The sequence below is a fragment of the Callorhinchus milii genome, unplaced genomic scaffold (assembly GCF_018977255.1).
Source record: "Callorhinchus milii isolate IMCB2004 unplaced genomic scaffold, IMCB_Cmil_1.0 Scaffold7, whole genome shotgun sequence".
NCBI lineage: Eukaryota > Metazoa > Chordata > Chondrichthyes > Chimaeriformes > Callorhinchidae > Callorhinchus > Callorhinchus milii.
The window spans coordinates 5,219,682-5,338,197 of record NW_024704748.1 but is presented as its reverse complement, the minus strand read 5'-3'; the positions used below and the strand labels follow the sequence as shown (position 1 = coordinate 5,338,197).

The following is a 118,516-nucleotide window of genomic DNA, read 5'->3' as shown; positions in this document are numbered from 1 at the left end:
GACCGGCCCTTGCAGGGACCGGCCCTTGCAGGGACCGGCCCTTGCAGGACCGGCCCTTGCAGGGACCGGCCCTTGCAGGGACCGGCCCTTGCAGGGACCGGCCCTTGCAGGGACCGGCCCTTGCAGGGACCGGCCCTTGCAGGGACCGGCCCTTGCAGGGACCGGCCCTTGCAGGGACCGGCCCTTGCAGGGACCGGCCCTTGCAGGGACCGGCCCTTGCAGGGACATTAAGGCGCTGCGAAGGCAGGAGGTTCAGGAGGAGATAGTCAGATTGCAGGGCTGTTGCTGCTGCATTCCTCACTGCAATGGAGCTGAAGTGCATACAGCTCCCTCCCTTCCCTCCCCTCACCCTGATCATTTCCCCCCTCCTTGCTCCCTCCCTTCCCTCATCCTCACCATTTCCCCCCTGCTCGGGTCATGACCCAACTGTGCAACGCCTTGGGAAGTCCTCCTGACGTGAAAGGCGCTTTATAAATGGAATCTTGTTATTGATGTTGTTGTTGTCACTCAGTGTGGCTGAAGTAATTGACGGTGAAGCCAAGGTGCTGCCTGCGATGGGGGGGGGGTTGGAGGGGAGGCTGACAAACAAACAACAATAAAAACAACAACAAAATTACATTTGTAAAGCGACTTTCACGTCCGGGATCATGTCCCAAAGGGCTGGACGGCCCAGAGATTCAGACCCGAGATTCCCTGCTGGGCCTGTACTGATATGCCTTCTCCACTCTGGGGGCTCTGTTTGGGCCCTTGCCGGGACCGGCCCTTGAATTCCGGTTTGTGAATGTCCAGAAATTGATAACTAATCATTTTCCCCAAATTAACAGCTGATTTGCCCCCACCTCCAGCAACGCCCCCCCCCCCCCACCCTCCCCACCGCCCCTCGCTGGCACACGGCTCCATGATCCTGACTGACCGGGGCTTAATCTGATTAAACTAAAGCCCTAGGGATCCGCACCCCAGCTGGTGGCTGGGGTCAGCAGGGCGGGGAGGGCCAAGGGTAGGAGGGTGACCAAAGAAACGGGTCGAAGAGGAGGGTCTTGAGATGGGTCTTGAAAGAGGTGAGGCAAACTTCACTCCTGCTCCAAGCGTATATCCGAGGGATGACCAGCCTCTCACCATCAGAGGGTTAAATTCAATTTGTGCTAATTAGTCAATCAATGTCACGGAATGACACAGGCTTGACAGCGGGGAGAGTGACTGACACTGAAATCGCCCTGACTGTAAGACTTTCAGACTTGTTTCTGCCCTGCAGCAATTTTTTTTTGGTCAGCCGTGTGTCCTGACGTGTGGTAACCCATCACCACGCTTAAACCAAACTGAGAATTCCGTGCATCCCACCTACGCGTGGAAATCCCAGAGATAGATTGCTGAAATGGAATGCGCTCTTTCTCCCTGGAAGGACACATCCTGCTTACCCAACAGTATTAGGCGCAAATTGGCTAGAGCCGAGGCTTGGGGGCCCCAGAGTGTGCGTTGGGGAAACTGCTGGAGTCTGACCAGCTAAAGCCACGTAGCTTGCCATTGATATCACTGTCTGGCAAGCTTTCCTGCCGCTTGTCCAGCTTGGACCACCCTACCCCGTTAGGGCTTTGGCTTGCAGGATTAACGGGAGCTGAATGGGACAATTTCCTGCACCCAGTGACTGGTCTGCCCTTTCAGAGCCTGCCGATGAACCAGATCCCTGGAGCCAACAGGGCCGATAACAACAACAACAGCAGCAACAACTTATATTTACAAAGTACCCTTCAGTACCCTGTAGCGTCTTGGAGTGCTTAACAGCGATGTGGTGTGAAGCCGAGCTGGAAAGAGAGGGGAGGTAACCGAAGGCACATCGAAGAGAAAAGTCGTCAGGTGTGAATGAAAGATGGGCAAAGAGGAGACAAGACGGAGGGATTGAGGCAGAGAGTTTAAGAGATTAAACAGTCACTACACTTCAAAAGTTCTCCTGTTAGACATCCTGTTAGATGTGCTCCTGATGTATAAGGATATGGTTATTGTTATATTTATTACTTTATTTATTATTTTATTTATTACTGATGATTGGAGGTGTGAAAGGACAGACTGGAAAGTGTTCAGACTGTAAACATTCAGCAAGCTGGAGTCCTGTAGCTCAGTGGTTAGAGCACTCGTTTTGCAAGCGAGAGACCTGAGTTCAATTCCAGGCACAGGGCGAAACCTTGGGCAAGTTTCCTTACTCCAAACAGAGCCTAATAATAATCCCTCCAAAAAAACAAGAACAATAATAAATTGGTCATTTTCAATCTACGACTGATTGGGGGACATTGCTGTGCGCAATTGGCTGCCGCGTTCGCCCACAAATATACAGTCAATTCACTTTACAGTGTGTTCTGTGAAGCGCTTTGGGACATCCTCCCGACGTGAAAAGCGCTATATCAAATGCAAGGATTATTATTATTATTATTATTATGTGGAGTGTCAATAGTCCAAGGTAAATAGAGGAAGAGAACTATAGGCAATTAACAGAGGCTTGCTGAGTAACAGATTCATAATTGTGGGGACAGCAATTGCCTGAATGTAACTGGCAGAAATCCAATGTTGGTCAATAAAACTGATCATTGCTGTTTCCTTCTCTTGTGGTATGGGTGCTTCCTCTCTCTCAGAGGAGAGACACTGAGCTCCTGGCCCATTTCCCCCACATAAACGTGATCACTCATTTCCACAGTCACTACGCTTACAGTGAATAATACTCCTTGCATTTAATATAGCGCCTTTCACGTCAGGAGATGTGCTGGACCTATAAATGCAAGCTGTTGTTGTGTAGGTGAGGTCCCTGCAGATGAATCATAGAATCAATATTACAGCACAGAAGGAGGCCATTCAGCCCATCATGCCTGTGCCAGCTCTTTGGAAGAGCTACCCAATCAGTCCCACTCCCCCGCTCTATCCCCATACGCTTGCAAGTTTTTCCTCTTCAAGTACCTCTCCAATTCCCTTTTGAAAGTTGCGACTGAATCTGTTCGCACCGTCCTTTCAGGCAGTAGATTCCAGACCCTAACAACTCTCTGGGTAAAAAAAAATGTCTCCTCCCTCATCTCCTTCTTTTGCCAATTACCTTGAATTAATTGATTAAATTAATTGGGTGAACATTAAGGCGCTGCGAAGGCAGGAGGTTCAGGAGGAGATAGTCAGATTGCAGGGCTGTTGCTGCTGCATTCCTCACTGCAATGGAGCTGAAGTGCATACAGCTTCCCTCCACTCACCCTGATCATTTCCCCCTTCCTTGCTCCCTCCCTTCCCTCACCCTGACCATTTCCCCCCTGCTCGGGTCATGACCCAACTGTGCAGCGCCTTGGGACGTCCTCCTGACGTGAAAGGCGCTTTATAAATGGAATCTTCTTGTTGTTGTTGTTGTTGTCACTCAGTGTGGCTGAAGTAATTGACGGTGACCCACCGCCGTGCCTTCCTCCCTCCCTGCTCAGCTCCGGCCGAAGCCAAGGTGCAGCCTGCGATGGGGGGGGGGGTTGGAGGGGAGCTGACAAACAAACAACAATAAAAACAACAACAAAATTACATTTGTAAAGCGACTTTCACGTCCGGGATCATGTCCCAAAGGGCTGGACGGTCCAGAGATTCAGACCCGAGATTCCCTGCTGGGCCTGTACTGATATGCCTTCTCCACTCTGGGGGCTCTGTGTGGGCCCTTGCAGGGACCGGCCCTTGCAGGGACCGGCCCTTGCAGGGACCGGCCCTTGCAGGGACCGGCCCTTGCAGGGACCGGCCCTTGCAGGGACCGGCCCTTGCAGGGACCGGCCCTTGCAGGGACCGGCCCTTGCAGGGACCGGCCCTTGCAGGGACCGGCCCTTGCAGGGACCGGCCCTTGCAGGGACCGGCCCTTGCAGGGACCGGCCCTTGCAGGGACCGGCCCTTGCAGGGACCGGCCCTTGCAGGGACCGGCCCTTGCAGGGACCGGCCCTTGCAGGGACCGGCCCTTGCAGGGACCGGCCCTTGCAGGGACCGGCCCTTGCAGGGACCGGCCCTTGCAGGGACCGGCCCTTGCAGGGACCGGCCCTTGCAGGGACCGGCCCTTGCAGGGACCGGCCCTTGCAGGGACCGGCCCTTGCAGGGACCGGCCCTTGCAGGGACCGGCCCTTGCAGGGACCGGCCCTTGCAGGGACCGGCCCTTGCAGGGACCGGCCCTTGCAGGGACCGGCCCTTGCAGGGACCGGCCCTTGCAGGGACCGGCCCTTGCAGGGACCGGCCCTTGCAGGGACCGGCCCTTGCAGGGACCGGCCCTTGCAGGGACCGGCCCTTGCAGGGACCGGCCCTTGCAGGGACCGGCCCTTGCAGGGACCGGCCCTTGCAGGGACCGGCCCTTGCAGGGACCGGCCCTTGCAGGGACCGGCCCTTGCAGGGACCGGCCCTTGCAGGGACCGGCCCTTGCAGGGACCGGCCCTTGCAGGGACCGGCCCTTGCAGGGACCGGCCCTTGCAGGGACCGGCCCTTGCAGGGACCGGCCCTTGCAGGGACCGGCCCTTGCAGGGACCGGCCCTTGCAGGGACCGGCCCTTGCAGGGACCGGCCCTTGCAGGGACCGGCCCTTGCAGGGACCGGCCCTTGCAGGGACCGGCCCTTGCAGGGACCGGCCCTTGCAGGGACCGGCCCTTGCAGGGACCGGCCCTTGCAGGGACCGGCCCTTGCAGGGACCGGCCCTTGCAGGGACCGGCCCTTGCAGGGACCGGCCCTTGCAGGGACCGGCCCTTGCAGGGACCGGCCCTTGCAGGGACCGGCCCTTGCAGGGACCGGCCCTTGCAGGGACCGGCCCTTGCAGGGACCGGCCCTTGCAGGGACCGGCCCTTGCAGGGACCGGCCCTTGCAGGGACCGGCCCTTGCAGGGACCGGCCCTTGCAGGGACCGGCCCTTGCAGGGACCGGCCCTTGCAGGGACCGGCCCTTGCAGGGACCGGCCCTTGCAGGGACCGGCCCTTGCAGGGACCGGCCCTTGCAGGGACCGGCCCTTGCAGGGACCGGCCCTTGCAGGGACCGGCCCTTGCAGGGACCGGCCCTTGCAGGGACCGGCCCTTGCAGGGACCGGCCCTTGCAGGGACCGGCCCTTGCAGGGACCGGCCCTTGCAGGGACCGGCCCTTGCAGGGACCGGCCCTTGCAGGGACCGGCCCTTGCAGGGACCGGCCCTTGCAGGGACCGGCCCTTGCAGGGACCGGCCCTTGCAGGGACCGGCCCTTGCAGGGACCGGCCCTTGCAGGGACCGGCCCTTGCAGGGACCGGCCCTTGCAGGGACCGGCCCTTGCAGGGACCGGCCCTTGCAGGGACCGGCCCTTGCAGGGACCGGCCCTTGCAGGGACCGGCCCTTGCAGGGACCGGCCCTTGCAGGGACCGGCCCTTGCAGGGACCGGCCCTTGCAGGGACCGGCCCTTGCAGGGACCGGCCCTTGCAGGGACCGGCCCTTGCAGGGACCGGCCCTTGCAGGGACCGGCCCTTGCAGGGACCGGCCCTTGCAGGGACCGGCCCTTGCAGGGACCGGCCCTTGCAGGGACCGGCCCTTGCAGGGACCGGCCCTTGCAGGGACCGGCCCTTGCAGGGACCGGCCCTTGCAGGGACCGGCCCTTGCAGGGACCGGCCCTTGCAGGGACCGGCCCTTGCAGGGACCGGCCCTTGCAGGGACCGGCCCTTGCAGGGACCGGCCCTTGCAGGGACCGGCCCTTGCAGGGACCGGCCCTTGCAGGGACCGGCCCTTGCAGGGACCGGCCCTTGCAGGGACCGGCCCTTGCAGGGACCGGCCCTTGCAGGGACCGGCCCTTGCAGGGACCGGCCCTTGCAGGGACCGGCCCTTGCAGGGACCGGCCCTTGCAGGGACCGGCCCTTGCAGGGACCGGCCCTTGCAGGGACCGGCCCTTGCAGGGACCGGCCCTTGCAGGGACCGGCCCTTGCAGGGACCGGCCCTTGCAGGGACCGGCCCTTGCAGGGACCGGCCCTTGCAGGGACCGGCCCTTGCAGGGACCGGCCCTTGCAGGGACCGGCCCTTGCAGGGACCGGCCCTTGCAGGGACCGGCCCTTGCAGGGACCGGCCCTTGCAGGGACCGGCCCTTGCAGGGACCGGCCCTTGCAGGGACCGGCCCTTGCAGGGACCGGCCCTTGCAGGGACCGGCCCTTGCAGGGACCGGCCCTTGCAGGGACCGGCCCTTGCAGGGACCGGCCCTTGCAGGGACCGGCCCTTGCAGGGACCGGCCCTTGCAGGGACCGGCCCTTGCAGGGACCGGCCCTTGCAGGGACCGGCCCTTGCAGGGACCGGCCCTTGCAGGGACCGGCCCTTGCAGGGACCGGCCCTTGCAGGGACCGGCCCTTGCAGGGACCGGCCCTTGCAGGGACCGGCCCTTGCAGGGACCGGCCCTTGCAGGGACCGGCCCTTGCAGGGACCGGCCCTTGCAGGGACCGGCCCTTGCAGGGACCGGCCCTTGCAGGGACCGGCCCTTGCAGGGACCGGCCCTTGCAGGGACCGGCCCTTGCAGGGACCGGCCCTTGCAGGGACCGGCCCTTGCAGGGACCGGCCCTTGCAGGGACCGGCCCTTGCAGGGACCGGCCCTTGCAGGGACCGGCCCTTGCAGGGACCGGCCCTTGCAGGGACCGGCCCTTGCAGGGACCGGCCCTTGCAGGGACCGGCCCTTGCAGGGACCGGCCCTTGCAGGGACCGGCCCTTGCAGGGACCGGCCCTTGCAGGGACCGGCCCTTGCAGGGACCGGCCCTTGCAGGGACCGGCCCTTGCAGGGACCGGCCCTTGCAGGGACCGGCCCTTGCAGGGACCGGCCCTTGCAGGGACCGGCCCTTGCAGGGACCGGCCCTTGCAGGGACCGGCCCTTGCAGGGACCGGCCCTTGCAGGGACCGGCCCTTGCAGGGACCGGCCCTTGCAGGGACCGGCCCTTGCAGGGACCGGCCCTTGCAGGGACCGGCCCTTGCAGGGACCGGCCCTTGCAGGGACCGGCCCTTGCAGGGACCGGCCCTTGCAGGGACCGGCCCTTGCAGGGACCGGCCCTTGCAGGGACCGGCCCTTGCAGGGACCGGCCCTTGCAGGGACCGGCCCTTGCAGGGACCGGCCCTTGCAGGGACCGGCCCTTGCAGGGACCGGCCCTTGCAGGGACCGGCCCTTGCAGCGACCGGCCCTTGCAGGGACCGGCCCTTGCAGGGACCGGCCCTTGCAGGGACCGGCCCTTGCAGGGACCGGCCCTTGCAGGGACCGGCCCTTGCAGGGACCGGCCCTTGCAGGGACCGGCCCTTGCAGGGACCGGCCCTTGCAGGGACCGGCCCTTGCAGGGACCGGCCCTTGCAGGGACCGGCCCTTGCAGGGACCGGCCCTTGCAGGGACCGGCCCTTGCAGGGACCGGCCCTTGCAGGGACCGGCCCTTGCAGGGACCGGCCCTTGCAGGGACCGGCCCTTGCAGGGACCGGCCCTTGCAGGGACCGGCCCTTGCAGGGACCGGCCCTTGCAGGGACCGGCCCTTGCAGGGACCGGCCCTTGCAGGGACCGGCCCTTGCAGGGAACGGCCCTTGCAGGGACCGGCCCTTGCAGGGACCGGCCCTTGCAGGGACCGGCCCTTGCAGGGACCGGCCCTTGCAGGGACCGGCCCTTGCAGGGACCGGCCCTTGCAGGGACCGGCCCTTGCAGGGACCGGCCCTTGCAGGGACCGGCCCTTGCAGGGACCGGCCCAGGGGTGGGGTGAGTGGCAGGGAGGGCGTGGTGGGGCGGGTCGGGGCGGGTGATTGGCTGGGAGCGCGTGGCGGGGCGGGGCGGATTGCCTGGTGCCGCCCCCCCCCCCCCCCCCCCCCGCCTCCTGCACTCGGTGCAGCCCCATGAGTGAGAGAGACGTGTGTGTGTGTGTGTATCTGTCCCTCTGTCTGTGTTTGTGTGTGTGTGGGTGTGTGTGGGCGTGTGTGTGTGTGTGGGTGTGTGTGTGAGGGGGTGTGTGTGGGGCGGTGTGGGGGGGGTGTGTGTGTGGGGGTGTGTGTGTGTGGGTGTGTGTGTGTGTGTGGGCTGTGTGTGTGGATGTGTGTGTGTGGGGGTGTGTGTGTGTGGGCTGTGTGTGTGTGTGTGTGTGTGTGGGGGGGGGATGTGGGAGGAGTGTGTGTGGGGGGGGTGTGTGGGTGTGTGGGGGGGGGGTGTGGGTTGTGGGGGTGTGTGTGTGTTTGGGGGGGGGCGGTGTGGGTGTGGGGTGTGTGTGTACGTGGGGGGGTGGATGTGGGGGGGGTGTGTGTGGGTTGGGAGGGGTGACAGCACATCCCTTCCTGTAGCAGCTCAGGGAGCAGTGGGACCTGAGCTGTGGCCACGCAGTTGTTCTGTGACGACGTCTCGCAGCGGCTGCCGGACCCAGAACACCCCCGAACCCCCCCCACCTGGGATAAGGGGGGAGGGCTCACCCCCCCCACACCCCCCCCCCCCCACACACACACATACACAATGCCCCGCCCTGCCAGCCCTGCCAGCCCTGCCCTGCCTGCCAGCCCTGCCCTGACAGCCCTGCCTGGCCAACCCCTTCCCTGCCAGCCCTGCCTGGCCAACCCCTGCCCTGCCAGACCTGCCCTGCCTGGCCTGCCAGCCCTGCCCTGCCCTGCCAGTCCTGCCCTGCCCTGCCCTGCCAGCCCTGCCTGGCCAATCCCTGCCCTGCCAGTCCTGCCTGGCCAACCCCTGCCTGGCCAACCCCTGCCCTGCCAACCCCTGCCCTGCCAGCCCTGCCTGGCCAGCCCTGCCTGGCCAACCCCAGCCCTGCCAGCTCTACCTGGCCAACCCCAGCCCTGCCAGCCCTGCCTGGCCAACGCCTGCCCTGCCAGCCCTGCCTGGCCAACCCCAGCCCTGCCTGGCCAACCCCTGCCCTGCCAGCCCTGCCTGGCCAACCCCAGCCCTGCCAGCCCTGCCTGGCCAACCCCAGCCCTGCCCAGCCCTGCCTGGCCAACCCCAGCCCTGCCCAGCCCTGCCTGGCCAACCCCTGCCCTGCCAGCCCTTCCTGGACAACCCCAGCCCTGCCAGCCCTGCCTGGCCAACCCCAGCCCTGCCCAGCCCTGCCTGGCCAACCCCTGCCCTGCCCAGCCCTACCCAGCCCCTGCCCCTTTGTCTCCTGCCCTCTCAGAGCAGCGCAGCCCAGAGAGAGAGAGAGAGCCCCACCCCCCCACCCCAGCTTGAGCCAAGCTCAGCTTTAACCAGTGCTGCTCCAGGCGACACTATACCCCGAGTTACAGTCACTACACCCCATAGTCAGTCACTACACCCGAAGACAAATCCGTTCTGAAGTTATTCTTATTGATCTCTGAATTCCGGTTTGTGAATGTCCAGAAATTGATAACTAATCATTTTCCCCAAATTAACAGCTGATTTGCCCCCACCCTCCAGCAACGCCCCCCCCCCCCCCCCCCACCCCTCCCCACCGCCCCTCGCTGGCACACGGCTCCATGATCCTGACTGACCGGGGCTTAATCTGATTAAACTAAAGCCCTAGGGATCCGCACCCCAGCTGGTGGCTGGGGTCAGCAGGGCGGGGAGGGCCAAGGGTAGGAGGGTGACCAAAGAAACGGGTCGAAGAGGAGGGTCTTGAGATGGGTCTTGAAAGAGGTGAGGCAAACTTCACTCCTGCTCCAAGCGTATATCCGAGGGATGACCAGCCTCTCACCATCAGAGGGTTAAATTCAATTTGTGCTAATTAGTCAATCAATGTCACGGAATGACACAGGCTTGACAGCGGGGAGAGTGACTGACACTGAAATCGCCCTGACTGTAAGACTTTCAGACTTGTTTCTGCCCTGCAACTATTTTTTTTTGGTCAGCCGTGTGTCCTGACGTGTGGTAACCCATCACCACGCTTAAACCAAACTGAGAATTCCGTGCATCCCACCTACGCGTGGAAATCCCAGAGATAGATTGCTGAAATGGAATGCGCTCTTTCTCCCTGGAAGGACACATCCTGCTTACCCAACAGTATTAGGCGCAAATTGGCGAGAGCCGAGGCTTGGGGGCCCCAGAGTGTGCGTTGGGGAAACTGCTGGAGTCTGACCAGCTAAAGCCACGTAGCTTGCCATTGATATCACTGTCTGGCAAGCTTTCCTGCCGCTTGTCCAGCTTGGACCACCCTACCCCGTTAGGGCTTTGGCTTGCAGGATTAACGGGAGCTGAATGGGACAATTCCCTGCACCCAGTGACTGGTCTGCCCTTTCAGAGCCTGCCGATGAACCAGATCCCTGGAGCCAACAGGGCCGATAACAACAACAACAGCAGCAACAACTTATATTTACATAGTACCCTTCAGTACCCTGTAGCGTCTTGGAGTGCTTAACAGCGATGTGGTGTGAAGCCGAGCTGGAAAGAGAGGGGAGGTAACCGAAGGCACATCGAAGAGAAAAGTCGTCAGGTGTGAATGAAAGATGGGCAAAGAGGAGACAAGACGGAGGGATTGAGGCAGAGAGTTTAAGAGATTAAACAGTGGGGGTGTGTGTGTGTGGGGGGGGTGTGTGGGGGTGTGTGTGTGTGTGTGTGGGCTGTGTGGGTGTGTGTGTGTGTGTGTGGGTGTGTGTGTGTGGGTGTGTGTGTGGGCTGTGTGTGTGGGGTGTGTGTGGGTTGTGTGTGGTGTGTGTGTGTGTGTGTGTGTGTGTGTGTGTGTGGGGGGGGGTGTGTGGGTCTGTGTGGGTGTGTGTGTGCGAGTGTGTGTGTGTGTGTGGGCTGTGTGGGTGTGTGTGTGTGTGTGTGTGGGTGTGTGTGTGTGTGTGTGTGTGTGGGCTGTGCGTGTGGGAGTGTGTGTGTGTGTGGGGGTGGGGGTGTGGGGGGGAGGTGTGCGGGTGTGTGTGTGTGTGGGGATGTGGGGTTGTGTGGGGGGGTGTGTGTGTGGGTCTGTGTGGGTGTGTGTGTGCGAGTGTATGTGGGTGTGGGTGTGTGTGTGTGTGGGTGGGTGTGTGTGTGTGTGGGCTGTGTGTGTGGGTGTGTGTGTGTGTGGGGGGGGTCTGTGTGTGTGGGGGGGGTGTGTGGGGTATGTGTGTGTGGGGGTGTGTGTGGGGGTGTGTGTGTGTGGGGGGGTGTGTGGGGGTGTGTGGGGGTGTGGGGGTGTGGGGGTGGACGTGTGTGTGTGTGTGTGGGGGGGGGGGGGATGTGGGGAGGGGTGTGTGGGTGGGGGGGGGTGTGTGGGTGTGTGTGTGTGGGAGGGGGGTGTGTGTGGGGGTGTGTGTGTGTGGGGAGGGGGATGTGGGGGGGGTGTGTGTGTGGGTTGGGAGGGGTGACAGCACATCCCTTCCTGTAGCAGCTCAGGGAGCAGTGGGACCTGAGCTGTGGCCACGCAGTTGTTCTGTGACAACGTCTCGCAGCGGCTGCCGGACCCAGAACACCCCCCAACCCCCCCCACCCCACTTGGGATAAGGGGGGAGGGCTCACCCCCCCCACACCCCCCCCCACACACAGACACACACACTGCCCCGCCCTGCCAGCCCTGCCCTGCCTGCCCTGCCAGCCCTGCCCTGCCAGCCCTGCCTGGCCAACCCCTGCCTGGCCAACCCCTGCCCTGCCAGACCTGCCCTGCCTGGCCTGCCAGCCCTGCCATGCCCTGCCAGTCCTGCCCTGCCAGCCCTGCCAGCTCTGCCCTGCCCAGCCAGCTCTGCCCTGCCCAGCCCTGCCAGCCCTGCCCTGCCCTGCCCTGCCAGCCCTGCCTGGCCAATCCCTGCCCTGCCAGCCCTGCCTGGCCAACCCCTGCCTGGCCAACCCCTGCCCTGCCAACCCCTGCCCTGCCAGCCCTGCCTGGCCAGCCATGCCTGGCCAAACCCAGCCCTGCCAGCTCTACCTGGCCAACGCCAGCCCTGCCTGGCCAACGCCTGCCCTGCCAGCCCTGCCTGGCCAACCCCAGCCCTGCCAGCCCTGCCTGGCCAACCCCTGCCCTGCCAGCCCTGCCTGGACAACCCCAGCCCTGCCAGCCCTGCCTGGCCAACCCCATGCCTGCCCAGCCCTGCCTGGCCAACCCCAGCCCTGCCCAGCCCTGCCTGGCCAACCCCAGCCCTGCCCAGCCCTGCCTGGCCAACCCCAGCCCTGCCCAGCCCTGCCTGTCCAACCCCTGCCCTGCCAGCCCTTCCTGGACAACCCCAGCCCTGCCAGCCCTGCCTGGCCAACCCCAGCCCTGCCAGACCTGCCCTGCCTGGCCTGCCAGCCCTGCCATGCCCTGCCAGTCCTGCCCTGCCAGCCCTGCCCTGCCAGCGCTGCACTGCCTGCTCTGCCAGCTCTGCCCTGCCCAGCCAGCTCTGCCCTGCCCAGCCCTGCCAGCCCTGCCCTGCCCTGCCCTGCCAGCCCTGCCTGGCCAATCCCTGCCCTGCCAGCCCTGCCCGGCCAACCCCTGCCTGGCCAACCCCTGCCCTGCCAAACCCTGCCCTGCCAGCCCTGCCTGGCCAGCCCTGCCTGGCCAACCCCAGCCCTGCCAGCTCTACCTGGCCAACCCCAGCCCTGCCAGCCCTGCCTGGCCAACGCGTGCCCTGCCAGCCCTGCCTGGCCAACCCCAGCCCTGCCAGCCCTGCCTGGCCAACCCCTGCCCTGCCAGCCCTGCCTGGCCAACCCCAGCCCTGCCAGCCCTGCCTGGCCAACCCCAGCCCTGCCCAGCCCTGCCTGGCCAACCCCAGCCCTGCCCAGCCCTGCCTGGCCAACCCCAGCCCTGCCCAGCCCTGCCTGGCCAACCCCAGCCCTGCCCAGCCCTGCCTGGCCAACCCCTGCCCTGCCAGCCCTTCCTGGACAACCCCAGCCCTGCCAGCCCTGCCTGGCCAACCCCAGCCCTGCCCAGCCCTGCCTGGCCAACCCCTGCCCTGCCCAGCCCTACCCAGCCCCTGCCCCTTTGTCTCCTGCCCTCTCAGAGCAGCGCAGCCCAGAGAGAGAGAGAGAGCCCCACCCCCCCACCCCAGCTTGAGCCAAGCTCAGCTTTAACCAGTGCTGCTCCAGGCGACACTATACCCCGAGTTACAGTCACTACACCCCATAGTCAGTCACTACACCCGAAGACAAATCCGTTCTGAAGTTATTCTTATTGATCTCTGAATTCCGGTTTGTGAATGTCCAGAAATTGATAACTAATCATTTTCCCCAAATTAACAGCTGATTTGCCCCCACCCTCCAGCAACGCCCCCCCCCCCCCCCCCCCCTCCCCACCGCCCCTCGCTGGCACACGGCTCCATGATCCTGACTGACCGGGGCTTAATCTGATTAAACTAAAGCCCTAGGGATCCGCACCCCAGCTGGTGGCTGGGGTCAGCAGGGCGGGGAGGGCCAAGGGTAGGAGGGTGACCAAAGAAACGGGTCGAAGAGGAGGGTCTTGAGATGGGTCTTGAAAGAGGTGAGGCAAACTTCACTCCTGCTCCAAGCGTATATCCGAGGGATGACCAGCCTCTCACCATCAGAGGGTTAAATTCAATTTGTGCTAATTAGTCAATCAATGTCACGGAATGACACAGGCTTGACAGCGGGGAGAGTGACTGACACTGAAATCGCCCTGACTGTAAGACTTTCAGACTTGTTTCTGCCCCGCAACTATTTTTTTTTGGTCAGCCGTGTGTCCTGACGTGTGGTAACCCATCACCACGCTTAAACCAAACTGAGAATTCCGTGCATCCCACCTACGCGTGGAAATCCCAGAGATAGATTGCTGAAATGGAATGCGCTCTTTCTCCCTGGAAGGACACATCCTGCTTACCCAACAGTATTAGGCGCAAATTGGCTAGAGCCGAGGCTTGGGGGCCCCAGAGTGTGCGTTGGGGAAACTGCTGGAGTCTGACCAGCTAAAGCCACGTAGCTTGCCATTGATATCACTGTCTGGCAAGCTTTCCTGCCGCTTGTCCAGCTTGGACCACCCTACCCCGTTAGGGCTTTGGCTTGCAGGATTAACGGGAGCTGAATGGGACAATTCCCTGCACCCAGTGACTGGTCTGCCCTTTCAGAGCCTGCCGATGAACCAGATCCCTGGAGCCAACAGGGCCGATAACAACAACAACAGCAGCAACAACTTATATTTACAAAGTACCCTTCAGTACCCTGTAGCGTCTTGGAGTGCTTAACAGCGATGTGGTGTGAAGCCGAGCTGGAAAGAGAGGGGAGGTAACCGAAGGCACATCGAAGAGAAAAGTCGTCAGGTGTGAATGAAAGATGGGCAAAGAGGAGACAAGACGGAGGGATTGAGGCAGAGAGTTTAAGAGATTAAACAGTGGGGGTGTGTGTGTGTGGGGGGGGGGTGTGTGGGGGTGTGTGTGTGTGTGTGGGCTGTGTGGGTGTGTGTGTGTGGGTGTGTGTGTGTGTGGGTGTGTGTGTGTGTGTGTGTGTGTGGGCTGTGTGTGTGGGTGTGTGTGTGGGGGTGTGTGTGTGTGTGGGTGTGTGTGTGTGTGGGGGGGTGTGGGGGGGTGTGGGTCTGTGTGGGTGTGTGTGTGCGAGTGTGTGTGTGTGTGTGGGCTGTGTGGGTGTGTGGGTGTGTGTGTGTGTGGGTGTGTGTGTGTGTGTGTGTGTGTGGGCTGTGCGTGTGGGAGTGTGTGTGTGTGTGGGGGTGGGGGTGTGGGGGGGAGGTGTGTGGGTGTGTGTGTGTGTGTGGGGATGTGGGGGTGTGTGGGGGGGGGGTGTGTGTGGGTCTGTGTGGGTGTGTGTGTGCGAGTGTGTGTGGGTGTGGGTGTGTGTGTGTGTGTGGGTGTGTGTGTGTGTGTGGGCTGTGTGTGTGGGTGTGTGTGTGTGGGGGGGGGTCTGTGTGTGTGGGGGTGGTGTGTGGGGTATGTGTGTGTGGGGGTGTGTATGGGGGTGTGTGTGTGTGGGGGGGGGGTGTGGGGGTGTGTGGGGGGTGTGTGGGGGTGTGGGGTGTGGGGTGGACGTGTGTGTGTGTGTGTGTGGGGGGGGGGGGGGATGTGGGGAGGGGTGTGTGTGGGGGGGGGTGTGTGGGTGTGTGTGTGTGGGAGAGGGGTGTGTGTGGGGGTGTGTGTGTGTGGGGAGGGGGATGTGGGGGGGTGTGTGTGTGGGTTGGGAGGGGTGACAGCACATCCCTTCCTGTAGCAGCTCAGGGAGCAGTGGGACCTGAGCTGTGGCCCCGCAGTTGTTCTGTGACAACGTCTCGCAGCGGCTGCCGGACCCAGAACACCCCCCAACCCCCCCCACCCCACTTGGGATAAGGGGGGAGGGCTCACCCCCCCCACACACACCCCCCCCCCCACACACACACACTGCCCCGCCCTGCCAGCCCTGCCTGGCCAACCCCAGCCCTGCCCAGCCCTGCCTGGCCAACCCCTGCCCTGCCAGCCCTGCCTGGCCAACCCCTGCCCTGCCCAGCCCTGCCTGGCCAACCCCAGCCGTGCCCAGCCCTGCCTGGCCAACCCCAGCCCTGCCCAGCCCTGCACAGCACCTGCCCCTTTGTCTGCTGCCCTCTCAGAGCAGCGCAGCCCAGAGAGAGAGAGAGAGCCCCACCCCCCCACCCCAGCTTGAGCCAAGCTCAGCTTTAACCAGTGCTGCTCCAGGCGACACTATACCCCGAGTTACAGTCACTACACCCCATAGTCAGTCACTACACCCGAAGACAAATCCGTTCTGAAGTTATTCTTATTGATCTCTGAATTCCGGTTTGTGAATGTCCAGAAATTGATAACTAATCATTTTCCCCAAATTAACAGCTGATTTGCCCCCACCCTCCAGCAACGCCCCCCCCCCCCCCCCCCCCTCCCCACCGCCCCTCGCTGGCACACGGCTCCATGATCCTGACTGACCGGGGCTTAATCTGATTAAACTAAAGCCCTAGGGATCCGCACCCCAGCTGGTGGCTGGGGTCAGCAGGGCGGGGAGGGCCAAGGGTAGGAGGGTGACCAAAGAAACGGGTCGAAGAGGAGGGTCTTGAGATGGGTCTTGAAAGAGGTGAGGCAAACTTCACTCCTGCTCCAAGCGTATATCCGAGGGATGACCAGCCTCTCACCATCAGAGGGTTAAATTCAATTTGTGCTAATTAGTCAATCAATGTCACGGAATGACACAGGCTTGACAGCGGGGAGAGTGACTGACACTGAAATCGCCCTGACTGTAAGACTTTCAGACTTGTTTCTGCCCTGCAACTATTTTTTTTTGGTCAGCCGTGTGTCCTGACGTGTGGTAACCCATCACCACGCTTAAACCAAACTGAGAATTCCGTGCATCCCACCTACGCGTGGAAATCCCAGAGATAGATTGCTGAAATGGAATGCGCTCTTTCTCCCTGGAAGGACACATCCTGCTTACCCAACAGTATTAGGCGCAAATTGGCTAGAGCCGAGGCTTGGGGGCCCCAGAGTGTGCGTTGGGGAAACTGCTGGAGTCTGACCAGCTAAAGCCACGTAGCTTGCCATTGATATCACTGTCTGGCAAGCTTTCCTGCCGCTTGTCCAGCTTGGACCACCCTACCCCGTTAGGGCTTTGGCTTGCAGGATTAACGGGAGCTGAATGGGACAATTCCCTGCACCCAGTGACTGGTCTGCCCTTTCAGAGCCTGCCGATGAACCAGATCCCTGGAGCCAACAGGGCCGATAACAACAACAACAGCAGCAACAACTTATATTTACATAGTACCCTTCAGTACCCTGTAGCGTCTTGGAGTGCTTAACAGCGATGTGGTGTGAAGCCGAGCTGGAAAGAGAGGGGAGGTAACCGAAGGCACATCGAAGAGAAAAGTCGTCAGGTGTGAATGAAAGATGGGCAAAGAGGAGACAAGACGGAGGGATTGAGGCAGAGAGTTTAAGAGATTAAACAGTCACTACACTTCAAAAGTTCTCCTGTTAGACATCCTGTTAGATGTGCTCCTGATGTATAAGGATATGGTTATTGTTATATTTATTACTTTATTTATTATTTTATTTATTACTGATGATTGGAGGTGTGAAAGGACAGACTGGAAAGTGTTCAGACTGTAAACATTCAGCAAGCTGGAGTCCTGTAGCTCAGTGGTTAGAGCACTCGTTTTGCAAGCGAGAGACCTGAGTTCAATTCCAGGCACAGGGCGAAACCTTGGGCAAGTTTCCTTACTCCACACAGAGCCTAATAATAATCCCTTCAAAAAACCCAAAACAATAATTAAATTGGTCATTTTCAATCTACGACTGATTGTGGGACATTGCTGTGCGCAATTGGCTGCCGCGTTCGCCCACAAATATACAGTCAATTCACTTTACAGTGTGTTCTGTGAAGCGCTTTGGGACATCCTCCCGACGTGAAAAGCGCTATATCAAATGCAAGGATTATTATTATTATTATTAAGCTGCGTAGTGTCATGTGGAGTGTCAATAGTCCAAGGTAAATAGAGGAAGAGAACTATAGGCAATTAACAGAGGCTTGCTGAGTAACAGATTCATAATTGTGGGGACAGCAATTGCCTGAATGTAACTGGCAGAAATCCAATGTTGGTCAATAAAACTGATCATTGCTGTTTCCTTCTCTTGTGGTATGGGTGCTTCCTCTCTCTCAGAGGAGAGACAATGAGCTCCTGGCCCATTTCCCCCACATAAACGTGATCACTCATTTCCACAGTCACTACGCTTAAAGTGAATAATACTCCTTGCATTTAATATAGCGCCTTTCACGTCAGGAGATGTGCTGGACCTATAAATGCAAGCTGTTGTTGTGTAGGTGAGGTCCCTGCAGATGAATCATAGAATCAATATTACAGCACAGAAGGAGGCCATTCAGCCCATCATGCCTGTGCCAGCTCTTTGGAAGAGCTACCCAATCAGTCCCACTCCCCCGCTCTATCCCCATACGCTTGCAAGTTTTTCCTCTTCAAGTACCTCTCCAATTCCCTTTTGAAAGTTGCGACTGAATCTGTTCGCACCGTCCTTTCAGGCAGTAGATTCCAGACCCTAACAACTCTCTGGGTAAAAAAAAATGTCTCCTCCCTCATCTCCTTCTTTTGCCAATTACCTTGAATTAATTGATTAAATTAATTGGGTGAACATTAAGGCGCTGCGAAGGCAGGAGGTTCAGGAGGAGATAGTCAGATTGCAGGGCTGTTGCTGCTGCATTCCTCACTGCAATGGAGCTGAAGTGCATACAGCTCCGTCCCTTCCCTCCCCTCATCCTGATCATTTCTCCCCTCCTTGCTCCCTCCCTTCCCTCACCCTGACCATTTCCCCCCTGCTCGGGTCATGACCCAACTGTGCAGCGCCTTGGGACGTCCTCCTGACGTGAAAGGCGCTTTATAAATGGAATCTTGTTGTTGTTGTTGTCACTCAGTGTGGCTGAAGTAATTGACGGTGAAGCCAAGGTGCAGCCTGCGATGGGGGGGGGGGGGGGTTTGAGGGGAGGCTGACAAACAAACAACAATAAAAACAACAACAAAATTACATTTGTAAAGTGACTTTCACGTCCGGGATCATGTCCCAAAGGGCTGGACGGTCCAGAGATTCAGACCCGAGATTCCCTGCTGGGCCTGTACTGATATGCCTTCTCCACTCTGGGGGCTCTGTGTGGGCCCTTGCAGGGACCGGCCCTTGCAGGGACCGGTGTGTGTGTGAGGGGGTGTGTGTGTGGGGGCGGTGTGGGGGGGGTGTGTGTGTGGGTGTGTGGGTGTGTGGGGGTGTGTGTGTGTGGGTGTGTGTGTGTGGGCTGTGTGTGTGGATGTGTGTGTGTGTGTGGGGGGGGTGTGTGTGTGGGGGGGTGTGTGTGGGGTGTGTGTGTGTGGGTGTGTGTGTGTGTGGGGGTGTGTGTGTATGTGTGTGGGCTGTGTGGGTGTGTGTGTGTGTGGGGGGGGGGGATGTGGGGAGGGGTGTGTGTGTGTGGGGGCGTGTGTGGGTGTGTGTGTGTGGGGGGGGGGGGTGGGTTGTGGGGGTGTGTGTGTGTGGGGGGGTATGTGGGTGTGTGTGTGTGTGGGGGGGGGGGGTGTGTGGGTGTGTGTGTGTGGGGGGGGGTGTGGGTTGTGGGGGTGGGGGTGTGTGTGTGTTTGGGGGGGGGTGTGTGTGGGGTGTGGGGGTGTGTGTGTACGTGGGGGGGGGGATGTGGGTGTGTGTGTGTGTGTGGGTTGGGAGGGGTGACAGCACATCCCTTCCTGTAGCAGCTCAGGGAGCAGTGGGACCTGAGCTGTGGCCACGCAGTTGTTCTGTGACGACGTCTCGCAGCGGCTGCCGGACCCAGAACACCCCCGAACCCCCCCCACCTGGGATAAGGGGGGAGGGCTCACCCCCCCCACCCCCCCCCCCCACACACACACACACAATGCCCCGCCCTGCCAGCCCTGCCAGCCCTGCCCTGCCTGCCCTGCCAGCCCTGCCTGGCCAACCCCTTCCCTGCCAGCCCTGCCTGGCCAACCCCTGCCCTGCCAGACCTGCCCTGCCTGGCCTGCCAGCCCTGCCATGCCCTGCCAGTCCGGCCCTGCCAGCCCTGCCCTGCCAGCGCTGCACTGCCTGCCCTGCCAGCTCTGCCCTGCCCAGCCAGCTCTGCCCTGCCCAGCCCTGCCAGCCCTGCCCTGCCCTGCCCTGCCAGCCCTGCCTGGCCAATCCCTGCCCTGCCAGCCCTGCCTGGCCAACCCCTGCCTGGCCAACCCCTGCCCTGCCAACCCCTGCCCTGCCAGCCCTGCCTGGCCAGCCCTGCCTGGCCAACCCCAGCCCTGCCAGCTCTACCTGGCCAACCCCAGCCCTGCCAGCCCTGCCTGGCCAACGCCTGCCCTGCCAGCCCTGGCTGGCCAACCCCAGCCCTGCCAGCCCTGCCTGGCCAACCCCTGCCCTGCCAACCCTGCCTGGCCAACCCCAGCCCTGCCAGCCCTGCCTGGCCAACCCCAGCCCTGCCCAGCCCTGCCTGGCCAACCCCAGCCCTGCCCAGCCCTGCCTGGCCAATCCCAGCCCTGCCCAGCCCTGCCTGGCCAACCCCAGCCCTGCCCAGCCCTGCCTGGCCAACCCCTGCCCTGCCAGCTCTTCCTGGACAACCCCAGCACTGCCAGCCCTGCCTGGCCAACCCCAGCCCTGCCAGACCTGCCCTGCCTGGCCTGCCATCCCTGCCATGCCCTGCCAGTCCTGCCCTGCCAGCCCTGCCCTGCCAGCGCTGCACTGCCCTGCCAGCCCTGCACTGCCTGCCCTGCCAGCTCTGCCCTGCCCAGCCAGCTCTGCCCTGCCCAGCCCTGCCAGCCCTGCCCTGCCCTGCCCTGCCAGCCCTGCCTGGCCAATCCCTGCCCTGCCAGCCCTGCCCGGCCAACCCCTGCCTGGCCAACCCCTGCCCTGCCAACCCCTGCCCTGCCAGCCCTGCCTGGCCAGCCCTGCCTGGCCAACCCCAGCCCTGCCAGCTCTACCTGGCCAACCCCAGCCCTGCCAGCCCTGCCTGGCCAACGCCTGCCCTGCCAGCCCTGCCTGGCCAACCCCAGCCCTGCCAGCCCTGCCTGGCCAACCCCTGCCCTGCCAGCCCTGCCTGGCCAACCCCAGCCCTGCCAGCCCTGCCTGGCCAACCCCAGCCCTGCCCAGCCCTGCCTGGCCAACCCCAGCCCTGCCCAGCCCTGCCTGGCCAACCCCAGCCCTGCCCAGCCCTGCCTGGCCAACCCCAGCCCTGCCCAGCCCTGCCTGGCCAACCCCTGCCCTGCCAGCCCTTCCTGGACAACCCCAGCCCTGCCAGCCCTGCCTGGCCAACCCCAGCCCTGCCCAGCCCTGCCTGGCCAACCCCTGCCCTGCCCAGCCCTACCCAGCCCCTGCCCCTTTGTCTCCTGCCCTCTCAGAGCAGCGCAGCCCAGAGAGAGAGAGAGAGCCCCACCCCCCACCCCAGCTTGAGCCAAGCTCAGCTTTAACCAGTGCTGCTCCAGGCGACACTATACCCCGAGTTACAGTCACTACACCCCATAGTCAGTCACTACACCCGAAGACAAATCCGTTCTGAAGTTATTCTTATTGATCTCTGAATTCCGGTTTGTGAATGTCCAGAAATTGATAACTAATCATTTTCCCCAAATTAACAGCTGATTTGCCCCCACCCTCCAGCAACGCCCCCCCCCCCCCCCACCCCTCCCCACCGCCCCTCGCTGGCACACGGCTCCATGATCCTGACTGACCGGGGCTTAATCTGATTAAACTAAAGCCCTAGGGATCCGCACCCCAGCTGGTGGCTGGGGTCAGCAGGGCGGGAAGGGCCAAGGGTAGGAGGGTGACCAAAGAAACGGGTCGAAGAGGAGGGTCTTGAGATGGGTCTTGAAAGAGGTGAGGCAAACTTCACTCCTGCTCCAAGCGTATATCCGAGGGATGACCAGCCTCTCACCATCAGAGGGTTAAATTCAATTTGTGCTAATTAGTCAATCAATGTCACGGAATGACACAGGCTTGACAGCGGGGAGAGTGACTGACACTGAAATCGCCCTGACTGTAAGACTTTCAGACTTGTTTCTGCCCTGCAACTATTTTTTTTTGGTCAGCCGTGTGTCCTGACGTGTGGTAACCCATCACCACGCTTAAACCAAACTGAGAATTCCGTGCATCCCACCTACGCGTGGAAATCCCAGAGATAGATTGCTGAAATGGAATGCGCTCTTTCTCCCTGGAAGGACACATCCTGCTTACCCAACAGTATTAGGCGCAAATTGGCTAGAGCCGAGGCTTGGGGGCCCCAGAGTGTGCGTTGGGGAAACTGCTGGAGTCTGACCAGCTAAAGCCACGTAGCTTGCCATTGATATCACTGTCTGGCAAGCTTTCCTGCCGCTTGTCCAGCTTGGACCACCCTACCCCGTTAGGGCTTTGGCTTGCAGGATTAACGGGAGCTGAATGGGACAATTTCCTGCACCCAGTGACTGGTCTGCCCTTTCAGAGCCTGCCGATGAACCAGATCCCTGGAGCCAACAGGGCCGATAACAACAACAACAGCAGCAACAACTTATATTTACAAAGTACCCTTCAGTACCCTGTAGCGTCTTGGAGTGCTTAACAGCGATGTGGTGTGAAGCCGAGCTGGAAAGAGAGGGGAGGTAACCGAAGGCACATCGAAGAGAAAAGTCGTCAGGTGTGAATGAAAGATGGGCAAAGAGGAGACAAGACGGAGGGATTGAGGCAGAGAGTTTAAGAGATTAAACAGTCACTACACTTCAAAAGTTCTCCTGTTAGACATCCTGTTAGATGTGCTCCTGATGTATAAGGATATGGTTATTGTTATATTTATTACTTTATTTATTATTTTATTTATTACTGATGATTGGAGGTGTGAAAGGACAGACTGGAAAGTGTTCAGACTGTAAACATTCAGCAAGCTGGAGTCCTGTAGCTCAGTGGTTAGAGCACTCGTTTTGCAAGCGAGAGACCTGAGTTCAATTCCAGGCACAGGGCGAAACCTTGGGCAAGTTTCCTTACTCCAAACAGAGCCTAATAATAATCCCTCCAAAAAAACAAGAACAATAATAAATTGGTCATTTTCAATCTACGACTGATTGGGGGACATTGCTGTGCGCAATTGGCTGCCGCGTTCGCCCACAAATATACAGTCAATTCACTTTACATTGTGTTCTGTGAAGCGCTTTGGGACATCCTCCCGACGTGAAAAGCGCTATATCAAATGCAAGGATTATTATTATTATTATTAAGCTGCGTAGTGTCATGTGGAGTGTCAATAGTCCAAGGTAAATAGAGGAAGAGAACTATAGGCAATTAACAGAGGCTTGCTGAGTAACAGATTCATAATTGTGGGGACAGCAATTGCCTGAATGTAACTGGCAGAAATCCAATGTTGGTCAATAAAACTGATCATTGCTGTTTCCTTCTCTTGTGGTATGGGTGCTTCCTCTCTCTCAGAGGAGAGACAATGAGCTCCTGGCCCATTTCCCCCACATAAACGTGATCACTCATTTCCACAGTCACTACGTTATAGTGAATAATACTCCTTGCATTTAATATAGCGCCTTTCACGTCAGGAGATGTGCTGGACCTATAAATGCAAGCTGTTGTTGTGTAGGTGAGGTCCCTGCAGATGAATCATAGAATCAATATTACAGCACAGAAGGAGGCCATTCAGCCCATCATGCCTGTGCCAGCTCTTTGGAAGAGCTACCCAATCAGTCCCACTCCCCCGCTCTATCCCCATACGCTTGCAAGTTTTTCCTCTTCAAGTACCTCTCCAATTCCCTTTTGAAAGTTGCGACTGAATCTGTTCGCACCGTCCTTTCAGGCAGTAGATTCCAGACCCTAACAACTCTCTGGGTAAAAAAAAATGTCTCCTCCCTCATCTCCTTCTTTTGCCAATTACCTTGAATTAATTGATTAAATTAATTGGGTGAACATTAAGGCGCTGCGAAGGCAGGAGGTTCAGGAGGAGATAGTCAGATTGCAGGGCTGTTGCTGCTGCATTCCTCACTGCAATGGAGCTGAAGTGCATACAGCTCCGTCCCTTCCCTCCACTCACCCTGATCATTTCCCCCCTCCTTGCTCCCTCCCTTCCCTCACCCTGACCATTTCCCCCCTGCTCTGGTCATGACCCAACTGTGCAGCGCCTTGGGACGTCCTCCTGACGTGAAAGGCGCTTTATAAATGGAATCTTGTTGTTGTTGTTGTTGTTGTCACTCAGTGTGGCTGAAGTAATTGACGGTGACCCACCGCCGTGCCTCCTCCCTCCCTGCTCAGCTCCGGCCGAAGCCAAGGTGCAGCCTGCGAATGGGGGGGGGGGGGGGGGGGGTTTGGAGGGGAGGCTGACAAACAAACAACAATAAAAACAACAACAAAATTACATTTGTAAAGTGACTTTCACGTCCGGGATCATGTCCCAAAGGGCTGGACGGTCCAGAGATTCAGACCCGAGATTCCCTGCTGGGCCTGTACTGATATGCCTTCTCCACTCTGGGGGCTCTGTGTGGGCCCTTGCAGGGACCGGCCCTTGCAGGGACCGGTGTGTGTGTGAGGGTGTGTGTGTGTGTGTGTGGGTGTGTGTGTGTGTGTGTGGGCTGTGTGTGTGGATGTGTGTGTGTGTGTGTGTGGGGGTGTGTGTGTGTGTGGGGGGTGTGTGTGTGGGGTGTGTGTGTGTGTGTGGGTGTGTGTGTGTGTGGGGGGGGGGGTGTGTGTGTGTGTGTGTGTGGGCTGTGTGGGTTTGTGTGTGTGTGTGGGGGGGGGGATGTGGGGAGTGGTGTTTGTGTGTGGGGGGGGGTGTGTGGGTGTGTGTGTTTGGGGGGGGGGGTGTGGGTTGTGGGGGTGTGTGTGTACGTGGGGGGGGGATGTGGGGGGGGTGTGTGTGTGGGTTGGGAGGGGTGACAGCACATCCCTTCCTGTAGCAGCTCAGGGAGCAGTGGGACCTGAGCTGTGGCCACGCAGTTGTTCTGTGACGACGTCTCGCAGCGGCTGCCGGACCCAGAACACCCCCCAACCCCCCCCACCTGGGATAAGGGGGGAGGGCTCACCCCCCCCCCCCCCCCCCCCACACACACACACACACAATGCCCCGCCCTGCCAGCCCTGCCCTGCCTGCCCTGCCAACCCCTTCCCTGCCAGCCCTGCCTGGCCAACCCCTTCCCTGCCAGCCCTGCCCTGCCAGCCCAGCCCTGCCTGGCCAACCCCTTCCCTGCCAGCCCTGCCTGGCCAACCCCTGCCCTGCCAGACCTGCCCTGCCTGGCCTGCCAGCCCTGCCATGCCCTGCCAGTCCTGCCCTGCCAGCCCTGCCCTGCCAGCGCTGCACTGCCTGACCTGCCAGCTCTGCCCTGCCCAGCCAGCTCTGCCCTGCCTAGCCCTGCCAGCCCTGCCCTTCCCTGCCCTGCTAGCCCTGCCTGGCCAATCCCTGCCCTGCCAGCCCTGCCTGGCCAACCCCTGCCTGGCCAACCCCTGCCCTGCCAACCCCTGCCCTGCCAGCCCTGCCTGGCCAGCCCTGCCTGGCCAACCCCAGCCCTGCCAGCTCTACCTGGCCAACCCCAGCCCTGCCAGCCCTGCCTGGCCAACGCCTGCCCTGCCAGCCCTGCCTGGCCAACCCCAGCCCTGCCAGCCCTGCCTGGCCAACCCCTGCCCTGCCAGCCCTGCCTGGCCAACCCCAGCCCTGCCAGCCCTGCCTGGCCAACCCCAGCCCTGCCCAGCCCTGCCTGGCCAACCCCAGCCCTGCCCAGCCCTGCCTGGCAAACCCCAGCCCTGCCCAGCCCTGCCTGGCCAACCCCAGCCCTGCCCAGCCCTGCCTGGCCAACCCCTGCCCTGCCAGCCCTTCCTGGACAACCCCAGCCCTGCCAGCCCTGCCTGGCCAACCCCAGCCCTGCCCAGCCCTGCCTGGCCAACCCCTGCCCTGCCCAGCCCTACCCAGCCCCTGCCCCTTTGTCTCCTGCCCTCTCAGAGCAGCGCAGCCCAGAGAGAGAGAGAGAGCCCCCCCACCCCAGCTTGAGCCAAGCTCAGCTTTAACCAGTGCTGCTCCAGGCGACACTATACCCCGAGTTACAGTCACTACACCCCATAGTCAGTCACTACACCCGAAGACAAATCCGTTCTGAAGTTATTCTTATTGATCTCTGAATTCCGGTTTGTGAATGTCCAGAAATTGATAACTAATCATTTTCCCCAAATTAACAGCTGATTTGCCCCCACCCTCCAGCAACGCCCCCCCCCCCCCCCCACCCCTCCCCACCGCCCCTCGCTGGCACACGGCTCCATGATCCTGACTGACCGGGGCTTAATCTGATTAAACTAAAGCCCTAGGGATCCGCACCCCAGCTGGTGGCTGGGGTCAGCAGGGCGGGGAGGGCCAAGGGTAGGAGGGTGACCAAAGAAACGGGTCGAAGAGGAGGGTCTTGAGATGGGTCTTGAAAGAGGTGAGGCAAACTTCACTCCTGCTCCAAGCGTATATCCGAGGGATGACCAGCCTCTCACCATCAGAGGGTTAAATTCAATTTGTGCTAATTAGTCAATCAATGTCACGGAATGACACAGGCTTGACAGCGGGGAGAGTGACTGACACTGAAATCGCCCTGACTGTAAGACTTTCAGACTTGTTTCTGCCCTGCAACTATTTTTTTTTGGTCAGCCGTGTGTCCTGACGTGTGGTAACCCATCACCACGCTTAAACCAAACTGAGAATTCCGTGCATCCCACCTACGCGTGGAAATCCCAGAGATAGATTGCTGAAATGGAATGCGCTCTTTCTCCCTGGAAGGACACATCCTGCTTACCCAACAGTATTAGGCGCAAATTGGCTAGAGCCGAGGCTTGGGGGCCCCAGAGTGTGCGTTGGGGAAACTGCTGGAGTCTGACCAGCTAAAGCCACGTAGCTTGCCATTGATATCACTGTCTGGCAAGCTTTCCTGCCGCTTGTCCAGCTTGGACCACCCTACCCCGTTAGGGCTTTGGCTTGCAGGATTAACGGGAGCTGAATGGGACAATTTCCTGCACCCAGTGACTGGTCTGCCCTTTCAGAGCCTGCCGATGAACCAGATCCCTGGAGCCAACAGGGCCGATAACAACAACAACAGCAGCAACAACTTATATTTACAAAGTACCCTTCAGTACCCTGTAGCGTCTTGGAGTGCTTAACAGCGATGTGGTGTGAAGCCGAGCTGGAAAGAGAGGGGAGGTAACCGAAGGCACATCGAAGAGAAAAGTCGTCAGGTGTGAATGAAAGATGGGCAAAGAGGAGACAAGACGGAGGGATTGAGGCAGAGAGTTTAAGAGATTAAACAGTCACTACACTTCAAAAGTTCTCCTGTTAGACATCCTGTTAGATGTGCTCCTGATGTATAAGGATATGGTTATTGTTATATTTATTACTTTATTTATTATTTTATTTATTACTGATGATTGGAGGTGTGAAAGGACAGACTGGAAAGTGTTCAGACTGTAAACATTCAGCAAGCTGGAGTCCTGTAGCTCAGTGGTTAGAGCACTCGTTTTGCAAGCGAGAGACCTGAGTTCAATTCCAGGCACAGGGCGAAACCTTGGGCAAGTTTCCTTACTCCAAACAGAGCCTAATAATAATCCCTCCAAAAAAACAAGAACAATAATAAATTGGTCATTTTCAATCTACGACTGATTGGGGGACATTGCTGTGCGCAATTGGCTGCCGCGTTCGCCCACAAATATACAGTCAATTCACTTTACAGTGTGTTCTGTGAAGCGCTTTGGGACATCCTCCCGACGTGAAAAGCGCTATATCAAATGCAAGGATTATTATTATTATTATTAAGCTGCGTAGTGTCATGTGGAGTGTCAATAGTCCAAGGTAAATAGAGGAAGAGAACTATAGGCAATTAACAGAGGCTTGCTGAGTAACAGATTCATAATTGTGGGGACAGCAATTGCCTGAATGTAACTGGCAGAAATCCAATGTTGGTCAATAAAACTGATCATTGCTGTTTCCTTCTCTTGTGGTATGGGTGCTTCCTCTCTCTCAGAGGAGAGACAATGAGCTCCTGGCCCATTTCCCCCACATAAACGTGATCACTCATTTCCACAGTCACTACGCTTAAAGTGAATAATACTCCTTGCATTTAATATAGCGCCTTTCACGTCAGGAGATGTGCTGGACCTATAAATGCAAGCTGTTGTTGTGTAGGTGAGGTCCCTGCAGATGAATCATAGAATCAATATTACAGCACAGAAGGAGGCCATTCAGCCCATCATGCCTGTGCCAGCTCTTTGGAAGAGCTACCCAATCAGTCCCACTCCCCCCGCTCTATCCCCATACGCTTGCAAGTTTTTCCTCTTCAAGTACCTCTCCAATTCCCTTTTGAAAGTTGCGACTGAATCTGTTCGCACCGTCCTTTCAGGCAGTAGATTCCAGACCCTAACAACTCTCTGGGTAAAAAAAAATGTCTCCTCCCTCATCTCCTTCTTTTGCCAATTACCTTGAATTAATTGATTAAATTAATTGGGTGAACATTAAGGCGCTGCGAAGGCAGGAGGTTCAGGAGGAGATAGTCAGATTGCAGGGCTGTTGCTGCTGCATTCCTCACTGCAATGGAGCTGAAGTGCATACAGCTCCGTCCCTTCCCTCCACTCACCCTGATCATTTCCCCCCTCCTTGCTCCCTCCCTTCCCTCACCCTGACCATTTCCCCCCTGCTCGGGTCATGACCCAACTGTGCAGCGCCTTGGGACGTCCTCCTGACGTGAAAGGCGCTTTATAAATGGAATCTTGTTGTTGTTGTTGTTGTTGTCACTCAGTGTGGCTGAAGTAATTGACGGTGACCCACCGCCGTGCCCTCCTCCCTCCCTGCTCAGCTCCGGCCGAAGCCAAGGTGCAGCCTGCGAATGGGGGGGGGGGGGGGGGTTGGAGGGGACGCTGACAAACAAACAACAATAAAAACAACAACAAAATTACATTTGTAAAGTGACTTTCACGTCCGGGATCATGTCCCAAAGGGCTGGACGGTCCAGAGATTCAGACCCGAGATTCCCTGCTGGGCCTGTACTGATATGCCTTCTCCACTCTGGGGGCTATGTGTGGGCCCTTGCAGGGACCGGCCCTTGCAGGGACCGGCCCTTGCAGGGACCGGCCCTTGCAGGGACCGGCCCTTGCAGGGACCGGCCCTTGCAGGGACCGGCCCTTGCAGGGACCGGCCCTTGCAGGGACCGGCCCTTGCAGGGACCGGCCCTTGCAGGGACCGGCCCTTGCAGGGACCGGCCCTTGCAGGGACCGGCCCTTGCAGGGACCGGCCCTTGCAGGGACCGGCCCTTGCAGGGACCGGCCCTTGCAGGGACCGGCCCTTGCAGGGACCGGCCCTTGCAGGGACCGGCCCTTGCAGGGACCGGCCTTGCAGGGACCGGCCCTTGCAGGGACCGGCCCTTGCAGGGACCGGCCCTTGCAGGGACCGGCCCTTGCAGGGACCGGCCCTTGCAGGGACCGGCCCTTGCAGGGACCGGCCCTTGCAGGGACCGGCCCTTGCAGGGACCGGCCCTTGCAGGGACCCCTTGGGACCGGCCCTTGCAGGGACCGGCCCTTGCAGGGACCGGCGCAGGGACCGGCCCTTGCAGGGACCGGCCCTTGCAGGGACCGGCCCTTGCAGGAACCGGCCCTTGCAGGGACCGGCCCTTGCAGGGACCGGCCCTTGCAGGGACCGGCCCTTGCAGGGACCGGCCCTTGCAGGGACCGGCCCTTGCAGGGACCGGCCCTTGCAGGGACCGGCCCTTGCAGGGACCGGCCCTTGCAGGGACCGGCCCTTGCAGGGACCGGCCCTTGCAGGGACCGGCCCTTGCAGGGACCGGCCCTTGCAGGGACCGGCCCTTGCAGGGACCGGCCCTTGCAGGGACCGGCCCTTGCAGGGACCGGCCCTTGCAGGGACCGGCCCTTGCAGGGACCGGCCCTTGCAGGGACCGGCCCTTGCAGGGACCGGCCCTTGCAGGGACCGGCCCTTGCAGGGACCGGCCCTTGCAGGGACCGGCCCTTGCAGGGACCGGCCCTTGCAGGGACCGGCCCTTGCAGGGACCGGCCCTTGCAGGGACCGGCCCTTGCAGGGACCGGCCCTTGCAGGGACCGGCCCTTGCAGGGACCGGCCCTTGCAGGGACCGGCCCTTGCAGGGACCGGCCCTTGCAGGGACCGGCCCTTGCAGGGACCGGCCCTTGCAGGGACCGGCCCTTGCAGGGACCGGCCCTTGCAGGGACCGGCGCTTGCAGGGACCGGCCCTTGCAGGGACCGGCCCTTGCAGGGACCGGCCCTTGCAGGGACCGGCCCTTGCAGGGACCGGCCCTTGCAGGGACCGGCCCTTGCAGGGACCGGCCCTTGCAGGGACCGGCCCTTGCAGGGACCGGCCCTTGCAGGGACCGGCCCTTGCAGGGACCGGCCCTTGCAGGGACCGGCCCTTGCAGGGACCGGCCCTTGCAGGGACCGGCCCTTGCAGGGACCGGCCCTTGCAGGGACCGGCCCTTGCAGGGACCGGCGCTTGCAGGGACCGGCCCTTGCAGGGACCGGCCCTTGCAGGGACCGGCCCTTGCAGGGACCGGCCCTTGCAGGGACCGGCCCTTGCAGGGACCGGCCCTTGCAGGGACCGGCCCTTGCAGGGACCGGCCCTTGCAGGGACCGGCCCTTGCAGGGACCGGCCCTTGCAGGGACCGGCCCTTGCAGGGACCGGCCCTTGCAGGGACCGGCCCTTGCAGGGACCGGCCCTTGCAGGGACCGGCCCTTGCAGGGACCGGCCCTTGCAGGGACCGGCCCTTGCAGGGACCGGCCCTTGCAGGGACCGGCCCTTGCAGGGACCGGCCCTTGCAGGGACCGGCCCTTGCAGGGACCGGCCCTTGCAGGGACCGGCCCTTGCAGGGACCGGCCCTTGCAGGGACCGGCCCTTGCAGGGACCGGCCCTTGCAGGGACCGGCCCTTGCAGGGACCGGCCCTTGCAGGGACCGGCCCTTGCAGGGACCGGCCCTTGCAGGGACCGGCCCTTGCAGGGACCGGCCCTTGCAGGGACCGGCCCTTGCAGGACCGGCCCTTGCAGGACCGGCCCTTGCAGGGACCGGCCCTTGCAGGGACCGGCCCTTGCAGGGACCGGCCCTTGCAGGGACCGGCCCTTGCAGGGACCGGCCCTTGCAGGGACCGGCCCTTGCAGGGGGACCGGCCCTTCCGCAGGGACCGGCCCTTGCAGGGACCGGCCCTTGCAGGGACCGGCCCTTGCAGGGACCGGCCCTTGCAGGGACCGGCCCTTGCAGGGACCGGCCCTTGCAGGGACCGGCCCTTGCAGGGACCGGCCCTTGCAGGGACCGGCCCTTGCAGGGACCGGCCCTTGCAGGGACCGGCCCTTGCAGGGACCGGCCCTTGCAGGGACCGGCCCTTGCAGGGACCGGCCCTTGCAGGGACCGGCCCTTGCAGGGACCGGCCCTTGCAGGGACCGGCCCTTGCAGGGACCGGCCCTTGCAGGGACCGGCCCTTGCAGGGACCGGCCCTTGCAGGGACCGGCCCAGGGGTGGGGTGACTGGCAGGGAGGGCGGGGTGGGGCGGGGCGGGTGATTGGCTGGGAGCGCGTGGCGGGGCGGGGCGGGGCGGATTGCCTGGTGCCGCCCCCCCCCCCCCCGCCTCCTGCACACGGTGCAGCCCCATGAGTGAGAGAGACGTTTGTGTGTGTGTGTATCTGTCCCTCTGTCTGTGTTTGTGTATGTGTGGGTGTGTGTGGGGGGGTGTGGGTGTGTGTGTGTGTGTGTGTGTGGGGGGGGAGTGTGTGTGTGTGTGTGGGCTGTGTGGGTGTGTGTGTGTGGGGGGGGGGGGGATGTGGGTGTGGGGGGGGGGGTGTGGGTTGTGGGGGTGGGTGTGTGTGTGTGTTTGGGGGGGTGTGTGTGTGTGGGGTGTGGGGGGGGGGTGTGTGGTGTGTGTGTGTGTGGGTGTGGGTGTGTGTGTGTGTGGGGGGGGGGGTGTGGGTCTGTGTGTGTGTGTGTGTGTGCGAGTGTGTGTGTGTGGGCTGTGTGGGTGTGTGGGTGTGTGTGTGTGTGTGGGCTGTGCGTGTGGGAGTGTGTGTGTGTGTGGGGGTTGTGGGGGAGGTGTGTGGGTGTGTGTGTGTGTGTGGGGATGTGGGGGTGTGTGTGGGGGGGGGTGTGTGTGTGGGTCTGTGTGGGTGTGTGTGTGCGAGTGTGTGTGGGTGTGAGTGTGTGTGGGTGTGTGTGTGTGTGTGTGGGCTGTGTGGGTGTGTGTGTGTGTGTGGGGGGGGGGGGATGTGGGGAGGGTTGTGTGTGTGTGGGGGGGGGTGTGTGGGTGTGTGTGGGGGGGGGGGGGTGTGGGTTGTGGGGGTGTGTGTGTGTTTGGGGGGGGGCGGTGTGGGGTGTGGGGGTGTGTGTGTACGTGGGGGGGGGATGTGGGGGGCGGTGTGTGTGGGTTGGGAGGGGTGACAGCACATCCCTTCCTGTAGCAGCTCAGGGAGCAGTGGGACCTGAGCTGTGGCCACGCAGTTGTTCTGTGACGACGTCTCGCAGCGGCTGCCGGACCCAGAACACCCCCGAACCCCCCCACCTGGGATAAGGGGGGAGGGCTCACCCCCCCCACCCCCCCCCCCCCCACACACACACACACAATGCCCCGCCCTGCCAGCCCTGCCCTGCCAGCCCTGCCCTGCCAGCCCTGCCTGGCCAACCCCTTCCCTGCCAGCCCTGCCTGGCCAACCCCTGCCCTGCCAGACCTGCCCTGCCTGGCCTGCCAGCCCTGCCATGCCCTGCCATTCCTGCCCTGCCAGCCCTGCCCTGCCAGCGCTGCACTGCCTGCCCTGCCAGCTCTGCCCTGCCCAGCCAGCTCTGCCCTGCCCAGCCCTGCCAGCCCTGCCCTGCCCTGCCAGCCCTGCCTGGCCAATCCCTGCCCTGCCAGCCCTGCCTGGCCAACCCCTGCCTGGCCAACCCCTGCCCTGCCAACCCCTGCCCTGCCAGCCCTGCCTGGCCAGCCCTGCCTGGCCAACCCCAGCCCTGCCAGCTCTACCTGGCCAAACCCAGCCCTGCCAGCCCTGCCTGGCCAACGCCTGCCCTGCCAGCCCTGCCTGGCCAACCCCAGCCCTGCCAGCCCTGCCTGGCCAACCCCTGCCCTGCAAGCCCTGCCTGGCCAACCCCAGCCCTGCCAGCCCTGCCTGGCCAACCCCAGCCCTGCCCAGCCCTGCCTGGCCAACCCCAGCCCTGCCCAGCCCTGACTGGCCAACCCCAGCCCTGCCCAGCCCTGCCTGGCCAACCCCAGCCCTGCCCAGCCCTGCCTGGCCAACACCAGCCCTGCCAGACCTGCCCTGCCTGGCCTGCCAGCCCTGCCATGCCCTGCCAGTCCTGCCCTGCCAGCCCTGCCCTGCCAGCGCTGCACTGCCTGCCCTGCCAGCTCTGCCCTGCCCAGCCAGCTCTGCCCTGCCCAGCACTGCCAGCCCTGCCCTGCCCTGCCCTGCCAGCCCTGCCTAGCCAATCCCTGCCCTGCCAGCCCTGCCCGGCCAACCCCTGCCTGGCCAACCCCTGCCCTGCCAACCCCTGCCCTGCCAGCCCTGCCTGGCCAGCCCTGCCTGGCCAACCCCAGCCCTGCCAGCCCTGCCTGGCCAACGCCTGCACTGCCAGCCCTGCCTGGCCAACCCCAGCCCTGCCTGGCCAACGCCAGCCCTGCCCAGCCCTGCCTGGCCAACCCCAGCCCTGCCCAGCCCTGCCTGGCAAACCCCAGCCCTGCCCAGCCCTGCCTGGCCAACCCCAGCCCTGCCCAGCCCTGCCTGGCCAACCCCTGCCCTGCCAGCCCTTCCTGGACAACCCCAGCCCTGCCAGCCCTGCCTGGCCAACCCCAGCCCTGCCCAGCCCTGCCTGGCCAACACCTGCCCTGCCCAGCCCTACCCAGCCCCTGCCCCTTTGTCTCCTGCCCTCTCAGAGCAGCGTAGCCCAGAGAGAGAGAGAGAGCCCCACACCCCAGCTTGAGCCAAGCTCAGCTTTAACCAGTGCTGCTCCAGGCGACACTATACCCCGAGTTACAGTCACTACACCCCATAGTCAGTCACTACACCCGAAGACAAATCCGTTCTGAAGTTATTCTTATTGATCTCTGAATTCCGGTTTGTGAATGTCCAGAAATTGATAACTAATCATTTTCCCCAAATTAACAGCTGATTTGCCCCCACCCTCCAGCAACGCCCCCCCCCCCCCACCCCTCCCCACCGCCCCTCGCTGGCACACGGCTCCATGATCCTGACTGACCGGGGCTTAATCTGATTAAACTAAAGCCCTAGGGATCCGCACCCCAGCTGGTGGCTGGGGTCAGCAGGGCGGGGAGGGCCAAGGGTAGGAGGGTGACCAAAGAAACGGGTCGAAGAGGAGGGTCTTGAGATGGGTCTTGAAAGAGGTGAGGCAAACTTCACTCCTGCTCCAAGCGTATATCCGAGGGATGACCAGCCTCTCACCATCAGAGGGTTAAATTCAATTTGTGCTAATTAGTCAATCAATGTCACGGAATGACACAGGCTTGACAGCGGGGAGAGTGACTGACACTGAAATCGCCCTGACTGTAAGACTTTCAGACTTGTTTCTGCCCTGCAACTATTTTTTTTTGGTCAGCCGTGTGTCCTGACGTGTGGTAACCCATCACCACGCTTAAACCAAACTGAGAATTCCGTGCATCCCACCTACGCGTGGAAATCCCAGAGATAGATTGCTGAAATGGAATGCGCTCTTTCTCCCTGGAAGGACACATCCTGCTTACCCAACAGTATTAGGCGCAAATTGGCTAGAGCCGAGGCTTGGGGGCCCCAGAATGTGCGTTGGGGAAACTGCTGGAGTCTGACCAGCTAAAGCCACGTAGCTTGCCATTGATATCACTGTCTGGCAAGCTTTCCTGCCGCTTGTCCAGCTTGGACCACCCTACCCCGTTAGGGCTTTGGCTTGCAGGATTAATGGGAGCTGAATGGGACAATTCCCTGCACCCAGTGACTGGTCTGCCCTTTCAGAGCCTGCCGATGAACCAGATCCCTGGAGCCAACAGGGCCGATAACAACAACAACAGCAGCAACAACTTATATTTACAAAGTACCCTTCAGTACCCTGTAGCGTCTTGGAGTGCTTAACAGCGATGTGGTGTGAAGCCGAGCTGGAAAGAGAGGGGAGGTAACCGAAGGCAATTCGAAGAGAAAAGTCGTCAGGTGTGAATGAAAGATGGGCAAAGAGGAGACAAGACGGAGGGATTGAGGCAGAGAGTTTAAGAGATTAAACAGTCACTACACTTCAAAAGTTCTCCTGTTAGACATCCTGTTAGATGTGCTCCTGATGTATAAGGATATGGTTATTGTTATATTTATTACTTTATTTATTATTTTATTTATTACTGATGATTGGAGGTGTGAAAGGACAGACTGGAAAGTGTTCAGACTGTAAACATTCAGCAAGCTGGAGTCCTGTAGCTCAGTGGTTAGCGCACTCGTTTTGCAAGCGAGAGACCTGAGTTCAATTCCAGGCACAGGGCGAAACCTTGGGCAAGTTTCCTTACTCCAAACAGAGCCTAATAATAATCCCTCCAAAAAAACAAGAACAATAATAAATTGGTCATTTTCAATCTACGACTGATTGGGGGACATTGCTGTGCGCAATTGGCTGCCGCGTTCGCCCACAAATATACAGTCAATTCACTTTACATTGTGTTCTGTGAAGCGCTTTGGGACATCCTCCCGACGTGAAAAGCGCTATATCAAATGCAAGGATTATTATTATTATTATTAAGCTGCGTAGTGTCATGTGGAGTGTCAATAGTCCAAGGTAAATAGAGGAAGAGAACTATAGGCAATTAACAGAGGCTTGCTGAGTAACAGATTCATAATTGTGGGGACAGCAATTGCCTGAATGTAACTGGCAGAAATCCAATGTTGGTCAATAAAACTGATCATTGCTGTTTCCTTCTCTTGTGGTATGGGTGCTTCCTCTCTCTTAGAGGAGAGACAATGAGCTCCTGGCCCATTTCCCCCACATAAACGTGATCACTCATTTCCACAGTCACTACGTTATAGTGAATAATACTCCTTGCATTTAATATAGCGCCTTTCACGTCAGGAGATGTGCTGGACCTATAAATGCAAGCTGTTGTTGTGCAGGTGAGGTCCCTGCAGATGAATCATAGAATCAATATTACAGCACAGAAGGAGGCCATTCAGCCCATCATGCCTGTGCCAGCTCTTTGGAAGAGCTACCCAATCAGTCCCACTCCCCCGCTCTATCCCCATACGCTTGCAAGTTTTTCCTCTTCAAGTACCTCTCCAATTCCCTTTTGAAAGTTGCGACTGAATCTGTTCGCACCGTCCTTTCAGGCAGTAGATTCCAGACCCTAACAACTCTCTGGGTAAAAAAAAATGTCTCCTCCCTCATCTCCTTCTTTTGCCAATTACCTTGAATTAATTGATTAAATTAATTGGGTGAACATTAAGGCGCTGCGAAGGCAGGAGGTTCAGGAGGAGATAGTCAGATTGCAGGGCTGTTGCTGCTGCATTCCTCACTGCAATGGAGCTGAAGTGCATACAGCTCCGTCCCTTTCCTCCACTCACCCTGATCATTTCCCCCCTCCTTGCTCCCTCCCTTCCCTCACCCTGACCATTTCCCCCCTGCTCGGGCCCTTGCAGCAGGGACCGGCCCTTGCAGCAGGGACCGGCCCTTGCAGCAGGGACCGGCCCTTGCAGCAGGGACCGGCCCTTGCAGCAGGGACCGGCCCTTGCAGCAGGGACCGGCCCTTGCAGCAGGGACCGGCCCTTGCAGCTGGGACCGGCCCTTGCAGCTGGGACCGGCCCTTGCAGCTGGGACCGGCCCTTGCAGCTGGGACCGGCCCTTGCAGCTGGGACCGGCCCTTGCAGCTGGGACCGGCCCTTGCAGCTGGGACCGGCCCTTGCAGCTGGGACCGGCCCTTGCAGCTGGACCGGCCCTTGCAGCTGGGACCGGCCCTTGCAGCTGGGACCGGCCCTTGCAGCTGGGACCGGCCCTTGCAGCTGGGACCGGCCCTTGCAGCTGGGACCGGCCCTTGCAAGCTGGGACCGGCCCTTGCAGCTGGTCCCTTTTGTTAAAGATCCCAATAGCGCCATGGGAACGTTAATAATCCACCTGAATAGGTGGACGGGACCTCTGTCTAATGTCTCTCTGAAGGCTGGCACCTCCTGCCCATGTTGCGCTGTCCTGTTGCTGTGGGGTGTTGAGCGTGTAACTGACAGCTGATAACAGCTCTGTTACAGGCTCCTGCCTGCAGTGTGGACAGGTAGGTGTGTGGCCCTGCGTTAGCAGGGTATCTGGTTCCTCAGGGCTTTATCCTCCTTTTCCTCATTCACTCGCTCCCTCTTGACCACCCCATTGCGGGGTTAACTCCCACATGTATACGGACGCCCACATCTATTTTTCTACCTTTTCTTTGGACTCCAGGACAACCTCCCCTCTCTCCCGTTCTCTCTCTCCCCTCGTCCCCCACCCCTCTCCCCACCTACCCTCTCCTCTCTCTCTCTCCCACCTCCCACCCTTCCTCTTCTCTCTCCCACCACCCAACGTCTTCCCCCTTCCCCCCCTCTGCCCTCTTTCCCCCACTCCCCTCTCTCCCGCTTTCCTCCCTCCCACCCACTTTCCCCCTTTCCCTTCCCCCTCTCCCCCTTCTCTCTCTCCCCCCTCCCTCCTCTCTCCCCCACCTCCCTCCCTCTCTCCCCCTCAGTGGCCTGGCCTGGCATTGAGAAGCACACTCACACTGAGCTGTTGTGTGGCTGTGAGCTCAGTGCTGCTCTCAGTGTTTACCAGTTGCAGTGGTTGCTGACGCTGACATTTATTGGACGATCAGCAGACGTGTGGGTGGTGGAGCGAACACGAGGGGCTATTACACTCCCCGCAGTCTCACATTGTTTCTCTCAAACATACTGCAGCCTCAACAACAACAACAACAAATTGCATTTACACAGCGCTTTTCACGTGGGGAGGAATCCCGAGGCGCTGGGAAGCCTCAGACCTGTTTTCTCACTCTATACATACATACATAATAAATATTTGAAAATAGATACATAATAATAACAAGGTGGTCACTCAATCCACGACCGTTTGTGGGACACTGCTGTGCGCAATTGGCACGACACTTTACAGTGTATCCTGCGAAGCGCTTTGAGACATCTCGACGACGTGATAAAACGCTGTATCAAATGCAAGGATTATTATTGTTATTATTATACACTTGTTTCACAGTCCTGTCAGGGTAACCTGCCACCCCCCCCCCCCCCCCTCCCCACAGCCTGGCCCTCCGTCCGCAGCCCCCCCCCCGCCCCCGTGTCCACAGGTGAAAGGCAGGGTTCAGTGCTGTTAGAAGCAGGTTACTGAGCCCAGAAGAGATGAGGAGCAGGTGTACACGTGGGTATCGCAGTGACCACTGGACACCCTCCAGAAGTGTGTCGAGATCGCTGACCATGGAACGATCAGCACGAAGGGTTTCTGGGGAAACGGACAGTGGGAACCAGCCCGGGATCCCCCGCACAGCGGGGAGGGACGTGGAGCAGTGAGGGAGGCCTGTAGTAGCCTCTCACTGAATACACTGGACACACTGTTGGTTGGGGAGGGGGTGGTGGGGGGAGGCACGGGTAGACTGGGTGGCTCACGAGGAACCTGGTGGTTCTGTGCCAGAACATTCTGTGGCATAAACCTGGAGATTACAGTCAGTCCGTCAGTGCGGTGGGCAGGGACAGCGCTCAGCAAATGAGGAGGCCAAACCTCCCCTGCTCAGATCGGAACGGCAGAAAGCTTTGGATAAGGTTCCACACGTGACACTTTTTACTGCCGGAAAGCGTGGAAATTAGCGGCCGGATTAAAAAAAACGGTTCAACCACAGCAGCAACTCACATTTATGATAAAAATAACAATCCTTGCATTTGATACGGCGCCTTATCCCGTCTTCGAGACGTCTCAAAGCGCTTTGCAAGACATACACAGTAAAGTGAACCGACTGAGTGTGTTGCGGGCGATACGACACCCCCTTCGCATAGGAGAACGCCTCGCGGAGCGCTTCCCAGTGGCGGGGCGGGACCCCGAGCCGGGGGCCGGGGAGGAGGTGGCTGGGAATTTGGGCGTCACTCAGGGAGCGGTGCGAATGAGGTGCGGAGGGGCTCAGGCTGGTCACTGAGCAGTCACTGACAGCTGTCACTCAGTGTGGCTGAAGTAATTGACGGTGACCCACCGCCGTGCCTCCCTCCCTCCCTGCTCAGCTCCGGCCGAAGCCAAGGTGCAGCCTGCGATGGGGGGGGGGGGGGGGGGGGGAGGGGAGGCTGGCAAACAAACAACAACAACAACAACAACAAAATTACATTTGTAAAGCGACTTTCACGTCCGGGATCATGTCCCAAAGCGCTGGACGGTCCAGAGATTCAGACCCGAGATTCCCTGCTGGGTCTGTACTGCTTTGCCTTCTCCACTCTGGGGGCTCTGTGTGTGAGTGTGTGTGTGTGTGTATCTGTCCCTCTGTCTGTGTGTGTGTGTGGGTGTGTGTGTGTGTGGGGGGGGGGGGTGTGTGGGGGTGTGGGGTGTGTGTGGGGCTGTGTGTGTGGGGGTGTGTGTGTGTGGGGGGGTGTGTGTGTGTGGGGGCGGTGTGGGGGTGTGTGTGGGGGTGTGTGTGTGTGTGTGTGGGGGTGTGTGTGTGTGTGTGTGTGGGGGTGTGTGTGTGTGTGTGGGGGGGTGGTGGGGGGTGTGGGTGTTTGTGTGTGTGTGGGGTGTGTGTGTGTGTGGGGGGTGTGGGGTGTGTGGGGGGTGGGGTGTGTGTGGGTGTGTGTGGGGGTGGGGGTGGGGGGGTGTGTGTGTGTGTGTGGGGTGTGTGTGTGTGTGTGTGTGGGGGGGTGGGGTGGGGTGTGTGGGGGGGTGTGTGTGTGTGGGGGTGTGTGTGTGTGTGTGTGTGTGGGGTGGGGGGGGTGGGTGGGGGGGTGTGTGTGTGTGGGGGTGTGTGTGTGTGTGTGTGTGTGGGGGTGGGGGGGGGGTGGGTGGGGGGGGTGTGTGTGTGTGGGGGTGTGTGTGTGTGTGTGGGGGGGTGTGTGGGTGTGTGTGGGGTGGGGGTGGGTGTGTGGTGTGTGTGTGTGGGGTGTGTGTGTGTGTGTGTGTGGGGGATGTGGGGGTGTGGAGGGGTGACAGCACATCCCCTCCTGTAGCAGCTCAGGGAGCAGTGGGACCTGAGCTGTGGTCCCGCAGTTGTTCTGTGACAACGTCTCGCAGCGGCTGCCGGACCCAGAACCCCCCCCAACCCCCCCCACCCCACCTGGGATAAGGGGGGAGGGCTCACCCCCCACACCCCCCCCCACACACACCCCCCCACACACACTGCCCCGCGGGGGTCAGACACACACACACACACACACACAGCCCCGGGGGGGAGGGATGCGGCGGCATCTCACCTGACGGATGCGGAGTGGACACTGAGCTGCGTGGCCGGATCCGGACTCTGTTTACTGCCAACCCTGCCCTGCCCTGCCTGCCCTGCCCTGCCCTGCCTGCCCTGCCCTGCCAGCCCTGCCAGCCCTGCCCTGCCCTGCCCTGCCCTGCCAGCCCTGCCAGCCCTGCCAGCCCTGCCCTGCCCTGCCAGCCCTGCCCTGCCCTGCCAGCCCTGCCCTGCCCTGCCCTGCCCTGCCCTGCCAGCCCTGCCAGCCCTGCCCTGCCAGCCCTGCCAGCCCTGCCCTGCCAGCCCTGCCAGCCCTGCCCTGCCCTGCCAGCCCTGCCCTGCCCTGCCCTGCCAGCCCTGCCCTGCCCTGCCAGCCCTGCCCTGCCCTGCCCTGCCAGCCCTGCCCTGCCAGCCCTGCCCTGCCCTGCCCTGCCAGCCCTGCCCTGCCCTGCCCTGCCAGCCCTGCCCTGCCCTGCCCTGCCCTGCCCTGCCAGCCCTGCCCTGCCCTGCCCTGCCCTGCCCTGCCCTGCCAGCCCTGCCCTGCCCTGCCCTGCCCTGCCCTGCCAGCCCTGCCCTGCCCTGCCCTGCCCTGCCTGCCCTGCCCTGCCAGCCCTGCCCTGCCCTGCCAGCCCTGCCCCCTGCCAACCCTGCCCTGCCCTGCCCTGCCAGCCCTGCCCTGCCCTGCCCTGCCCTGCCCTGCCAGCCCTGCCCTGCCAGCCCTGCCAGCCCTGCCCTGCCCTGCCAACCCTGCCCTGCCCTGCCCTGCCAGCCCTGCCCTGCCAGCCCTGCCCTGCCCTGCCAGCCCTGCCAGCCCTGCCCTGCCCTGCCCTGCCCTGCCAGCCCTGCCCTGCCCTGCCAGCCCTGCCCTGCCCTGCCCTGCCAGCCCTGCCCTGCCCTGCCAGCCCTGCCCTGCCCTGCCAGCCCTGCCCTGCCCTGCCAGCCCTGCCCTGCCCTGCCAGCCCTGCCCTGCCCTGCCAGCCCTGCCTGCCCTGCCAGCCCTGCCCTGCCTGCCCTGCCAGCCCTGCCCTGCCCTGCCAGCCCTGCCCTGCCCTGCCAGCCCTGCCCTGCCCTGCCCTGCCCTGCCTGCCAGCCCTGCCCTGCCCTGCCCTGCCCTGCCAGCCCTGCCAACCCTGCCAACCCTGCCCTGCCAGCCCTGCCAGCCCTGCCCTACTGCCAGCCCTGCCAACCCTGCCCTGCCCTGCCCTGCCCTGCCAGCCCTGCCCTGCCCTGCCAGCCCTGCCCTGCCAGCCCTGCCAGCCCTGCCCTGCCCTGCCCTGCCAGCCCTGCCCTGCCCTGCCCTGCCCTGCCCTGCCAGCCCTGCCCTGCCCTGCCCTGCCAGCCCTGCCCTGCCCTGCCCTGCCCTGCCAGCCCTGCCCTGCCCTGCCCTGCCCTGCCCTGCCAGCCCTGCCCTGCCCTGCCCTGCCAGCCCTGCCCTGCCCTGCCAGCCCTGCCCTGCCCTGCCAGCCCTGCCTGGCCAACCCCTGCCCTGCCAAGCCTGCCTGGCCAACCCCTGCCCTGCCAAGCCTGCCTGGCCAACCCCTGCCCTGCCAACCCTGCCTGGCCAACCCCTGCCCTGCCAGCCCTGCCTGGCCAACCCCAGCCCTGCCTGGCCAACCCCAGCCCTGCCAGCCCTGCCTGGCCAACCCCAGCCCTGCCAGCCCTGCCTGGCCAACCCCAGCCCTGCCAGGCCAACCCCAGCCCTGCCCAGCCCTGCCTGGCCAACCCCAGCCCTGCCCAGCCCTGCCTGGCCAACCCCAGCCCTGCCCAGCCCTGCCTGGCCAACCCCAGCCCTGCCTGGCCAACCCCAGCCCTGCCAGCCCTGCCTGGCCAACCCCAGCCCTGCCTGGCCAACCCCAGCCCTGCCAGCCCTGCCTGGCCAACCCCAGCCCTGCCAGCCCTGCCTGGCCAACCCCAGCCCTGCCCAGCCCCTGCCCCTTTGTCTCCTGCCCTCTCAGAGCAGCGCTGCCCAGAGAGAGAGAGAGAGCCCCACCCCCCCACCCCAGCTTGAGCCAAGCTCAGCTTTACCCAGTGCTGCTCCAGGCAACACTATACCCCGAGTCACAGTCACTACACCCCATAGTCAGTCACTACACCCGAAGACAAATCCGTTCTGAAGTTATTCTTATCGATCTCTGAATTCCGGTTTGTGAATGTCCAGAAATTGATAACTAATCATTTTCCCCAAATTAACAGCTGATTTGCCCCCACCCTCCAGCAACGCCCCCCCCCCCCCCACCCCTCCCCACCGCCCCTCGCTGGCACACGGCTCCATGATCCTGACTGACCGGGGCTTAATCTGGTTAAACTAAAGCCCTAGGGATCCGCACCCCAGCTGGTGGCTGGGGTCAGCAGGGCGGGGAGGGCCAAGGGTAGGAGGGTGACCAAAGAAACGGGTCGAAGAGGAGGGTCTTGAGATGGGTCTTGAAAGAGGTGAGGCAAACTTCACTCCTGCTCCAAGCGTATATCCGAGGGATGACCAGCCTCTCACCATCAGAGGGTTAAATTCAATTTGTGCTAATTAATAATAATAATAATAATAATAATCCTTGCATTTGATATAGCGCTTTTCACGTCGGGAGGACGTCCCAAAGCGCTTCACAGAACACACTGTAAAGTGAATTGACTGTACATTTGTGGGCGAACGCGGCAGCCAATTGCGCACAGCAATGTCCCACAAACAGTCGTAGATTGAAAATGACCAATTTATTATTGTTTTTGGTTTTGGAGGGATTATTATTAGGCTCTGTGCGGAGTAAGGAAACTTGCCCACTCAAAGTCCCATGGTGGGGTTTGAACATGATGAGAATGCTAGCAACTGAGCCAGACTGATACCCTGAATTTTAGAAACTAATTAATTAGTCAATCAATGTCACGGAATGACACAGGCTTGACAGCGGGGAGAGTGACTGACACTGAAATCGCCCTGACTGTAAGACTTTCAGACTTGTTTCTGCCCTGCAACTANTTTTTTTTGGTCAGCCGTGTGTCCTGACGTGTGGTAACCCATCACCACGCTTAAACCAAACTGAGAATTCCGTGCATCCCACCTACGCGTGGAAATCCCAGAGATAGATTGCTGAAATGGAATGCGCTCTTTCTCCCTGGAAGGACACATCCTGCTTACCCAACAGTATTAGGCGCAAATTGGCTAGAGCCGAGGCTTGGGGGCCCCAGAGTGTGCGTTGGGGAAACTGCTGGAGTCTGACCAGCTAAAGCCACGTAGCTTGCCATTGATATCACTGTCTGGCAAGCTTTCCTGCCGCTTGTCCAGCTTGGACCACCCTACCCCGTTAGGGCTTTGGCTTGCAGGATTAACGGGAGCTGAATGGGACAATTCCCTGCACCCAGTGACTGGTCTGCCCTTTCAGAGCCTGCCGATGAACCAGATCCCTGGAGCCAACAGGGCCGATAACAACAACAACAGCAGCAACAACTTATATTTACAAAGTACCCTTCAGTACCCTGTAGCGTCTTGGAGTGCTTAACAGCGATGTGGTGTGAAGCCGAGCTGGAAAGAGAGGGGAGGTAACCGAAGGCACATCGAAGAGAAAAGTCGTCAGGTGTGAATGAAAGATGGGCAAAGAGGAGACAAGACGGAGGGATTGAGGCAGAGAGTTTAAGAGATTAAACAGTCACTACACTTCAAAAGTTCTCCTGTTAGACATCCTGTTAGATGTGCTCCTGATGTATAAGGATATGGTTATTGTTATATTTATTACTTTATTTATTATTTTATTTATTACTGATGATTGGAGGTGTGAAAGGACAGACTGGAAAGTGTTCAGACTGTAAACATTCAGCAAGCTGGAGTCCTGTAGCTCAGTGGTTAGAGCACTCGTTTTGCAAGCGAGAGACCTGAGTTCAATTCCAGGCACAGGGCGAAACCTTGGGCAAGTTTCCTTACTCCAAACAGAGCCTAATAATAATCCCTCCAAAAAAACAAGAACAATAATAAATTGGTCATTTTCAATCTACGACTGATTGGGGACATTGCTGTGCGCAATTGGCTGCCGCGTTCGCCCACAAATATACAGTCAATTCACTTTACAGTGTGTTCTGTGAAGCGCTTTGGGACATCCTCCCGACGTGAAAAGCGCTATATCAAATGCAAGGATTATTATTATTATTATTATTAAGCTGCGTAGTGTCATGTGGAGTGTCAATAGTCCAAGGTAAATAGAGGAAGAGAACTATAGGCAATTAACAGAGGCTTGCTGAGTAACAGATTCATAATTGTGGGGACAGCAATTGCCTGAATGTAACTGGCAGAAATCCAATGTTGGTCAATAAAACTGATCATTGCTGTTTCCTTCTCTTGTGGTATGGGTGCTTCCTCTCTCTCAGAGGAGAGACAATGAGCTCCTGGCCCATTTCCCCCACATAAACGTGATCACTCATTTCCACAGTCACTACGTTATAGTGAATAATACTCCTTGCATTTAATATAGCGCCTTTCACGTCAGGAGATGTGCTGGACCTATAAATGCAAGCTGTTGTTGTGTAGGTGAGGTCCCTGCAGATGAATCATAGAATCAATATTACAGCACAGAAGGAGGCCATTCAGCCCATCATGCCTGTGCCAGCTCTTTGGAAGAGCTACCCAATCAGTCCCACTCCCCCGCTCTATCCCCATACGCTTGCAAGTTTTTCCTCTTCAAGTACCTCTCCAATTCCCTTTTGAAAGTTGCGACTGAATCTGTTCGCACCGTCCTTTCAGGCAGTAGATTCCAGACCCTAACAACTCTCTGGGTAAAAAAAAATGTCTCCTCCGTCATCTCCTTCTTTTGCCGATTACCTTGAATTAATTGATTAAATTAATTGGGTGAACATTAAGGCGCTGCGAAGGCAGGAGGTTCAGGAGGAGATAGTCAGATCGCGGGGCTGTTGCTGCTGCATTCCTCACTGCAATGGAGCTGAAGTGCATACAGCAGCTGCGCCGTCCGGAGGCCACTCTGTGCTACTGCAGTGTTTGCTGTACCTGCAGCTAACCATAAATTCTGCATCAATAATAGAACAACAACAACAATTTGGATTTACTCAGCGCCCTCCATGCAGGACAGCGTGTGAGAGTGCCGAACAATGGAGTAGCTTGACACTGAGATGGGGCCCAAAAGGGGAGATAACCGCACGCTACGCCGCGTGAAGGGTACTATGTAAATGCAAGTTGTTGTTGCTGAAGAGGGAAGTCTTCTGGTGCGATCTGAAGACGGGTAAAGAGGGGGCAAGACGGAAACAGCCCCGAGTTGTCGGAGGTGTCATCTTTCGGATGAGATATTGAACAGAGATCCTGTCTGTGCCTGTGCAGGTGGACATTAAAGATCCCATGGCACAATTTGAAAAGAGCAGAGAGTTTCTCTCTCCCGCTGTCCAGATCGACAACCAACCAGAAAAATGGTCACTCACTCCATGACTGTTTGTGGAATGTTACTGTGGGAAAATTGGCTGCCGCGTTCAACCACAAAATACACAGTCTCTGCACTTTACACTTTACAGGCTGACAAGATAAGAGTCTCTCTGGTGAATGATTTTCCACTGGGGTGATTGTGACTGGCTGTTGAACACGTCTCTCAGCAGTTACGAGCCACAAGCAATGCACAACAACGACAGCAACTTGGATTTATATAGACCCTCCATGCTGGACGGCGTCTCAGAGCGCTTTACAGATTCGGATCCCGGGACCAAGCCAGCGGGGGGTAAGGTGACCAAAGGCCTGGTCGAAAAGAAAGGTCTTCAGCAGAGACCTGAAAATGGGAAGGGAGGGAGCGAGACGAAGGGAGTGAGGAAGGCAGTTCCAGAGCCTCGGGGCAAAGTGGCTGAAGGCACGGCCGCCGAGGGTGGAGCAGAGGACTCGGGGGACGAGGAGGAGGCCAGACCCGGAGGAACGAAGGCAACGGGTGCTGTTTTGAGGAGAGAGGAGGTCAGAGAGGTGGGGGGGTGCAGAGGAGTGCAGGGACTTGAATACGAGGGTGAGGATTTTGAAGTTGATCCTCTCTGGGATAGGCAGCCAGTACAGTCTGGCACGGACTGGGGTGATTGGGGAGTGGAGCTTCGTGCGGGTGAGAATGCGGGCGGCAGAGTTCTGAATGAGTTGGATTTTATGGATGGTGGTGGATGGGAGACCGGCGAGGAGGGCATTAGAATAGTCCAGCTGAGAGGTGACAAAGGCATGGACCAGAGTTTCAGCGGCTTTTGGGGAGAGGTATTGGCGGAGACGGGCGATGAGACCGAGGTGGAAAAAGACGGCGCTGGTAAGGGACCGGATGTGGGGGAGGAAGGATAATTGGGGGTCGAACCTGATGCCTAGGTTGTGTACGGGTTCAGAGAGTTTTAGGGGGAGGTTGGGTAGGTGGAGGAGGTGAGAACCATGAGATTTTAGACGTTGACGAGAGCCGAAGAGTATGGCTTCCATCTTGTCAACGTTCAGCTGGAGGAAGTTTGCGCTCATCCAGCCCCTGAGGTCTGACAGGCAGCTGACAGAACATCAGGGGACTGGGGGTCGCAAAGAGAGGTGGAAAAGTAGAGTTGGGTGTCATCTGCATACATGTGAAATGTACCCCATGTCTGCGGATGACATCCCCAAGAGGGAGCATGTAGATCAGAAAGAGGGGGCCAAAGATAGATCCTTGGGGTACCCTGCAGGTGACTGCGTGAGAATGGGAGACGAAGCCGTTTATGCAGATGTACTGCTGGCGGTTTGTGAGCTAGGACTTGAACCAGGCAAGTGCGATCCCACTGAGGTGGATGACAGAGGAAAGGCGGTGGAGGAGGATGGTGTGATCGACTGTGTCAAACGCGGCGGAGAGGTCCAGGAGGACAAAAAGGCAGAGGGAGACCTGGTAACAGATAGAGAGGATGTCATTTGTGACTTTCACAAGCGCAGTCTCTGTACTGTGGGCAGGGCGGAAACCGGACTGGAGGGGTTCGAAGAGGAGAGGCTTGGTGGAGGAGAGAGGAATGTGAGAGGAAAAGGAGATGAAAAAGTGGTCCAAGATGGCCTTGTCCACAATGCTAAGGTCGGAAATGTCAAGGCAATGGGTGATGATGAGGTCAAGTGCATGACCACGGCATTGTCAGAGGTGCCCACTTTCAGATGATACTTTAAACCTCCGACAATGTAAATTTATGGGGAATTAACCCTTTATTTTCCCTTCAGATACAGTGGGAACATCCCTGTGTGCACTATATACATGTTAGTGCCCGCACACGCCAGCTAGGGCGCTCTTGCTGATCACGATGGCACCCGGTGTGCAATGTAAGTACACACACATAACCTCCTGACAATGACAACAACAACAACAACAACAAGATTCCATTTATAAAGCGCCTTTCATGTCAGGAGGACGTCCCAAGGCGCTGCACAGTTGGGTCATGACCCGAGCAGGGGGGAAATGGTCAGGGTGAGGGGAGGGGAGGGAGCGAGGAGGGGGGAAATGGTCAGGGTGAGGGGAGGGAAGGGAGGGAGGAGGGGGGAAATGGTCAGGGTGAGGGGAGGGATGGGAGGGAGCGAGAAGGGGGAAGAGAGTCGAGAGGGGAGCTGAAGGCTCGGTCAAAGAGAAAGGTTTTGAGACCGGCCTTGAAGGAGGAGAGGGAGGAAGCAAGGCGAAGACACTGGGGGATAGAGTTCCAGAGCCTCGGGGCTGAGAGGCTGAAGGCCCGACCACCAATGGTAGGGCGATTGGGACGGGGGACGTGGAGCAGACCGGAGGAACGGAGGGTACGGGCAGGTAGGTAGGGGGATAGTAGGTTGGAGAGGTAGGAGGGAGCAAGGCCGTGAATGGCCTTGTAGGTGAGGATGAGGATCTTGAATTCGATCCTCTGGGGGATGGGGAGCCAGTGGAGGTGAGCGAGGGTGGGAGTGATGTGGTCCCGAAGCCTGGTGCGGGACAGTACACGAGCTGCAGAGTTCTGAATGACCTGCAGCTTGTGGAGGGAGGTGGCGGGAAGGCCGGCGAGGAGAGAGTTCCCATAGTCCAGCCTTGAGGTGACAAAGGAGTGAACCAGGGTTTCAGCAGCGTGAGGGGTGAGGTAGTGCCGTAATCTGGCGATATTCCGGAGGTGATGGAAGGCGGTGCCAGTTGTGGTGCGGATGTGAGGGAGAAAGGACAGCTCAGGGTCGAACAAAACGCCGAGGTTCCTGACTGGCTTTGAGAGGTGGAGAGTGCAGCCTTGGATGCTGATGGTGTCGGCGCCTGAGGTGCGGAGGCGCTGATGCGAACCAATCAGGAGGGCCTCGGTTTTTCGCACGTTGAGCTGAAGAAAGTTGTCTCTCGTCCAGGACTCGATGTCGGACAGGCAGCTGTCAGGACATTGGTGGTCGTGGAGTTGAGAGTAGAGGAGGAAAGGTAGAGTTGGGTGTCATCCGCATACATGTGGAAGTTAACTCCATGTCTGCGGATGATATCACCGAGGGGGAGCATGTAGAGGGTGAAGAGGAGGGGACCGAAGACAGACCCTGAGGGACTCCACATGAGACAGTACGGGGGGTGGAGGAGAAGCCATTCGTCGAGACAAAGTGAAGACGGTGAGAAAGGTACAGTCCCCAGACCAGCCCCCACCCAACAGCTAGCCCCCACCCAACACCCAGCTCCCACCCTGCTTTTGAGCTCAGCCTCCGGTGGGGAAATCTAACTATCTACAATTATTCCCTAAGCATTTCAGAGAGTATAGAATTTGGCAAATTCTTAAAAACGACTGATATTTTGAGCTTTTTTTTGCAAGTTGTTTTCATTTAAGAAACAGCTTCAAAGTTGAGTGGATAATAATAATCCTTACATTTGATCCAGTGCCTTTCGCATCATCAAAACGTCTCAAAGTGCTTCACAGAATTTCCAACAATAACAGCTTACATTTATACAGCACTATAACATGATGAAGTGTCATGGAGCACTTAACAGGGGGTGCTTGGCGAGCTGGGGAGAGAAGGGAGGTCACTGTAGGCACGGTTAATGAGGAAAGTCTTCAAGTGGGCAATGAGGGGATAAGGTGGAGGGATTGAGGGAGAGAGTTCCAGAACCTTGGGGGGATGTGGCTGAAAGCACAATCGCTGATGGTGGAGCGGAAGGGATGAGGGACAAGCAGGAGGCCGGAGCCAACTGAGGAAAGGGGGTGGGTAGAGGAGTGCAGGTGAGCAGGTTGGAGAGGTAAGGAGGTACCAGGGCATGAAGTAATTTGTAAGTGAGTGTGAGCATCTTGAAATTGATCTAATTTACTGTAAGGTATAGTGACTGTGCATTTTGTAGGCGAACACAGCAACCAATAGGTGCACAGCAGTGCCCCACAAACAGCCATGTGGTAAGTATCTGGGGGATTGTTGGCCAGGACCTTCCTTTTCCATTAGCACCGCAAGGTTTAATGTCCACCTGAACAGGGAGGTGGGACCTCGATTTAACGTCTCATCCAATGGATGAGACCCTGGCAGTTTGCTGATGCTGTGCAGTGACTGGCAAACCGAGGGATGAGGAAGGCCGGAGCACTGACAACTGTAAGAGCTATGTCTGTTTAAGAGGGTTGCAGCTTCATTGGTGTGGTTTCAGAGCTTTATCTTTAATCGCCTCTTATCTTTGCTGTTATTTGAAGGGACTCAACTATCAGGAAGTTGTGTTATCTGAAAGATTTATCTCCTGATCTATAGACAGAAAACAACAGCAGAAAGCCAGCCAGTGCAATGTGAGGTATCTTTCGCCCAACACAGTGTAAGCTACAAGGGACAGATGTGGCAAATACACCTGTTTCAGCCTCACGCAGCGAGGGACACCCATAACCAAAGCCATAGCCACAGTTACAGCACTGGACCATCAGATAAGACATTAAACGGAGACCCTGGGTGAAATGGGAGTTCTCTTGTTTCTGAGTCAGAAGGATGTGGGTTCAAGCCTCATGTCGGGACTTTGAGCTCACAGTCTAGGCTGATGCTCCAGTACAGTACTGGGGATGGGGGGGGGCATTGCATTGTCAGAGGTGCCCACTTTCAGATGATACTTTAAACCCCCGTCTGTCTGTCCAGGTGGATGTTAAAGATCCCGCGGCGCTATTCAAATAGAGAAGGGAGTTTTTCTCTCCCGGTGTCCTGGCCAATAATCCACCAAATAAAATTGGTGACTGACTGTTTGTGAGTTGAATAGTATGCTCAAACTGTGTGAGATGTTGGCCTCCAGGTACTACACAGAAAAAAAAGAAAAAATCACGTCATGTGAGGAAGTTCTCTAAAAATGTACCCTTCTTAATCACACAGGATCATCACCCTGCATTAATATTCTGCAGGAAAGTATCTCAGGAATCAGATGGGCACGTGGGCACAAACATGATGGGGAAAGAGCAGGGATTTGGATAAGAGTAGAGAGCTCTAGTGTGGGAGTGAGCAACAGCACTGACACGATGGGTAGAGAGTAGGGAATGGGGTTAGAGTATGACAATAGGATAAATCGCGATATTAAATGTAGGTATTATGATTATTATTCTACACCCTGATAGTTGCTCTCGCCCATTTTCTGTGGAGGAAAAGATAAAGAATGCAAGTTCCGTCCTGCAGATGACCATCTGTAGACCTCTGTGTTATAACTTCCCCACAATAACACAACCGTTGCTGAGTCTGATTTCCACATCTCTTGGCTCCTGTGGCGAGGCTTATACTGTTATAAATAATAATAGTAATAATCCTTGCATTTGATATAGGGCCTTTGGGGTAATTGCTGGAATCTAACCAGCTAAAACCACATGGCTTGCCATTGCCATTGCTGTCTGGCAAGCTTTCCCGCTGCTTGTCCAGCTAGGACCACCCAACCCGTTAGGGCTTCGGCTGTCAGGGTTAACAGGAGCTGAGTGGGATGACTATCTGGCCCCAGTGACAGGTCCTGTTGAATCAAACCTATGTTTGTCCAACAGATGGCAGCATTGACCTTGAACACCAACAAGTGAGAGTGTCCTCATCATCCCTGAAGGTTATGGGAGGGCACAGGGTGCACAACCTGGCACTGGGCTATGGGAGAGCAAAGGGCATGGACATAGCCTGGCTCTAGGCTATGGGACGGCACAGGGCAGGATGGGCTGAGGCACAGCACCTGGATATTAGCATATTAGCTGAAAGCCTGGCTGCTGGTGGTGGGGTGGGCTGGGCGGGGAACATGAAATGAGTTGGTATTACCGTGCTTTCAATCACCCTGCCCTCAACCCTCCCCAATCCCGACGCTGCCTGTCCAGCACCTTGGGACGTCCTTCCGACGTGAAAGCCGCTATGCAAATGTAATTTTGTTATTGTTGTATCAGCTAGCGAGCAGTAATAATACTAATCATACTAATAATCATAATATCCATAACAATAATCTTCCCAGTTTCTGCCTGCCATTCTGCTCAGCTCCGTGAGCCCCGAGGGTCAAACGTGTCATCTTCTGGACTCACACCTGTAAGCATTCCTCGCTATGGGCATGATCAAAGGCAGGGAAGACTTAGGTATTGCTGACATTGCTGACTGTGTTTAAAGTGAGGGTGAGAGCAGTAACCCTTTGGTAGAGATAGAGGTAGAGAGAGCAGTTTGTGTTTGGCTTCCTGCCCTGACTGACCTGGAGGGAAATCAACATGTGAGAATTGTGTTAAGTGCAGATATATAAAAAGAAACGTTTGCAGAATGATATGTGATGAATATCTGTCTCTCCAACTCTAGAAACATATCACCACAGGGGCTGCTGGTGGGCAGAACAGACCGCTGAGATCCCTCCCACCTCCGGTCCCACCTCCCCTCCCCCCCACCACCCCACACACACGCACACTCACAAAAAGCAGAACTAAAACCAAATCGGAAGATAGTGAATAATGAGATAAGAGAGTGTGCATGGATGTGAGCAGTCAGTGAGTGTGGGTGACTGGCAGCGCAGATGGCATCCTACACTGTGACGGTGTCCACAGGCTCACAGTGGTTTGCGGGCACGGACGACTACATTTACCTGACGCTGGTGGGCACAGACGGCTGCAGCGAGAGGACCCTGCTGGACAAGCCGCTCTACGACGACTTCGAGAGAGGAGCGGTGAGCTGGTCTTCATCATTACCTCAACTCGGGCAGACGTCTCAAAGCGCTACACAGGGTTCACCGCAAAGTGTGGTGACTATGTATTTTCTGTGTGAACTTTTCTTGCGGTCATCTTTCTCCCCCACCCACCCCACCCATCCGTCGGCCCTCAACTCCAGCTCAGGGTCACAGTTAAGTGCCCTGGGAGGTTTGCTCTGACAAGAAAGGCGCTATGTAAATGCAAACAATGTAAACGCTATGTAAATGTATATATGTGTTAACTGAACAAACGCTATGTAAAGGTGTTACATTGTCTCAAAGCTCTTCCGAGTCTTTACTATAATGTGTAGTGACTGTGTTTGTAGATGAACGCAGCAGCCAGTTTGCGCTCAGCAGTGTCCCACAAACAGCCATGGAGTGAGTGACTAATTTAATCCAGGGATTGTCGGCCAGGTCAAAGGGAGACAGAAAGTCCCTTCTCCTTTTCAATAGTGCCCTGGGATCTTTAACGTTCACCTAACTGGGGCCTAGGTTTTAACATCTCATCCGAAGCACGGCACTTCCGACACTGTAGCGCATCAAGTCCTGACGTGGGGCTTGAACCCACAATCTTCTGATTCAGAGACGAGATGCGAATGATGAGCTGTGCTCACACTCATTTCTGCTTCTCTCATGTCAGCACTGTGGCTTTTTCTCCATTTTCGCTGGGGTGGGGTCGGGGGTGCGGGTGGGGTGAGACCTGCAACCCAGCACAGAGCAGGACAGAGATCAGCCCCTTGGCACAGACCGGGTGATTCAAACCTATGACTTTTCTGCGTGGCAAACTCGGCCAAGTTAGTTAGTCAAAAACTCCAACTCAAACCTTTCTAACACTCGGGTGACCAAAAAAAATACACAAATATCATACAGATCCTTATCACATCACTGAAATGTCATTGAATTGCAACCAATGTCTATTTATTGGGTGAACACGGCGGCTAATTTGTTCAAAGAAACGTTCCACAAACAGCCATAAAGTATACAATCCCAATTTTTTTTGTGTGGGAGGAGGGTCGGGGAAACACACATTAACGATCAGGGCGTATTTTTTCGAGTAGCACTGAGGGATCTTTATTGTGAATCTGAACAGGCACAGATCAGCTTGTGGTTTAACACCCCCTTCTGAAGGAGGTGCCTCTGATGACACTGTACACTGGAGTGTCAGCCTGGACAACCAGCTCACAGATGTGTGGCCTGACCCCGTAAGCTTCTGACCCAGTAGCCCTGTCTGACAAGCTTTCCCGCTGTTTGTCCAGCTAGGATCATCCTACGCATTAGGGGTTTGGCTTGCAGCATTAACAGGAGCTGAGTGGAAGGATTCCCTGCCCCCAGTGACTAGTCTGCCCTTCCAGTCCTACCGATGAGCCAGGCTGGACTCAGTTGTCATCAGCAGTGCCCTGGAATACTGAGGACTTGCCTGGCTCAGGAACCGGACTAGAAGCTGTCATAAAGGTTGGGCTTGATTCCAGTTCAGCTCCAGGGAGACACCACTTATCTCCCCACTCCTAACCCCCGCCTGAGCCAGGCTGACCCCAACGGACAAATTGTGGTTAGAGTGCAAAACACATCAGTCAGTAGCCGTCAGAGAAGGAATTTGTGTTTCAGGCCTGATCCTTTATTATAGTTTATCAAACACAAATGCACCCTTTTAACAACTACCTGACATGTTAAACTGAGCCCCCGTCTACCTGTTCAGCTGGACATTAAAGATCTCGTGGCACTATTGGAAAAGAGAAGGTAGTTTCTCTCTCCCGGTGTCATGACCAACAATCGCTCAAATACAATTGGTCACTCACTTCATGGTTGTTTGTAGAACACCGCTGTGCAAAAATTATGTTACTGGGCAGCCAGTCAATGAAGGAGAGGAACAAATTTCAGACAATCACACTGAGAATTAAAGGGGAGGTTAGACATAGGCCAGTGGCTGTGTGGGACTCTCTGTCACTATTCAGCTACCCTTACTTCCATAAGTAACAAACAATCCTTTATGGTTAACAAAGGCAATGGAGTTGGGCAGAATTGGGATGAGATGAGATTGGGGTGAGATTGGGTTGGGGTGAGACGGGATGAGATGGGGTGTGATGGGCTGGGTTGGGTGAGATGGGTTTGGGGTGAGATCTGCTGGGATGGGGTGAGATGTGCTGCTTAAGATGTGCTGAGGTGGTTTGAGGTGAAACCAGGTGACAGCAATGTCTCTTTCAGGTGGACACATATGATTTGACCGTGTCGGAGCTGATTGGGGAGCTGCAGGTGGTGAAGCTGGAGAAACGCAAGTACTGGGTTCACGATGACTGGTATTGCCGTTACATCACCATCAAGACCCCCAGCGGCGAGTACGTGGAGTTCCCCTGCTATCGCTGGGTCACCGACCAAAAGGAGATCGAGCTCCGGGACGGCAAAGGTCAGTGTCCCCCCCTCTCATGTTTATGCTGTCCCCTCGTGAAGAGATCGTCTCTAACCTCCCCACTGATTCCTCTGCTAACAATTCTGAGTCTGGGCAGTCCCCCTCACCCAAGCATTTGTCCTCTCTCCCTGTTGCCCCTTCAGCACCTTAAACCCCTTCGTCACATCCTCCTTGCTCCAGTGGCCCAGGTTTAGCTCAGTTTGTGTATGTGACTGTGGTGTGGGATGGCGGGGGGGAGGTGGGACTGGGGTCAGACAGTCCCAAACTGAGCATCTTGTGTCTGCAGCGAGGTTACCCCAGGATGACACCAGCCAGATCACCAAACTGCACCGCAGGCGTGAACTGGAGGAGCGTCAGAAAGCGTACAGGTAAGAGAGAGTGTGTGAGAGAGAGAGTGTGAGAGAGTGAATGTGAGTGAGGAGAGTGAGAGTGTGAGACAAAGAGTATGAGTGAGGAGAGAGTGTGAATGAGGAGAGAGTGTGAGTGAGGAGAGAATGAGAGTGAGAGAGATGTGTGTGAGAGAGAGTGAGAGATGAAAAAGAGAGTGATGAGAGAGTGAGGGAGAGTATAGAGTGAGAGAAAGAGACGGGTGTCGTTGTTGTGCAGGTGGAAGGAGTGGCACCCTGGCTTCCCCCTGAGCATTGATGCTCTTGCTCACCACGACCTGCCCCGGGACATTCAGTTTGACAGCGAGAAGGGCATCGACTTTGTGCTCAACTACACCAAGGCGTGAGTACCACTCAGGGGGGCAGGGGGCTGAGGGTTTGCGGGGTTGAGGGTTCCTCACACACACACACACATACACACACACACACACACAGATTTGGCTATTGGATGCTGTGGTGGGTGCTCTCCGGGGTGTATAATGGGACTGGAATAAAGTTAGGGTAGCGGACAGTGAGATAACCACATGAATGTGCCTCCCTGGCCAAACTGGCTCCAAAGTGACATGTTCGCCAATGGAATGTCGGAATTGAGCCCTCTGTGATGGTCTCTAGTCCGGCTCCTGAGCCAGGCGGGTCCACAGTATTCCAGGGCACTGCTGATGACAACACAGCCCAGCCTGGCTCATCAGCGGGATTTGGAAGGGCAGACAAGTCACTGGGGACACTCGGCTGATCACAGTGATTGGTTTCCATGTATGTCAGACACATGGCTGGTCACTGTGTAGGGTTTCGGTGTGTCTGCTGTTTACGATGATCAGTTAAAATGCACAGTCGAGCAATAGATGAGAAAGATTAGCAGTAGATACTAAGAGATATTCTGTTGCTGTGCGGGAGGAGGGAGTGAGGAAGGTATGGGTGGAGGGATTGATGGACGGAGGGAGGGAGGGCAGGGAGGGAATGGGTGAAGGAGTGAACGAGAGAGAGGAGGGGAGTGAAGGAGGGAGGGAGTAATGAGGGAGGGTTTCTGTTGCTGCTCTGTTGATAGTGTCTCTCTGTTCTGTGGGCAGCATTGAGAATCTCTACATCAATCGCTTCATGCACATGTTCCAGAGCTCGTGGAATGACTTTGGAGACTTTGAGAAGATCTTTGTTAGGATCAGCAACACCATCTCAGGTCAGTGCTAAGGCTGCCTCTGCTCTGGCTTCCTGTCAGCTTGTGGGTGTGGGAGGGGTGCTCCTGTCAGCCCGGGGGAGGGTGGGGTCTAGTCAGTCAGGTACAGCCCCGTCCCCCAGCCCTGCTCTGTGCCAGTTGGCGCTCATTGATCCGTTGGAATCCAAGATGGCGCCTCGTGGCCTTGGATCCGAGCGGTGTTGGGGAATTTATCATTCTTCAGGTTGGGAGACGGGAAACCTAACAACAACATGTGCGGCCAGCATTCTGGCTGACTTTCTCCTCCCCTCCTGACTCCATCCATCCCTCCCCTCCTCCCTTGCTCTCTTGCTCCCCCCCTTTCGTGCACAACATGTTCCTTGGTGACTGATCACCATGTATGTGTTTCTCTCACAGAGTATGTCATGCAGCACTGGAAGGAAGACTTCATGTTTGGTTACCAGTTCCTGAACGGCTGCAATCCCGTCATCTTCACAAAGTGCAAACAGCTGCCAGACAACTTCCCCGTCACCAGTGAAATGGTGGCTACCAGCCTGGAGCGTCAACTCAGCCTGGAGGAGGAGATCGAGGTCAGCCTGCCCCAGCACTTAGCACACCCCACCAAGCACCCCCCCACCACACCAGCGCCCAACCCCTCACGCCCAACACCAAGCAGCTCCCATCCAGCCCCAGCAACCTCCACCAGGCGCACAGCCTCCAGCACCCCCCACCCAGCACCCCCCACCCAGGTACCCCCACCTAGTATTCAGCACCCACCATCCCATAACCTCCACCCAGTGCCCAGCCGCCAGTATCTTCCACCCAGCGCACACCACCACTCCCCACCCAACACCCCCCACCCAGTCCCAGCCCCCTGCACACTAACACAGTCAACCACACACTCATGTCCTCACACACACTAAAGTGAATTGTATCAGGGTTATTGTTGGCCAGGACACCAGGAGAGATAAACCGCCTTTTTTTCCAAAGATCTTTAACATCCACCTGAACAGGCTTAATGGAGTTTAACATCTCACCCGAGGGACGGCACCTCTGACATTCAGAGAGTCAGTATGGTATGAGTTCCAAGTCCTGATATGGAGTGGGCACTCACAACCTCAGAGCTGCTGACTGAGCCAGGCTGAACCCTGAATAAAAGGATTTGCTGTGGACAAAACGTGTCCGTATCAACTGATCTTCACCTTGCAGCATGGATAACCACATTCCTGTACAAACAGTCACTACACCTGCCAGAATTGACTGCCTGTCTGGCACACTGTGGAGGGGAGAGCCCTGCCGGCTGCTGTGGGCCTGAAGTCACAGACAGGCTGGAGGTTTCTCTGGTCCTGGGGTAGGGACTCCAAGGAGTGAGCGGCAGGGATCACTTCAGAAATCGCTTCCTGGTAACCTGTCAGTGCTTACTTCCCCTCAATATAAAGAAAACCTTCCTGGTGGCTGTCCTGAAATTTCCCTTTGCAACTCTTAAACCTGGGTCCCCTTCTTCTACTGTCTCGGTGCGACTGAACGTACTGATCTGGGGTCACAGTGTAAAACAGTGCTGTGCTCACACACAGAGAATGATTAGCATGTAACATGGTGTTGTGCTCACAGAAAGGGAACATTTACCTGGCCGACTACCAGATCCTGGACGAGGTGCCTGCGAACTCCACCGACCCCTGCACCATTCAGTACTTGGCAGCACCGCTGTGTCTCTTGTACAATAACTCCAGCAATAAGTTGCTTCCCATTGCCATCCAGGTAAGTCTCAAACTCCACGGACTCCCAGGCCGCTCCTCCTCACTCATTCTCAGGCCCCTCCTCTCCACTCAGTGCCAGGTCCCAGATTTTACCTTCACATCTCCCAATGCTTTCTCCTTTCTGCCTCCGCTCAGCTGGCTCCAGCCTCCTGCTTGTTCCTCATCCCATCTGCTCTACCATCATCAGCCGTGTTTTCAGCCATAATGCCCCGAAACTTTAAGAACTCTCTCCCTCAATCCCTGCACCTTACCCCCTCCTTCCCCGTTTTCAGATCACACCTGAAGACCCTCCTCTTCGAACACAGTAGCCTCCTCCCGACTCAGTATCAGGCCCCGCCACTGTTAAGCGCTCTGAGACGCTGCCCCACGTGAAGGGCACTGTGTAAATGCAAGTTGTTGTTGTAATGCTTTTCCCCTACTTGCCTCTGTGATCTCCAGCCAATGCTCCCCTCATTTCCCCTGCTCTTCGCTCCTTCCATGCCATATAATAACTCTCGCCAGATGGTGCTGGGAGTGGACTGAGGGCTGCGAGATGATGAGATAGGTTCTTCAAAGAAATTTTCTGGGAAGTTGGTGGTGAGACAGACTTGCCAATAAGTGCAATCACATGCTTGCTATTCAGTGTGGGAGTGTTGAGAGTTATTCTGAGTAGTTACACTTGCTTTCGCCTGCAGCTACCACTGAAAGATAAAGGAGTTTCAGATCTCTATCACTGTCAACCGATATGGTTTGTGATAACAATACTCACTGTTCAGAGAGTCTTCAAAGCTCTTCACAGAACTGTAATAATCCTTGCTTTAGATATAATGCTTTATCACCAGGGCCAATAGAAAATTGCGAAAATAATTGGCAGATAGTGCAGGGAAATTTGACAAATTTTGCAAAAGATTGCAATGAGTTGATTGGTGCTATTGAGATACATTTTACTGTTAACGTACATTTTTTCACTTTATTGATAAAAACTAAACATGGAGAAATAACACAGATAGATGCAAAAAAAATTAATGGTTTCTTTAACAAAAAACTGGGTGGTGCACTCCAGGCAATTGGGGGGGAGGGGAGAGAAACACTCACGCAGACCCCAAGGGTCAAATGGTCCGTTTCCACCCCACACTGCATTTGAAGGGTTAGAGATCCACCAAACACCAGCATTGCTCGCCAAGCTCGCCAGTGTCCTGACTGCGGGGCAACAGGAAATCATCACCTCCTGCCTCTCAGGGTCCGCCATGGCACACAGACAGACAGAGAGAGACACACATTCACAGAGACACTCACAAAACTTTAACGTCCACCTCCTACAATGCAACACGCCCCCAGTACTGCATAGGAGCGTGAGCCTATGTGACTCAAGTCCCTTCTGACTCAGAGGCGAGATTGCTACCACTGCATCAGAGTGACGCACACTGTAAAGTGCGGTGACTGTGTGTTAGGTGAATGTGGCAACGAATTTGGACTCATCTATATCCCGTAAACAGCTGTGGAATGAGTGAGTGACGAATTTTATTTCGCGATTGTTGGCCAGGACACCAGGAGAGAGAAATCTAATAGTGCCATGGGACCTTTAACATCCACCTGATGGGACCTCGGTTTAACGTCTCATCTGAAGGATGGCACCTCTGACAGTGCAGCTCTCCAGGCCCGGATCTGACAGCAGGAACAATCACTTTTCTTGTTTTTCAGCTGAAACAGAACCCCGACCCGGAGACCCCCATCTTCCTGCCCTCCGACGACACGTATGACTGGCTGTTGGCTAAGATCTGGGTACGCTCCGCCGACTTCCATATCCATCAGACCGTCACCCACCTGTTACGGACACACCTCACTTCAGAGGTGTTCGGTGTGGCTCTGTACCGGCAGCTGGCTGCTGTCCACCCGCTTTTCAAGGTAATCGCTCTCCCCCCTCAACCCAAAATCCTCACTCCCTCACCCCAGCTTCCGCAGTCACGGTGCAGTGATGGTGACAGTGCTAAGCAACCCCGGCCTTCGCTGCCCTGTTTGTCAGGCTGTGTGGTGCTGTCCTCCTGGCTGTCAGTCATTGTGATTTAATGTCTAATTGCTTGTTGTGCGTGGTGGAGCGTGTTGAAGGTTCCGGGTGTCTAAACGCTTGTGTTTCCTTGCCCTCACACAGCTCTTAGTGCCTCACGTCAGGTTCACCATTGCCATCAACACCAAGGCTCGGGAGCAGTTGATCTGCAAGTGCGGGCTCTTTGACAAGGTAAACGGCGGCTGTGTGAGGGGACGGGCAGCGCTGGGCACCCATGGCTGAGCTCCCGAGCACTCTCATTCGGCACAGCCACCGCAGCCAGCGCCCGGCACAACCACCTCACCCAGCGCCCGGCACAGCCACCTCATCCAGCGCCCGGCACAGCCACCTCACCCAGTGCCCGGCACAGCCACCACACCCAGTGCCCGGCACAACCAACTCACCCAGCGCCCGTCATAGCCATCTCACCCAGTGCCCGGCATAGCCACCTCACCCAGTGCCCAGCACAGCCACCTCACCCAGTGCCCGGCACTGCCACCTCACCCAGCGCCCGGCACAGCCACCTCACCCAGTGCCCGGCACAGCCACCTCACCCAGCGCCCTTGCCCGGCACAGCCACCTCACCCAGTGCCCTCACCTGGCATAGCCACCTCACCCAGCGCCCTTGCCCGGCACAGTCAGCACTGACCCAGAGTCTGTGGGTGTTTGTGCACAGGCCAACGCCACGGGCGGGGGAGGGCACGTGCGGCTGATACAGAAAGCCATGGATGATCTGACCTACGCATCGCTCTGCTTCCCTGAGGCCATCAGGCTGCGGGGTGTGGAGAGCAGCGAGGACCTGCCCTACTACTACTTCCGGGACGATGGCCTCAAGGTCTGGGATGCTGTGCAGGGGTGAGTGGTGCTGGGGGGGGGGCGTGGGCTATCTGTAATGTGGGCCGGGGTTGGGACTGTGTGTGCGTGGATGTGGTGGCGGGGCTGTATGTGGGGGGTGTGGTGTGGGGGGGGTGTGATGTGGAGCGGAGCGGTGCATGGGGGTGGCGTTGTGTGAATGGGGGCTGGGGTGCGGTGGTGGGGCTGCATGTGGAGGGCTGTGTGCGGGGGGAGGCTGTGTGTATGGGGTGGCAATGTGCGATGGGGCAGTATGTGGGAGGGGGCTGTGTGCGGTGGTGGGGCTGTGTGCAGTGGCGAGGCAGTGTGCGTGGGGGGATGTAGTGGTGGGGCTGTGTGTGTGTGGGTGGGTTTACAATCGGTGTGAGTGCTGACGATTAAGATGAGGTCTGGGCTTATCTGTATCTGTATATGATCAGCTTTGTTACAGAGATAGTTAGCATCTACTACGATAATGATCAGGTTGTTCGCACTGACTCCGAACTGCAGAACATGGTGAAGGACGTGTATGTCTACGGCATGAAGAATAACAAGCGTTCAGGTACCGTCTTCTGTCAGTTATTAACAGGGTGAGGGACTCTATGTCCACAAGGCAGTCTGTCGCCTCTTGCCTCCCACGTGGATTTAACGTCATGATTTTGAACTCACAGTTTAGGCAGACCCTCCACTACAAAGTTGGGGGGGGGGGGTGGGGTGGGGGGAAGGTTTGCATTGTCAGAGGTGCCGTCCCTTGAATGAGACGTTAAACTAACGTCACCGTCCGCCTGGTCAGGTGGATGTTAAAGGTCCCACGCACTATTGGAAAAGAGAAGTTTCTCTCTCCTGGTGTCCTGGCTGACAATCCCCTAAATAAACTTGGCCACTCACCCCGTGGCTGTTTGTGGGACGTTGTTGCGTGCAAATTGGCTGTGTGAAGCCGTGTCGGGAGTGGGCACGTGGTTTGGCATGAATTGGTTTGGTAAGTCAATGTTGGGGTTCACGCCCTGATAACACAAAACGCTTTAGTCGGAGGTTTCCAGCCCTGCTCTTTCCCCTTGTGTCCCAGGATTCCCCAAAGCCATCAAAACCATTGAGAAGCTGATCAAGTACCTGACCATGATCATCTTCACAACCTCCGCCCAGCATGCTGGAGTCAACTTCGGCCAGGTGAGTGCGAGCACGAGGGTGAGCACAAGTCAGAGCATAAGTGAGTGTGAGAATGAGTGTGAGAATGAGTGTGAGTGTGTGCTGGCCACGACTTGGTTGCCAAACAGCCAAACTCTGATCATCAGGTGGTGCAGAGGAAGTGACATCAGTATGACTGGTGTTCCTGTCTCTCCGTCTCCCCCCCTCCTCCCGCAGTATGACTGGTGTTCCTGGATCCCCAACTCCCCACCCACCATGAGGCAGCCCCCACCAACCAGCAAGGGGAAGGTGACGGTGGAGTACATCATCGAGAGCCTTCCTGACCGCGGGCGCTCCTGCTGGCACCTGGGCGCTGTGTGGGCACTCAGTCAGTTCCAGGACAACGAGGTATGGATTGTGTTAGCGGAGGGTTGTGAGCACAGCATGGCTGCCGGTGGGGGAGGGGTAGTATGGTGGGGGGTGGGTGGAGGTGGCAGTGAGCCCTGAGAAGCATATTGTCCCTCTGCTCAGCGAGCACCGGCCTGCTCTATGTCCCCTGCCTGACCCACCCCATCATCAGCGGGCAAACTTTCAGTCATTCTACCCCTGCTCTCTGGGACTCCATCCCTACTTCACCCTCTCTCCTTTCTTCTTTTCCCCCTTCCTCCTATCACCGTCCTCCCTCCAACAATTTCAGGTCATCACAAGAGAGTGAGAAGTTAGGTCACAGTTTAGCCTGAGGGCTGTGAGAGTGAAACATCTAACCTGAGAGTTAGGTTTACAATGATTGGCTTCTGTCTTGTCCATGTTCAGCTGCAGAAAGTTGGCGCTCATCCAAGCCACGATGTCAGCCAAGCAGGCAGTCAGACTAGAGTGAGAATTGCACCCACATCTAGAGGAAGAGAAGTAGATTTAGGTCTCTTCCACATCCACTAAATGTGGAAGTTGAGCCGATTGTATGTGTGCATCACCCAAGAAGGAACATATAAATGAGGAAAAGGAGGGCCTGCAATAGAGGCTTGCAGTAACCACTGGGGCCAGTGCAAGGGCGGGAGGTCAAACCATTAGTGGAGATGAAATGGTGGAGAGTCAAGTAGGACGTGAACCAGGCGAGTGCAGTCCTGCTGAAGGGGGAGACGGGGGAGGAGGATAGAGAGGATGAGGAGGCAGAGGGAACCCTGGTCGCACAGGCAGAGGATATCATTGGAAACCTTGATGAGGGAAAAAGTACAATGTAAAGCATGTCAACCTGGATCACTCAGTATCACTCTCAGTGTTGATGGGGTGGGGGGGCGGTGCTGGGTGGATGGGTGGGGCATTGCTGCAGGGGAGCATTGCTGCAGGGGTGCACTGCTGGGGGGTGCACTGCTGGGGGGTATTGCTGGGGGGGTATTGCTGGGGGAGGCAGCGCTGGGGTGGGGGGGGCAGTGCTGGGGAGTGGGGGGCAGTGCTGGGGAGTGGGGGGCAGTGCTGGGGGGTGGGGGGGCAGTGCTGGTAAGGGGGAAGTGCTGGGGAGGGGTAAATGCTGGGAGGGTGGTGGGGGCGCAGTGCTGGTGGGTGAGGAGGCAGAAGAGACAGCTCCTGTGCTGCCGGCCAGACTGAATCTCTTCTTGTGTCGGCAGCTGTTCCTTGGCTCATACCCGGACGAACATTTCACTGAGAAAGAAGCAAAAGAGGCCATGGTGACATTCCGGCAGAATCTGCAGAAAATCACCAATGCCATCACTGAGCGCAACATCAACAAGAAACTGCCGTATTATTACATGTCACCAGACAGGATTCCCAACAGTGTGGCTGTGTGAGAGCGAGTCACACACTCACACAGCACCACCCACTGATAAACACACACACAGCCACACACACACACAGCCACACACACACACACAGCCACACAGACACACAGCCACACACACACACAGAGCGACATATACATCACACACACTCAAACACAGCCACACACACACACACTACACACATCAACATTTATTGGAGTCCTGCAGCTCAGTGGTTAAAGCACTCACCTCACAAGCTAGAGACTTGGGTTCGATTCCTGGCAGGTAGAAGTCTCGGGCAAGTTTCCTTACTCCACACTCCTGATAATAATCCCTCAAGAAAAGATATAATTTGGTCACTCAACCATGACTGTTTGTGGGACACTGCTGTGTGCAATTGGCTGCCGCATTTCGCCCATAAATACACAGTCAATTCACTTTACAAAATATTCTGTGAAACGCTTTGAGACATCTGGAAGACATAAAAAACGTTATATCAAATGCAAGGATTATTATATATTTTTATTATAACACTCAACAATACATACAACACACCACATACATCACATTCAGCAATATTGGCAGTTCATAGAATTATAGAATATTGCAACACAGAAGGAGGCCATTCGGCCCATCGTGCCTGTACCCGCTCTTTGGAAGTTCTGCCCAATCAGCCCCATTCCCCGTTCTTTCCCCATATTCTTGCAAATTTTCCTTTTCAATTACCTGTCTAATTCTCTTTTGAAAGTTGTTATTGAATCTGTTTCCACCATCCTGTCAGGCAGTGCATTCCAGACCGTAACAATTCTCTGTATAAAAACATCCTCATCTCCCCACTGGTTCTTTTGCCAATCATCTTAAACCAACCCACCTGCCAGTGGAAACTTGGCCAATTTCTCCCTATCTACTCTTATCAAAACCCTCATAATTTTGAACACCTGTTTTAAATCTCAATCACAGCTTCTCTCGTCTCTCCACATAACTAAAGTCCCTCATCCCTGGTATCATTTTGGTAAATTTCCTCAGCGCCCGCTCCAAGGCCTTGATGTCCTTCCTAAAGCGTGGTGCCAAGAATTGGACACAATACTCCAGCTGAGGCCTAACCAGTGACTTAAGGTTTAGCAGAACTTCCTTGCTTTTGTACTCTATACCTCAATTTATAAAACCGAGGATCCCATATGCTTTTTTAACAGCTCTATCAACCTGTCCTGCCATCTTCAAAGACCTGTGTATGTGAATCCCCAGGTCTCTCTGCTCCTGAACCCCCTTTAAAAATGTACCTTTTAGTGTATATTGCCTCTCCTCATTCTTCCTCCCAAAGTGCAACACTTCATACTTCTCTGCATTAAACGTCATCTGCCATGTGTCTGCCCATTGCACCAGCCTGTCTATGTCCTCCTGCAGTCTGCTACCATCCACCACACTGTTTACTACGTTCCCAAGTTTTGTGTCATCGGCAAACCTTAAAATGTTGCTCTCTATACCCAAGTCCAAGTAGTTTATGTATATCAAAAAGAGCAGTGGACCTAATACGGACCCCTGGGGTACACCACTGTATACTTCCTTCCAGTCTGATAAACAACCATTTGCCACTACCCTCTGCTTTCTGTCTCTCAGCCAATTTTGCATCCGTGCTGCCACTGTCCCTTTCATTCCACGGGCTTCAATTTTGCTAACTAGTCTATTATGCAGCAGTGAATTGCACACAGAGTGATTGGAACAATAATGTGATGGGGACCCGGGGTCGGGTGAAACACGGTCGGAGTCTCGGGGTGTGTGAAACCCCCCCTCGTGGACTCAGGAAATTGCTCCCTTTGATTATGTGAACGAATCCTCTCCAATGCATTCTAAACCTGACTGTGACTGCATTGCGTGTGAGCTGTGTACCCTTGCCGCTTTGTTTTATATAAACTTACTGGCTCCAAAACAGTCTGACGTTTTAATGGAAAGACACCTCTTTGCACCTGGCTACAATAAAACCACCAATACCCAGACAGAGCTGTCACACACTGAGCTGTTAGAGACACAATAAAGCTTCCTCTACACTGTCCGTCCACACTCCCAGGTCAGGGTTAGAGGCAGAGCAAAGCTTCCTCTACACTGTCTGTCCACACTCCCAGGTCAGCGACGGTACGGGTTAGAGACAGAGTAAAGCTCCCTGTACTCTGTCCTCCACACTGGTCAGGCCGAACCTTGAATACTGCAGACAGCTCTCGTCACTGACATAAGGGGTTGCTCTGACCCTAGAGACAGTGCAGAGGAGAGCAAAGAGGCTGAACCCCAGTGTTAAAGGAATGAGCTGTGAGTTGGGCCAACAGAAAATTGTGGAAATATTTGCCAAAAATTGTGGGGAATGTGAGTTACACAGAGACACAGTGAGACATACTCAGAGAGAGACACAGAGGCTGGGCTGTGTTACTGTGCTGGTTGATAGGCTGGGCTGTGTTACTGCTAGGCATTTGCTAGCAAGTGATAGGCATTTGCTAATTCAGGGCATCCAGTTCGGTGTCCTGAGATGGGGGGGGAAATCGAACTTCACATCCCCCAAGAAGAGCTGAGCTCCAGGGGAGGCAGATGTTGGGAAGCCAGCCTGGGAGAGCACACTGCAGCTTATGCAGGAAGAAATGAGCCGAGCTTTTGCAATGCAGTGACACTGCTCATATTGGAAGGTTGTTTACTATGAGATGGCCCTACTGATAAGGGGAGAGGACACACTTACACACACGTACTCACTCATACACACACACACACCGAAAAACACACACTTGTAAGACTCTGTTCTCTCTCTCTCAGGCACACACTGAGCCGAACTGTCCCAGTCACTACACTTTACAATGATTCCTGTGAAAACTTTGAGACATCTTCCTGATGTGAAAGGCAAAAAATGCAAACATATCAAATGTAAGGAATATATTTCCTGGTGAAACTGTCCTAACCCTCACCCTATCCTCAATCCCTGATCCCTTGACTCCAGGCAATGGCGAAATATTTAATCTAATCTGTTGATCAGTAAGCTCTTGGCAATTTGGGTTCTGCCGAGAGACAAGCAGCTTCTATGAATTCCTCGCTCGGCTCCAGAACTTTCCATTTCATTTGCATTAAACCTGGGAGTGGAGAATGTTCAGCAACCACACTCCCCCTCACGATCGTCACCCTAGCGAATAGAGAACAAACGTGTGAATGGAGAGGCCGAGAGCTACACTGTGATAATGTGGTAATGTGTTGCTCTGGCTTGGCGCTGGGTGGCCAGAGTGAGTGCTGGTCCGTGAGATACTGCTGGGATGTTAACCTTCATGGGTTGATCGCTGGCAAATTAAGTTTAATACAGACAAATGTATAGTACTACATATAGGATATAAATAATAACAATAACAATCAAGACACTGGAACTCATTTAAAACACAGCTGGGTGCAATGAGGGATCTCAGTGATGTGGGTGTCCTGTGTAATCACAAGATCAGTTTGGGTGAAGAAGACCCTTCAGCCCACTGGGACGGTTGGGTGAGTGGGATGAGATCAGATGGGCCGAAGAGTCGTCTTCACCCAGACTGATCTTGTGATTACACAGGAAACCCGCATGAGTGAGATCCCTCATGTCACCAAGTGCACACCTCAAGGGGATCTTGCCCCCATCCTAACTGCTCCCTTAGGGTTTCCCTTGTTTCCTTAATCATTTTATATTACTCTCTCTCCAGCCATCAATCTCTTTCTCTCTCCAGCTCGCTCTGTTTTTAATCTCTCTTTCTTGCACTCCTCTTTTTAGCTCTCTCTCATTTTCTCTAACTTTCGCTCTCTCTCTCTCTTCAGCTCTCTTCCCACTTTCCTCCCCCCTCCCTCTCTCTCGCTCTCACTATTCCTGATTCCTTTGCTAACAATGCTGAGCCTGGGCCCTGTTCACCCATTCCCCAGCTAAAGGCAAGCATTTGTCCTCTCTCGCTGTTGGTCACCCTCAGTACCTCTCAGTTTGCCCAGGGCTTGCTTCCTGTTTGTTTTTGCAGGAAGTGTCTTTATCTCCTAAAATACACATTATCGAGGGCCCCCAAAAATGCTGGATTGAAGTTTCCTCTTTTTGCTCTGCTGCTTCTCGCTCTGTGTCCCACTGACAGGACCTTCCACACCATGTCCTCACTCCCTCCACCTTCCCCAAATCCCTGAGGAACATAGGAAAAGGAAGGGGTGGGTCAGCCCAGGCAGCCTGCTCCTCCATAGAGCATTGCACAGAGGCTCTCACACCTCCCCAACCTCCCCTGATGTGGTCTGTTCCCAGTCCCTGTACTCTGTTGCTGTGTTCTCACTGCCTGTGTCCTAGCCTTTCTTGCTCAGTTAAGCTTGTGTCCTCACATCACTGGCGGAGAAAGCTTGGCTCATCACTTCCTGTGTTCAGCTCTTTCATTATTCTGTGTCACCAGCCAGGCAGCAGGGGGTTAGCGACGCATTGTCAGAGACACCGTTCTTCAGATAAGACGTTAAATCGAGGCTCTGTCTGTGTCTGTACTGATGGACATTAGAGATCCAATGGCACTTTTGGAAAAAGAGAAGGGAGTTTTTCTCTCTCGACATCCTGACCAACAATCCCCCAAATAAAATTGATCCTTCATTTCATGGCTGATTGTGGGACATTGCTGTGCGCAAATTAGTCGCTGCATTCACCTATAAAACACAGTCACTACATTTTACAGTAAATCTGTGTGCTGTGTCTGGAATGGAATGTGCACTCTCTCCCTGGAGGGATACATCCTGCTTACCTAATTTCAGAAAGTATTAGGTGCAGGTTGGCAAGAGCCAAGGCTTAGGGACCTCAGAGTGTACATTGGAAGTAACTCTTAAAGCCTAACCAACTAAAACCACATAACTTGCAATTGATATCACTGTGGCAAATACATTAAGAGAAAGAGAATGGTCAATGGGAATGTGGGTCCATTAAAGGCAGATGTAGGTGAGACTATAACGGAAAAGAGGAAATGGCTGACTTGTTAAATAAATACACTGCTAGCGTTTTTACAGTAGCGGATGAGGACAAAATACCAGCCGTACAGGGGAGCCTAAAAATAAGTCAAAGAGAAATGCTTAATAAAATTAATATAAATAAAAAAAGCTAATGGAGAAAATAATGGAGACTCAAGATAGAGAAATCTCCAGGACCCAATAGTTTCCATTCCAGGGTGTTAAAGCAAACAGGAGAGAAAATTGCAGAGGCATTTGTCATAATTTTCCAAAGCTCACTAGAATCGGAAATTGTGCCCTTGGATTGTAAAGTTGCGAATGTCACCCCTTTATCTAAGAGAAACCAAGAAACTACAGTCCTGTCAGCTTAACGTCAGTTGTAGGGAAAATACTCGAATCCATCATCAGGGACACAGTGACTGAACACTTGGACAGGTATGAGCTAGTCAAAGTGAGTCAGCATGGGTTTGTGAAGGATAGGTCGTGTCTGATTAATCTAGTTGAATTTTTGAGGCGGTCACTAAAATGATGGATAAGAGAGGATTTATGCATGTCGGTCATATGGACTTTCAGAAGACTTTTTATAAGATTCCGCACAAAAGATTATTAGCGAAAATGGAAGCACATGGAGTCGGAGGTGACCTTGTGTCATACCTTGGTAATTGGTTGGGAGGCAGGAAACAGAGAATAGGGATAAAGGGAATGTTCTCTGATTGGCGGGAGGTGACAAGTGGTGTCCCCCAGTGGTCTGTACTGGGACCTCAGCTATTCGCCATATAAATGTATACAACACTCAGCTAAGAGTCTCAGTAAGTTGTGTAGATGGGAGTAGGAAGTTACAAAGGGACAGATTAAGTGAGTAAGCAAAGCTGTGACAGATGGAGGGAAGTAGAGAAGGGAAGTGCGAGGTCACCCATTATAGACTGTAAAAAGATAGAGCAGAATATTTGGTTAATGGGGAGAAATTAAGAACTGTGGAGGAGCAAAGAGATTTGGGTATCCATGTCCATAAATCACTAAAAACTAGTACCCAGGTGTAAAAAGTAATCAAAAAGGCGAATGGATTGTTGGCCTTTATCTCAAGGGGCCTGGAATACAAAGGGGGAAAAAATAATGCTTCAGCTGTATAGAGCGTTAGTCAGACCTCACCTGGAGTACTGCGTTCAGTTTTGGACACTGCACCTCAGGAAAGATAAATTGCCCCTGGAGGGGTGCATTGCAGGTTCACCCTAATGTTACCAGGCCTAAAAGGGTTAAGTTGCGAGGAAAGGCTGTGTACACTTGGATTGTATTCCCTTGAGTTTAGAAGGTTGAGGGGAGATTAATTGAGGTATTTAACATGATAAAGGGATTTGATAAGATAGATACAGAGAAGCTATTTCCTTTAGTGGGGGAATCCAAAACAAGGGGCATAATCTTAAAATTAGAACCAGGGCATTTAAGAGTGAAATCAGGAAGCATTCTTTCACTCTGAGGGTGGTAGAAATCTGGTAATCTCCCCCCCCAAAGGCCGTGGATGCTGGATTCATCCACACCTTCAAGAGTGAGGTTGATCGATTTTTGGTAGGTCAGGATACTAAGGAAAATGAAGAGAAAGCAGGAAATTGAAATTAATAATAATAATATTAATCCTCGCATTTGATATAGCGCTTTTCACGTCTTCTCGACGTCTCAAAGCGCTTCACAGAATAGACTGTAAAGTGAATTGACCGTATAATTGTGGGCGAATCGCGGCAGCCAATTGCGCACAGCAGTGTCCCACAAACAGTCATGGATTGAAAATAACTAATTTATTAGTTTTTTTTTGGAGGGATTATTATTAGGTGTGTGGAGTAAGGAAACTAAGTGAAAACATCAAAATGACTCAATCCAACCAGGATCAAACGGTTGATTTTTGATTTTTATAGATATTTCTTAGTTGTCAATATTCAACATACCATCATAACTTTTCAAAGGATAAACAGTGGATCCAAAAAAATCGGTACCTACTAGGATTTGTTTCAACCTATCTGGATATCTTTTCTTTTTAAAAAAAACTAATCAATTTCCTAGAATCTAGGTGCAACAGTTGCAAATGACTTGGAATAAAACAAGTCATCGCGCTCAGTGATTAAAATTGAGAGGATTAGTTAAGGTACAGATCAGCTATGACCTAATTAAATTTCGGAACAGGCTTGAAGAGCTGAATGGCCTACTCCTGTTCCTATGGTAAGCATTCTCTCTGCTTGTCCAGCCACGACTGTTAGGGCTTTAATAATAATAATCCTTGCATTTGATATAGCGCTTTTCACGTCAGGAGGACGTCCCAAAGCGCTTCACAGAACGCGGCAGCCAATTGCGCACAGCAATGTCCCACAAACAGTCGTAGATTGAAAATGACCAATTTATTATTGTTTTGGGTTTTTGGAGGGATTATTATTAGGCTCTGTGTGGAGTGAGGAAACTTGCCCAAGGTTTCGCCCTCTGCCTGGAATTGAACTCGGGTCTCTCGCTTGCAAAGCGAGTGCTCTAACCACTGAGCTACAGGACTCTTGCAAGGTTAACAGGAGCTGAATGGTGCAAAGTCTCACCCAAGACACTGTGTAGATATTGATAACAAATTACATAAGGAGGTGAATACAGAAAATAGGTCAACTGATTGTAGTGATAGAGCAAATCTGGGCCTTGTGTAGAGCAAACTGTATCCCTTTCGCCCACAAATATAGAGTCAATTCACTTTACAGTGTGTTCTGTGAAGCGCTTTGGGACGTCCTCCCGACGTGAAAAGCGCTATATCAAATGCAAGGATTATTATTATTATTATTATTATTTCCCCCGCTGACAGCTTTATATCATTAACTGGAACAAGCAGCGAGGTAGCTCTGCCTGGGTGGTGCAGGGCAAGTCACCAGCAGATAGCCCTGAGATAATAATAATAATCCTTGCATTTGATATAGCACCTTATCACATCATTGCGACTTCTCAAAGCGCTTCACAGAATATACTGTAAAGTGAATTGACTGTGTGCTAAATGCGGCAGCCAATTGTGCACAGCAGTGTCCCATAAACACTCATGAAGTAAGTGATTAATTTTATTTATTTATTTAGCCTACTTTTATTTCTTTGTTTATCCTGTGGCGTGAGGCTCAGCTACCCAATTAGTAACAGGAGACATGGAGAAAGGTGTATTTGTTTTCACTTTTGATACATTTTTTTTGGTCAGCCGGGTGTCTGATATGTGCTGTTAGGGTGATCCTAGCAGGACAACCAGCAGGAAAGCTTGCCAGACAACAATATAATTGGCAAGCTATGCAATTTTAGCTGGTTAAACCCATCACCGTGCTTAGGAGTATCCAAACCAAACTGAGAATTCACTGCATCCTACCCACACGTGGAAATCCCAGAGACAGATTGTTGGAATGGAATGCGCGCACTCTCTCCTTGAGGGGTGCATTCTGCTTACCCATTTCTGGAAATTATTAGGCACAAATTGTTAAGAGCCAAGGCTTGGGGACTCCAGAGTATGCATTGGGATAATTGCTGAAGTTTAACCAGCTATAATCGCTTAGCTTGCCAATGATAATGGTGTCCAGCAAGCTTTTTTGTTGATTGTCCAGCTAGCACCACCCTATCCATGAAGGCTTTGCCTGGCAGGGTTAATGGGAGCTGAGTGGGATGACTTATGCCCCTAGTGCACTTCTGCTCTTCTATGTCCTGCCGATGAGCCAGGTCGGCTCATCATTGCCCTGGAATACTACAGACCTACCCAACTCAGGAAACATCACAGACTAGAGATGGTCACAGAAGTCATTCCGTTGCCAGTTCAGCTCCAAGGAGACCCCGCTTAAAACACCAGTATCAAAATGTCTCAAAGCATCTCCCAGGGTCTGGCTGGAGACAGAGTGCCTGTGTGTGTGTGTGTGTGTGTGTGTGAGGGGAGCACGGCAGTCCTGGGGCAGGGCGGTGTCACACACAGGTAGGAGGGGAATGTGCAGTGTGACTGGTGGTTTGGCTGTATGTGAGGCCAGTCAGTGTCATTCTCTCATACTGAGAAACCAAACAACAATGCTCATTTGCAAATTAAATTCGCAGACTGACTCACATTTTTACAGAATATTATTCCGCTCTCCTCCACCCGTTCCCCTCTCCTCCACCCCTCTGTTCCCCCTCCCACACACCTCGGTTCCCTTCTCCCACAACCCTCTATTCTCCTCTCCCTCATACTTGCATCACGTCCCCTCTTTAGCATGTTGGTTTCTGCTTAAACCACAGCTCTGGGTTTAAGTGAGATCCATATTCTCATACCCTGTTTGTGAACTCTCTAATAGATTTGTTACTGACAGGCGGATATTTATAACCTCTGGTTATGGATTCTAAAGGCAATTGGCTAAATGACCAGAGGGGAAATGAGGAGACATGTTTTTACACAGAGAGTTGTTACAGTCTGGAATGCACTGCCTGAAAGGATGGTGGAAACAGATTCAATAACTAGTTTGAAAAGGGAATTGGAGAGGTACTTGAAAAGGAAACTTTTGCAAGGATATGGGGAAAGGGAGGGTGAGTGGGACTGATTGGGTAGCTCTTCCAAAGAGCCGGCAACAGACATGATGGGCTGAATGGCCTCCTTCTCGGCTGTAATATTCTATGATGTAATATTCTATGTTTCAACAAGTGGAAAGTGAATCCTTTCATAATCTTAAATACCTCTCTCAGGTCCCTCTCAATCCTCTCAATTCCAGAGAGAAAAGCTCTGACTTGTCCAGGCTTTCCTGACAGCTGGATCCAGGCTTTCCTGGGAACATTGCTGTACATCTGCACTGTCCTCATTCCAGTGTTAACAACATGAGCCAGGCTGGCTGCCCTGTCATCATCATTGCCCTGAAATACTGCGGACCTGCCTGACTCAGGAATATCACAGACTAGAGGCCGTAAAATGTAAAGCCATTTGAAATAGAACACCTGTTGGAAAGCTTGCTGTGTTCTGGCCACCGATCTTCCATCACACTTCGCCGGGGTGAAAAAACGGCTGTTGTGTTTGCCTCAGAAACAGTCACTACACTTGACAGCAGTTCCTTGAGCTGAGATCATGTTGTTGACACCATAAGGCCAGGCTGTAAAAATATGTTGGTCTGTGAATTTAATTTGCATTGTTGTGTGGTTTCTCAGTGTGAAGAATGACATCGGCTAGCCTCACACACGGGCAATCTGCCAGCCACTGCACGTCCCCCTTCCCCCTCACACACACACAAGCCCTCTGTCTCAGCGAGACACTGGGAGACACTTTGAGACATTTTAACACTGGAGATGTTGTATCAAACAGCCCAGAGTTGAATAATCTTACACCTGTTATAGCATCACATCTCAAAGCACTTCACAAGAGACACTGCAAAGCGTAGGGAAACATTGCAGCCAATTTGTGCAGACCAATCTCCTACAAATAGCTGTGAAGTGAATGACTAATTTATTAGTCGGGCTGACACACCCTGAGCCGGCCTGACCCACACCGAGCCGGGCTGACCCACACCGAGCCGGCCTGACCCACACCGAGCCGGGCCGACCCACACCGAGCCGGGCCGACACACACCGAGCCGGGCCGACACACACCGAGCCGGGCCGACACACACATATAAAATGCAAGGATTGTTATTATTATCCTCTGAAGCAGGAAATGCTGACTCATTTTTAGTCTTTCTTGTAGTCAGTGTTTGGGGGTTACCAAGGGCTGTGTACATGGAGCATGAGGAGAGGGACAGGGGAGAGGGCTGCTGGGATCTCAGTACAGATCTAAGAATCGCTGGCAGCTGTGTTAGAAAGGGTTGATTTTAATATGGTTTGTAATAAAGAATAGTGAATATAAATATATATATGTGTATATCAACACCCAAATATGCATGATGGGGGAGAAAGAAACTGTTAGTCATAATTAGAAACTGTTTTCCTAACATTTTAAGAATTTGCAGAATAAACTATCCTGGTTCTAAAAGGTCAATGATCAGTCAGTTGTGATGGTGAGAGAAGACATAGGACAGGCTTCAAGAAGGGCCCAAGAAATTTGCATTCCATGAGGGCACCTAAGTAAAACTGCTCAGTATTCCGTGAACATATGCCGATCACGTTAAATGTTTCTACCAGACAGAGACAGGCTCCAGCCTTGGAAGGGAGAAGCAAGATGTCCTGTGTTGAACAATAATGAGCAAGCTGCTTTATCTCAAAAGAGTCTGCTTTATCTAGAAGATATGGGTACAAGGATGTGCAAGTGTCGAGTACGTTGGGTACGTGCTAAGATGCTTGATTGGAGAAGAACGGGGGGAAGATCTCTAGGTGGAAAGAGTATAACTATCCTGACTTGAGGCAAGTTAGGCAGCAGATCCAGCAGACAAAGAGGACACCTGAACCATTGGAGAGAAGGTGTGCTGAAACCATCGCAACTGACTGACTGCTCCAAAACTGGTAGTATAAGTTGTTATTTGTAGTGGCAGTATTATTTTACTAGTTTTGTGTGTGTTACTTTGATTAATAAATCTCTAATACACCTTAATTGGATTGTCGGGTCATTATTTGAACCTCAGGATCGGAAATCCCAACAGCTGGTTCAGCCACACTGAAGTGCTGGACACAAAACACTCCCCATCACACACAGTCCCACACTCTGTGTATGTCACTCTGCGTCAGTATTGAAGAGAAAGTGGAGGGCAGACAGGGAGAGCTAGATTTGTCACAGAAACAGGCCTGACCAGTTTGTGCCGGTGTTTATACCTCACACGAGTGAGCCTCTACCTCCCTTATTTCTCTCTGTTCCCTTCCCCCTCAGGAATTCAACAAATTTTCTCAAATATGTTGCTGTGTTCTGTTTGAACCACAGCTTCCTGCAGCTCGGGCAGTGTGTTCCACATTCTGACCTCCGTGTTTGTTCCAAACTCCCTAAACTCAAACCTGCACGCACTCACTCACTCACTCACGCACTCACTCACTCACTTCTATTCCTCTACCCTTGGTTACCAACAAGTTCCTTGAGTTGGGGACTGGGTGTTGGGGGCCGCAGCCCAGGATTGGTCCACATGTTGGAATGAGGAGAGTTTGCTGAGTATCTACCCAGCCTTGATGGATGGCAGAACAGCTGGTCACCTCTAGTGCTATAATCCTTTGCACTAGGGATTCCTGACCACTGATCATGAGCAGTGTAGTTGCTCCGTTGGCAGTTAAGTAACTGGTGCTAACTAACCTGGTACCCGACATTTGAACTTGGACTTGCAAATTATTAAGGTGGCTGACACGTCACAAGCTGTCCTGTAAAGGTCTTCCTAAAACGCTGAAGGCAGATGCCCACCAGATAGCCAATGAGGAAACTCTGAGGCTTGTGACAAAAGCTGCTGGAAGGCGTTACCTGGAGTCCGAGTTCATAAGTCCAATGCCTGAAATCCACCTTGATTGGCCTGCAGAGAGACAAGCAGCTGCTGCTTAAACTCCGCACCTCCAATGGGTGGGCCCATTGCTCAGTGGAAAAGGGCGAGTGCACGAGCTGTGGGCAGGAAGACGGTGGCAATGCTCTCACGCATTTCATGCTGAGCTTTGTTCCTCTCAGGAAGTTACCTGTACCTACCATCCACCTGGTGATGGCTCAAATCCTCACTTGTCGGATGGAAAATTATGAACTTGTCACTATCCTCCTGGGTGGTGGGGGGGGGGGGTAAGTGGGGTCTCCTTAGAGCTAAACTGTCTCCAAGGTGATCCGTTTGGAAACATAATATTGGAATCCAGCCAGCCCTCTAATGACAGAGCACCAGCACAGACACGGTGGGGAGAGAACAGGGAATGGGATTAGAGCAGAGAGCTCCAGTGTGGGAGCGAGCACCAGCACAGACATGATGGGGAGAGAGCAGGGAATGGGATTAGAGCAGAGAGCTCCAGTGTGGGAGTGAGCACCAGCACAGACATGACGGGGAGAGAGCAGGGAATGGATTAGAGAGCTCCACGATGGTTTGAACATCCTGAACTGGAAGCTGTATAGATCCAGCATTGGATCAGAAGCAAGGGCACAATGCCCTCAGCAGGTCTTGAACAGGTACTACATGTTTTGGAAATGGTTATTAAAATGATCAGCAAAACTACGGGATATGCTGTTGTCCGTTCCCAACAGTAATTTAGCTCTCAGCTACTAAACCTGTTCCAAACAATCAGAAGAGCCTCTCCTGAAGGCCAGGCTGTACATGGTGAGTGAGCGAGCGAGGGATTGTCAGAGCTGCTGTATTCACAAAGACGACACACAGTTACACCGAGTGGAACAGCACAGAAATAATTATCATTATTGAGCCTATCACCCCCACCCTGGCCTGGCTCAGTTGGCTCTCTATCCCCCAGAGGACAAGAGTTCAAAATTCTCGTCTTCGTCTTCAAATCCCTCATCTTGCTCCTCCCTACCTCGGTGACTTTCTAGCCTTACCAACCTGTCCACTCCCATCGTTCAGTGGGCACTCAGCGTGCCCATGTCCCCGCCCTACCCACCCCACCACCGATAGTCGGACCTTCAGCCTTTCTGCCCCACCCTCTGGAACTCCATCCCAAAGTCTCTTTGCCCCGTCCCACACCTTCAAGGCCCGTTTCAAGACATTCCTCTAAAAGCATGCCCACCAATGGTGGAGTGGATAGGATCAGGCCTGAAGCAGCCGAGCGAAGGGACCTTGATGATTCTCACTATGACTTACAGATAGAGATGATGAGTCAATAGGCTCAATCTGATCTGCTTGGTCCCTTCCTTCCGTGGGCAGAGTGTGGGTGCACATTGCCATTCCATACTGTTTGCTGAAGCAGGGCCGCTATGAGTACTTCATGGACTAAATATTCATTACCATTAGCGGAACATTGGAATTCTCACCGATTTTCAAAACTCGCACCCCCATTACCCTGCGTTTGCCACGCTCCTCTGGATCCGTCACAGAACCATTTCATCCCCTCACACTCATCCACAAATCGCTTCCTGTCCTGGCACCTCCCTATCTCTCCAACCTGCTCCCCCCACTCCTCCCTCCAACCCCTTCGCTCAGCTGCTGCTGGAGGAGAGAAGGGAAGAGGGAGGTGAAATTCCTCTTTCCAAGCAGATGTCAGCCTGGCTCAGCCACTGACCCTCTCATCTCGGAGTCAGGAGGTTGTGGGTTCAAGTTCCAGGTCAGGACTAGGCTGATGCTCAGTGCAGTGCTGGGGGAGCGCCTGCATTGTTGGGAGACGGTATCCTTTGGGTTAAAATAGGCTCTGACTGTGGTTGCTCAGGGCTTTTTGGGAGAATCTGGTGAAATTAGTTTCTTCCGTAAATACATAAATTAGCAAATGGTGCAGCAATGGGGAGAGAGAGAGAGAGAGTGGGGTGTGGAGGGCAGGTGGGATTCTCCAGCACACCCACAGAGGTAACAGAGCCGTAAAATCTTCACAAGGGAATTGGACAAATGCTAGAGAGGAAATATTAAAGGCTGTGTATGCGTGTGTCCGCGAAGTTACGAGGAGCCAGATAGAGCTCTGAGGACTGTGGCTGAGGGCAGAAGGTGACAAGAGGATCGAACTGTGTTACAGACAGTGTTACAGGTCTGGGTTTCCTTCGTACACTCCTGTAAATCAGCCAGTAAACTAAAGCCAACTATCACTGACACACACAGTGTACACTCACTGATACACACACACGGTGTACAGCGGCTTGGAACGTCCTCCCGACGTGACAGACGCTATACAAATGTAATTTTGTCGTCGTTGTTGTTCCACTCACGCACATGGCAATACCTCTGCTCACCAGCATGTGGAACAGCTCGCGTCAGTAAAGAGCACACCCTACGCTGCAAATCCTCTTTCACACACCCCACTCCGCTCACTCCCACTGTGTGTGTAACACTCACACATTCCACTCTTCTCACACTATGTGCGTAAACATTCCACTACGCTCAAACCCGCTGCGTGTAACACTCACACACTCCACTCCCAGCCGCCGTGTCTCAGTGTCACACACTCCACTCTGGGTGGATGTAAAGCTTGCCAGTTGCTGTTTGGCAGAGAGACAGCCAGTGTGTGAGCACCCAGCCTCAGCCTCGCACCCTGACAGCGAACTGTCATTCAGCTTCTCTGCAAAATCGCCGCACAGGCAGCTGAGGCCACAAATCACTGAGGTTTAAACAGGCATTTATTTAATGGGGAAATCTCAGGCATCAAAACCTGAGCTGAATCATTCAGGCCTGGGATATCTGTATAAAAAGATTGGGAAACTCTGTCTCCCTTCAAAGGTCGAGCTGAACTACCGTCATCCTGAGAGAGCAGCGTGCCTGTGCAGGCAGACAGAGTACAACCAACACACACGCACACACACAGCCAGCACACACAACACAGTGTATGCACAGTGTCCACACACATACACACAGCACAGTGTATGACAGGCTGTACACACACATACACAGCACAGTGTACAGACAGGCTGAACACACACACACACAGAGCATATGGACAGGATGCGCACGAGCACACACACACACTCACACACAGCTCAGTGTTGTGTATGACACGCTGTTCACACACACACACAGCGCAGTGTATGGTCAGGCTGCAGACGCACACACACACACACACAAACACGCAGAGTGCTACACAGCCCACAGGTGGCCATGATCTCGGCCAACTGCTTCCCACTCTGGTCCTGTAACCCTGGTCGCCAGTTGCTGTGACAGTCACACCTGGCAGGCAGCAGCTGTCAGTCAGTCAGTCAGTCAGTCCTCACTTTCAGTGCTCAGGGCTTGGGGCCGGGACACTGGTGCCGGGAGCCAGCTGGCCGGTGGCTTCTCACTCGCACAGTTTGGGTGAGCTGAAGGGTGCTGGGGATGACCGGCGATGATGCTGTGGTGAGGCCTGCTCCTGTGGTAACCCGGGGTGCTGGGTGGGTGGGAGCTTGCTCGGCTCCATCGCAGCTGCAAGGAGAACAATGACAGGCCGGTGTGAGCGCAACACACTGAGATCTGCCACACGACTGGCCTCGACAGGCACAGCAAACTTCTAGCCAGCACTCACCACCCCCGCATCCGCCATTCCCTGCTCCCCCCACAGCCATTACCCCCCCACAGCCACTGCCCCCCCACAGCCACTGCCCCACCACAGCCACCGCCCTACACAACCATGCCCCGCCCACACGTCCATCCGAACAGAGCACAAACGGTGCCGTAGATTAAAGTCTAATCTGAAAGACGGTACCTCTGACAATGCGACTCTCCCGCAGCGCTGCACTGGGGTGTCAGCCTACACTGTGAGCTCAGGGTCCCAATGTGGGGTTTAAACCTCCTGACTCAAGAGGCAAGAGTGTTATCAGCTAAGCCAGGCTGATTCTGTCTGCAGTGTACACTATCCCACTCAGTGAAAGACAATGAAAACACAAGCCCTTGTATACGGTACCTCGGACCAGAAGTGCCGATGCAGAACTGGAAGAGAGCAGGGAGTGGAGAGTGCTGGAGGTGTCTGAGGCTGGGCATTGCAGCCTGGGTCCCAACTGAAGGCCCATGGTACCTAACAGGGCAGACAGGGAGTCAGTTACCTCACCAGCATACACATACACACCGTCAACAACACACCGTGACTGGAAAGACATTCACGCACACACACACTGTTAATGGTAAACACAGGCATCCCCCGTCTCTGTAATCACACAGACACACACCATGACTGTAAACACACCACACAGACACACTGTCAACAACACACCGTGACTGGAAACACACACACACATACACACACACTTCACTGTAATCACACACACCATCACTAATCACACACATAGACACCATCACTGTAATCACACACACACATACACCATCACTAATCACACACATAGACACCATCACTAATCAAACACACACTCACGCACACATCATCACTGTAATCACACACACACAAACCATGACTTTAACTATTCTCTCAGTGTACAGTGAGCTGCTATCTCCTGTACAGTATGAGATGTGATGAAGTTAGCTGTGAGATGGTTACCTGGTTCAGACTGATTAATCAGTCTCTCCTCATATACTCGATGCCTCAAAGCTTCAAAGTTAACAGAAGCATCATCCTCTGGCAAGTCGTGAGGCACCTGCCCATCTCCAGGCCGGCACACCTCAAACCTCACCCACCGATAACTGTGGGCACAGAGCATGGCAACACGTCAACAAGATCAGTACCAGCATTAGCATCCGGCATTCATCACTCCCACATCAGGCGACAGAGCGGGTTAGAGACAAAGTAAAGCTCTATACACTATCCATCCACACTCGAAGGTCAGGTTTAGAGACAGAGTAAAAAGCTCCTTCTGCACTGATCACCACCCTTGAACTAAACTTCCTCTTGCTTGTTGTTAATAATAATCCTCGCATTTGATATAGTTCCTTATCACGTCTTCTCGACGTCTCACAGAATAAACTGTTAAGTGAATTGACTGTATATTTTGTGGGCGAAACGCAGCAGTGAATTGCGCACAGCAGTGTCCCACAAACAGTTGTGGATTGAGTGACAAAATTATTTTTTTTTGAAGGGATTATTACCACCAGAAAAGTGATCTGCCAATCAACTAACAACTGGGTTCCAACTTACAGTAAACAAAGGCGTGTGGGGTAAGGAAACTTGCCCAACGTTTCTGCCTACCTGGGAATCAAACCCAGGTCTTCTCACTTGCGAGGCGAGTGCTCTAACCACTGAGCTACTGGACTGCTCACAGGGACCTGATGGCCTACAGCTGGTGACTGATCCCCACTCAGCCCTGGGGGCAGTCGGGCTGTCACTGGAGAGACAAAACTAGACTCACTCACTTTCTGCTCGGAGCTACATTTATCCCTGTCACAGGAGTGGCCAGAGCCTCTGTATTCACATCTCTGCAGCTTGTATCTGTGCTGATTGACCGTGCGCCGCTTTGTGAGCAGACCATTCCTGAAGCACTCAGTCTGACCTCAGGTTAGCGAGACAGTCTTACCAGGCACACTTCCTGGCTCCCGGGCAGCTCTGGATCAGGTTCTGAATGGTGGGGTGTGAGAAGCCAAAGAAAGCAGCTCCGGACGGCAACACGCTGGTGAATGTCTGTCCTCTGAGCATGAGGAGGGAAAGTACATTAACCTCACACACAGAAAAACAGCTCACCAGGCTACACAATGAGCAACTCAGTGCTGATTCAGGGCTTTAATAATAATCATCTTTGTGTTTGACACCGCCCCGTTGAGACGTCTCAAATCGCTTCACAGAACACACACTGTAAAGTCCTGACTGTGTGTGGACGAATGGGGCAAGCAGTCTGCACGCAGCAATTACCACCCAAAGCCCTGGGGGAGGTGGTGGGGGTGGAGACCGTATACTGCCCAAGCACCATTACACCACATCACAAACAGGCTTTCACTCCATGCTTGCAATTTACTCCCCTTCCCACCCCCACTCTAGCCCCATTCTTTCCTCCCTCCCCCCCAATGACGCTGCCTCATCTCAGGGTTGCGACAGGGAATCCCACAGCCTGTGTGTACAGACAGGGTGTCTAAACTTCCCTTTGGTTCTCGGTGTGATTGTCTGAAATCTGCCTGTTTCCCAACTGGCTGTCCAGTGGCATAATCTGTTACTATTTACCCCATCGCCACCTTCATCATCATGAAGCCCTCAGTCAGGTCGCCCATTAACCCTTTTAGCTCCAGCCTCTCCAGTCTCTCTTCAGGACTGGAACCTTGTCCCTGAGAACATCCCAGTGACTCTCTCTGCACCTTTCCCGTTATGGTATATCCAACCTATAATGGGGCCCAAACTGTCCCCAATACATCACCTGGGGACCAGCGAGGGCTGTGGACTCACCGAGCGGAGACGATGGCCTTGAGCAGGTTAGCGTGACAGGCAGCGGCCGATGAGGCAACGATCGAATTCTGAGGGTCGTCTTCAGGGACAATCTCAAACTGTGTAAATGACAAAAACAGTCACCGCCCCGTCCAGGAAATCCCCCACCCGGCACCCAGCCCCCACCCACGATAAACCCCATGCACCAACCCTCCTCAGCAGCAAGCACCCCCATCCCACACCGAGAGCTCCTCCCCACAAAAACTCCTCCCGCACTGAGCCCACCCAACCCCCTCCACCGTACTAGGCCCCCCACTTTTCCGGCAGCACACGGCGCCCTAGGGCACTGTGTGAAGCGGTGGCAGTTGCGATGGAGAGGAACGCATCCAGCATTGTTCGGAGTTATTTCTTCCAACACAGGATGTACGTATTGTGTTCAATTACACAAACAGGGAGCTCTCTTTGTATGCCGGTGACAGGCACAATCAACTTAGCCCCATCATCGCCTTGTAGTGTATGATTGTACACACACCCACGCTACATTTACCATCAGCAAAACAACATCAATCAGGAGCGTGTGATAGATTTAGGTTAACAGCATGGCATCCAGGGAAAGCAACAAGCTGCAGATCAACATCAATACTTTAGCATTGTCCCACTGCCTTCACACCAAGCTTTACACTGTGGAATGTTTGGCTGTAATTTGCTACTGAGGTTAAGATTCTAACACCAATTTAAAGGGAACTAGATATACATTGAGAGAAATAATGTGGAACGGAAACAATCAGGGGAATAGGATTAGAGCGAACATCAGCACAGATATGATGGGGAGAGAGCTGGAAATGGGATTAGAGAGCTCCAGTGGGGGAGTGAGCACCAGCACAGACATGATGGGGAGAGAGCAGGGAACGGGATTAGAGTGGAGAGCTCCAGTGGGTTTGTGGAGTGGAATGACCTCATTCGATGCTGTATTTGTTTCTAAGTGGCTCAGGGAGTTATTGGGCTATTTGCTGGGATCCCTTTGACTGAAGTCAGCTGGAGGCCTCTTGCCTCTGAAGGTTGCGACCTCAAGGCCCACTGTGAGGAGAGCTGACAGCCTGAACACTGTTGTGCATAATAGAGGAGGAGGAGATACAGAACTGATGCGGAACATCAGAAAAGAAAATCTGTTTCAATCCTGTTAGCTTCTCCAAGGGGGAGATATCCCCGATATCTCTGCTATATCCCTGTACCTCATTATATCTCCTTTTAAATGACAGAAATTGACTGGACTTCACTTGTTGTAAGACTTCCCACACCCTCTGTGCAACTCCTCGCATTTATTGACAACATTCCCAGTGTGAACTGTCTACCCACTCCACCCCACCCCCCCCTCCCCCCACACACACTCTATACCTCACAGCACCTGGCTTGCTTCAAACCTTCGCAGTTTGCCATTGCAAACAATAATAATAATAAGTGTCTGGCAAGCTTCTTGCTGCTTGTCTGGCTAGGACCCATTTGGGCTTTGGCTTGCACGGTTAATGGGAGCTGAATTGGAGGATTCCCTGACCCGTGACAGGTCCTTGGAGAGCCCTCCAAACCCCCACCCGCTCCCGAGGTTAGCAGTTGACGAGGCAAAAGCATTTCAGAGTAGCCATAGCAAAGGTATCTGTGTGAGGTGTGTTGTAGCTTAGTGTTGCTAAGCACTGGATATGAAGTACCTGTGGTCCAATTCCCCCATCTTTGATCTGGCAGGTGTACAGTGACTGTTGCTCTGGGTCCTTCACACTGGCATAGACGCGGGTGCTACAAAATCCCACTGGGTAGATTGCGGCTTCATCACAGAAACCGGGTCGATCTGTGATGATCTGAAAATACAGCAATCTGCAGTTATCCAGCAGTCAGTTATGTAAAAATAAATCTCTTAAATAATAAGGGACTAAATCAGGACTTGCTTGTCTAAGCTGACACTTCAATTCAGTGCTGGGGGAGCGCTGCATTGTTGGAGGCGCTGCCTTCGGATGAGATGTTAACCAAGACCCTGCCTGCCTGGTCAGGGGGACATTGAGGATCCCACTCGCTATTTGAAAAGAGAAGGGAGTTTCTCTCCCCCAGTGTCCTGGCCAACAATCCCCCCAAATGAAATTGCTCATTCACTTCATGGCTGTTTGTGGGATGTCACTGGGCACCAATTGGCTACCCGGTCTGCCTACAAAATACACTGTTAAACAATACACTCTTAACACTCTACGCAAAGTGCTTTGAGACATCCTCCCGATGCGAAAGGTGCTGTACCAAATTCAAAGAGTATGATTAGTCATAATAACCTTTAGTAATAATAATCTTTGCATTTGAAACAGTACCTTATCACACTGTTGAGATATCTCAATGATATTCTTGAGTGTAGTGACTTTGTTTTTAAATAAAGTGAATATTATGAAGGCAACGTGGCAGCCAATCTATGCCAGAGCCTCGAACACAGTGACCGGAGCAAGCTGATGGTTCATTTGGATTTGGCTTAAATTTGGGGCGAGGAGTGAACCCCGGAGCAGCTTGATGTTAACTGAGCAGACGGACAGGGTGTGAGCGAGGTGGGGAGGGAGGGGTTGGGTAGGGGAGAGTCGATCTGGGACCTGAACGTGGGTTTGAAGATTGAATTCAATCTGCTCAGCCCTTGGCCTGCGCCAGTGTGCTGGTGCTTCATTACACTGGTAACCTGCCCACCCTCACCCATACACACTCGTTCAGTGTGGAGTCCTGTAGCTCAGTGGTTAGAGCACTCCCTTGCAACGAGACACCTGGGTTCAATTCCAGGCAGGGCGAAACCTTGGGCAAGTTTCCTTACTCCACACACCTAATAATAATCCCTCCAAAACAAAACAATAATAAATTAGTCATTTTCAATCCACGACTGTTTGTGGGACACTGCTGTGCGCAATTAGCTGCCGCGTTTCGCCCACAAATATACAGTCAATTCACTTTACAGCATATTTTGTGAAGCACTTTGAGACATCTAGAAGACGTGAAAAGCGCAATATCAAATGCAAGGATTATTATTATTATTATTATTATAACAATCCCCATTTTGTATAGCGTCTTATCACATGGTCCAAATATCTCAGGGTGTGCAGTGTAGTCACCGGGTAAATAAGGTCAATTCGCCCACAAAATAAACAGTCAATCCACTTTACGGTATATACTGTGAAGTGCTTTGAGATGTCTAGAAGGCATGATAAAGCGCTATATCAAACGCAAGGATTATTATTATTATAATTATTATGGACCTTCCGAGATACTCCAGAGTTCCTGCATCAGGGACGTCCTCCCGACGTGAAAGGCGCTATACAAATGTAATCTTGTTGTTGTTATTGCCTTGACACTAACCTCTCCCAGGCTGTATATGGTCAGACCTCCCAGCACGATGGGGAATATGGGCCTCCCGCATGGATCCAGTGGGATGGGCTGAACAAACCTCCGTGTCGCTCGCTCGCCTGTTCTTTTCTTCTTTGTGACTTTCTTCAGCCCTACAATTGTGTGGATGATGTCAGTCAATGCAATTCCCGCTGTCACCCTCACCATCACACCTCCCCATCACCCTCTGCCAGTCACCCCCCCATCAGCCATTTCACACTTCCTGTCTTATACATGGCTGATAGGTGCTCACCCAGATATGTATACAAAAGCTTATGTATGTACAAACCTCTTTATGTGAAAGCAGATTTATAAATACACTTACACACAGCAGACACGTTTACTCTCACTTACATATAGCAGACCTTGCACTTTCAGTAGCTTTTCCCTCCTGCCCCCCCTACCCCCCTCGGCTTGGCACCCAGCCATCACGGATGCTGTCCAGAAGTGTGTAACGTGCTTCGAGATGTCCTTCCAACTCAGAGTGCCGGCTGACACTCCCAAAGCTGGGGAGTGCTTCGCTGTGCCATCCTTCTGATGAGACTGAGGTCCTGTCTGCTTGATCAGGTGGATGTTAAAGATCCCAGGTACCACTCCTGATGTTCTGGCCCATCATCCCCTGGAGTTTATAATTTACACGTGTATCCCTTCTCTTTAAGTTTGATGTAAAAGCTGGCAATGTGTCCGAGGCCAGTGTGACACTGGATGTAAGCAGCTGCTGGCTCCATTAGCAGGCTTTCACAACTCAGTGAAAGGAAAGAAATTACTCACAGCCCAATATACTCTTTATAAGCCAGCAAGTGCTTGTTAATGTACCTGGGTAAAGAGCTGTGCTTTGTGTTAGGGAGGTATCTTAACACTGAGCCCCCATTAATAACATTTAGTTTCAGGCCTGGGACAGGTGATCAAAGGGGCTGAAATAGAAAATGTTTATATGACAAATCAATCCATGTCTAAAACTCTGTCAGCAAACAAGTCACTAACCCAGGACACACCTCCTATCGCTCTTCCCGGTCAGTCTGACACACAGCACAATTAATATTCCTCTCCCTAATCAGTCTGACACAGCAGTTACTGTGTTGGACAATAGAGAGAAGTACTGAACTGCAAACACGTAAAAAGTACAAACTGAATCTGGAGTTTAGTGTTTGCTCATCAATACCCCAACATTCACTCTTGTTTGAACGACTGGCGGACATGCCGGCCATTGCTGCAGACTGGGGAGGACACAATCACCAGCAACTCCTATATGTGATTCAGCTCTCTAACATCCATACATCTCACAGCCCTTCACACACAGTGAGCTCAGATGTACTGGTTGCTGTCTGTAGGTATGAGGTGAATGATGAATGTATCTACAGGATTAGTGGACAGGACAGCTGACTGGGTACAGATGAGGCCTCAGTTTAATATCTCATCTGAAGGATGGCACCTCTTACAATGCGGCACTGGGGCGTCAGCCTGGACTGTGAGCTCAGAGTACCCTACCCGGGGCTTCAACCCACAAACTCCTGTTCACAGGTTTGAGAGTGAATGACAGCCTGGCTGCCACTGAACAAGGGCTAACTGAGTTCTTACTGTTTTTCGGAGTGCGCAGTGTCCTCACTGTCCTCACCGCGAGGGAAAATGCTCATTGTCCTCACCGTGACAGAGAAGTACTTACCATCCTCCTTGCTATCTTTCACTTTGTCTCTCTTGTCCTTCTTTGATTTTTTGCTGGCGGGCTCCTCTGCCCCCGAGACGCTGGGCATTGGGGTGGCGGGCAGGCTGCTCCCCTCAGGGGTGCCCACGGGCAGCATGAGGGTATCGCTGCCATCCAACACCGCCTGCTGTGGTAACAGCCTCTTCAGCAGGAACCTGGGGTGGAACAGGACGTGAGGAGCCCGCTTTATTACACATGTCCATGTGAGGCCATGAGAGACACAGAGAATGGGACTAGAGTAGAGAGCTCCAATGGGGAGAGAGTAAGAGAGAGCCCTGTTCACAGCGAGATTGAGAGAGAGAGGCAGGCAGACAGACAGAGAGACACGCTCACAGAGAGAGTGAGTGAAACGGGGAAAGAGAGAGATCACTACTCAGAGAGAGAGGAGAGAGCCGGGAGGGAGAATCCTTTGCCAGATGTAATCTCAATCACAGCAGGAGGCCGTTTAGCCTGTGTTGTGTGCTGGCTGTGTAAAAGATGTGTTCAGGTTCAGCCCTACATTTCCCTCCCCACAACCTTTTACATTTCATTCATTTTCAAATCCTTGTTAAACTGCCTTTTAAAATTATTCTGGGTTCAGCCATGCGCTCCATGTCCCAATAACACTGTGTGTAAAAATATCCCCTTATCGATGGGTTGTTTATTTGGTAATTGGTAATAAGATGCCAAAGGCACCGAACATATTAATCTAAGATTACAATTGCTTTTATACACACACCCTCTTGCCCTCGAGTCTTTTCTTGACTGAACTGAAATGCACCGCTGGACAACAGCAAGTAGAGCTGTACACAGTGACAGATGTCCTGCTGAACTGCAGACAGACTCATAGCTCACAGGGAGTCAGGCAAGACAGGGACAGGCAGCTCTGAGAATCTGTGATATAAGGACTCCGCTCAGCACTCAAAAGTTCTGACTTGAGGAAGTGTTTGTGTGTCGGAGACATCTCAGCATGTAACCCCTCAACATCAGACTGCACTGTGAACCTTTATTTTTAAACTCAGCTGGGTGTCTGACACATGTGGAAACCCTTCACCATGCTGAAGAATATCTAAACTAAGAAGCCCATGTACGTCACCATGGAAAGTCCTGGGTCTGGAATGGAATGTGCATTTTCTCCCTGGAGGGACACCCCCTACTTACCTAATTCCAGAGAGTATTAGGTGCAGGTTGGCAAAAGCCAAACCTTGGGGCCCCCAGAGTGTGCGTTGAGGTGACTGCTGGAGTCTAACCAGCTAAAACCACAGAGCTTGCCATTGGGAGCACTGTCTGGTAAGCTTTCCTGCTGCTTGTCCAGCTAGGACCACGCTACCCGTTATGGCTTTGGCTTGCAGGGCTAAGAGGAGCTCAGTGGGAGGATTTCCTGCCTCCCAGTGACTGATCTGTTCCTCCAAGTCCTGCTGATGAGCCACGCTGGGCTGTGCTGTCATCAGCAGTGCCCTGGAATACTACGGACCCGCTTGGCTTAAGAACTGGACAGGAATCTGCCAGAGGGCTGGCTTGATTATGACTTTCCATTGCCAAACATGTCACTTTGGAGCCAATTCAGCTCCAGGGAGACCCCGCTTACCTCCCACCACCTCCACCCGCCCAGGAAAGGGTGACTAGCTGGCCATTTGGGAACCAGAGAACTGAACTACACAGAAATCTGTAAGAAAAGCATCAAGTGGAAACCATTCCTTACCTTCTTTCCTCTTTGGCTCTGAGAAACTTCTGCTCAATGTGAGCAATTTCATCACAGAGAGCTGCATTCTCCTGAAAAACACAGACAGGCTGAGCAGAGAGCACACCACTCTGTCACTAAATACACACACACTTCCCATGCTCTCTCTGTCACTAAATACACACACAAACACACTCTCTTATATACACATATGCTCCCCACGCTCTCTCTATCACAGAGCAAGGGCACAGAGTGAGTGAGGGAACAGCGTGAGGGCAGAGTGAAGGCACAGAGTGAGTGAAGGAATAACGTGAGGGCACAGAGCGAGGGAGGGCACAGCGCGAGGGAGGGCACAGCGCGAGGGAGGGCACATAGTAAGGGCACACAGCTGAGCGCAACACAGAGAATGGAGCAGGCTCTCAGGGCCTCAAACACTCACGAAGATCAGAGTTTTCACTGTCTTCTGCAGCCGCAGGAACTTGAGCCGATATTTCTCGTTGAGGCTTTTCTTCAGTGACCTCTTGAGTTTGGGCTTGGAGTCTTGGAGGATGGAGGGGGCCGGGAAGCTGGAGAGAGGGTCTATCAGCCCGCTGCCTGCATACACCGGCCCCTGAGGCACGGGAGCCAGGAAAGGCTGTGGTGGATATGTCTGCACAAGCTGCTGTCGCTCTTCCTCACTCTAGAAGGAAAAGTGATTATACTCGTTAATCTCACACTTGCTGTAAGCACAGGAAGCTTTAACTGCGTCTCACGACTCATCTCTCTGACCGCATTTCAGTCATTATTCTACTCCACCCAATCCCACCTTGGGTGACCAGCCAGGATTGTTAGGACTGGGGGGCCGTCCGTCCAACGTGAAAGAAGCTGTGTAAATGTTAATTCGTACTGTATTGTATTGTTCTCCAAACCAAAGTGTGGATGTGCTTAAGAGAGGCTGCTGACCCGTGGTGTGACACGACTTAATGCAAACAGATTTGGCTCCCTGATTTGAGATTTCTTCTAAAGTTTGTCTACGCGGAGTTACCGATCTCAGCCATGGAGCAGACATGCCAACAACTGGGCTCGTCTAGGTTTTGGGAAGGGAATATCAGCTTAGGTCCTCTCCCCTGATCGCAACCAAGACACCTCCTCCCGCTGTCAAGTGTATTTTGGGAAGGGGCCATGATCACTGTCAGCCGGCCCTGTGGTGGGGAATGGCCTGGGGAGGGGGGGGCGTTGTGCAGCTGGAACCCCAGCAGAAGGAAAAAGGAGTCAGATCTTCAGAAAAGGCTTGGAGAGAATTGAAGGAAACAAAACGAGGAATTAATCGGATTGCTGCTGAATGTGTCGGAGCTATTTTGTGCAGTTTCTCAAGGCAGTCCATTCAGCTATCATCGAGTTGGAACTGATAGGGGACGTGGAGACAAATTTGATCAAACAAGGCCTGAGACTTATGACCCAGAATGAGTCAGTGATGGCCGAGGATGACGAACAGAGCATGGCTCAGTAACTGTTTGCTCAGCTGGAGATGACACAGGGACTTTGGAAAACAAAGCTGGCTTCTGATTTGGATTTAATAAATAATAATCCTTGCATTTGATATATCGCTTTATCATGTCTTCGAGACCCTCAAAGCGCTTCACAGATTATACTGTAAAGTGAATTAAATTGTGGGCGAAATGTGGCAGCCAATTGCACATAGTTGTATCCCACAAACAATTGTGGATTCAGCGACCAAATTATTTTTATTTATTTTAAAGGAATTATTTCCCCCGGAAAAGCGATCTCCATCACCAAAAGGGTTCCTACTTACTGCTAGGTAAACAGAGGAAACTTGCCCAACGTTTTGGCCTTATTTGAAGCAACCTGGAGTGACAGCAGACTGAAGCCAGAACTCACCGTACAGGGGGAGAGGGAGAAGGGACGTGGGACCTCTTGATCCCGCTGCCTTACAGGGGCTGAACAAAAGATCATTGACTGTTGCTGGAAGGAATTGTGGTGGATGGGCAGAACAGGGGATCATGCTTGTGTGGCTCTTAGCTCAACAGATGAATTGGTAGAGGGCTCTTCTTGGATACACAAAGCATCTGCCTGACTGGATTTAATGATCAGCCCTCAGTTTATGTAGAACATTCAAATGAAAGCTTATAGCAAGAGCTCTGAAACAATTACTCGGTGAGCAAAAGGCTGACTATTCAGTGATCGTGTCACAATCCATAACCTTCAAATCAAGCTGCTCTCCCCTACATGCTGTTACATTGCAGACATTCAGCTTGTAAAATACAGAATTTCTATCAGCGTTTCCTAATATTCCGTTAGAAATCACATGACGAAATGCGTGAGGTTCCCTTTTGTCAGTGCAATGATTGAGCTGCCACAGGGAGTGTGGTGAAGATGAAGATCAAGATGGGAAGAAGAATGAAGAAACTGCAAGTTGTTGTTATCAAAGGCTAATGGGATGTTGGCCTTTATCTCAAGGCGGCTGGAATATAAAGCAAAGGAAATGATGCTTCAACCGTATTGAGCCTTGGTCAGACCCCATCTGGGGTACTGCGTTCAGTTTCGGGCACCGCACATCAGAAAGGATATATTGGCTCTGGATGGGGTGCCGTTGCAGATTCACCTGAATGATACCGGGGCTTAAAGGGTTCAATTATGAGGACAAGTGCCATAAACTTGGTCTGTATTCCCTTGAGTTTAAAAGGTTGAGGGGTGATCTAATTGAGGTTTTTAAAATAATAAAGGGATTTGATATGGTGGCTAGAGAAACTATTCCTTCTGGTGTGGGAATCCAGAAACAGGGGGCATCGTCTTAAAACTAGGTCATTTACGAGTGAAATCAGGAGGCAGTTTTTTACCCAAAGTGTAGTGGAAATCTGGAACTCTCTCCCCAAAAGGCTGTGGATATTGGATCCATTCACATTTTCACGACTCAGGTAAATAGATATTTGTTAGGTCAGGGTATCAAGGGATATGAGGCTAGCGTGGGCAACTAGAGTTGAGGTACAGATCAGCCATGATCTTATAGAATGGCGGAACAGGCTCTAGGGGCTGAATGGCCTCCTCCTGCTTCTATGTATTTTGGTATTATTTGAAGACAATGGTCCACGCCAGACCCTGCTTGCGGGGAGCCAGTGGTTTAACTGAGAAGCACTACACAGATGTGGGCAGAGACCTCTGTAATGGTTGAGACTTTGCTCTGTGTAGCTGATGTGTGACTTTCTTTCAAAGCAACAAGCTTCACACTCGCCCACGCTGTGCCCGCGTCCGGAGCCGTGCTTTCAGCAGTTGTCCGGAGCAGGCTGAGAGCCTCACGCCAGTCACTCAACTGCTGTTCTGCCTTAGAGTTCCTGCACACTGTACATAGCTGCAAGGACCCCAAGTGCATGGTAATCATGAAACACAGAGGTCAACCTTACTCTGATCTGATGCTCTGAATATTTAACCTGAACTAATGGACACATCAGTTGGGAACATTTGGAAGCGACTGTCACATTATGAAGCTGATGGGTTTTCCTGTTATTGTTTGTATGTAGTCTCATAGGATCACCAACCCCACTGTGCTCCTGCACTGATCACTGATCAGAGAGAGCTGTTGGGAGAAGTGGAACGAACCAGGTTGCAATGTCCAAATCTGCCCAGGAGCTGGGAGTTATCTGGTTATGTACTAAATGTCATTAATATGCATTAAAGATTTGAAATTGGAGGTTTGGTGCTGATAAGGGAAAGGTACTCCTCGCTCTGCACGGAGTCTGACATAAACCTGGAGCCGAGAGAAGAGCATTGCTCACTGCGGGCACCCATTTCAGCTCCTGTCGGAATGAACTGCATCAAGGGGCAGAGGATAGACCTCGAGATGTGCTCCAATGTGGAGCCACTAGATAAGTGTCTCTGCTGGGAGAGAGAGGTGGGGTTCCACATGTGTGTCTGCTGTCGAGGGTGGAGACTAGCTGGGCAGCCTTGCTCATTTGGGAGGTGACTTGCTGAATCCTCATTTGGCCGAGTGCCCAGCATTGCACTGGCTCTCTCGTGAATGGCACTGTCCCGGTCTACTTCCGTGAGGAGTGGGGTGGAGGAAGAGGGGAAATTATATAAAATTAAACTGTGGAGACAACAAAAAGAGAAACAAAAAGAATGTGGACAACAACAACACGAGAAACATAAAATCATTCAGCCCTTCCACATCTCTCCAATGCTCGTCATGGCATTGACTCAGAGAAGAGTGACAGAGCAAGAGGCAGACCCCTTGACCCATTGTGCCTGTGCTGGTGTCACTTACTGAGATTGTGACAAACGTTCTGTTGAAATGTTCCCTTGTTAAAGCTGTAGCCAATTTAAAATAAGACTCGAGTAGAGTCATAGAATATTATAGCACAGAAGGAGGCCATTCGGCTCATTGTGCCTGTGCCAGTTCTTTGGAATAGCTACCCAATCAGTCCCACTCCCCCGCTCTTTCCCCATATCCTTGCAAATTTTTCCTTTCCAAATACCTTTACAGTATATTCTGTGAAGCGCTTTGAGATAAGGCACTATATCAAATGCACGATTATTATATAATATTGTAAATTAATTTTGTCCCGGATTATGGTCTCTAGAAGTTCCCCACCACCGACATTAGGTTGACTGGCCTGTAGTTACCAGGTTTATTCCTCTCCCCTTTTTCGAACAGGGCTGTAACACTTGCAACCCTGCAGTCCTCAGGCACTTACCAACAGAGCAAAGACATGCCTCTGAGTGTCACACTTACCAACAGAGCAAAGACTCCGTTCCTGTTCTCAAGCCGCTTGAACCGTCTGCTCCCTTTCTGAGTCTGCAATATAAGACACTGACACTCTCAGCTGGTCACTTCCACACAACCAACTGCGTCTCACCCCACATAGCAGCCAGGCACAGGTAACCACCTGAACTGGCTGATGAGATCAGCTTAAAGAGAATTAGACAGCACAACAACTATCTATTGGGACAGAACGGAGCATTTGAAGAGATAGCAGCTGTTTCCACAATAGTTACAATGGTTAAAATAACTCAACTGGAAAATAAAAGGGACAAAAGCAAACAAGATCAAAGGAAATGCATTTCACAGTCACAGAACCAACGATCAACAGAAAGAAACACACACAACAATAGGATAAAAGGTGGGAAAAATGTCTGTATGTATGTGTAATGGCGTGGGTGTCCATGGATGTGCGTACGTCTGTGTATGGCAATGTGATCCAACCATATAACCAGCCATTAATGAGATATTCAGGAATCTATAAAATACAGTGTGGCTGAGGGGATCAGCTCTACACTTAATCCTGCGATTTCTGCAGATCACCATTCCTCATGGGTGAAGGGTTCCACCAGGACATGGCCAGGCTGCTGCTACAGAGAGAGGACATGCTTCGGTTAGCGCTGGAGGTGGATCAAATCTGCTGAGTACAACCTGGACATGGGCATAATCACTTTGTGCTTGAAAGGAAGCGGTCAGTAGGCAAACTACACAACCAAGTCACATTCAATTAGCAAGTCCCTGGCACATCCGTGACCACCCAAGCTTGTGCTGCTTCACTGGCTGAGCAGTGAGATTCCATTCCCCGCACTGTTCCGCAGTGATGGATTGCACAGCAAAGAGCAATGCCCTGAGTTGCTGGGCAGTCCTCACAGCTGCAGCCTCTGCCCAGCACAGTGACGCTGACCTGAAGCACGGCCATCCCAGCCCTTTACTGTGTCTCTCGTGCCTGTGGCTGACTCCTGACATTCCACAGGATGAAAGGTGGACGTGTCCGAGGTGACTTTACCCAAAGAATAGGGTGATAGAGGCCAAGGCATTAGGGACCTTACACTGAGCCTGGGGATACTGCCAGGAACCAGCGAAAACCCAGAAACTAACTCACCACTTGTGATGCCAACCACGAAACACAGGCAATATCCCTGGCTGCTGCTCTGACAGCTCTGGCACTGAAGCGGGATGGACTAGCTAGGAGGGCGCTGACTGAGGCTGGTACCAAGCAACTTCCAACTCCCTCAAGGTGTGTCCACGACACAAAAATCACCCAGGAGAAGCCTGCAGGCAGGCAGGGCAGGCAGACAGAGACAAAACCTGCTGAGGGATGCAGCAAAGATGCCAAGCTTATCATCAACAGCAGATAGGCTGTGAAGCCAAGTATATTCCTTTGCATTCCTAGCACAAATTCAATTAACTTTCTTATACAGCCCACTTACAGCACAACACAACAACCCAGCAGCAACAACGAACAAGAGAAGGGAGGGATACTGCACTGTATCTCCTTGTGTCTGTCCCTCAGGCCTGATTGCCAAAGCTTGGCCTCAGCAGGAGATGACTAGCTTCCCAAACAGGCAGTTGGATATAGCATTTCAAAGCCACAAAGGGGTGTGTGTACAGTGTTTACAGATAACCACAGTACTCACATGCACTGCACAATGTTTCTCAATAGAAGCAGCAACCTTAGAGAGAATACTGCCGGTGGGGATTTAGTTCCTGATAATCATTTGAGAGGCTGAGGCACAACAAGCTGTTACATTGCAAGGCTTGGTTCACAATGATATTATTAAAGGGCTTTGGTTCAATTACCACTCTGGAGACTGTAATTTTATTGTAAGTCCTTTGTTCTGTTGGGCTTCTCACATTGTCAAACACACTAAGCTATTTATTAACCTCTTTACTCTGGCTATGTTTGTGTTGGGTCAGAATTCCCTGGTTCGAGTTCTACTTAATCAATTGCCATCCCTTTGCTTCCGCGAATGGTTTGTCCTCCTATCCCCACCTCCACCCCAGGGCTCCACGCTTATTTCCCCTCTTTGCCTTATTTACATGCTTTCCCTTAGCAGTGTCATTCGCAGACATGTGGTTAATTAGATGACACCCAAATCTACTCTCTACCTGGTTGACCTGCATAACCCCAACCCATCATGTTGCGTATGTGTGTGGGGGTGTATATGTGTGTGTGTGTGAGGGTATGTACGTTTGTGTTTGTGTATATATGTGTGTGTACATGGGGAGGGTGTATATGTGTGTGTGGGGGTGTATATGCATGTGTGTGGGCGTGTATCTGTGTGTGGGGATGGGGGTGTATATGTGTGTGTGGGGGGGTGTACATGTGTGTGGCGGGGGTGTATATTTAGAGCTGCGCTGGAACAATCTGAAGCAAAATAACTAATTCCTGGTGTGTGCCAATCTGTGATCTCTGGATGTCAGTTGCTCACTAACAGCAAAGCTTAGCGCTGCCTCTGAGCAGCCGCTGAACATGGACAGACAGGGAGCAGGATGTCAATGTGTACTTGGCACCAATGTACTGGGAAAAGCAGCTCCTCACACAGAACTGCTCAGTGACCACAAACAGGAACCTGGCCACGTCAGTGACTGATGGCCCCCACCCTCACTCTATCCTGAACTCTGACAATCTTTATGACGCGCAGAGAAGCACACGCTAGATACTTGTGCCGATGTGAAGGTGTTGTATCAGACTGTGGTGTGGAACGTTTATAAAATGAGCAGCCAACACCTGAACAGAATAAAGTGTCACTTTCCCCCCCGCTGACAGTCTTGTGACCTCCAACATGACCCCTCTGAGCAGTGAGAGCCAGCACATTCACCAAGTGGTATAGACGAGCCGAGGCCCGGGGGTGGTTTGAATGCTGACGTGAGTGCACACGGACCCCACAACGAATAGAGAACTCCTTACCTCCCGATACAGCACTGCTTCCAGACTGGACTTGGAGCTGTGGATAGGGAGAGAACGTGAGATCAGTGAGTGCTAACTGCTGGGATAGTAATAATAATAATCCTTGCATTTAATATAGCACATAAACACTCGTGGATTGACTGACCCAATTATTATTATTATTTTTTTTAAGGAATTATTGCCCCAGAAACGCAATCCGCCAATTGACTAACAACCAGGTTCCTACTTACTGCTAGGTAAACTGCGGAGTAAGGAAACTAGCCCAACATTTCACCCTGCCAGGAATCGAACCTAGGTCTCTCGCTTGCGAGGCGAGCGCTCTAACCACTGAGCTACAGGGATGGGTGATATGTGTGAGCTGTTGGGAGTGTTAGCTGCTGGGTGCTGTGTCAATGCCCTGCTGGACAAAGGTGGTCTGAGCTGTAAACAAGCAAGTCTTTCTGGCCCATAAACTGCGAGGAAGATCTTCCACCAGAAAACAGATGTCAATCCAATGAAAGGTTTCTTTTCTCTATCTATTGATATCCCTGCAAGAGATCAGCTGAGCAGCACTGGACAACACTGAGTTACTGAGCTATCGTCAGCAACCTGACTGTAAGGTTTCAGGCACACAGCAGTGGGACATTCATCTTTCTGCTATTGTAATGAATTATCATAGCAGCCCATTTCCCAGGAAATCTTCCCTCTCATCTCCTGTTAACCAAAGCCAAAGCCCTAACATGTAGGGTGGTCCTTGCTGAACAAGCAATGGGAAGCTTGCCAGACAGTACTCTCAATGGCAAGCTGTGCTGCTTCATTTTACTCCAGCTGTTACCCCAATGCACACTCTGATTCCCCAAGTGTTGGCTCTCACCAACCTGTGGCTTCGGATGAGAAGTTAAATCAAGGCCCCGTCTGTGCCTGTTCAGGTGGATATTATTATGTCACTATTCGAAAGGGATTTTCTCCTGGTGTCCTGAACAAGTACTCACACACAAAATAAAACTGCTCATTCACTTCATGCCTGTTTGTGCAATGTTACTGTACACAACTGCCCATGAAACCCAGTCACTGCACCTTTGTAGCTGGTTACCCCCTAGCCTTGGCTCTTGCCAATCTGCTACTAATATTTTCCAGGACAAGGTAAGCAGGATGCATTTCTCCAGGGAGAGAGTGTAGCTTTCAATCCACACACTGGGACATTTCTATGCAAACATGGAGCTCAGTCTGGTTTGGATACACTTAAATCATCGTGGTGGTTTTTCACACGTATCAACAACTAACTTCTCCATTTCTCTTCATACCTTTCCTGAAGTATCAAGCTTTTCTATCCTGGATTCTGTACCTAAACTTGCTGAATGAAGCCAGTGGTGCTCCGCATCCTCACAAGCTGACACCCACCTTGTGAACTCACACCCAGTTGGCTGACAACAGAAGGTGGAAAAAGATATGCAAAGAAGCTGCTATTGAAGCCAATGAGTGGCTAACACTAGTCCTTGGGACATGACTCCTCAATCAGGATTCAGTCTGTCCACTTCCACTGCACAGAACCTTATTACAGAATAATTACAGCAGTGTGGCAAGCGAGCGAGCGATGTATAAACCGACCACAGGACCTCTGGATTCAGCACAAACAACCAAATTCATGCCCGTTCAGGCAAACGTTATTTCCCCAGTCTGATACGCCTTGTTTACACATCACCCAGCACTCTGACCGTAACTGCAGTATGGACCACACCCTTCTCTTTAGTGAGCACTGCACTCATTGCTTACAGAGATCAAGTGACAGACACAGTGAGAACAAGAACGTCAGCTTTCTTACTTTGACTGCACCAGGCCCCTGTCCAGAATCCTTTGCTTGATCTCCTTGATGTGCAGAGGCCTCCCGGCCTCTTCCAGAACAATCTGCGGAAACAAAATGTGAAGATTACTGAGTGCTGTAGGGGCAATACTCATCCATAACGTGGAAAGAGTCAACAACAAATTTCATTTATATAGCGCCTTTCACGTGGGTACTGAAAGCAATACTAAAGGTTAGAGGAGCAGTGCTACGCTGTGGGAGGGCAATCTGGGAGAGTTTTACGCCAGAAGTAAATTAAATTAGACTATCTTCGAGGTACAGAGAGAGAGGGAAAGAGAGAGTAACGAGCACAAAATAGTTAAAATTGGTTTATATTGAAGATACCTGTTCTTACTTTTACCAACACTCAAAACCACATCAGGAACTGAGCTGTCACTGACTTTGCCCCACTCTCTGGAAAGCTCTCAAATTCCCTCTGCCTAACACCCTCCCTCTCTGCTTTCAAACCTGTCTGAAAACCTGTGTCGTTTGTCTCCTACTTCCTCCTTCATCCTAACCAGTCTCAGTGTAAACATCCCTCCTATTCTCCCTTTCACTAACTATCCTAAACTGATTCCCTCTCGTCAATGACTCATCAACCAGTGAGAACTATTTCTCCCCATTGACTATCAAACGTCTCATCATCTTTGAGATGTCTCGAAGAAGGTGTTATATTAAATGCAAGGATAATTATTATTATTTACACACCTCGATCAGGTCTCCCCTCAACCTTCCCTGTTCCAGACACAATTGGCCCGATTCCTCCAGGCTCCATAGCCAAACCACTCATCCTGGTATCATCCTAGTAAATCTCCTCTCACTATGGCCCCAATAATATATTTAGCATTGCCTCTTTGGTTCATATTCTGTACCCCTGTTTATAAAACCTAGGATCCCATGAGCTTCTTCACAACTTTGTCCCCTTGCCTTCCCACCTTTAAAGATTGGTGTATGTTAACCTTTTGGTCTCTCTGCTTTTAAAATGTTATCAGTTAGCATATATGCATTTATAATACACTTTGTTACTCTGTTGATATATTTCTCCTGACCCCTGATTGCCCAAGGCCCTGGAAAATCAGGGGTCAGGACCCGAGCATGGGGGAGGGGTGGGGTGAGGGAAGGCAGAGAGGTGGGAGGGCAACTGAAGGCACAATCAAAGAGGAAGGTCTTAAGACTGGCCTTGAAGGAGGCAAGGGAGGAAGCGAGCTGAAGGGACTGTGGGATGGAGTTCAAGAGTGTGGGGGCAGAGAGGCTGAAAGTCCGGCCACCGATGGTAGGGCAGGTCAGGCGGGAGACATGGAGCAGGCCGGAGCCCGATGAACGGAGGAGCGGGCAGGTTGGTAGGGAGTCAGCAGGTCAAAGAGGTAGGATGGGGCAAGGCCATGGATGGCCTTGAAAGTGAGGACGAGGATCTTGAATTCGATCCTCTGAGGGATGGGGAGCCAGTGGAGTCTGGCGAGCGTGGGAGTGATGGGGTCACGGCACCTGGTTTTGGATGATCTGCAGCTTGTGAAGGGAAGGCTGATGAGGGAGTTTCCGTAATCGAGCCTTGATGTGAAGAATGTGTGGGTGAGGGTTTGGGCAGCCTGAAGGGTGAGGCAGTGGCTGAGTCTGGCAATGTTGCGGAGGTGGTGGTAGGCAGTGCCGGTCATGGCATGGATGTGGGGAGAAAGGACAGTTCAGGGTAAACAAGACACCCAAGTTCCTCAAGATCCTCCTTTGACTGTGCCTTCGGCCACCCTCCTACCCGTACCCTCTCCCTGCCCTCCACCTGGCCTGATCCCAACCCCCAGCTCGGGTCCAAATCCCTTACTGTCCAGCGCCTTGAGACGTCCTCCTGATGTGAAAGACTCTGTGTAAATTTAATTTGTTGTTATTATTGTGTATTACAGAAAATTTTCTTTTATGTGAAGTCACTGCACGGTACACATGGAATGGCCTTCACAGTAACTAACACAAGCCTGTATATTGAGTCAGTAATCAGACAGTACCTGTGCTGCATCCAACCAGGTCATGTTGGGTTTGTCACTCACATCACTTGCTGGCTCGCTGGCGGGAGACAGAAGAAACACGTCATGTAAATATTAAAAACCATGGCTTTCAAACACAGCGACAGGACAGGTCTAGTAACAGCTGGAGGCAATGTACTTCCAATAACAGTCCTCTGTTTCGTCGACTTGTCCAGTGACATTTTGCTCAATGTGTTTTATAATAATAATAACAATCCTTGTATTTGAGGACGCCTCAAAGCGCTTCACAGCATATATTGTAAAGTGAACAGACTGTATATTTTGTGCGCGAAGCCCGGTAGCCAATTACGCACAACAGTGTCCTACAAACAGTCGTGATTTGAGTGACCAATTTATTATTATTATTTTTTTGAAGGAATTATTATCCCTGGAAAAGCGATCTGGCAATCGACTAACAACCAAGTTTCTACTTACTGCTATGTAAACAGAGGCGTGTGGAGTAAGGAAACTTGTCCAACATTTCGCCCTGCCCAGGAATCGAACCCAGGTCTCTCGCTTGAGAGGCAAGCGCTACAGGAATCCACATGGCTGTTTGTGGGCTACTGCAGTCTACCTATCTGCTGTCCACATAAAAGTAGATTGCCACTACACTTTACAGTATATTCTCTGAAGCTCTTTCCCGAGACATCCTGTCGATATGATAAGGTGCTACATCAAATGTAAGAATTATTATAATTATTATATGGTGGAGTGCTTGGCTTTGGAATATCAGAACCGATCAAACCCTCTTGAGTTGCCAAGCTGCTGAGCCAGGTGTTTGCATATTCTTATGCATGGTGGGTGGTTTCCACATGTCAAGCACCCGACTAACGAAAGAAAATCCGTTCCCTACTTGTGAGCAAGTTCATCCTGATATACCTGTGAAGGTTCCTATTACAGATTTAAGATTAATTCGCTCAGCACAGAGAGGAGACTGACCCAAACCACTCTCAACCCCTGTGGGCATGCTGCAGAAAATTCACATACAATATTGTAATGTTTCAAAGGGGATGCTGTGTGAGTGAGTATCTAGCTCCCGTTTAATCATTTAGTCAGGCTGTAGCTGTAAAATGTGAATGGTAACTGATTAAGTATACACACATGCAAAGTACCGACAGAGAAAGAACATTCAGGCACAAACACAGAGATCTCCAGCACAGACGGGACCATTGTGCGTCTGCTAGTTTAATTATCACTGTGTTATTAATCTCACTCTCCAGCTCTTCCTCCATGCGGAACATCTAATAATTAAACTGTCTTCCACACAAGAGATTCAGTCAAAGGGGACGAGACATTATCTGCATATAATAGGTGAAGATGGCTATGGAGGTATTAATCACATCTAGTAATTACTTCAATATCCACCCACTAATCTCTCCCCATCTCTCTCCTTCTCATCTCCCCCCGTCTCTGTCCTGATGATCTCTCCCCATTTCTGACCCATCAGAACTGCCAGTAAAAGTCAATTTTTCTGATTTATTTCCTATTCCTCTCACTCCTCCCTGAGCTCTGGTTGATCCCGGCTCAGTGTGTCCCTGAGTCCTGCCACCTGTATTACTGTCAGTTACCCACCAAACCTGACCTGGTTCAATCAGGTCTGAATAAATATTCCCCCTGCCCCACCGGCCCACCACCCCCTCCCTCAAAACGGCTGTAGATTATTACACCCACCCCCTGGCTTTGCTGTGTCTTGTCAGAGCCAGAGGATCGCATGTATTATGCTCTCCCTTCCAGTTCAGCCTGAGAAAGGTGAAAGGCTGAGAAAATCCATCAGGATATGAACCCAGAAGCTGTGTCACAAAAGCCAGGAATCAATCACTTACAATAATAATCATTTGATCATTTGATACGGCACTTTCATGCCAGGAGGACGACCCAAAGCGCTTCACAGAATCTGCTGTCAGCTCCCTCCCCAGCACAGTCCAGTGGGATGTGCCAAATACTTCGCTCCCTTTACAGCACACGGGCAACGACAATACAAAAGAACAAATCTTCGGAAACACTACTTCAGTGAGCGAATAGTAAACTTAGGGTACAGGCTCTCTCTCAGTAAGACAGTGGAAGCAGAAAATATAATTTGTTACAGGAACAAATTAGACAGATTTCTACTAGAAAATAATATCCTAGGATACAGTATATAGTTTGGGACGCGACATGTCAAGCGACTGCCAGGATGGTGGAAGGCAAACTAGATGGACCTTGGTCTTCTTTCGCCAGCAAATTCTTATGTTCTTATATACAACATCATTCCTTTAGGACAAAGTTCCTGAATCAATAGCTAGACTTACGTTTCCAAGGTCTCACTGGTTCCCGAAAGGCTGGTCACATTATCCAAGGCTGGAAAGAGTGAGTAATTCCCCTGGCCGTCATGGTCTATTTCAGATTCAAAATTGGAGAGTGAATTCATGGTATCGATGGGGGAGAGAGACGTGTCCGGTGAGTGGCTGCTCATGGAGGACTGTTCACAAGGAAAAACAGTCAATTACAACAACAACTTGCATTTATATAGTGCCCTTCACGCGGGATAGCGTCCTGGAGCACTCGATGTTACAACATGTTATAGCAATTTAAAGCCTGTCCCCTAAATCCCAGCCCCTTCCGCCTTGCCCCCGCCTGTAAGACCATTTTGTTTTAAAATTGTGGAAAATAAATCTTTATTAAGCTTAATTTTGGAAGCTGGTTTTCCAGTTTTTAACTTCCAGTTATTCCAAGATAAGACGCAATTGAAGTGTTTTCCACGATCCCACAGTCTTGTTCGGGCTTCGGCTTGCAGGGTTAACGGGAGCTGAGTGGGAGGTCTCCCTGCCCTCAGTGACTGGTCAGCCCTTCCAAGTGCTGCCGATGAGCCAGGTTGGCTGTGCTGCCATCAGCAGTGCCCTGGTGTACCGTGGACCCCCCTGGCTCAGGAACCATACTAGAGACCATCACAGAGGGTGGGCTCGACTCCAACGTTCAACGTTCAACGTTCTTACCACGTACATCATTTCGGAGCCAGCTCAGCTCCAGGTAGACCACACATAGGCTCCCCACCCCTCTATCCCAACAAGGAAAATCGTTTCCTCAAAGTGAGGAAGGTGTAGTGCACATGAATGTTTCAAAACAATGTGCCTCCAACCCAGATCAGCAATGCTGTGAAATCAGATCCAAACGCCAGTCTGCTATCCTGTATCTAGTTATAAAAACTCTTCTTTCAGTTGATATCATGTAGAAATCAAGCACACGGAGGCAGAAACTTTAGTACATGCCAGAAACATACATTTTCACCACAGAGGGCACGATTAAGACCATTGTATCTTTGCTGCCATTTCTCCATATCACTCATTTTTATTCATCCCACTTCCCAGCTTTCTCCCCATCTCTCAGTGTTATTGCTGCTCACATCTTTTCCAATTCCTTTTGAGTGATTTTATTGATCAACCTCAATAGATTTTGTTTTTGTCAGCTGGGTGTTTAACACATGCACAAACCCATCACCGTGATCAGTCGAGTTTCTGACACACATGGAAACCCCTTTCATTGTGCTTAAGACTGAGAATTCCACTATTATGTGCCACCTACACAAGGGAATTACCTTGTATCTGGAATGGGGTGACCGCGCTCTCCCCGGAGGGACACATCCTGCTTACCTAATTCCAGAAAGTATTAGGCACAATTTGGCAAGAGCCAAGGCTTGGGGATCCCAGAGTATGTGTTGGGGGTAACTACCGGAGTCTAATCAGCTAAAACTACATTTGCCATTGATATTGCTGTCCGGCAAGCTTTCCCGCTGCTTGTTCACCTGGGACCACCCTACCTGTTTAGGGCTTGACTTGCAGGGTTAACAGGAACGGAGTATGAGAATTCCCTGCCCCCGGTGACTGGTTTTGCCCTTCCTAGTCCTGCCGATAAGCCCGGCTGGGCTGTGCGATCATCAGTAGTGCCCTGAAGTACTGTGGACCCGCCTGGCTCAGGAACCGGACTAGAGAACATCACAAAGTGTGGGCTCAATTCCGAAATTCAGTTGCCAAACATGTCACCTTGGAGCCAGTTCAGTCTAAAAGGGATATATCTTACCTTTGCGCCCCCACCACCCCTCCTCAGGATAATTCTCAATAGCCATAATAGCCTCTGAACTGGAGTGAAGAAATTCCTCACCTTTCATCTGATGGCTCTTCACCCATTGACCAATAAACAAAATTGTTTCTCCTTATTTAACATGCCATGTTCATACAGCACATGACAGACACAATTCCCAGTGTAACACTCTTTGACACTGTGACCTGTCTCACTCTCTAATCCCATCTCTGTTTCTCTCTGACCCCGTCGCTCTCACTCTCTCTGTGCCTCTCTCACACTCTCTGACCCCGTGTGTCTGTGTCTCTCAATCTGTCATTGTCCCCCTCTCTAACCCTGTGTGTATGTCTCTCTTTCTGTCTCATTCTCTCGCTCTATCTATGTGGGGGTGTGTGTCTCTGTGTGTGTCTGTCTGTATATGTGAGGTTAGGGGTATATGTGGGATCAGGAAGGTATAATGTGGGTGTACGTGGTGTTGAGGTATATGTGGTCTGTATGGGGTTTGGGGGTATGTGATTAGGGGGGATATGGGGGTGTATGTGGTTAAGGGGTATATGATGTGTACATGGGGTTAGTGGGTAAATGGTGGGAGTATGTCAAGAACCTGGGTGTCTTGTTTGACCCTGAACAGTCCTTTCTCCCCCACATCCGCACCATGACCGGCACTGCCTACCACCACCTCCACAAATTGCCAGACTCCGCCACTGCCTCACCCTCAGGCGGCCGAAACCCTTATCCGTGCATTCGCCACATTCAGGTTCGATTACGGAAACTCCCTCATCGGCCTTCCCAACCCTTCCCTTCACAAGCTGCAGATCATCCAAAACTCTGCAGCTCGTGTACTCTCACGCACCAGGCTCCGTGACCCCATCACTCCCACCCTCGCCCGACTCCACTGGCTCCCCCCCCCCCCAGAGGATCGAGTTCAAGATCGTCGTCCTCACTTTCAAGGCCATCAATGGCTTTGCCCCCTCCTACCTCTCTGACCTGCTGACTCCCTACCAACCTGCCCGCTCCCTCCATTCAGCGGGCTCCGGGTTGCACCATGTCTCCCGCCCAACCATCGGTGGCCGGACTTTCAGCCTCTCTGCCCCCACACTCTGGAACTCCATCTCACGGTCCCTTCGCCTCACTTCCTCCCTCGCCTCCTTCAAGGCCGGTCTCAAGACCCTCTTCTTCGAGCGTGCCATTGGTCGTCCTCCCACCTCTCTGCCTTTCCTCACCGCTACACCAACAACAACAAGATTACATTTGTATAGGGCCTTTCACATTGGGAGGACGTCCCTCCCTCATGCTCGGATCCCGACACCTTTACTGTTCAGTGCTTTGGGACGTCCTCCTGACGTGACAGGCGCTCTATAAATGTAATTTTGTTGTTGTTGTATGTGGTGTTAGGGGGTATATGTGAGGTATGTGGGGTGTATGTGGGTTCAGGAGAGTATGTAGAGTGTGTGTGGAGTTAGGTGGACGTATGTGGGGTTAGGGGGGTGTATGTGGTGTTGGGGGGTATATGGGGGTGTATGTGGTATTAAGGGGTTGTATGTGGGGTATATGGTGCATGGGGGGGTTTATGTGGGGTTTGGGGGATGTATGTGGTGTAGGGGGTTATACGTGGGGGTTGGGGGTTGTATGTGGGGTATATCGAGGTGTATGTGGTGGTAGGGGGGTATATGTGATGTATGTGGGGGTAGGAGGGTGTATGTGGGGTACATGGGTGTGTGTGGGGTATATGGGGTGTATGTGGGGGTAGGGGTGTGTGTGTGGGGTGTATGTGGGGGTAGGGGTGTGTGTGTGGGGTGTATGTGGGGGTAGGGGTGTGTGTGTGGGGTGTATGGGGTGTGTGTGGGGGGTGTATATGGGGTGTGTGTGGGTATATGGGGTGTGTGGGGAGTGTGTGGGGTATATGGGGTGTGGTATGTATATGGTGTATGTGTGGGGTGTGTGTGGGGTATATGGGGTGTGCGTGTGGGGTGTATGGGGTGTATATGGGGTGTGTATGGGGTGTGTGTGGAGTATATGGGGTGTGTGTGGGTATATGGGGTGTGTGTGGGTATATGGGGTGTGTGGGGTATATGTGGTGTGTGTGGGGTGTATATGGGGTATATGGGGTGTGTATGGGGTGTGTGGAGTATATGGGGTGTGTGGGGGGTATATGGGTGGTGTGTGTGTGGGTATATGGTGTGTGTGGGGTATATGTGGTGTGTGGGGTATATGGGGTGTGGGGTACATGGTATATGGGGTGTGGGGGGTATATGGGGTGTGTGGTGTATGGGGTGTGTGGGGTGTATATGGGGTGTGTGGGTATATGGTGTGTGGTATATGGGGTGTGTGGTGTGGGGGGTGTATGGGGTGTATATGGGGTGTGGGGGTGTGTGGTGTGTGGGGGTGTGTGGTGTGTGGTATATGGGGTGTGTGGGGGTATATGGTGTGTGGTATATGGGGTGTGTGGTGTGGGGGGGTGGGGTGTGGGGTGTATATGGGGTGTGTGTGTGGGTATATGGTGTGTGGTATATGGGGTGTGTAGTGTGGGGGGGGGTGGGGTGTATATGGGGTGTTTAGGGGGTGATGGGGTGTATATGGGGTGTATAGGGTGTGTGGTGTGGGGGTGTGTGGTGTGGGGGTGTATATGGGGTGTGTGGTGTGGGGTGTGTGGTGTGGGGGTGTATATGGGGTGTGTGGTGTGTGGGGGTGTATATGGGGTGTGTGGTGTGGGGGTGTGTGGTGTGGGGGTGTATATGGGGTGTGTGGTGTGTGGGGGTGTATATGGGGTGTGTGGTGGGGGTGTGTGGTGTGGGGGTGTATATGCTGTGTGGGGTGTGGGGGTGTATATGGGGTGTGTGGTGTGGGGGTGTATGGGGTGTGGGGGTGTATGGGGTGTGGGGGTGTATGGGGTATATGCTGTGGGGGGTGTGGGGGTGCGCGGGCCTCACCGCGGGCAGTAGGATGGCTGTGGGTTTGTGGCCGAGCCTCAGCTGCTCTTTGCCGTGAATCATCGGCGACTTGTGCAGGATCTCCGCCTCCGTCTCCAGGCTGTGGTGGGCCTCCATCCCCGGCGCCGCGCGCTCACCGCAGCCCGAGGCCTCGGGCCTTCCCCGCGCCCCGGCCCCGGCCCCGGCCTCAGCCCCGGCCCCGGCCCCGGCCCCACCAGCTCCCGCCAGCCCCGAGCCCGAGCCCCGAGCCGCAGCCGCCACCCGCTCCCCCAGTGCCGGCACTGCCCGCGGGGCGGCTCCCGGGGCTCAGCCGCTCTCACTCCGCTCCGGGGGTTCCGAGCCTCACGTCGGTGACTGTGAGCCGACAGTGAAGGCCGCTCTCCCCCTCCCCCCCACTCCCCCCCTCCCCCCTCCCTCCCCCCCTCCCCCCCCACTCCCCCTCCCCCCACTCGCCCCTCCCTCCCCTCACTCGCCCCCTCCCCCTCACTCGCCCCCCCTCCCCCCTCACTCGCCCCCTCCCCCCCCCCACTCGCCCCCCTCCCCCTCACTCGCCCCCTCCCCCCCCTCGCCCCCCTCCCCCCTCCCCCCTCCCCCCCTCTACTGGGACTGTCCGGGTGGACCTTCAAGATCCCTTATTGATAACCTGACGCGGAGCCTCGTTCACCCCCCCCCCCCCCCCCGGGCGTCCCCAGGCGCCTCGCGGGCTCTACCCCTCCAGCGCGGCGACCGGACACTGTGCGGGCGGAACGCGGCAGCCCGAGCCGTGGGTCGAGCGACAGTTTTTTTTTCGGGGGTTGGGGGCTGAGGAGTCGTTATTACCCGCCCCCAACCCGCCCCGGGAAGCGATCCGCCAATCCGCTGACCGGCGCCGGGTGCGCAGAGGCGTGGGCGCGGAGTCGGGGAACGTGGCCCTGCCCGGGGATCGGACCCGGGTCCTCTCGCTTGCGGGGCGAGGGCTTTGACCATTGCGCCGCAGGACTCCGTGGCACGGCTGGGAAAGAGAAGGGGGTTTCAAACACCGTCACAAAGCTTCGTGACGCAGTACGACAGCTTGACGAACTGTGACGTGTGACAGCGTCCCGCAAGAGTCGTCAAGGGAGTGACCAACAACAACAAATTACATTTCCATGTCGGGAGGAGGTCCCAAGCCGCTGGACAGTCAAGGATTTGGACCCGAGCTGGGGGTTGGGCTCTGGAGGGGTGGAGGGTAGGGAGAGTGGGCTGGGAGGGTGACCGAAGGCGCGGTGGAAGAGGAGCGGTCTTGAGACGTGCCTTGAAGAAGGCGAGGGAGGGGGCGAGGCTGAGGGGGTGACGGTATGGAGTTAGCAGGTCACAGAGGTAGGAAGGAGCCTGGAGCGCTCAGGGCCCCTCTCCAGTGCTCCAGGTCGCAGTGGATGATTTGAGACCAGCAATGCTAACTGACCCACTCACTCAGGGTCTGGGCTCCTTCAGTGAACGTAGCAATGCTTGTCTCCCAGGAGGAGCCAATACCTCCAGCACTGGGCAAGAGGTTCCCATTCAACACCAACCACACCAACAACTTGCATTTATATAGCGCCGTCACGCGGGATTGTGTCCTGGAGCGCTTTCCCCATTCCCCAACACCCACCCCAAGCAGAGGGCATGGGGCATGGCCTCCCACCCGCCCCCAAAACAGAAACCCGGAACATCCACTGGAGGTCAGTGTGCCATCAGGCTCCGGATCTCTGGCATTCCTGGGATCTGGGGTGACTGAGAGTCTTCTACTGCTTTAGTGATTTATTTAGTGTTTCGAGCTGCATCTCTGAGGGCAATGTAAGGACATGAAGAAAAGCACAGCCTGGAAGAGACGGGGCTAAAAATAATCCCGCAGGACCCAGCTCTCACCCTTCGCACATGTCCTCCCCACAAGACCTGCTAATCCCTCTTGAATTTATTGACATAATCTGCCCGTTGTTGTCCACTCATCACACTCTCTGAGTAGTCATTCACTCTGCCCGCCTGCTCAGAATCCCGTCCTCAGCCCCTTGTGCCGTTGTTTGTGATGGTAATCATTGAGGTCACTTTATCTCGCCGCTTTAGGATGGCGAATGCCTCGCTAAGATCTCTCGTAAGCCTGCTCTTCTCCATTGTGAACGTTGCCAGTCTCTGTCACCGTGCTTCTCCCCATCCCTCCAGTGCCTCATTCCATCCATCAGTCCAGGTCCCTTCACTGCCCCTCTCAACCACCAGATGGCCTCACCTTAATTCAGGGGCCACAGTCACCAACCGGATCGTTAATATCTGCCCGAAAAGACAGTGTGGGGTACACTCTAAGATGGACAGATGGTAAGGTGGGCATTGAGGCAGGATAGACTACACAGCCTCAACACAGCCTCTATACAAGACCAAACAAAAATACAAATTACATTTGTGCAGTGCCTCACACGTCGCGAGGACGTCCCAAGGCGCTGGACAGTCAGGGATTTGGACCTGAGCTGGTTATCGGCTAAGGTGGAGGGTAGGAGGGTGGCCGAAGGCTCGGTCGAAAAGGAGGATTTTGAGATGTGCTTTGAAGGAGGCAAGTGAGGGAGCGAGGTGAAGGGAATGTGCGATGGAGTCCCATGGGGTGGTGGCAGAAAGGCTGAAGGCCCGGATGCTGATGGTGGGATGGTCCGGGTGGCCTGCTGAGCAGAGGGACAGGACAGGTTGATATGGGGTCAACAGGTCACAGAGGTAGGGAGGGGCAAGGCCGTGGAGGGCCTTGAAGACGAGGACGAGGATTTTGAACTCTCTCCTCTGGGGAATGGGGAGCCAGTGGAGTCAAGCGAAGGTGGGGTTGATGGGGTCACGGAGCCTGATGCGGGAGAGGACATGAGCTGCAGAGTTCTGGATGATCTGCAGCTTGTGGAGGGAAGAATTGGGAAGGCCGACAATCAGGGAGTTGGCGTAGTCGATCCTAAATGTGATGAATACGTGTATGAGAGTCTCTGTGGCCTGCGATGTGAGACAGTGGTGGAGCCGGGCGATGTTGCGGAGTGGGGGGAAGGCAGAGCAGCTCAAGGCACGGATTTGGGGTAGAAAAGAGAGTTGAGGATCAAACAAGATGCCAAGGTTCTGGACTGGCTCGGTGAGGTGGAGTGTGCAAACTTGGATGATGAGCTTATGCTGTCAGTGCCTGAGGTGTGGCGGATCGGGAGAGCCTCGGTTGACGTTCGACTGTAGAAAGTTAGCTCTGATCCAGGACTTGATGTCTAACAGACATTCTGTCAGGACAGCAGTGGTCCCGGAGACGAGGTTGGACGCAGAGAGATGACATGGGGTCAACTTCCACATGTATGCGGATGATGTCAACAAGAGGGAGCATGTACAGGTTGAAGAGGAGTCACTAAAGACAGAGCCCTGAGGAACATGAGACGGTCGGGGGCTGGAGGAGAATACAGGCTCCACACACACTTCACACAGGCTCTGTACATCTCTACAAAGTCTCTACGCAGGCTCCACAAAGTCAATACATGGGATTTACACAGCTATGCACACTCGATACATTCTCCACACAACCTGGATACAGACTCCATAAGGCTTAATATGGCTCTCTTATTGCTGATAAGCTATTGGATTCTTCAAAAGTTGAAAGCACAATTGTTAATTGACAGCACGTTAAGGGTCTTTGAGCCACAAAGAATGAAGTGCTTCTCTTTCTGACACTCAGCTATGCTCCGGTTGTAAATGTCATGTTTTATTTCACAAGATCATGCCTATGGTGGGGAAGGGAGATTATGTCTGTGGTTATCTTAGATCACAAGCTATCTCCAGGCTTGCAGTAAAAGGTGAACAAACCCCTGGCTAAATTGATCTCTTCCTTCCACAATCCCCTGCCTGCCATCCCCACCATTGCAGTATCCGGCTATTCTGAAATAAGTCCCAACACATTTACCTCATCCAAATGCCTCCTGCATTTAAATGTAAATGTTAATCTCTCGTTGCTCCGTTGCTTTAGCTGCCATTTTCTGCAACCAGTAAGGTTAATGGGATGCTGGACTTTAACAAGAGGTCTGGCATATAAAACAGTAATAATCTTGCATTTAACTTAGCACCTTATATCTTTGAGATGTCCCAAAGCACTTCGCAGAATATACTGTAACGTGAATTGACTGTATTTTGTGGGCAAAACGCAGCAGCTAATTGTGGATTGAGTGACAAATTTTTTGGAAGAGATTATTATGCCCGGAAAAGTGTTCTGCCAAACGACTAGTAACCGAGTTCCTACTTACTGCTAGGTTCACAGAGGCGAGCAGAGTGAAGAAACTTGCCCAACATTTCGCCCTGCCCAGGAAATGAACAACAGGTCCTCTCTCTTGTGAGACGAGTTCTGTAAACATTAAGCTGGAGGACTCGAAATACTCTTTACTGTGCACATTCACAGCACCTGGCTCTACTGAACCTGGATTATGAGCTCAGTATGAAATGACCAAGGAGAGTGGAGACTTTCTCGAGCACAGACGCCAGTCTCACTGACGCTATGTCAATTTAGTCCTGTAAAAGACCGTGATTAAATGCATGGACAGAGAATCCAAAACTTCATTTACAGTTTTCAGGTAACCAACGTTTTGGAAACTCTAGATAAGTGGTTCCATAAAATCATTCAACATCAGAACAGCAAAATCATAGGCTGGTGATAATGGAACACTTTCACTTCATCCCAAGGCCACAATTAGGCACAATTGGCAACTGCTTTATCTGGGTCCTTACTGTAATCAACACATCACAAGACAGAATGAAAGGTTGAAATTGCTCAGCCTGGCAACAAGCAAATGAGGAGTATAAAGGAGACCACCCAATAGTCAATATAGTCTATTATATTTTTAATTATATATTTAGTGCTGTGGATGTACCATCCTGTCACTTCCCTGAGATGGAGGTGGTTCCAGCAGAGACCTGATCCAAGATGACAGAGAGAGAGAGAGGGTAGAGGTGATTTACTAGGAAGATATCGGTTGGGTGGTTTGATTTATGAGCAGAGACTGGAGGAGCTGGGACTTTTCCCACTGGAACAGAGAAGGTTGAGGGTGACCTGATTGAGGTGTGTAAAATGGTGAGGGGTTTGACAGAGTCAATAGGGAGACATTATGCCCACTGGGTGGTGAATCAGTAACTAGAGGTTACTTTTAGATGGTTAGTAAACAAGCAAGTGGAGAGGTTAGGAGAGATGTTCTGACACACAGAATGGTTAGGGTATGGAATGTCCTGCCAGGAGCGGTAGTGGAGACAGAATCCATATTAGCCTTTAAGAGGGAACTAGACCAATATCTAAAAAAACAGTAGTCTGCGATTTGGCGGAAATGGGGACTGAAAGGATCATTCTTAAAAGATTAGTACAGACAAGATGGGCCAAATGGCTTTCTTCTGTACTGTAAATTTCTCCGGTTTTATGGTGTTTCTAGCTGGACAAACAGTGGCTAGCAAGCCAGAGAGTCATATTTGAAAGTGATTGAGAGGATAGACAGTGACTCATTGCTTCCTCTGGTTGATGAACCAAGGAGCTTGAGATCAGAATGTTAAATAGAAGAGACAAACGGGTTAGATTTGATTTTCACCCAGAGAATTAATAGCGCATAGAACACTTTACCTCAAGTAGCCATTGAGGCTGAGGACATCATATATTTCAAGTGAATTGGTTTGAAGAGGAACAGAAGTAGATAATTTGGAGCATCAAGCCCACTTGGTGTCATATTACCAGCTCATTATTTTTTGAATTTTCTTGCCTTTACACCATGTCAACAACACATTCACATTTCACCTCTCATGTAAGAAAAAAACGTCTTAAAGCACTGAACAGATCTGATAGAGATCAACAACCAAAGAGATGGGTATTTAAATGGTCTTAAAATTAAGCAGGGAGCAGGCGAGGCAAAGGGACCTTGGAATTGAGTTCCAGGGGATGGGGGAATGGGGGCTGAATGGAGGAGTGAGGAGTGGACAGAATAAGAAGCATGGGGAGAGTGGGTCGAAGAGAGGAGTTTGTACAGATTGCGAGGGTGAAAGCTTGGAGGGATTTGGAGGTAATAACCAGACATTTGTGAAGATTGAAGGATTGGGAGTCAGTGCAGCTTTGTATGGATAGAAGGAGTGAATGGGGGGGGGGCAGAGGTTTAGATCAGCTGGTGGTTAGACTGTAGATCTAAGCAGGGTCCAGCAGGGGACACGGAGAGAGGAGGCAGATAGGTTAAAAGCCCCACCAATGATGGCATGATTCAGCCTGAATGAAGAGAGAGGATGGGTAGTTAGGGCGGAGGTAGGGTTCAGTGAGTGTGGAGGAATTGAAAGGTGAACTGGACGGGTGTGGGTTTACAGGTCCCGTAGATGATGGGATAGGAGTGAACTGTTCCATGCTGAGCGAACAGTCAGTAAGGCTGTTGGAGTTGAAGCAGAGGCTGGGAGGATTGACTATTACATAACTGATACTTGGCTCATGCCCTTGGTGTCCGACACGTAATCAGTCAGGATAGCAACACACTGGGAAAATTAAATATTCCTTCATCCCCTTTCCCAAGTTCATCTCCCTCTGAAATACCTCTGTCTGTTTGGCATCTATTGACTTGAAAAGCAGTCTGTTCCCTTCACTCACATTCATCCTGACCTCATGCACAGCACCTATAACGCCAAATACATCAAAGTGCTTCACAGGCCATTGCTCTCAAGTGTAGTTACTGTGTAGGGAAATGTGGAAGCCAATTTGGGAACAGCAAAATCTCCCAATATAATATCAAATGTTACGTTTTCAATATATTTTTATATAAATATATAGGTAGGTAAATGATTGGACTTAATGGCCTCACAGACATGATGGGCTGAATTACACACTTCCTCAGTGTGTAAATGTCTCTGGTTCTGTGGTTCAAACAGAATAAACCCATTTATCTGGAGGATTTAGGCCAGGACACCGGGAAAAGCTCCTTCCTCCCTCTCTTTCCTAATTGTGTCAAGGTACCATTACCTGAAGAGTCACAAAGAGGACCTAGATTTAACGTCTCATCTGAAGGATGGCTCCTCTGACAATGAAACACTCCCCCAACACTGCGCTGGACTGTGGATTGGGGCCTGACCTACAGCATCCTGACCCTGTGGTGAGAATGCTGCTGACTGAGCCTGGCTGTGAGAAATATTTTTTGCATCATATTAAACAAGTATTTTTCCAATAGGGAAAAATAAGCAAATTTTGCTTTTATCTGAAGTGAAAATTCAAGTATTTTGTGTTAGAAATGAGTTCAATTACATTCTTTATTCTTCACTGTTTGGCAGTTCTCCAAGCCTCTAACTCATTCCCCAGCTCAGAGAATTGTTTTGACATCTCTAGGGAAGGTGGTGGACTGCAAAGATGAACAGGAGAGGTTATAGAAGGACTTGAACATACTTAGGAATTGGGCAGATCGATGGCAGATGAAATTCAATGGAGAGAAATGCAAATTCAGAGTCCTGTAGCTCAGTGGTTAGAGCACTCGCTTTGCAAGCGAGAGACCTGAGTTCAATTCCAGGCAGAGGGCGAAACCTTGGGCAAGTTTCCTTACTCCACACAGAGCCTAATAATAATCCCTCCAAAACCCAAAACAATAATAAATTGGTCATTTTCAATCTACGACTGTTTGTGGGACATTGCTGTGCGCAATTGCTGCCGCATTCGCCCACAAATATACAGTCAATTCACTTTACAGTGTGTTCTGTGAAGTTCTTTGGGACGCCCTCCCGACGTGAAAAGTGCTATATCAAATGCAAGGATTATTAAAGTGCTTCACATGGGGACAACAAATTCAGGAAGGGACTATTTTTTAAATGGAAAGAAAATAATCTGTATGGAAAATGAAAGGGACCTGGGGGCCCCTGATTGACAATAAATTGCACAGTGCACAGTAGCAGTGTGTAAGGCAAACCAGACACTGGGTTGTATTAAAAGAGCAATATTGAGCTGAAATAGTGGGGTAATCCTGCAACTTTATAAATCATTGGTGCACCCGCACTTGGAATACTGTGTGCAGTTCTGATCACCGCAATATAAAAGGGATATTGCAGCAATTGAGAGGATACAGAGGAGGGCAACCAAAATGATTGAGGGGATGGAGGGACTGGACTACAAGGAGTGATTAGGTAAACTGGGCATGTTCACACTGGAGAAGAGAAGATTGAGGAGCGATATGATTTTGGTCTTTTAAGATTCTGAAGGGAATAGATAATGTAGACCATGGTAAGCTGTTTTATCTTGTACTGAACAGTAGAACCAGAGGACATGGCCTGTGATTGAAGGTGGCTAAATTCAGAACAAATCTGCGGAAACACAACTTGAGTGAATGAGTAGTAAACATACGGAACAGGCTCCCTCGGGAGACAGCGGAAGCAGAAAGTCAATTGTTTCAAGAACACATTAGATAGATTTCTGTTGCTGATACAGTATGCCGTTTGGGACACGACATATCTGACGACTTCCATAATGGTGGAAGGTGAACTGGATGGATCTTGGTCTTTTACCTTGCAAATTCTTATGTTTTTTAACTCTCAGACCAAGGGGTTTGATGTGCATCGACTGCAGATGTTTGCCTGCTATTTCCCGGCAAAAAGGGCAGATTCATTTGGAAGCTGATTTTACGCAGAAAAGATTAAATTGAAGAATTTTCTAAAATTCTGCATACTGTTAAAGTGTAAAGCTAAATGCTCTTTGCAGGCTGAGATCAGGTTGAATTTCAGACCATAATACTGTGGCACAACTTTCTAAAATTCTTAAAATCAGTCTTAATTCTTAATCCATCCTTCGAATGACATGTTAAACAAAGCTTGTTCAGGTGGTCATTAAAGATCCTGCAGCGCTATTGGAAAAGATAAGGGAGTTTCTCTCTCTCTCCGAGTGTCCTGGCCAACAATCCCTTGGATAAAATCAATTGCTCAGCCCTCAGCCTCAGTCCCTAGCCCTCAGCCCCCAACCCTCTGCCCCTAGCCCTCAAGCCCCAGCCCCCTCCAGGACCTCCTTCACTGTTCATTCCCTGGAGTAAAGAAAGCTGTTGGGTGCAGTGGGTGGGACACACTGAGCAGTGAGTAGATTCCTTGGGAAGGATGTTTGCTTTAAGTGCACTTTGTGATTTCAGGATGAAGTGGATATTCATGTAGATCCACTGAGTGGCTAACTGGCTGCTACATGCACTCACCCTTGTATTGAATAAAACATCTGCATGCCACTCTCACTGCTCGGCTGCAGCTGAAAGTGTCTCTTGTCTCCGCACTGCCGCCTGGCCATCGAGAGGTCACAGCGTGAGGGCCGGAGATCATCACAGGCACGAGAGAGGTGTCTGGTGAGGAGCACCCGGGAGCCGGGCAGAGTAATCACTCACGCTGAGGGCAGAGCTGAGAGGCTGTCAATATCACCATGATCAGCTGGTTGTCTGACCCATGTGGAAACCCATCACCATGATCAGTCAGTGTCTGACACACACGGAAACTAATCATCGTGATCAGCCGGTGTCTGACACACGTGGAAACACATCATCATGATCAGCCAGGTGTCTGACACATGCAGAAACCCATCATGTGATCAGCTGGTGTCAGACACACGTGGAAATCCATCACCATGATCAGCTGGTGTCTGACACACACGGAAACACATCACCGTGATCAGCTAGTATCTGAAACACATAGAAACCCATCCCTCTGATCAGCTGGGTGTCTGACACACATGGAAACCCATAACTGTGATCAGCCGAGTGTGTGTCACACACAGAAACCCATCAGTGTGATCAATCGGGTGTCTGAAACACACAAAACCCATCACTGTGATCAGCCGGTGTCTGATTCACGCAAAAACTCATCACTATAATCAGCCAGTATCTGACACACGTAGAAACCCACACCATAATCACAGTGTCAGATACACGTGGAAACTCATCATCATAATAAGCCAGGTGTCTGACATACACGGAAACTAATCACCGTGATCAGCCGGTGTCTGACACGTGGAAACACATCATCATAATCCGCCAGGTGTCTGACACATGCAGAAATCCATCATCGCGATTAGCCGGGTGTCAGACACACGTGGAAACCCATCATCGTGATCAGCCGGTGTCTGACACACGCGGAAACCCATCACCGTGATCAGCCGGTGTCTGACACACGCGGAAACCCATCACCATGATGAGCTGGTGTCTGACACACGTGGAAACACATCACTGTGATCAGTCAGTGTCTGACACATGCGGAAACCCATCACCAGGATCAACCAGTGTCTGAAACACACAGAAACCCATCACTCTGATCAGCCGGGTGTCTGACACACATGGAAACCCATAACTGTGATTAGCCGAGTGTTTGACTCACACGGAAACCCATCTCTGTGATCATCCAGGTGTCTGACACACAGAAACCCATCACTGTAATCACCTGGTGTCTGATACATGCAGAAAGCCATCACCATAATCAGCCGGTGTCTGACACACCTGGAAACCCATCACTATGATCAACTGGTGTTTGATGCACGGGGAAACGCATCACCATGATCAAACTATGTCTGACACACATGGAAACCCATCACCTTGATCAGCCGGTGTCTGACACACACAGAAGCCCATCACACACAGTCACACACATACTGACACACGCACACACTGACACACACACCTACTGACACACATAGTTGCACACAGTTACGCACACTGCACTCACACAGTCACTCACATACTCACACAGTCACACAGTCATTCACTGACACACAGTCATGCACACTTTCACACACATACAGTCACTCACTGACACAGTCACTGACACACACATACACACACAGAGTCACCCACTTTCATATACGACAACCTGGCCCAACACTAACTCCCTGTCCTCCTCGACATTCTGCCCCCCCCTATATATAGTCCAGGTCCAAATCCCTGACTGTCCAGCACCTTGGGACATCCTCCCGATGTGAAAGGCGCTATACAAATGTAATTTGTTGTTGTTGTAAATTGGCTTCTGTGTTCACTATGAATACAATCTGTATGTTCTCAGCGATTCCCTGAGCAGCACTTTGCCAGGATCAATTGATCTACCCTTAATGTGTAATTAAGCACTGAAAGTGATCAAACCATTACAACAGAATTAGCAGGAACCTCACCCTTGTTTGTTAATACCTATACTCCCTCTGTACACAAAAATTGCACATAGTTTACACAAGATTACACACAGTCTACACAAGGCTTACATATGGTTTACACATGGCACAAAAGAATCTGTAATAACTGTGCTGGCTTTGGACTGGGTGTGTGAGCGTGGTACTGTACTAGCTAGTGGCTTGCTGACTTACATGTGACTTGACTTTCCACATCAGTGTGAGTGGAAGATGGAGGATTTATAGCTTGTGTTTATGTGGTGCCCTTTACACGGGGCAATGTCTCGGGCGATGCTCTATCTCCCCCTCACTGAACACATACGTTTAAAAGCTCTGACCATATTCCTTGTTCTGGTTGCCCTA

At 53.5% G+C, this 118,516-nt stretch overlaps 2 protein-coding genes across 2 annotated transcripts; one reads left to right on the top strand and one right to left on the bottom strand.

The window, feature by feature from the left end:
* Positions 1–51,419: 51,419 nt before the first annotated feature.
* Positions 51,420–63,184, top strand: alox5a (arachidonate 5-lipoxygenase a). Its single transcript, XM_007904532.2, has 14 exons — positions 51,420–51,633; positions 53,857–54,055; positions 54,345–54,426; positions 54,665–54,787; positions 55,512–55,618; positions 56,012–56,184; positions 57,206–57,352; positions 59,032–59,235; positions 59,480–59,566; positions 60,051–60,229; positions 60,646–60,767; positions 61,272–61,372; positions 61,568–61,738; positions 62,953–63,184. The coding sequence occupies exons 1-14, from the start codon at positions 51,484–51,486 to the stop codon at positions 63,130–63,132; spliced, it is 2,025 nt and encodes a 674-aa protein (XP_007902723.1). The 5' UTR covers positions 51,420–51,483; the 3' UTR covers positions 63,133–63,184.
* Positions 63,185–78,166: 14,982 nt separating this feature from the next.
* On the bottom strand, positions 78,167–107,229 carry tbrg1 (transforming growth factor beta regulator 1). Its single transcript, XM_042337005.1, has 16 exons — positions 107,062–107,229; positions 102,367–102,536; positions 100,061–100,118; positions 98,052–98,134; positions 96,251–96,287; positions 93,313–93,375; positions 89,026–89,265; positions 88,608–88,678; positions 86,888–87,081; positions 85,198–85,337; positions 83,535–83,681; positions 81,853–81,950; positions 80,996–81,106; positions 80,026–80,168; positions 79,438–79,548; positions 78,167–78,959 (listed from the first exon to the last, which is right to left on the bottom strand). Exons 1-16 carry the CDS (start codon positions 107,176–107,178, stop codon positions 78,835–78,837), a joined length of 1,908 nt encoding a protein of 635 aa, XP_042192939.1. The 5' UTR covers positions 107,179–107,229; the 3' UTR covers positions 78,167–78,834.
* Between the last annotated feature and the right edge of the window lie 11,287 nt (positions 107,230–118,516).

Excerpts from the sequence above, each read along its gene's own strand:
- alox5a (XM_007904532.2), top strand. The coding sequence starts at position 51,484 with ATGGCATCCTACACTGTGACGGTGTCCACAGGCTCACAGTGGTTTGCG. Across the intron at positions 54,788-55,511 it reads GTGCTCAACTACACCAAGGC|CATTGAGAATCTCTACATCA; the intron begins GTGAGTACCACT and ends TTCTGTGGGCAG. Across the intron at positions 57,353-59,031 it reads TGCTTCCCATTGCCATCCAG|CTGAAACAGAACCCCGACCC; the intron begins GTAAGTCTCAAA and ends CTTGTTTTTCAG.
- tbrg1 (XM_042337005.1), bottom strand. The coding sequence starts at position 107,178 with ATGGAGGCCCACCACAGCCTGGAGACGGAGGCGGAGATCCTGCACAAG. Across the intron at positions 85,338-86,887 it reads GAAAGATAGCAAGGAGGATG|GGCTGAAGAAAGTCACAAAG; the intron begins GTAAGTACTTCT and ends ACACAATTGTAG. Across the intron at positions 79,549-80,025 it reads GATTAATCAGTCTGAACCAG|GTACCATGGGCCTTCAGTTG; the intron begins GTAACCATCTCA and ends CTGCCCTGTTAG.